At 37.8% G+C, this 143,189-nt stretch overlaps 10 protein-coding genes, 2 long non-coding RNA genes and 3 pseudogenes across 17 annotated transcripts; 5 read left to right on the forward strand and 10 right to left on the reverse strand.

Annotated features, from left to right (window-relative positions):
• Positions 1–11,278: 11,278 nt before the first annotated feature.
• On the reverse strand, positions 11,279–13,661 carry LOC121778541 (VAN3-binding protein). The gene is made up of 7 exons (XM_042175915.1): positions 13,315–13,661; positions 13,136–13,207; positions 12,994–13,062; positions 12,542–12,917; positions 12,187–12,348; positions 11,705–11,812; positions 11,279–11,517 (listed from the first exon to the last, which is right to left on the reverse strand). The coding sequence occupies exons 1-7, from the start codon at positions 13,516–13,518 to the stop codon at positions 11,342–11,344; spliced, it is 1,167 nt and encodes a 388-aa protein (XP_042031849.1). The 5' UTR covers positions 13,519–13,661; the 3' UTR covers positions 11,279–11,341.
• A 2,493-nt stretch (positions 13,662–16,154) lies between these two features.
• LOC121780028 (probable beta-1,4-xylosyltransferase IRX9H) lies at positions 16,155–18,971 on the reverse strand. The gene is made up of 5 exons (XM_042177545.1): positions 18,773–18,971; positions 17,329–18,479; positions 16,901–17,150; positions 16,530–16,703; positions 16,155–16,439 (listed from the first exon to the last, which is right to left on the reverse strand). Exons 2-4 carry the CDS (start codon positions 18,219–18,221, stop codon positions 16,551–16,553), a joined length of 1,296 nt encoding a protein of 431 aa, XP_042033479.1. The 5' UTR covers positions 18,222–18,479; positions 18,773–18,971; the 3' UTR covers positions 16,155–16,439; positions 16,530–16,550.
• Positions 18,972–30,262: 11,291 nt separating this feature from the next.
• On the reverse strand, positions 30,263–35,032 carry LOC121778219 (L-gulonolactone oxidase 3-like). Its single transcript, XM_042175529.1, has 3 exons — positions 34,197–35,032; positions 31,890–32,145; positions 30,263–31,223 (listed from the first exon to the last, which is right to left on the reverse strand). The coding sequence occupies exons 1-3, from the start codon at positions 34,854–34,856 to the stop codon at positions 30,403–30,405; spliced, it is 1,737 nt and encodes a 578-aa protein (XP_042031463.1). The 5' UTR covers positions 34,857–35,032; the 3' UTR covers positions 30,263–30,402.
• A 2,419-nt stretch (positions 35,033–37,451) lies between these two features.
• Positions 37,452–42,458, reverse strand: LOC121778559. Of its 4 annotated transcripts, none has more exons than XM_042175932.1 (6): positions 42,185–42,458; positions 41,151–41,277; positions 40,361–40,623; positions 39,077–39,966; positions 38,020–38,902; positions 37,452–37,928 (listed from the first exon to the last, which is right to left on the reverse strand). In XM_042175932.1, exons 1-6 carry the CDS (start codon positions 42,270–42,272, stop codon positions 37,648–37,650), a joined length of 2,532 nt encoding a protein of 843 aa, XP_042031866.1. In that variant the 5' UTR covers positions 42,273–42,458; the 3' UTR covers positions 37,452–37,647. The 4 variants fall into 4 exon arrangements, with proteins under 4 accessions (XP_042031866.1, XP_042031865.1, XP_042031868.1 ...); XM_042175931.1 differs by having other exon boundaries at positions 39,077–40,002; XM_042175934.1 differs by having other exon boundaries at positions 39,077–40,002; positions 41,151–41,282.
• Positions 42,459–49,284: 6,826 nt separating this feature from the next.
• LOC121778174 lies at positions 49,285–51,579 on the forward strand. Its single transcript, XR_006045633.1, has 3 exons — positions 49,285–49,523; positions 50,294–50,499; positions 50,572–51,579. It is a non-coding gene; the product is annotated as an uncharacterized LOC121778174 (long non-coding RNA).
• Positions 51,580–51,899: 320 nt separating this feature from the next.
• Positions 51,900–54,849, forward strand: LOC121778362 (putative esterase YitV). The gene is made up of 13 exons (XM_042175701.1): positions 51,900–52,197; positions 52,574–52,650; positions 52,730–52,810; positions 53,073–53,201; positions 53,288–53,374; positions 53,466–53,519; positions 53,614–53,704; positions 53,784–53,854; positions 53,925–53,994; positions 54,101–54,153; positions 54,228–54,321; positions 54,402–54,499; positions 54,600–54,849. Exons 1-13 carry the CDS (start codon positions 51,942–51,944, stop codon positions 54,687–54,689), a joined length of 1,251 nt encoding a protein of 416 aa, XP_042031635.1. The 5' UTR covers positions 51,900–51,941; the 3' UTR covers positions 54,690–54,849.
• A 44-nt stretch (positions 54,850–54,893) lies between these two features.
• LOC121778363 (protein PEROXIN-4) lies at positions 54,894–57,607 on the reverse strand. Its single transcript, XM_042175702.1, has 6 exons — positions 57,409–57,607; positions 57,140–57,195; positions 56,381–56,500; positions 56,161–56,289; positions 55,408–55,537; positions 54,894–55,154 (listed from the first exon to the last, which is right to left on the reverse strand). The coding sequence occupies exons 2-6, from the start codon at positions 57,143–57,145 to the stop codon at positions 55,066–55,068; spliced, it is 474 nt and encodes a 157-aa protein (XP_042031636.1). The 5' UTR covers positions 57,146–57,195; positions 57,409–57,607; the 3' UTR covers positions 54,894–55,065.
• A 357-nt stretch (positions 57,608–57,964) lies between these two features.
• On the reverse strand, positions 57,965–64,109 carry LOC121779562 (TOM1-like protein 9). 2 transcript variants are annotated; one of them, XM_042176909.1, is made up of 10 exons: positions 63,698–64,109; positions 63,429–63,507; positions 61,914–62,012; positions 61,715–61,828; positions 61,453–61,613; positions 60,809–60,890; positions 60,465–60,550; positions 59,594–59,785; positions 58,886–59,388; positions 57,965–58,780 (listed from the first exon to the last, which is right to left on the reverse strand). In XM_042176909.1, exons 1-10 carry the CDS (start codon positions 63,796–63,798, stop codon positions 58,194–58,196), a joined length of 2,004 nt encoding a protein of 667 aa, XP_042032843.1. In that variant the 5' UTR covers positions 63,799–64,109; the 3' UTR covers positions 57,965–58,193. The 2 variants fall into 2 exon arrangements, with proteins under 2 accessions (XP_042032843.1, XP_042032844.1); XM_042176910.1 differs by having other exon boundaries at positions 61,914–62,088; positions 63,698–63,755.
• A 6,693-nt stretch (positions 64,110–70,802) lies between these two features.
• LOC121780421 lies at positions 70,803–73,798 on the forward strand. Its single transcript, XM_042178048.1, has 3 exons — positions 70,803–71,276; positions 72,138–72,218; positions 73,080–73,798. Exons 1-3 carry the CDS (start codon positions 70,880–70,882, stop codon positions 73,496–73,498), a joined length of 897 nt encoding a protein of 298 aa, XP_042033982.1. The 5' UTR covers positions 70,803–70,879; the 3' UTR covers positions 73,499–73,798.
• A 250-nt stretch (positions 73,799–74,048) lies between these two features.
• On the reverse strand, positions 74,049–78,030 carry LOC121778354 (annotated as a pseudogene).
• Positions 78,031–83,034: 5,004 nt separating this feature from the next.
• Positions 83,035–89,723, reverse strand: LOC121778229 (annotated as a pseudogene).
• Positions 89,724–90,293: 570 nt separating this feature from the next.
• Positions 90,294–101,362, reverse strand: LOC121779533 (protein ANTI-SILENCING 1-like). Of its 2 annotated transcripts, none has more exons than XM_042176866.1 (13): positions 101,205–101,362; positions 100,665–101,058; positions 98,806–98,974; positions 98,577–98,693; positions 97,111–98,408; positions 94,861–94,884; positions 92,344–92,436; positions 92,053–92,131; positions 91,753–91,843; positions 91,126–91,234; positions 90,930–91,046; positions 90,721–90,820; positions 90,294–90,595 (listed from the first exon to the last, which is right to left on the reverse strand). In XM_042176866.1, the coding sequence occupies exons 2-12, from the start codon at positions 101,016–101,018 to the stop codon at positions 90,770–90,772; spliced, it is 2,502 nt and encodes an 833-aa protein (XP_042032800.1). In that variant the 5' UTR covers positions 101,019–101,058; positions 101,205–101,362; the 3' UTR covers positions 90,294–90,595; positions 90,721–90,769. The 2 variants fall into 2 exon arrangements, with proteins under 2 accessions (XP_042032800.1, XP_042032799.1); XM_042176865.1 differs by having other exon boundaries at positions 92,257–92,436.
• Positions 101,363–115,259: 13,897 nt separating this feature from the next.
• Positions 115,260–123,763, forward strand: LOC121779624 (annotated as a pseudogene).
• Positions 123,764–123,880: 117 nt separating this feature from the next.
• LOC121779625 (BURP domain protein RD22-like) lies at positions 123,881–126,362 on the reverse strand. The gene is made up of 3 exons (XM_042176976.1): positions 126,203–126,362; positions 125,983–126,094; positions 123,881–124,962 (listed from the first exon to the last, which is right to left on the reverse strand). Exons 1-3 carry the CDS (start codon positions 126,245–126,247, stop codon positions 124,088–124,090), a joined length of 1,032 nt encoding a protein of 343 aa, XP_042032910.1. The 5' UTR covers positions 126,248–126,362; the 3' UTR covers positions 123,881–124,087.
• A 5,618-nt stretch (positions 126,363–131,980) lies between these two features.
• LOC121779436 lies at positions 131,981–140,040 on the forward strand. Its single transcript, XR_006045813.1, has 3 exons — positions 131,981–132,646; positions 134,010–134,069; positions 139,276–140,040. It is a non-coding gene; the product is annotated as an uncharacterized LOC121779436 (long non-coding RNA).
• The last annotated feature ends 3,149 nt before the right edge of the window (positions 140,041–143,189 follow it).

A 143,189-nucleotide genomic window follows, 5' to 3' on the forward strand; every position in this document is an offset into this window, starting at 1 on the left:
ATCTCACTCTACAACCCGGAGCTAATCAAGTGACAAAGACGGAACTTTTCTTGAATCTAAGCGTGCATGAAGTGTGTGTGAGCTCTTTGATGTTGAGCTTATATATATGCGCTCATCCTTCAGCTCACGCTCCTCTCTTCATAACTGCTATTCAGTTGGTAACTCCCCAACAACTCCAACAGATTAACCATCTCTCTTCTCATCCTCAGCCATCGATCATTGCATGAGCATCCAACTGCTGCCATAAAGTGATGCATGGTTATATACAACAATCTCCACCTTAATTTTGGTTGCTCCTCTCTTCCGTAGCTGCAGAGGACTCAGCTCCACCTGAATCAAAATGCTCAATGACCACAGATTTCTGACTTTCATGGGGCTGCTCTTCATTTTTCAGATAAGGCATGCAGGCTTCATCAAAGATTACATCTCGACTAATGATGACCTTTTGATTCCCCTTCTCAGTGCACCACAACCGGTACCCTTTTACTCACTGCTGGTACCCTATCATCACACACTTTAAAGCCCTCGGATCCAACTTCCCCTGCTTGCAATGAGCATAAGCTCTACAGCGGAAGACCCTCAACTGATTATAGCCTATCTTCTTCCCATACCACCTAGCATTTGGGGTCTCATATCCTATGGCCGAGGAGGGTGAGTTGTTAATAAGTACAGCTGCAGTAGTCGCAGCTTCTCCCCAGAAAACCTTAGGCAAGCCGGATGAAAAGAGCATGCACCTCACCTTTTCCAGCAGAGATCTATTCATTCTCTCTGCCACACCGTTTTGTTGCGGATTGGCTGGCACTGTCCTATGTCTTTGGATGCCATTATCTTTGCAGAATCCCTCAAATTCTGATGACAAGAACTCCTGCCCGTTATCCGTTCTCAAACATTTGAGCATCTTTCCATGCATCAGTTTCATTTCTTGGCACCATACTTTGAATTTCTCAAAGGTTTGAGATGTTTCTTTGAGAATGAATACCCAGACCTTCCTCGAGAAGTCATCTATTATGGACAAGAAATACTTCCCTCCTCCCATGGTAAGTGGCTGTGCAGGCCCCCAGAGATCCGAGTGAGCATAATCCAAGATAGCCTTTGAAGTGTGTTTGCCAGCCTCATATGGGAGTTTCTTACTTTTTCCCAAGATGCAGTACTCACATTTGTGTGCCATCTCTGATTCTTCCGCAGCTATCACACCGCTTTTAACAAGCTGCAATAATCCAGACACTCCAATGTGTCCTAACCTCTGATGCCACAATTCAAGATCAGCCTTCATTGCAACATTGGATGAACCTACAACTGTCTCAGCAAGCAGATAGTACAAACTTTTCCTTCTCTCAGCAGTCATCATCACTACTCCACTCTTAGATATGGTCATGCATCCATTTTCAGAGCTAAACTTATACCCTTTTGACTCAAGCACACCTAAGGATATCAAATTTCTTTTAATATCAGGGATGTACCCGACTTGTGTGATGATTCTAATGGCTCCATCTTCAGTCCTGAGCCGAATGTCCCCAATTCCCTCTATTGAGCAGATGTTGTCATTGCCCAATATCACTGAGCCACTAGCCTCTTCAAGATTCTCAAACCAAACCTTGTTGGAGCAGATATGGAAACTGCAGCCCGAGTCCATGATCCATGATCTCTCAATCCCAGAGTCCATCACATTCATGACATGAGCAATCTCATTCTCCTCAGCCAAGTCTGCCTGATTTTAGTTCAGCTTCTCTTCATTCTGCTTTCTTTTCCATGAGTAACAATCCTTCTTGATATGGCCCGGTTTCTTACAATAATGACAGCTTCTTTTCTCATTTCCAGAGGTGTTTGCTTGCATCTGGAATTGGGGCTTGTTGTTCTGGAAAATCTTTTTCTTCTTTCCCTTATTGTGCACTTTCACACTGAGAGCCTGGCTAGATGAAGCATCTTGGCTCGAACCTGCCTTCCTCAGCTCCTTTGATTTACGTGCACATTGAACTTCTTCAAGAGTGATGGTTCTTTCCCTGCCATAGAGCATCGCGTCTCTCAAGTGATCAAAGCTCTTTGGCAATGCGCTCAATAGGATGATGGCCTTATCTTCATCCTCTAACTTGACATCAATATTCTCCAGATCATCCACAGCCTTGTTGAACTCCTCCAACTGTTCTGCAATGGACTTTTCATCCACGAACTTGAACGAGTACAGCTTCTGCTTCATGTACAATCTGTTGGCCAAAGACTTGGTCATGTACAAGGACCCAAGTCTTGACCAAACCCCAGCCGCAGTGGTCTCCTTTGATACTTCTCGAAGCACATTGTCAGCGAGGGAAAGAATCAAGACACTATGTGTCTTCTCCATCATCTCCTGCTTCTTCAACACAACCTTCTCGTCTGCGTCGGCATCTTCCTTTCCTTTATCCGCATCATCCTTTATTGCATCACCCAAGCCTTGTTGGATAAGCATTGCACGCATCTTGATGCGCCATAATCCGAAATCATTCTTCCCTGAGAACTTCTCAACATCAAGCCTCACGGTACTCATCTTTTCAGAATCCGCAATTTGTTCCAGAAATTGATCGATGCAGAATCCGATTTCAACCCACCCCGATCTAGAGAGAACTTTCATCAACAAGCGCGATCCACCGTTCCCATAGACGGTGCCAATTGTTAGGATCGGAGCAATACCAAAACGCAATGTAAAGAACACAAAGAAGGTTTTACGTGGTTCGATTTTGGCAAACCTACGTCCACGGGCAAGAATGTATTTCTCTCTTTATTGATGTATGCTAGAAAGAAGATTACAACTCAAGAACAACTATATCACACTCTTCTATCACTTCTAATCTTACTCTACAACCCGAAGCTAATCAAGTGACAAAGACGGAACTTTTCTTGAATCTAAGCGTGCATGAAGTGTGTGTGAGCTCTTTGATGTTGAGCTTATATATATGCGCTCATCCTTCAGCTCACGCTTCTCTCTTCATAACTGCTATTCAGTTGGTAACTCCCCAACAACTCCAACAGATTAACCATCTCCCTTGTCATCCTCAGCCATCGATCATTGCATGAGCATCCAACGGCTGCCATAAAGTGATGCATGGTTATATACAACACACTCTAACAAGAGGTAATGTTTATCCCTTCTCCATCTGCCATCCAACCCCTTTTTCCTACGTGTTTATCCTTGTGAAATTTTCATGGCACAAGGAAGAAAATGGAGTAGACGGGAAGAAATTTTCATCCAACCCCTTTTTCCTATCTGTTCGACCACCAGATCGGAGGTTAGAGGCATCTTGTTCAGAATCCTTTCAGTCAATCCACCCAGTCGCAAATTCACTTCTCCGGAAGGTATACACATTTCTCACCCAATTTCAAATTCTTACTACTGCATTCATACATCCTTCACTACCGTTTAACCAAAAATCTGAAATCAAATCGACTAATCGAGTAATCGAAACAAACCAAGTAAAAGATCAAACTTTTAATCGAAAATTTATAACTTATCTTGGGGGTGGTTCGGGGTGAATCGGGGATGAGTTTAAGGCCGCCGGAGCGGCGACGCAGCAGCTGCTTCGGCGCCAAGCGACGGTGTTGGGAGCTAGCGACGAATCGGAGCCGGCAGCGGCGGCACTGCAGAGAGATGCCAGCGGCAGCAGCAAACTTCCGTGACCTCTGGGCTCTGCTTTGGGACTATGTTCATGTCCTTTTTGTGAGAGAAATCGATAGGGAGGAAGAAGAATTTAGAGATTCTTGTTTTGCAGCTTTGGTGGTGTTGAGTCGAACCTTAATTATTGTTGGATTTATTTTGAACTCCGACGGACGTCGTCGTGTCTTCATACATAGCGCCACTCTTACTCTTGAATGCTTCCGATGAGATAATACTCCCTCCGTTTTTTCATAGTTGAGTCATTTTTCCATTTCGGGAAGTTTCTTCATAGTTGAGTCATTTCCATATATAATAATTATTTTCTCTTTCTTACTTTACTCTCTCTTACTTTTTTCTCTGTACTTTATTCACTTTCTACTTTATTTTCTCCACCTTTTTCTCTCTCTTACTTATTTTATCTATTTATTCAATACACTCAACATATCTTTCTTAAACTTCGTGTCGAAAAGTTTTGCCTCAACTATGGTGAAATGGAGGGACTATTTTTCGAAATTGAATTTGTGAATCCATTTTCACTCTTGGATCATTAATTATGATAATAGTTGACATTGGATTCAAACGTTAAGCGTTTACTCTGATTTTTCCACGTTATTTGGATATTAAGTATTTTGATCAAACTCTTAATGTTTGACCAAACTCTGTTATTTGGATATTAAGAATTTTGGATATTAAGAATGTTTCTGATACGAGTGGTGCCCCAATAACCCCAATAACCCCAATAACGGTGACTGACACTTCCATGAACCAAACTACCAATGAGAACGGCGTGGCAAGGACAGAAGAGAGCGTCGCGGAGGGAGTGCGGAGAAAGAAGGGACGGAGGGGTCAGACGGCGGTAGAGATGAGAGGAGGAGACGGAAGACCGAAGAGGCAATCCAAGAAGCCTGTGATATTCGGAGACTTTGTGTCTCGATAGTTTTAGCATTTTTTATTTTAAAGAATATTTATTTTTTGAACTTATTTAATTATTTTTTTTAGGTCGAGCGTAATTATAAGCTCTGTGCAGAGTTTTCTTATTGGTTCTTTCCCGGTATGTTCGAGTCGAACCAAACCTAGGGTCCATAGATATATAAATAGGGATTCTGTGAGTGTTGATACGCAATCAATATATCAGAAATTTCCTAATTCTCCTGCGCTTTCTTTTTCGCCAAGTTTTATTCTCCACAGCCAAACCCTTGGCGTGGGAATTGCTGTTGCTCGACGGAGATTCATCTCTGCGAACGGACCATTTTCCGGCAAATCTCTCGCCTTTGCTATTGTTACGGATTAATTCGTAACATTTTGGTGCTTTCATTTGGATCTCATGACAATTGAAGGTTCTTCAGTTCGAACCGATGCGGTCACCATAGTCGCGACCGCTCACCGTCGATCTGACGGTGACGATTGATCGATTTGCGTCCCAACTTGAGAGGCTCTTAGCGACGGTGGGTCGATTGGAATCCAAAATGGGCATGAGCGACCAGAGAGGGGGAGATATTCTCGACGATGACCCTGCCGCAGTCGACCGCTATTTGAACTCCTCTGGCATCTTGGTCGACGATTCCTCATGTTGTGGGAGGCGGTCACACGACCCCGGGATCCTTGGTTCAATCGGGTGCCCATTACATATCTCTTCCCCAAACACTAGGCGGGATGCCTTCCCTGTCGGCGCTGTCAGCGGTGACTACTTCATATGGCCTACCACCGTTTACCATGGGTTCTGGATCGGATCCACCGGTCTGTACTGCGCAACTACAGCAGCAGTTCTCTCAACCTTGGCAGCATGCTCACACGGATTTCGGTGTTCCCAGCCAGGCACCCATCCAGCGGCCCCATCTGATCAGTCAATCCTCTTGTTGGGGCTCTCCGCAGTCCAGGCAGCAGTTCGCCTGTGGTGCTCAGACCGGGGATCAGAAGGCCACCAAAGTCAGAATGGAACCACCTCGTTCTGATGGTACGGAGGTGAAATCAGCCTACCTGGGAGCTAGTGTCGGCTGTGCGTCGGCGTTTTCCGCAACTCCTTGAGGACAAGGAGTCTCCTAACCGGGGGGAGTTGATACGAGTGGTGCCCCAATAACCCCAGTAACGGTGACTGACACTTCCGTGACCCAAACTACCAATGAGAACGGCGTGGCAAGGACAGAAGAGAACGTCGCGGGGGGAGTGCGGAGAAAGAAGGGACGGAGGGGTCAGACGGTGGTAGAGATGAGAGGAGGAGACGGAAGACCGAAGAAGCAATCCAAGAAGCCTGTGATGTTCGGAGACTTTGTGTCTCGATAGTTTTAGCATTTTTTATTTTAAAGAATATTTATTTTTTTGAACTTATTTAATTATTTTTTGGGTCGAGCGTAATTATAAGCTCCGTGCCGGGTTTTCTTGTTGGTTCTTTCCCGGTATGTTCGAGTCGAACCAAACCTAGGGTCCATAGATATATAAATAGGGATTCTGTGAGTGTTGATATGCAATCAATATATCAGAAATTTCCTAATTCTCTTGCACTTTCTTTTCCGCCAAGTTTTATTCTCCACGGCCAAACCCTTGGCGTGGGAATTGCGGTTGCTCGACGGAGATTCATCTCTGCGAACGGACCATTATCCGGCGAATCTCTCGCCTTTGCTATCGTTACGGATTAATTCATAACATTTTGGTGTTTTCATTCAGATCTCATGACGATTGAAGGTTCTTCAGTTCGAACCGATGCGGTCACCATAGTCGCGACCGCTTCGGTGATTACCGTCGATCCGACGGCGACGATTGATCGATTTGCATCCCAACTTGAGAGGCTCTCAGCGACGGTGGGTCGATTGGAATCTAGAATGGGCATGAGCGACCGGAGAGGGGAAGATATTCTCGACGATGACCCTGCCGTAGTCGACCGCTATTTGAACTCCTCCGGCGTCTTGGTCGACGATTCCTCATGTTGTGGGAGGCGGTCACACGACCCCGGGATCCTTGGTTCACTCGGGTGCCCATTACCTATCTCTACCCCAAACACTAGGCGGGATGCCTTCCCTGTCGGCGCTGTCAGCGGTGACTACTTCATATGGCCTACCACCGTTTACCCTAGGTTCGGGATCGGGTCTACCGGTCTGTACTGCGCAACTACAGCAGCAGTTCTCTCAACCTTGGCAGCATGCTCACACGGATTTCGGTGTTCCCTGCCAGGCACCCACCCATCCAGCGGCCCCATCTGATCAGTCAATCCTCTTGTTGGGGCCTCCGCAGTCCAGGCAGCAGTTCGCCTGTGGTGCTCAGACCGGGGATCAGAAGGCCACCAAAGTCAGAATGGAACCACCTCGTTTCGATGGTACGGAGGTGAAATCAGCCTACTTGGGAGCCAGTGTCGGCTGTGCGTCGGTGTTTTCCGTAACTCCTTGAGGACAAGGAGTCTCCTAACCGGGGGGGAGTTGATACGAGTGGTGCCCCAATAACCCCAGTAACGGTGACTGACACTTCCGTGACCCAAACTACCAATGAGAACGGCGTGGCAAGGACAGAAACGAGCGTCGCGGAGGGAGTGCAGAGAAAGAAGGGACGGAGGGGTCAGACGGCGGTAGAGATGAGAGGATGAGACGGAAGACCGAAGAGGCAATCCAAGAAGCCTGTGATGTTCGGAGACTTTGTGTCTCGATAGTTTTAGCATTTTTTATTTTAAAGAATATTTATTTTTTTGAACTTATTTAATTATTTTTTTTGGGTCGAGCGTAATTATAAGCTCCGTGCCGGGTTTTCTTGTTGGTTCTTTCCCGGTATGTTCGAGTCGAACCAAACCTAGGGTCCATAGATATATTAATAGGGATTCTGTGAGTGTTGATACGCAATCAATATATCAGAAATTTCCTAATTCTCTTGCGCTTTCTTTTCCGCCAAGTTTTATTCTCCACGGTCAAACCCTTGGCGTGGGAATTGCGGTTGCTCGACGGAGATTCATCTCTGCGAACGGACCATTATCCGGCGAATCTCTCGCCTTTGCTATCGTTACGGATTAATTCGTAACAGTTTCCCTCTCTTAAAGTCCTTTTAGTCGCGATCACCTGCATTTATTAACCCTTGAAAGGGCGGTCGTGACAATATTAAGGGATATTGGTGTTTAAAATCATGAATTTTTTTTCTAATTCTGATATTTTTAAGAAGTTTTCGGCAAAAAATTGTTATACCAGAATTAGAGCAAAAATTCATAATTTTAGGGAATTTTGTCGCTAGTTATATTAATAATGTTAGCTGCAACAATTAATTTGTCTAATATATTCCGACATTATATCGTCTTGTAAATCATCTCTATGTGAATTTTTAAACTTGATTTTCAGTTTATAATCGGTGTACACTCATTCGAATATTTCGCTTAAAATGTTTCGTCTTCATCATCGAATTCCATGTGCGATTAATTTCTCCTTATCCGGACGTAAAAGTTCTATATCCGCCCCCTCTGTTTGCCTCTGACGTTGCCCTGAAGACCGAAAAAATAGTCATATCCGCCATAAACCAAGCTAGTAATGTATATTCTGCCCCTCCATTTCCGAATCCTAGATTCGCCACTGTTTAAATCATCTTCTGACATTATTTTATCTTCATTTTGGATCCAAATATCTCATACAATAAATACATAATTAATAATTAGTCATTGACATTGCTAGATTATTTTTTATTTGAAAGCGGTTCAATATTTTGATAGCTTTTAGTATGCATATAATAGAACGTATATATGTTTGTACAATATTTTAATCAAAACAGCTTTTTCAATGTATGTAGTAAAGCATAGTTGATTTTTTTATTTACATGTGGTTTATAATTTTGATAGCTTTTAGTATGCATAATAGAACATATGTTTGTACAAATTTTAATCAAAACAGCTTTTTCAATGTATGTAGTAAAGCATAGTAATAAGGAGAAAATTAAAAGGAGATTTACAAAATTGATTCTATATCCTTCCATCATTAATAATCTTTTCTAATTCATCCATAAAAGTTAGTTAATTTCTACTTTTGTAATATATGGCACGCCATTTTGTACAAACAAAATTAAGAATTACTACTACATAACATTAAAATAGAGTACTTACAAACAGAATTACTTCCGTTTGATTCAAAATTTAAGAATATTATATATTTACAATTTATATAAATTTATCACTACTCATTAATTAGTTTATTAATTAACATGCATGCCATTGTAAAATAATTAATTGAGATATGAGGAATCAGACAAAAATGTCACCCCTCTCTATTTTAATGTTATGTAATTTGACGAGTCTCATTTATAAATTTACTATTTTAATTAAAAAAAATCTTAAAATAAGCATTGTTAGTAATACATAATGAAGTAATTTGCATGCTCTTTTTGTGATGATGAAGTTTTTGCATAACAATCACACAAAATATCAAAAATTGGATAAAATTATATAGTAAATAAATAAGCTTGGTAAGTACACTATGTTATATGGAACAGCTCGTTTAGTGCAGGTTTTCTATGAGCTCCTTATGGTTCGTTGTTGCTTTTCGGCTCACCATTCTTCAATGGTTTGAGCATTTTTATCTCATAGAAAAAAGGCTGAAGTCTTCTACCGACTTAGTGTATCCGCCAATGAAAACCTAGAGAGACTATATATATGTGCATTACACATATCATATGTTATTATTTCCTAATTTGCCTCGTCTAAGCTTCATAATTCGCAGTCCGGTTCCTTAATTACGTTATTAATGGGTTTCACTAAAGAAATGAGTAATGAGTCTATTATGAAGATATATAGCCACTTCACATGCATGCTTTTAATTTACTTTGACTTTTAAGCTTGGTTTAAATTCGATTACTCTCTTTCCTACTTAATTGAAGCAATAATAAGAATACTAAATAGGTGAAGATCGTAACAGCACTTTATGGCGCATAATTGTAGTGGGCTTATTCTAGCTACCATTGCCTAAAAAATAAAGACGTATATATATACTACATGATTTATTACTAAACAGTTGTATAGTCGTGGTCGATATGATCTGTCTCGCGCTGACATGGATTGAAATGGGCAAACGTGATGTGGACTTGTGTGGTCGGAATTTATCGACACCTATTTATATGTCGATGATGAAGTAGTATAACTCAACTGGTAAGACGTTCTTTCTTCATCCAACAAATTAGGTATTCGAGTCACTATTACTGTAGATGAGGACCATTATTGATTCTTTAGGGGAAAAAAAGGTAAACTTTAATTTTCTGTGTATAATTATGTTAAAATGAACAAATGGTTAAGACGAGATATCATTCATCGCATTATTGTCCATCTGAACGCCATGTTTAGACTCCGATGTCTTTCTCATGGTTGCTTCCTCCACCGTTGTCATCCTCGTCATCGTCGTTATTGTCAACTCTTATTTCTTGCTCGAATACGGTATCAAAGTACATGTCTTGAATTACAACTCAACTCGTATAAAATTGTAGGCTTCACGAATACATATCTTGTGAATGATGAATGATAAGATGAACAAGTTTATAAAATAACGTCTCTCAAAATTGATTATGAAATCAATTTATAAAACAGTTAGACCATATATAACTTTTAATTTTATTAGCTTTTCACTGAGAAAAGACATCTTCATCATAATTAAACATGTTACATGCTATCGTTAAATCCGTCAATCTGTGTTTTTTTGTATTGTATTGTGAAATCTCTATTATATGTATTTTCAGTTTACGTATTTATGTGGATTTATTACTATATCATAGAGACCAACATCAATAATGCGATGTAAGAACTCATCTGCTCATAGGTTTCGTTATCAATATTCGTAACTACCATATATTTTTTGATGTTTTTGTCGTCTCTTCAATTTCCAGATGGAGTCAAGTGTTGAGCATTTTGAGAAATACTTACAAGTTTATTTGAGTCTAATTTAATTAAAAGGCATTGTTTAAATTAGATTTAAAAGCAACGCTAAATATATACTTATCATTTTACGTTACTTCTTTTTTCAGAGATATATACTACTGCAATAAAATATTATAATGGTGACATTATGTGTTGTAATAGTTAGGTAGCTATTACACGTGTAATAAAAATAAATACATGTCATTAAATTAAGTGATATTTGAGGGTGCGGCTAATTTTATAATGCAACATGTCAAAATATAACTATTTTAGAACTTTTAATCTATTTATAATTAATTATTGAATAATATTAGTTTTATTAATTAAGAATATGGTGTGTTTGTGTGTGTGTGAATAGAGATGTTGCAAAGTTTATTTACATGCTTTGGTAATAAAAAATGTACTAGTACTTATCAAATTTTATGACACCTTTCATGGTGCCACTAAAATTATGTCTCTACTAATCCTTTTTTTTTCTGCACATAACCATGTAAGAAATCTAAACATTCTAAAACTGTAAAAAGTTAACATGGCTTATTGTAAAAAAAAAATTCTAAGTAATCGATCAATTTGAGCTATTACCACCAATTAAAAGCAATATATCACTATATAAAAAGAAGAAATTGGTCGATTTCATGGTCAACTAAATGGGTATTGTGCTCAGTCAATATGGGCTAATCGTTACTGGGCCTAAGCCCAAAACACCCGTTAGGTAGTTAAAAAATTGTCAAGATTAATCTTTGTACAACTTAATCGATCACTTAAATTTTGTCACGTCACATAAATATGGACCCATATGATTTAAGCAGAAATAGTGATCACTTAAATACTGCCAGTTTTCACATGGAGTATAAATAAGCATGTTACACAAGATGCAAATGCAACATATTTTGTATGCCTTCAATCCAGATGTGTTTGTCCTTGTTTCCACATTCAAATTCAATCACTCTATCTTCAGTTTGCACCGCAAAGTACCCGGCATCCTCTGCTTCACGCCCCGGCCATGCTGCCACGTCGTTGTAAACCCTCGAAACTATGCCTGCAACCACATTTATTTCATTAGGTTAAACTATCATAATTAACAAGTAACAACGACCATAGTATAGTATACTTGACGACTAAACTTATCTCATTTTTAAAACCTTTCTCTCCAATGTGGATGTGGTGTGAGAGTTCAAGTCATTTAGAGTGTGTATAACAAAAAAAAAATAAGGAAGGTTACATACATTTCTTTTTCTTGGTGAATGTGCCTCCAATGTGCTTGCTCTTCATCTTAACCACCACTTCCCAATTGGAATTTATGTTGAACGACACTTGTTTCCAATGTAAATCCCCTGCAACCATTCAATATTAAAATTTTCAGAGTTTTGCACAAAGGATTTTATACTATAACGCTAAGTTATTGAATAAATCACGAAAGATAATCAGATTCTGATAATTAAATTATGAAAGATGAAATTTTTTCAATGATCGTATCCTCCTTTTCCTGGTGAATCACGCGCTGGTGTGTGACTGCCGGTTTGGATAGAGCGGCATTGGGTAAAACGATAACATATGATTAAGATCGAAACGATTTTTTGTCTACATATTTTAAATCGACTGACACATCAACGCGTATTGAAAAGTGTGGGACAGATCATGATTTGATCATATTTCGTGATTTATTTGATAATTTTCAACATTGCACAAAATATATAGCCGTCTCCACCTTTCCTTGTGCGCTTAAGTAGCTCGCCACCTTTAGCTACAAAATTAAGCAAATTAGAGACGCTTGATTCCTTGCAGCTCCAACCACTCTCCTCCGCCAAAGCCACGGCAGCGCCGCTCTCCCTATGCAGCCGCGCTCGCAGCGTCGCCGCGCCTCTCAATGCTACACCACACAAAATTGAGTGCAGCCAAAAACAAAATTAGCAACATTATAGTTAGTTGTGAGTTGGCCTAATTATACTATTTTGAGGTCAAAGGTCTCGGGTTCAAGTCAACTATGACAGTAGTCTTTCAAAATTTATGTTCATTTATGAAAAAAACAACATTTTAATTAGTTGATTGATATTAATACATACCTGTGGCAGCGCCGGCGGTGAGGGCCATGACGTCGCCGTTGGTTCTCGCGTTGATCGCCGAGTGCACGACGGCGAGGATGTGATCGCGGTCGGCCCCCAATTCCTCGGCCATCTCTATGCAGTGCGACGCCACCAGCGCTGCGGCCGATGCCACCGCAGAGGCTTTTTTGGAAGGCTTTTTCTTGGCTTTTGCCGACGAGTATGATTTTTCCGGCGAGGCCGCCGCGAGCGCCGCCACCGCAGCCGCAACTCCGGCGACGGATACCGCCGCGTGGAGCTGCGCGTTGTGAGCTCGGATCTCGTGCTTCTTCCGCTCCTTGTGGTCTTTGATCCGCCTCCCCATCGTCTTCCTCTTCACCGCGCTTTTGTATATGGGCTACATTTTTCGGATTAATCGTTAATTTCGTATATTTTTTCTGAAATCGGATGTCGTTTTTTTAGAACGTGCTTACTCCGTTAGAGAGAAGGTGTTGGTGGGATTCGAACTCTGGGTTGAGGGCTTGATGCAGTAAGAGTAGCTCCTATTATTTTAAAATTTAAACGAAATTAAACTCGATCATAAATATACATAACTCAACACGTATTAATTAATACCTTAGTCGTCTCGTCGCTCCCCCTTGGTGACTCCGGAGGGCTGCCCGAGGCTAACAAGGGTTGATTGTTTTTCTACAATTAAATAAACATCGTTAATTTCTTCATGCTCGTTTTAATTTCAAAGTATCACATAGTATACGAAATACATGACTTAAAAATTGTGAAATTAAATTACGTACAACGAGCAAGGAGCTTCCGCGGTCGGGCTTCTCCTCATTGTGGGTGTTGCAAAGAGCCTTGGAGAGCTCGACGGCCGACACGCTCCATGACCTGGCTAGGAACTCCATCGACTCGGTCGGGGTCTCCGGCTGAGGGCACGACACCGGCGGCCACTCCTCGGCATTTTCCTCCTCGATGTTCTTGAGCCGATTGGACTTGGACATCACTTACTCTCTACAACTCTCCAACTCTACTAAAAATAAGCTCTCAAGTGCTGATAATAGTAGTGACAAACACCACCTTCTATTTATTAGTAATGTTTCCTACAAATAAACAAATAAAAATTACTACAAACAGATAAAGCTATTGAGCAAACTCTGTGACCTACTTCATAAAATGTCTGCTTTAGTAAAAAAAATCACTTCTTTTTTTAAAAAATTTCAGTTATTTTTTCTTTTTTCCCCTTGAACGGCGGGTCAAATTATTACAAAGGGATCTTTATAATCATCCATTAACACTGTTGGTAAGAAATGAGGGCCCTCAATTCCATTATGTGGTAGCTTTATTTGGATTGAAATAATGAAGAATATTTGTCTGACCCAAAAATTCAGCTGATTTTTGGATATTGAAAGTATAGTGCTCTCTTTAGATTCTACTATTAGTCTTGACCACACTTTGCAGAATTTCTGCATCGAATTTCACAAAAAAAGCTCCCAGTTGGAGTTGGTCGTATTTCTATGTCATCAATGTTATATAATGTGCTTTTTATAATTAATATTGGTTTTTATATAGTTTATGCTTTAGTGATGATGATAGTTTATTCGAATGTTAAGGAACTTGTTTTGTATTAACTAATTTGCAGTACAGAAGAGGAAATCCGTCTTACCAATAAAGTTATAATTCATCATCAATTATATTTCAAATGATCCAATTTAAATTAAGGCTAGTGTTTCGTTTGTATATTGAAGTTAGAAGCCATATATATTACATGATGTTAATTATTTAGTGAATAATTGGAATTATGATGAGCGTAATGATGGTAGTTCACTAAATTCTATGCATAAATAAGTTAAGTGCGGCTTTTAATCTTTGCTTTAAGTTAAGCGTTAAGCCTAATCAAGTACATTAATTTGATTGTGGTGCACTGAGTATATTTTATTAATTAATTCCCCCACGTACGCCATTACTAGCCTTTTAATCCTAGCCCACTTTGTTAGAATTTTATACTGACTTCGTCCCAAGTTACTTGAGTCGTATTCCATTTTGGGTTGTCCCGAGTTACTTGAGTCATTCCTCTTTTTAGCTAAAAACAAAACATCTAATCATACTTACTTTATTCTTTCTCTTACTTTACTCTCTCTCCTCTCTCTCACTTTATTTTGTCTTCTACTTTATTTTAACTCACTAAACACAATTTTTTTAAATCTCGTGCTGAAAAGAAACGCCTGAAGTAACATGAGACGGAGAGAGTATTACTTGCGTTTTGGTTGGTTTCTTAAAATACTTCCTTGATCCCATCAACCTAGTCCATTATTCCTTTACACATACCGCATTATAATCCAATTTGAACTATCATAATAATATAATCTTAACAACAAAATTGGTTTTAGTTCTACTTATTAACTAAATAAAATTGGTTTGTCTGCGTTTTAGACAGATTTAATTTGAATTGTAGTTTAAGTATAAAATATGCAAACTGTATTGTCTAAAAATTATTTTTGTAGTTCAGTCAAAATAATAAAAATGCAATCAGGCATTTAATAGTGGGCGTATGAAAAACAAAATATGGGACATTTAGTAGTATTTCAGAAGAAAATAAAGTCAAATAGGAAAAAAAAATTCTCCTTTATATTTTTGGAAAAATATAATTCTTTTGTTCATTTGTTATATCGGGTCAAAAACCCATGTTAATAGATTCATATTTTACGAAACCAAAAAAGTCCACAGATCATAAATTGAACACAGAATTGAATAAAGCAATCATAGTTACATAGCAGCAAATAGTCCCCCATGAAAAGGATGCTACTACATTTTAACCCTTAGCATTTACTCCCTCCGTCCCACATAATTTGACCCAATTTTCTATTTTGGGTCGTCCCACATAATTTGACCCATTTCACTTTTACCATTTTTGGTAGTAGACCCCACATTCCACTAACTCATTCCTACTCACCTTTAATTATAAAACTAATATATAAAAGTGGGACCCACATTTCACTAACTTTTTCAACTCATTTTTCATTATATTTCTTAAAACCCGTGCCCGGTCAAAGTGTCCCAAATTATGTGGGACGGAGGGAGTACATTTTTATTTTCATTTGCACAATTGATCTCAAAGCTAATGATGTACCGACAATAAATCTTATCAAGACCACCAAAGAGAGCACGAACGCCAACTCCATGTGAGATATAACGACGACAAGATAGCACGACACGAACGAAAAGATATCACGGAGATCTACAAGCACAACGAGAAGCAGGGCAACACAAAACGCGACGAAAAGAAATATAAAGGCAACACACGTAGCAAGAGCTACAACAAACGATATGAAAGAACCGTGAAGTAGGGCGACCAAGATCAGATCGATACCGGGCATCATCGACAAATAAATTCTTGGGCTTCGTGCATAGAATGACAATAAAAATGAAAAAGTAAAAACATAGAGATTTTTCTTGGTGGAGTGGAAAGAATGAAGTGAGTTCCACTTATTCCCTTCGCATCAAGTCTCCTAACTAGAGAGAATGCAATCTTCTCCTAAGAAAAGGCCTAACTAGAGAGAGAGGAAAGCACTTTTTCTTTTCACAAAGACCAACACATAATACAGTTGCAGTTGCACCATGAAAATTTAGAGGAAAGAAGGGCAAAAAAAAGTTTTAATTGGCTAATATTGGAAAAAATATGCAAAACTCCAATTACTCTAGCTTTCATGGCAGCATGTTTCCATCTCTTGGATGGCTAGTAATCATATAAAATCAGAAGCTGTACATGAATAATATCCAACCTCGGACCTGAGACTGGGAAAAGACGCTCAAACGAATCTGCTGGATGTTCAATCTCCATGAATCTGACAAGGATTCGTTGCACAAGCTCGTTTACCTGAGACTGCAGATGGCAACAAGCATCGCCTACACCTCGGTTCCAGTACTTAAGAGAGAAACAAATGAAACTTAATACATGGTTTAGAAGAAGGGAAACGAACAAAGGAAATGGCTAAACATTATCTCGTCTTCTTACTTGAACCAAAATTGCAAAGCATCAGTCAAGTGGAGTGATGGCGCTCGAGATACTAGTATACCATTTATGAGGGTATGAATATGTGTGATGCCAAACCATGATTCCCGAAGTCTCCGTAGAGAAACACTCCATTTGGCTCTCATCCTCCACGAGCTGCTCGATGAACGTAGTTGCCTGCAACGGAGTAGATATGTTAGCACAATGCACTGACAAAATTAGCACCTTTGAACTCTCAAATTGTTCTACTTTTTCCTTCCTTTCAGCGTCTTAAGTTCTACAATGTAAGTTACAACATCCCTTAAGCATTCATATCGTGGCTCGTTGTTTCTGTTTCTAGAAGTAGCATAAGGTACAGGTACATGGAAACTCACTTGCAAGTCTTGCTTCACTGTCTCAATCTGCCTGATAGGTTCATTTGTTGGCCGGTGCCATCTCTTTGTATCCCAAATGACGGTGCTATTAAAGGCAAAACCTGACATCTCAGCGTGGAATCTCTGAGATCGTTTCTTCTTGTCATCAACGTGCCACCCTAACACGTGGGAGCTGTTACAAATCGGACCCTCCAGAAGAATTCCATCTCTGCTTTGCACCAGCTTGGCCGTTGTCCATGTCCCAATCCGACTGCATCAATAAATTGTTCGGTATCATCACAATCGGGATAGGTTACTGATTCACTAGCTCCATGCATCTAAGTTGCTCGAAGAGATGAGTAAGTTCGACATTAAATTGGTTCCCTCTTAGAAAATTCAAGCATGTAATACAGAACACATAATAAAAGTGGTGGAGATGGAGGCAGTACCTAATGTTTCTCATGTGGTCGAAGAGGGCAGTCGAGTATATGTTATCATCGTCTGCAAAGTAAGCAATCCCATCAAGACGGTGTGTCTCTATGTGTGAGAGGGCCACATTCCTAAGGAGTGCACTTCTATCTGTTATCTCGGTTGTGTTCTTGATACTGCATACGAGATGTCTGTACATGACACCGGAGTTCCTGAGCAATTCAGCTGTCTCCATGGATTGAGAATTCATCTCAACAACTATCCAAAGAAGAGGGTGTCGGATCAGTCTCAACGTTTGTGCCAAGCGATCCAGAAAGTAGGCCTGAAGCGGCCTAGCATGTGTAGGAGTGATGATGATCAGAAGCTTATCAAACACCCCATCACGAGACAGATCCAACGACTTATTTAAAAGTGAATACTCAGGAGGAGGATTTTTCGCCTTAACACTCGCCTTCTCTATCTCCAATGTAGAGTTCTCTTGCAAAGAAACTTTGCCTACTACCGAAATCTCATTTTTCAACCCAAGCAACTCATCTGAATCAAAAGCTTCTTGCTTAGGCAAGGAATTCGCAGACATACTCACCGGTACAAATGGTGTGAGCCCAACAAAGATACCAACAACAAAGCACAACAAGAAATGTAAATACGCCCTTCGCCAATTCTGCACCTTCATCCTCGACCTATCAACATCCCTAGAAGCCCGTTGTGAGAAAAGGCCAAGAACGAAGCTCTGTACTTTGTACAACGCATAGTCCAAGGATCCCAACGAGGAAGACAACAAACCCCCTTGTGGAGGGTAGTTCTGACTGTTGGAAGACGACTTGGACAGAGGCGACGCCACTTGACAAGCCTCACCATTGGCTAAACCTCCCGGTCGAGGAACGGGAGACAATGTTCTTCTGATTGAGGCCATCACAAATCCCTACTAGGAGATTTGATTTCCTCAACCCACACACTTTCTATCAATTCCTAAACATGACATTCCGTTTTCTCGAATTTCACCCTAACAAAGATCCCTCCAATCAGATAATATGCTTATCATACCAAATGCAGTTTCCCACCTTTGCAAACATGATTATCTGATATGTAACTGCTGCTATATCAAAGTAGACAATCCTCTCTTCTTCTTTCCCTTTATATCACTTGAAACAAAGATTTGATTTTTATGATTCTGCAACGCAACAGACTCCATTTTGAGACATCATAATCAATCTTCAAAGCTTAAACATACACTAAATTCCACAAACAAATCCCATTAAAAATTTAAAATCACTATTATTTTTATAATTAGTATTTTCCTTCCAATCACAGATGCGAGCTAGAAACAAAATATGAGCTTTCAAAAACCATAAACGAACATCCACAGCTACAAAGCCAACAAAATTTCCCATCTCAGTCCTACAAAAAACTAGTCTTGAAGCTTAGATAATGAAAAAAACCAAGGATTTAGCAAGAATCAGTTACCTTGATTTCATCCCGAAATGATAAGAGACTTCAATTTTTGCATCAATTTCAAGAGATGCAAAGAGAGTGGAAAAAAGAGGGGAATAAGTGTGTACAAACCAAATCCAATAGAAAGTGATAAATTCAAACACAAGAGGGGCCCAGCCCAGAACTCTCCTATATTAAATTATTACAACCTCAGATCTACAACAAAAAGATGAATTCAACTTTATGTTGATTCAAGTCATAGAAAAGTTAGCATATAGAAAAGTCATAGGAATAAAGAAAGACAGATCTTTGCACATATGTTGATTGGTATCATTTTCAAGAACAACATGCAGAGATGGAATTTCAATGTGTATAATTATTATTTAAAAAATGTTGCATTAGTTAAATTAGAGACACCATATTGTTGCATAATTACCTCACATGCTTTGAGAGTCTTAAAGTTTTATTTAACAGCTTTTTAATGATTTTTAACAAATTTTAGGACTTAGTGTTGTGCATTTATCATGCTATGTCGTGAAAAGGAAAATTCATCAAGGTATGGCAGTAGCTATTAATACGAATTTGTGTGTATGCAATGTGTGTTAATTGTTATTAATGTTTAATCCGTCCTGCGACTTCTAAATTCAAATGAACATTAAGTTTAATCAACTATTTTAATTATGACTAATTACTCTCGAAAACGAGATACTTTCCATTTAATGTACGTTGTGTTGATGTGGTTTTCTGTTTAAATCAAATTTATTTATGGTGGAGTACTACATTTTTATAGTGCTAATTCAAATATTTCATTATATACAAAAAAGAATTGTACTCCCATATACATTTAATTGATCGTTGCTAAGAGGCCTTTTATAAAACTAATGTAGAAGGCCCAAAATACAAGCCCATATCTTTCCAATTCTGGAGGGGAGAGAGGAAATAGTGTTGGAATATTTTAGTACAAATTACATGTAAATTGTTGAAAAATAGTGAAACTTACTGTTGTAGTGGTCAAACTTTTGTTCCATTTTATTCATGATTTCAGTTACAATATTTAGTGGTATTTAAGAGAGGTCAAAGTTTCTTCCATTTTATTTAAGTTTTATGTTTCCTAATTTGGTGGTAGTTAGGAGACTTAATTTTCAATAAGTTAAGATAGTAGAGGTTTTCTTTTGCCTTTAAATATCTTGTAATTGTTGTTATTTGATCCATCTTCAAATATACAGAGCAATAAGATTTGTGTTCTCTGTTATCTCTCTTGTTTCTCCATATTTGTTGCTTCCATGTATCTTTACATGGTATCACTGTTAGAGTTTGTATACTAGAAATCATCTTTCGAGTGATTGAATACTGTAAAACTCTATATGTTATTTTCCAAAGGAATGAAACAGATTATTTTTGTCATAATATTGTTATATTTTATATTTAATGGATGTTTATTGCATATTTAAATGTATAAGCAACGTAACAAAGTCTAAGTCTTTGTTTTAGTAGACCGGTTGTGAGCGTCGTCCACTTTAAGGTAACACGGTCAGTTCTAAACAAAGAAAAATAAGAATTTCACAACCTAGATAGGCCTAGACTACCTATCGTGAAAGGTTGCAATGTCAGTCCGCATATTTCTAAGCCTTACTGAAATAAGATGACATTGGTGTGGTATAGCACTGAATTGGATCTAACAGCAAGACGAGTCTTTATGCTATCTACAGAAAGACGAAGTCTTGATAATTAATTTCTTAATCATTGTACATTAGCATTGAGCATACGGTATTGATTATGCACTACTTTGACTTACCAAAAGGTGCGGGTTTTTCACAACCCAAGAATCCTGGTATATTGGGTAGTGATGATTAATATCTAGCGGTGCTAGGATTGCTATTATATTGAATCGTGCGCAAGGTGAGTCTCGTTTGATAACGTCCACAAGAGGAGTTCGAAACAAGGTTTTATTATTCGGAACCTAGCTAATTGGAGTTTGATTACTCTATGAATAATAAATAAGCGTTTCTTGCTAAGTCTACTATTGGAGATAATAATATGTTAATTAATTAAGTCCATAGTAGACATTGATTAATTAATGGACGTTTCTATCTTAAGCATGAGAAATAAATGACAAACAAATGGAAACCCGGAATACTTGTAATTTTGGATTTGGATGGGCAGTGCAATATTACTTCTGTAATGGCTGCTCGTAATATTCCAATATAAGCATATATTAAATTGTGGGTTCAATTTAATTAGTAAGAAGCTAATTGGGGGAGGACATATCCAAATTCTTTCATAGATCTCTGACTTGACCCAATATGTGACTTAATATAAATAAGAGAATAAAGGAGACAGTAAATACACATTATTTTCATCAAAATTTTCGTCCCCCTCTCCTTTAAGCTGAGGGACGATTTTCAGCTCCCTCCGTGAGCAGTTTTCGTCTTCTTTATTCAAGTCCTAGTATTCTGGTGAGATCAGCCCACACCGAGATCAGATTACAGTCCGGGAACCAGTCAGAAGATCTGTGGTTCAGTACTCAAGATCTTCACGTGGAGAAGACGCGAGCCATCTTCGATTCTTCAGTGAATCAACGAGGTAGATTGGCTAACTCCGTAGCAAACGTGTTTTAGGGATTATTTGTGCTAAAGCATGTTTAAATTCAAGTTATGAGCATGATACATGTGAAAATTACGCGAATAGAATTTGTCTAAATAATCTGCTAAATAGATCAGAATTTTATGTGATCCGTTAGAACGCACGCTTCCGCTGCCAACCCCTTCAATCACAGCCTGGTTGCATATCAAGTGTTTGATTTTATTACTCTAAAAAGATGAATGGTGGAAGCAGTATCTCAGTAGACAAGCTTGTTGCCAACAAATACAATTATTGGAAGTTATGTATGGAAGCTTACCTACAAGGACATGATTTGTGGGATCTTATATCTGGTGAAGATAAACTTCCAGAAGATACACCACAAAATGGAGAAGCGAGGAGAAAGTGGAAGATCAAGTGTGGCAAAGCTTTATTTGCTTTGCGAACGTCGATCAGAAAGGATTACATTGAGCATGTTCGTACTGTGCAATCGCCCAAAGAAGTGTGGGACACACTTGAAAGATTGCTCAATCAAAAGAACACGATGAGGCTCCAATTTCTGGAGAACGAACTTGCTGGGACCATTCAGAATAAGCTAACAATTTCATAGTATTTTCTGAAAGTCAAAAGCTTATGTTCTGAAATTTCAGAATTGGATGAAAAGGGAGCTGTCAATGAAGCTCGATTACGTCGCCATCTTATTCGAGGATTACGTGAAGAGTTTATGCCATTTATCTCTTCAATATATGGGTGGGTAAATCAACCTTCTATCATAGAGTTGGAAAATTTGCTATCTAATCAAGAAGCATTGGTAAAGCAAATATTTGGTGGTAACAACCAGTCTTCGTCTCGTGTCGAAGAGGTTCTCTATGCAAAAGACAAAGGAAAGAGCAGGTTTACATCAAAATCTCCATTAACTGGTGGTAATTATTCCAAAGGTGAAGGATATTCAAAGAAATCTTCTCCAAAATGTTATAGATGTGGAAAGTTCGGACATATCAATCGCAATTGTCGAGTGAAGGTGAAGTGTGAACGATGTGGGAAAGCTAACCATATTCAACGCAATTGCCGCACAGATTTTACTAAAGAATGAGCAAATGTGGCTTATGAAAACGATGAGCATGAACAACCAAAATGGGATCAGTGCCTATCCATTGGCGATATCTGCCAAGCTAAGGCTCCAAATCCAGTTGCAGATGCTGATACATGTGTTAATATCTCTATATACTACAACTATGAATGGATCGTTGATTCGAGATGCTCTCACCATGCAACTGGAAATGATTCCTTACTCTCGGGTGTTCGTCCACACAATCAAAAGAAGGTTATCGTGACTGCCGATAATTCACTACACCCTGTAGTAAATGAAGGCCAATTTTTCATTGAGAAGGATGTCTCTCTTGAGGACGTCTATCATGTTCCAGGCTTGAAGAAGAATCTTGCATCGGTTTCTCAAATTGCGGATTCTGGGAGGTATGTTCTTTTTGGTCCACATGATGTAAAAATTATTTCCAATATAAAACACCTTGATGCTGATGTTTTATTTACTGGAAAGAGAAATGATTCGCTATGTATTGTCTGCAAATGAAGCATATACTGAGAAACCAAATCAATATGATAGTGCCACACTTTGGCATGCTCGATTAGACCATGTTGGTTTTCAGTTATTGCAGAAAATTTCTGAGAAGAAGCTTCTTGAAGGTGTTCCCGTGTATTGTCTGCAAATGAAGCATATACTGAGAAACCAGATGTGGTTTGTTCCGGCTGCCAATACGGAAAATCACATCGACTCCCCTTCTCAAATTCAAAGAATAAAGCTTCTGCCGTGCTGCAGCTCATTCATTCGGATTTGATGGGCCCAACAAAAACACCAAGTTATTGTAGCTATTGTTATGTGATGGTTATTGAGGATGATTTTTCTCAATTTTCATGGGTCTTCTTCTTAGAACAGAAAAGTGAGGCATTGTCCAAGTTTATTCAGTTCAAGGAGTACGTGGAGAAAGAATTTGGGTAGAAAATTAAATGCCTATGTACTGATAATGGAGGTGAATTCATGTCTGATCAGTTTATGAATTATTGCAAAGAAAATGGTATTCGACGTCAGATGACTTGCCTCGAAACTCCACAACAAAATGGAGTGGCTGAGCGTAAATTGGCACATCTTACATCCATTTGCTTATCATGGATACATGCAAAGAACCTCCCAAGAGAGTTGGGGGCAGCAGCAATTCAGTCAGCAAGTTTTGTCGTGAACCGATTACCTTCGTGGCCAGGTACGAAACCATGTCCATATGAGGTATTATACCATCATAAGCCGAATGTGAGTATATTTCGAGTTTTTAGTTCGATTTGCTATGTCCATGTCTCAAAGTCTAATAGGACTAAGCTTGATCCGAAGGCAAAGCGTTGCATTTTTGTTAGCTATGACACTCATAGGAAATGATAGAGGTGTATGGATCCAGAAACAAAGAAAGTTGTTATCTCTCGTGATGTGGTGTTTGATGAAATTTCATTTGATCAAATTGATGCAAATGACAGAAGTGTCACAACTGATCTCTTGCCTATTCTTGATGATGTTGCACCAAGTGATAGGGGGAGCATCTCTACTTCTCCTGAAGAGAATTTGCAGCAAGATGAGACGACAGAAGCTGGAACTCAGACTACAACTTAGACTACAGAAGCTGGAACTCTAAGGTCTGAAAGACAAAGAAGACCACCTGCTCATTTAGCTGACTATGAAGTTGAGGTAAATCTTTCATCGGTGATTTATGCATTTCTAATGGGAGAGTCATGCGATGATGAACCAAAGTCTTATGATGATGCTAAAGGCGATCCTAAATGGGTCGCAGCAATGAAAGAGAAAATTTTGGCTCTAATCAAGAACTGTACATGGAAACTTGTTAAGAGGCCAGAAGATATTCAACCTGTTACTTGTAAATGGGATTTCAAATTGAAGAAAAAGATTGATGGCACAATTGATCGCTATAAAGCTCGCCTTGTTGCTCGTGGTTTTTCTTAAGAATATGGTCAGGATTATGATCAGACTTCCAGCCCTGTTGCTAAAATGGCAACAATTCGAACCATTATTTCTTTTGCTGCTTGTAAAAGATGGAGGCTTTGGCAACTAGATGTGAAGAATGCATTTCTCTATGGAGACTTGGATAGAGATATCTTTATGGAACAACCCGATGGATTCGTTTCGAAAGAGTTCCCAGACTACGTGTGTCATCTTAAGAAGTCATTGTACGACCTCAAGCAAGCTTCTCGTGCTTGGTATGGTAAAATTGCTCAATATCTTGAATTTTGTGGTTATAAGTCTTCTGAAACTGATTTCAGTTTATTTATCAAGAAAACATCTTTATCTTGTATAATGGTTCTTCTCTACGTGGATGATATGATTATTACGGGCAATGATGATGCTGAGATTATTCGTCTTCAAGAGGCCTTGTCTGTTCGTTTTGATATGAAAAGTTTGGGAGAAGTTAATTATTTTCTTGGCCTAGAAGTAACAAAGTCAGATGGTGACTCATGCTATTTTTGCAATCAAAATATCACCCACAAGTGTATGGGGTATGAAGCACGTGGCAAGTTAAAATTATCGATCCACGAAGACTAAAAGCCAGTTTGAGTACTACGATGCAACTTTGAACACTATCTAGACTAATGAAATGGGTTTTTGGTTTTCTTAAACTAAGATCAAAGAACAAATAAGAAATAAAGGCAAATTAACCAAACAAAGAAAGTAAATGATGGTTTTCACACAAATTGGGAAAGGTATGGATGTGGATCAGTTGGTATGGATCACGGATGTCACCTAGGGATCATGCTCATCTATTGGGTCTCATGTGTGGCTAGGCAAGTCGGGATGATTGGTTAGACCCCCTCTCGGGTGCATCTAACACGTGGATCAATCTCTAGTGTAGGAGTCTCCTCCATACAATTCGAGATTGACTCCCTAAAACAACAGACCCAAGCCCTCTCTCTAGCTCATGCATCTCTCGATCACATGCAATGCACGGAGTTGTTGATTACCTAACCATTCTAATCATGCATCTCTTAATGTCAACAATTAGAACAAGATATATCAAATTGGTAGCTAAATAATTAGATAATAAAAGCTCAATAACCAACAAAACCAACACAATGAGATAGATAAGCACAAATCAAGGTTTAACCCATGGATTCCATACAAACTTCACCAAATCCCTAGAGAAATATAGCTACTCATGATTAAAGATAAAACAAAGAGAAATACAAATGAAACAAAGGAAAACATAATGGAAATGGAAACTAGAACTCCCTAAGGTGGAATTGATGTTGGGGAGAGTCTTCTTCTTCAATCTCTTGAAGATGGAAGCCTCATTGCCTTCAATCCTCTTGAATCTCTCGATTTCTCTCTTGATTTTGCAGTGTGGGAGGTTAGGGCTCGAATGTGAGTGAGAACCCTTTTATACCCGGAGTGAGAAAGGGGCAAAAGTGGGCATCAGTAGGTATCGCCCGGCCGGGCGATTTGTAAGTGGGAAAATGCCCGGCTGGGCGTTCTGGGACAATCACGATTTAGTCTTCAAACGCCCGACCGGGCGTTTCATTGGATGAAAAACGTCCGGTCGAGCGAATTTTCTGTTTCTCTTCTTCAAACGTCTGACCGGGCATACTCTCTGTAATCAGCCCGTTCCCTCCGTTTTGCCTGTTTTAAACCTGTTTTTGCATCAAAACTGCGACAAACTCGTTAACTCTAAAAATAGAAAAATAAGTGGATGAAACCTAGACTTTATACCTCAAAAGATTCGACAACATGTGTTAATCACCCATCAAAAGATGGATATTTTGTCTCTCAATGAGGATATGCCTCAAACTTATTAGATCGTTTTCGTATGCGGGATTCAAAGCCAATTACTACCCCTATGGAGTCATACTTGAAGTTAGCTAAAGATGAAGGAAAGTTGCTGGCAGATGCAACACTTTTTCGTCAACTTGTTGGTAGTTTATTCTATTTATCTATCACAATGCCTGACATTTCTTTCTCTGTTGGAGTCATATCTCAGTTTATGGGAAATCCATGAGAGTCTCATTTGATTGCAGCAAAGCGAATTCTTCGCTACATCAAGAACACTTTGCATTTCGGATTGCATTATAAGCAAGGAACGTCATTCTTATTGAGTGGTTTTGTAGATGTAGATTGGGCATGTGATATAAATGATAGACGCTCAACAACGGGCTATTGTTTCGATACGAGATTGTGGCAGATTGAGCATGTGGTTTTGTAGACACAGTTGCCCTCTCAAGTTGTGAGGCTGAATATGTGGCAGCTTCAATGGCTGTTCAAGAGTATGTTTGGCTCAAGAGGCTCGTCCAAGAAATTTTTTGTGACTTGAAGTATTCGGTTTTGATTCGTTGTGATAATGAAAGTGCTATTAAGCTTGCTGAAAACCCATTGTTTCATGCTCGAACAAAACACATAGAAGTGCATCACCATTTTGTTCGAGAAAAGGTTTTGAATCATGAGATCGATTTGCAGAAGACAAGAAGTGAAGATCAAGCTGCTGACATATTTACGAAGGCACTTGGCAGAGCTAAACTTGAACAATTCCGAGCTGCTCTTGGTGTTGTTGACAGTAAGTTTTCACTAAGGGGGAGTGTTGAAAAATAGTGAAACTTACCGTTGTAGTGGTCAAACTTTTGTTCCATTTTATTCATGATTTCAGTTACAATATTTAGTGGTATTTAGGAGAGGTCAAAGTTTCTTCCATTTTATTTAAGTTTTCTGTTTCATAATTTGGTGGTATTTAGGAGACTTAATTTTCAATAAGTTAAGATAGTAGAGGTTTTCTTTTGCCTTTAAATATCTTGTAATTGTTATTATTTGATCCATCTTCAAATTTACATAGCAATAAGATTTGTGTTCTCTGTTATCTCTCTTGTTCCTCCATATTTGTTGCTTCCATATATCTTTACATAAATGAAAAAATTAAGACGATGTTAGTTCAATTACCTCACGTGTTCCTCCATATTTGTTGCTTCCATATATCTTTACATAAATGAAAAAATTAAGACGATGTTAGTTCAATTACCTCATGTAATATAGTAGTATTTAAAACTAAATATAACAAAATTAATTGATAAAATAATATTAGTTTGTTATTCATCACAAATTTATTCATGTAAACTAAACGTTTGATTAAATATCATTTTTATTGTTAGTTTGTTATTTTGTTATTCTTGCATACCTCAAGAGATTGGTCTCTCTTACCCCTTCCTAGTCAAGAGATTGGTGCGATTTTGGCATTAAGATTTAAATCTTACTTTGAGCATACACAACGGTGCTCGTTGGAACGAGCACCTGTCGTGCCGTTGGCGCGGCGGAGCCTGCTCGCCGTTGTGCTCTTGCCAGTGGCACGGCCCTACTCGATGCATCGAGCACCGCCGTGCCGTTGAGCAGGCTGACGTGGCCCGAGATGATTGGCCAACGGCATAGCCGTTGGCATTTTCCTTTTTTTAAAAAAATAATACCAAAATTTAAAAAAAAATCAAATTCCCAATAATATGGCCGATTTTTTATCATTTTTTTGAATTTTTTAATCCCATAATCATCTATAAATACACACATTAATTATCCATTTTCACATCAAATTATCTTTCAGTTCATCACCTACATCTTCCTCTCTCACTCAAGCACTCTCTAAATTCAAAAATGGATATGAACGATATCATTGCGGAAGTGGAGCGCGAAGAACACGAATACTTTCAACAATATTGTGTCGCCTATGAAGTCTATCTCAACTGCCCCCGCCCCTCCTCCGCGACCTACGAGATCAAATCGCCGCTACATCCCTTGTGACCGGGAGGAAACCCACGAAAGGCTCGTTGCCGACTATTTTTTCGACGAGTCGCGGTTTCCGGCAGATTAATTCAGGCGCCGTTTCCGCATGTCAAAACGATAGTTTATGCGTATTGTCAACACATTGTCCGCCCGTGTTGAATACTTCCAATCACATAGAGACGCAACCGGTCGGTAAAGTCTCTCGGCGTTGCAGAAGTGTACTTGTACCCTCCGACAACTTGCTACCCGGCAAACGGCTGACCTCTTCGACGAGTATCTGCATGTTGGTGAGTCAACTGGAATCCTATGCCTCAAAAATTTTTACACCGGCGTTCGTTCTGCTTTCGGTGAGTAATTCCTTCGGACACCCACCACCGAAGATTGTCAACGGTTGCTTCATCTTCAAAAAACAGTCCAAGGATTTCCCAGTATGCTTGGTAGCATTGACTGCATGCATTGGAAGTGGAAGAAATGCCTGAATGCTTGGAAGGGCAACACTTAAGCGGTCACAAAGGCAGCGGCCCAACGCTTATCCTTGAAGCGATCGCCGACTACCGCCTATTGATTTGGCATGCATATTTCGATGTTGCCGGATCCAACAACAACTTGAACGTGCTATATTCTTCACCACTATTCAATGATATTTTGAATGGTGTAGCACTGGTGATTGACTTCACCGTCAACGGAATCCATACCGCATGGGGTACTATCTTGCCAATGGTATCTACCCAAGGTAGCCGACTTTTGTGAAGACGCTCAACAATCCGCAAGACCCGAAACGGGTTCTTTATTCGCAGTGTCAAGAGGCTGCTCGGAAAGACGTCGAAAGAGCTTTTGGGGTCCTTCAAACCAGATTCAATATTGTGAAGACCCCGGCTCGGCTGTGGTACACAAAGAATATTGCTGACATCATGTACACGTGTATTATCTTGCACAACATGATTATAGCTGACGAAGCACCGAGGGCGGCTAACTTTTACGACGAGGATGAAGCCGGAAGCTCAACCGCAAGGTCTCCCCCACGCCGAGGTGTGCATACGACGGTGCGCGAAGGATCGAAACAAGGCACATAATGCGTGAGACCAAAATCCACATTGAGCTACAAGAAAACCTAATCCAACACATTTGGGCGAAATTCGGCCACGAGTAGTGAGTTTTTTTAATTTTATGAATTTAATTATGTAATTTTTAATTTTTTAGTAATTTGTAATAGTATTTCGGGTATTTTTAATGCATTATTATATCGGGGAAATATTTTTATTTAAATTGAATAATAGAATGGTGGAACCCTTGAGCATGCTCTTACGGAAGAGCATGTATGTGGGTGTTGTGCTCTTACCAAAAAGCATGGAGTAAAAGTGGGTCCTGGCCCACTTCCATGCTCTTGCCTAAGAATATGGATGTGGATGCTCTTAGTCTCTTCCAAACTATGAATATGTATGTTTAAACTTAAAAATAAGTATCACATTATCTATTATGTTCCTCGAGGGTCTATTGTTTCCCATTAGACTAAAGTTTAATTTTGGTCCTTTATATTTGTCCAAAAATTCTTTTTTGTCTCATACATTAAATTTGTGACCTTTTAGTCCCTAACATATTGGTTTGGTACCTTTTGGTCCCAAACATATCTTTTTGGTCCAAAATAACCATTTTCTATTAAAATTAACAGTCAAAATGTTTGATCAATTTAATAACTTAATTATAATCTAGGACTAAAGTCCAATTTTGATCCCGTACAGTTTCCATAAAATTCTTTTTGGGTCCCATTCATAAAGTTTGGGACCAAAATGTATAAAAACAATATGTTAAGGATCAAAGGTCACAAACTTAATGTATGAGACCAAAAAGAATTTTAGGGCAAATGTAAGGGACAAAAATTGAACTTTAGTCTTTTCAATTAATATGGTCATTAATTAGGATCTATTGTTCCTTTATATTTTTCATCCATTTCTTCATCTGAAGAAACCTTGACAAGTCATCAAGTAAGGAATTCAAAAGAGATCAAGTCAAGTATAAATTTTTCCTTCCTTGATTGAGTTTCAAGAAATGCAAGGGAATGTAGTGAAAAAAGTTGGCAAATGAAACATAAATAAAATGAGTTAATGTAAAATGAAACCTAAATATAGTGGAAACAGTTGGCGAATGAAACGTGAATGGAATGAGTTACTATAAAAACTAGTACTACAAAACAACCACAAAGTAACACTCTTATAGTCTTATGCATCAAAACACACTTCCTTTTCTCCTCAAATTCCTCAACAAATCAACTGGTAGAAGTGTTAGAATACCTACAAACCCTAGCTTCCTTATAAACAAGCCCCCTTTGGCAAAAATAGCCATCTCTAGGGCTACAATGCCTATCTTCCGAACAAACACACAAACCTTCAAGTGCACAACCATCCCCTCTTTCACCCTCTCTCCCAAATAATATCTCATCCGACCACTCACTCGAAAATATCCCCAAAGGGTCCAAACCTTTCCTAGCCTCCAAAAACCTACCAAAATTAGGATATTTCCTCCCAACCCTAACAAACCCCACCTTCCTATTCTTACCCCAATGTGGTCTTGCCAAGTACTTGAAGAACGCCATCTGCTCTACCTCCTCCCACACGTCCCCGTGCAGACGAGGCATCCATGCCTCGTCTGCACGGTAATAATTAAAGTCCACCACCACGGAGTCCTCCGGCTGACCTAGGTATGCGTCGGACTTCTTCACGAAGCGCAGGAGGAAGCCGTTGTAGATGTCGGCCCCGCAGAAGCTTGCGGGGCCCGCGAGGTCGCGGAGCTTCTTGACGTCGCGGACGAAGGAGGCAAATTGGGCGGCCGGGAAGATGGCGGTGGATTCAAAGAAGGAGAGGGCTTTGATCCGTGGGTCCCACGCGCAGGAGGTGGTCTTGTCGGACTCGGGTGAGTAGAGGCACGAGCCGGAGGTCTGCATGCGGCGTTGGTGGCCGACGACGGGGTAGCTGGTGAAGAGTAGGTTGTTGTTTTTTAAACCGTTGGCGGTTAGCTTTTTGTAGGCGACGAAGGAGGACGCCAGGATGCATTTGGCATTTGTGTCTTTTGCTTTCTCTGCAGCTTTTTCTGGATTTGTTGATGAAATGAGAGGTGATTTCATCAGTTATCGATGAAGAAGAAGATGCATCAAGGAGATAGATTAGGTTGTCTGTTTCTTTTTTATTCATTATTCGAAGTTATAAAGAAAACGAACAAATTGAACATTAATTTTTTAGAATTTTGTAAAATTAAAAATATCAATAAAATTTTTTAATATATTATTATCAAACTAAATATATAAAACAAATAAACCGTGCATCAACACAAGGATGATGTTGATCATATAATGTGCTCACATACATACGATAGGTAGCCTATCCTACATACATCATGTATTCATGTGTACATCTAAACATAATTATAATTAACTGAGTTAATAGGCCATTCTAACATTTTTCGTATACCAAAACGAAATTCCATGCCATGTAAAAAAAGTATGGAAATAATTAGCCATCTTTTAGTAATATTATGCCTTTCCCAAATCATATTTTGATGGAGTATAACAATGTTATTAACACGAATATAAAATTGTGTTCAACAATGTTACGCAAAATTCCAATATAGAGGTATTAAAGTCACAAATAGGTATCATCTCTATATTTTTTATTTACGTGACTACAATTTCATATTACTGTCTCTATTTAATTAATTTATGATATGATGCATTGATAAATAAGAGTGATGATAACATACCTGATGCTCGAACTGTTTTTGCAATTAGGGCAAAATTCGACTGGAATCCGATAAAATCATTAACTCCATCACCCGGTGTGCTCATAGGAACCCGGTCGTCGTAGCGATACACAGCCTTGTGTCGCGATGGGTACCACTGGATGTCTCCGAACTCGTACTTATTGGCGTGGTCCATGAATTCGTCTTCGATGCCATCATCGCTAGTGAAATTGAACGTAATGCTTCGTTTGAAAGCCGGTTCCAATGAGAACGTTACCTATCAAATGTATTTTTCTGTGATTACATTGAAATAAACATAAGACTAATATATTTTGAGTTTCTATATAAATTTTCTTTCTTGTTTTGAAGTAATTATATATTCCAATATTTTTAGTAATTAACGTTACAAAACTGTTTTTTCTTTTATTTATAAGCACCTAATTGACTATAATAATGTGGTTTTGAAGTTTTGCTTGAGTGTATTCAACTCTCAGATGCGAATTGCCATTAATTACTAGCATTAGTATTAATTAGGATGATTACCTTGCGAATAAGAGTAATTAAGTAGTGCTATCAATTGTGGTGATTAATTAAATTTTGTTGAGGCCCATAGCAAGAGAGAGGGGCTCTTATCAAATTGAGCTCTCAAATTTGACGAATTAATGGTTTTTTTTATTTTTTAGTCAGATTGAGCTCTTCTAGTTGGTATGTGGTTAAAAAATTCAACTAATTAAGTACAGTACATAATTATCTAAATTAATAGCAATCATGCTGCCTAATGCACGTAATTATTGCGATTTAATGGCATCAACGCGCATATGAGCGCACACGATTTTGCCATATTACAATACGGAAACTCAATAATGAGGAGTATAAAATAATTATTTCATTTGACTATGAAAACTCAATAATTTGTAGTAACATGATTATTTCATTTGACTATGAAGGGTAGCTTAATTGATATAGATAATTTTGCATTCATATAGTAATAAATTGGAGATTTGAGTGACTAGATGGGATATTTTGGAGAAAAACTTGAAATATTATTACTCAGTTAGCTCTTTTTTGGTCATGTTTGGTTGATGCGAAAGTAAAGTTGGAAAGAAAAATTATTACTGAGAAAATGAATCCCGGAAATATGATTTTTAGTAACTTTACTTTCCCGTGTTTGAAAAATATCAAGATTTTAGAATTTATATTTAATTTAAATACCAAACTAAAAATATACTTATTATTTTTTGTATATAAAAATTAATAATATAAAATTTTTAATAAATTATTAATTATAACTAATAGTAATAATTATATTATTACATTTATTATTACTATGGATAGTTTAAATATGGATTATCCATCAAAATATATAATAATATAATTGTAATTATAGCTACATGGAGTATTATAATCCTTTATTATAATAACAAATATTATTATTATTATTATTATTATTATTATATTTACAGATATTATAAGTGAATAAATTTTAGAATTTAAAATTTCACTACGAATTTATTGATTAATTATTAATTTATAAAATATAATAATTACTATTATTTATTATACAGTTTATGTTATATAATTATGTTTTAATAATTTAATAAATTATTAATTACTATTATGAAATAGTATAAAATATAGTTATAATTATGATAATTTTAATCATAGTTATTTATTATAATAAAATTAAGTGTGATTTATAATTTTAAATTATTTTTAAAATATAATATATAATATAATAATAATAATAATAACTATATTATACTATATTATATTGCATTAAATAATTAAAATTCTAAAATTGAGAAAAAGAATACCTAAAAAAAGTTAGGATTCAGAATCCTGAAAAATTGTAATAACTAATTTCCTTGTTCTCGGGATTCTGATTACTTTCCCAATTTGATTAAAAATTGAAACAAAGACAGAAATTTAAAATTTAAGAAATCAGATTACTTTTCTCAGACAGAATCTTGGCCACCAAACATGGCATTTAGAGTTTTTTGACCGACAGCTTAAATATATACTTATCCGTCCTTAAAAATAAAAGTTCTTTTTTTATTTTTTTCAAATAGAAATTTTCTATATTAAGAAATTTTTTTCTTTATAAAAAAGATGGAACTCATTTTTCACTGAAACAATTTTCTTGCTCTTGTTATATCTCTCATTTTATCAATTTTACGTTAGAATTCATACCGTTTCAAAATTCCTATTTTTCAGAGACGAATGAAGTAAAAATAAGTTACAATATCTTTTATAATTTGAATAATTGATAGTATATGTAATCCTATCTACACCAAAAAGAGCAAGTAAATTGAAAATTTTGAAACTCACCTTAGAAATGACTCCAAGCAATCCCAGCGACACTTTCGCCGCACTAAAGAGCGCATCTCCCTCTCTCAAATCCACCACTCTCGCGAAACCCTCCGCCTCCCCCGCCGCCACCACCATCCTAATCCCCACCACGTGGTCGTGCAGCGCGCCGCCGCGCCCCCTCCACGAGCTCCCGTGCGCGCCGGTGCTGACCGCGCCGCCGACGCTCACTCCCTCCCAGTACGGCGCCGCCGCCAGGCTCAGCCCCGCCTCCGCCGCCCGATCGATCACCGCCCTCAGCCCCGCGCCGGCGTCCGCTGTCACGGCGGAATTAGCCGAATCGACGGCGATGCTCGAGTTGTACCTCTCCGTGCTTATCAGGATTGTACCCCCGCACGCGAGCTTCGGAATCGTGTGCGAGAATTTGGAGACGGATTTCACCTTCAGCTTCCTCCTGCTGGCGTCGGCCACGGCGGAGAGGAGCTCCGATTCGGTGGTAGGGTAGACGGCGGTGGTGACGTGGCAGGGATGGCGATCGCCCCAAACGCCGTAGGAATTGGATAAGGTGCAGCCGGTCTGGGTGCATTGGACCGGGTTTTGAGGGGGCATGGCTCCGGTTAGGGCTGAACCGGATGTTAGGAGGAAAATTAGGGTTTGGAAATAGAAATTGGGGATTGGCATTTTTTTGGTGGTTGGAAATTGGGGTGATTTGTTGAAGGTTTGTACAAATGAGGCTTTTTGCCATGGTTTGAAGGGAAGGTTTGGTATCAATATTTATAGTGGTTTTGGTTGAATTGAAAGTTAAGTAAGCTTGTCGTCTATCTTTTTAAATGCAACGTCGAAGTATGTAATGAAAAATAATGTTTTATTCTATTTTACATGTGATATGTAGATTCGCACAAGAATAATCGACATATTTAAGGTTATCATTCGAAGTAACGTTGAGTATTGATTCATGAATAAACAAAAAAATTTACTACTAAAATTTAATCAAAATGGTGAAAGTTAAATAATTGAGAATAATGAAAAAATACATTAAAAATAATATAAATTGTATAGAAACAACGTAATAAGAGAAAAATACAATTGAGATATTTTCAATTTGGACACGAGCTTTCTATCCTTGTCCTCACCTATATAAGTCTTCACAAGGGGATACCATCATCATCGTCATTATATAAAAGTCGAGTTTTAGGTTGAATTTTGGGGAAATTTTCCAACAAACATAGATATTTATAGTAATTGTCTTTAAAATTTACATATAATCCTCCTAATATTTTGTTATTAATGCTATTTTTATTTCTTAAAGAAATGAGATTATATGATTTCAAACCGATGCACCTATTACAATATATCCGTATTTGTGCACAAATATATCCATGCGTGAACATTTTGTGCATATAAGTAACCATTATTTGTAAGTTTGTAACTGCCAATCAATTAATGTTAATTGGCAATGATTTGTAACTTTTTCTGCATTGATGGTGAAAAACTGAAAATCATAATACACATTACCCATATGTATTATACTGTATAATTCAGCCATTGATATGCCTTAAACCTTTTTAACATATGAATCCTGGATTCAATTTAAGGTTATCAATCATGCATGCTATAATTCCATCCATTTATGATAGATTCTTAATACTTTTTATCAATAAATATGTATAATTAGAGTAGCTTATATTCCACTCTCTTATTGTCTTCTTCCATTACATTACGAATTCTATGTAAAAAAATCAGTATAATTATTACTCCTAGTAGTATTTTATTATGAGTCTATTGGAAACCTTCTTTTTTATTATTAGAGTGAACTACATAAATGGTACTCGATCTTTCACTTTCGCACATAAATGATACATGATCTTTAATTTATGTCGTTTTTGGTACCCTGTGACAAAAATAACCGTAGATACTAAACATTTGATTTTTTTTGTTATGGAGAATATTTTGAAAATTTCGATTAAATAGTGTACCAAACATGTGATTTGTTTTCTTCCTTTCTTCTTTAATTTTTTTCTTCTTTCTTTTTTCTTCATTTTCATCTTTCTTTTTAGTATTTTATCTTCTTTTCTTCTTTCTTTTTTCTCCTTAGTTTATATTTCCACTTTTTTATTTTCTCTTCTTTTTCTTCTTTCTTTTTAATATTTTTTATATACACCTAATTGCATTCATAATATAAATCAAGAACAAAACATCTAATTAAATTAATTATTTAAAATAACTAAATCAATTGAATATTTTTATTAAATTTTATACTAATTTTATGGTTGAAACACCTAACTAAAAATATTCAACTCTTTATATCATTATGAATACCATTCACAATTTTAAAATTTTATTAAAACTATATTGATTAGTTATTAATTTAATATAAAATATTAATAATTATTATTATTATAGTATAATATTATATGCTTCATAATTTAAATAATCATACTATAATTATTTATTAATTACTACTAGATTTTAGTATTATAACAATAATATTATTATAATAATTAAATATAATTATAACTATAATTATAATTAAGTATATTTGAATGATATTTAAAAAAATTATTAATTTATAACATCAAAATAATAATATTTATATTGATTAATAATAATAGAACGTGTATTTCATTAATTCGAATATTAATATTATAGTTAACCCTGTATATTTATTTTGAGATCCAATTAGCAGCACTACATAAAGGTGGGTGGGGCCTTCTCTATTTATTTTGCTGGGACAACTGGAGATGGTGCCATCACACAAGAATTCAGTCCCAAAGTGGCAGTGGAGAGTGAACCATGTGCATATGATTAAACTCATACTCCTATATATATCAACTATACTACTACTCCTATTTCTGTTTATGCTACGAAAATAAATAAATAGCAATTCACATAAAATAAACATTGCTAGAAACCTCTTTTTTTTGTCAAGCATTTAAATCTCAAGAATTTAGTAGCCCAATTGTTTATTTCTATTTTCTACATCCCCATATATACATGTAAAATTAATCTTAAACAATTAATACTAGTCATATTTTACTTTAATTATATACCATTCCCATTTTAAGTATGACATTATAAAAATAGTAATATGTCACTAAAAAAATAAAATAACATAATTAGAGTAGATTATAAAAAAATGAAGTCATAGGTAAGCAACACACTCTTGTGTGTCCTCGTTCTTCTCCTCGCTGAGACCGAACATATCTCTAGTCATCGTCATGAAGCCGACGTCAATGGATTGTTTCATGAAAGATTGGAACATGTTGAGTCCACATGCACATATAAATTTGTAGTAACTATTTTATTTCTTCATTTATAGTCCAGTCCACATTTAGAAGTTGAGTTTTGTATATGAAACTAACAAAAAAAAACAGATACTGTGAGTACTAAACACAAACCAAAACGAATTCGAAGCAAGCGGTCTACTTATAACAACATACATATAATTTTATGTGCAGACTACAAGTTATAATCAGCATTCTAACCCGTTCTTCCTGCGAGCCATTCTTTGTCTTTTCCTGCCATCGACATTCCCTAACCGCGACTTTTCTTTCAAACCATTCCTCTTCTTCCTAGGCCTCAAATCTTTTGCGCTTATGGTGAACTCGTTTCCTACTTGCGGAAAGCTGAAGTCTGCAGGATTCCTGTTGAGAGTGCACTCACCAAAGGCTTCATTACTTCTTGCTGTTCGTCTCTTAAGCTCATCCAGTCCGTCCCAGAGAGTGGTTTTTGAGTTTCTGACCTCTTGAGGTACTAAAGAAAATAACACAATCAAGATATATATTGTCAAGATAAAAATGAAGAAGTATTGCAGTAGTGAAGGGTCTTATATTATCTTGCTTACCTCTTAAATCAGGCGAAGATCTGAAAGAGCTTTCGCCAGAGGAATAAACGCCATATCTTAACAAAGAACTGCCGTTTTGAGGAAAGTACGACCCGCGAAGGAAGCTGTGGTTCTCCTTTCCATTTAGACGCGGGAGGTTCTTGCAGGAAGACGATGGCTTATTAACAGGACCTACTTTGTATGAAGGGCCCGATTTACCTCTCTGATCCATCAAGGATAACAACTGCATTGCTGGAATTGTATCATTCTGGTAAGGATCTAATGATCCTATAAATCTTCCCTCTTTGTGCTCAGCCACATCAGGTACAGCTGTCTTTCCCTTGCCATCGACAGTCCTTCCTCTGTGACAATCGTCTAAGAATGAATGTCGACTCGGCTGAATGGGGGGATTGCTGAGACGAAAAGGCACATTATCTGTGGCACGGGAATACAGCTTATCTTCCCATGTAATAGACTTTGGTCCCGCCATTATAGAAGCTGATGTGGGATACTCCGGTTTCCTCAGTTGGCTTGGAGTAGATGAACTCGAGATTCTAAAGTGACTTTTCTCTGGTTTGCTCATATCCATCCAGTATTTATTTGGTTGGACACCCATGTTTTCATTTGCCACTTTTAAACCATTTATTCTGCTTGGAAGAGGAAAACCGGATGTGCCATCCACAGCAACTGCAGAAGAATATCCTTTCGTTGTATCATTGATTCCCAGCAGATGTCTCCTTGAATATTCAAGTTTTCTTTCATGTTGGTTTCTGGCCAACAGTTCAACTATTTCTATTGGTATGTCATCTGATGGTCCAAGTTCTGCGTTGTTATCCTTGTTTCTCGGCTCAGATATTCGCTTGCCTTGTCTAACAGTCTCATAACTGCAGGAGGCAGGGGCATCCTAGCGAAAAAAGTAGCAGAGCAGAAATAAGCCACACTAAGAGAAAACAGATATTAAACAGAAAATCTTCATTTGAACATGAATTAGCACGCTACTTAAAGGAATCAACACCATTGATGACTAATAAAGACAGGAAATCTAAACATAATGAATACGAAACATCTTTTTAGGTACCAAAGTTTTTTGCATGGCCAAACGCCTCTCCTCGTAAAGAATAGTGGATTGTTGCTCTTCTTCCATTGCATCCTTCTCCGGAAATTCCACATTGAGATCAGGAATGAACCTATGTTTCCTGAGAGATGCATGGTCGTCGTGACTACCTACAGCATCCATAGAACTATTGAGTGAAAGGCTGAATGCCATGGTTCCTCCAATATTGCAATTTCCGAAGATGCTTTTTCTGGGAGGCAATAAAGGGTCACCATCTGTTCCAACTTCCGGTGTCTTAGCCATGGAAGGAGCACCTCCCAGATTTGTCTCCACAGGAACCACTTGTTCCTGTAAATTTGCAGAGGAAGCGTTATTTGGCTGGGTATACTCTCCCATTTGGGCCATTTCATCCTCTCTACGGAAGTGTCTTATCTTTTTGTTCGCATCAATAGCTTTAACCTTTTTAGGCTGGAGCTGCTGAGTCCTTGGAAAATCCAATCTCATAGAATCAACCACTTTAGTAACGGTATCAGTAATTTCGACTAGCCTAGAATTTTTCTCGGCGTCAAGCACCGGACCCTTAGTTCTCTTAGCGAAAGCCCTTGGAAAGGTTGCTGCTAGAGGCTCTCTGTCTTCTTCAAGAACAATCTTTCTTTTCCTCCCAGGACATTGAGCAGCTTCTGCAACACCAGCAGGGATGTCTGCCTGAAGCTGAGGAACTAAAACTGCTTTCATCTCAGTAGATGCAATCTGCACTCCACATGATGAGGCAGATCTTGTCCTTGGAATACTGCTAGTTTGATTCCTTTTTTCCACCAATATATCAGCCAAAGATCGAAGCTTTGGCTTTCTCCTATGTGGCAGTACACTGAAAGTACCATCGCTTCCCAATGATGTGTTATCTGGCTCTTCAACTGCGCATGAAGGGTGGTCAGCAAGACATACCATATCTGCACCATACGTTTTAGATACAAAATGATCTTATCATTGCTAGAAAAATAGACAGTGAGCAGTTTCAGATACATTATTATCATTGTATTCCCTTTCTGCAGTTTTAACCAATATTGTAAGGGTATAACAAATACAACAAAAAAAATTCTCAACACAATGTTGTTAACCATATCTATGGATGCAGCGTTCAAAAATTTTGCACAAAAAATCAATTTACCTACTTCTGTCAAAAATACATGGGTTACCAATAGCAATTTATCATATTTATGCATCTCTAGGACTCTACAGTTCCCAAACTACATAAAAAGCACACCCTTTTAACAAATTTTCCTTGAATTTCACTTAGTGTCCCTTTACCTGTGTTGTCTGTCCTGAGTATGGACAAGCCATCCTTTGCTCCAACATTTTCACAAGAACTTGTATTGGGATCAGTTTTGGTCGCCACTTCTTTTGTTGTTCTCTTCATTTCAACATTTGGAATGCAGCTTGAACACTGCCACCATCGAAATTCAGGAACAAATAGAGGAGGCAAATAATTCACCGGATCAATGTCTTTGCCTTGAGAAGCAAACGGAAAACATGTCGTCCAATCTTTTTTTCTCATCCCAGCAACAAAACCACTGCATTAACATTGGAGAAATGAATATATATATATATATATATATATATATATATATATATATATATATATATATGTTGTAAATAATGAATCAGCACGCATAACAAATAATATAACATTTATATCAGACCTCTAGTTTTTTGTATCATCGTCCAATATTCTATCAGATCACTCCTTAGCTATAAACAAAAAGGAATATGGCAATATCTAAAGAAGAAGATGGAAGGTAAGAAAATAACTACTGCTAAAACATTGACATTTAGTTTTTCTAACTACTAAACCCAGCATTGATATATAAAAAGATCGGTTGTTGTGCAAACTGGTTCAAATATATATCACTTCCTGATTGAAACACCCATAAAGGAAAACATGCTTCTATACAACAAATTTTGAGCCATTATACTTCACATAGTTGGAAGCACTCAATATCCCACTCGATTCTACCTAGATGATACATCTCTAGGGTCCGTCGCACCTACAATATGCACTGTGCAGAAAAAGTTATCAAATTAATCAGCTTGTACTCACCGTATAGAAAAATGCTCATGTTCTGGTGGCTCGATCGCTTCCATGGAACTACTAATGTCAATAGCTATTGAGCTAATCCGAACAAATGATCCTAGTTTCGAAGTAGAATCTGCAAAACCACTGTTCCCTGGACTTTCTCCCAATACAACAATATCCATTTCAATAACATAAACCTAAGATGGGGTTAATAAATGAAGTTATTAGTACATAGACGCAAAAATTAGTGCATAAAATCATGGTATGAAATGCCTATAACCTAAGAGTTTAAAGATAAAGATACAAGCAGTTACAGTCATTAACAGAATAAATTAATAGAGAAGTGATTAGCAAAAGTGAAAGAAGTATCCATCAATTGCGAAGTGTGAATTTATGTCTTGCTTGTATTACACAACAGTTGAAACCCTAATTAAGAATCCCAGCAAAGGACAAGCTTTATCCCATCAAAAACCTACAGATGCCATCATGCGATAGAGAGAAACGAATCAAAAAGAAAGCAAACTGAGACAGCCCATAAAAGAACAATTTCAATTTTAGGGTTTTCCTGTTGGAGAAATTAACTTTCAACTTTGATTGAGATCGGAAAATTCAACTAGGACCAACAATTAACTCAAAAACCCTTACAGCTCAGCAATCACAACTGTGGAGAAACGGAAATGTGAATCATGATTTTATGTGTTAATTTGCTTAGTTAAAATTAGGGTTTTATTGAGTCATAAAAGCTGCGATTATTATTGACTTATTTCATTATACCAACTTCACCAATGAAAAAAACAGTAAAGAATAAGCAATAAAAAAAGTAGCTCAAAATAATGAGAACGTGATAAGAAATACACACCAAAAAAAGGACAGCACAAATAAATAGATAACCAAAGGTAAATTTTGAAATCAACTGATAAATAGATATGGATATATCAGGTAAAAATCAGCTAAAACCTAGTAAATTTTCAATAGGTGAATAATAAAAAAGAAAAAAACAATAAATCGGAAAAAATAAAAACGTAAATGATACTGGAAGAAGAAAAGAAAATAGGCACCTTTTTCTCGGATCGCGAAATCAGATGAAAAATCCGAGAAGAGATAAATTTCTCCAGAAATCACTCCGAAACAATCGGCTTCCAGCATAAGCTCCTCTCCAAATTGGAACAATCTCCAACGATTCCTCGAAGCGATTCCACAGCTGCGCCGGAGAAATTGGCGCCGGAAACCGCCGCGTGCCCTAGCGTATTAGGTCTGAAATCCGAAAGCGAAAGAGAGGAGAAATGTTTTAGAGAGAGAAACATGAAAATGAAGAGAGAGGAGCTGAGTTTCTTTTTTTCTTTAGGTACAGATTTTTTGGCGTCTATACATACAAACCCATGTGTTTGTATACAGAGAAATCTCCAACCAATCAAACAGCGCCAGCGCGACATTGAGTTGCGATGTTTATCACTACCCACGATGAAACCCTAGTCAAACGAGAGTCCCGCCGTGACGCACACGCGCAGATCCGCGCGGTAGTTGAAGGGTCGCTGTCTTGTCAAAACATGGTCCACGCACTTAACTCGCATCTCATTCGTGCGTGGCGTTCACGGAAGGAGAGTGAGAGTGGGCTGGGATTTGGGTTGCGAAGAAAAAGTGAACCCTAAATTTTGTGGTAATTAAGAAGGAAGGTATCAAAAAAAAGGAAAAGAAATTAAATGATTTTGAATAATCATATTGTTTATCAATGTAGGTAGGTGGGAATAAAATGTGCTAGGGTTTCATTTTCTGTTTTTAAGCTGTATTTGCCATTTTATTAGATTAGTAAAGTTTGTTGTTGCATGGCATAGAAGTCATGTGAGAATCTCACTTTTGAGTTGATTGCATTTTATGCGTTCAAATATTGTAAAATATAAATTTAGAGTATATACTCCCTTAGTCCTCGTACGTGAAAATAATGTCTTATTATATCATTTCAGGATATTTGGAATTTAAAATCTCTTTTACTTTTTCCTATTTTAGATAAGTAGACCTCACATTCAATCAAATCATCACAGTTATGCCCTATTATAAAATTAATACTATATAAAAGTGTGACACACATTTCGTTAACTATTTCTCCATTTATTTTCACAAAGTAATACTCCCTCCGTCCCGGGCTACTCGCTCATTTCCTTTTCGACGCGGAGATTAAGGAATGAGTGTATAGGAAAGTCAAAAATTACGGCTGTAGGTGAAAATTTTTACTAAAAATGGAAACAGTGCAAGTAACTTGGGACGCCTAAAAAGGAAATAAGTGCAAGTAGCCCGGGACGGAGGGAGTAATATTTAAAAACGGTGTCGAATCAAAATAAGACTATAAATGGCGAATGAAGAGAGTATAATGGTGTTAAATTTTTAAATAATGCAACGTTTTATTGGACATTAATAGTGTTTTGAACCATCAAGACAGTTAGTGATAGTATAATATCTGACCAACATTTATTATATTGATTTCTATATATTGAACTTTAAATTCTCAATATTCACATTTGCCAAGTAATTAATGTTCAAAACCTAAAAAGTAATTACAAGGGTAGTGACTCTAATCAAATATGGTAGGACACCTCATTCTCGGTACTATATATTGAAATAGATACGTAGATTTCTTTCACTATAGTAAATTAATGTCATGACTCATGATTAAGACCATATAATGTATAAATATTTTATAAAAGATGAACTGACACGAAGTCTTGATTATTGTTGACAGTTTGAAATAATTAAGGAGGATATGGGTACTTTAAATATGTCATAGGTTGTCACATACAAGTAATTTAAAGACTAAATTAAATTTTTATTAATAAAAATGAAAGAATCGGTTCTTATGATATGTCTCAATCATGATCAAATGTCAAGAAAAAACCCTACCTCCTGTTTGTACCCAAGCGAGCCACAATTATTTATCTGAGCAAAAAACAGAGAGAAGAAAAACCAAACTCATTTTCAGTATTATTTGGTACTCCCTCCGTCCCAGCTAAGATGACACATTTCTTTGCCGACACGAGATTTTAGGAGTTATTGGTTAATATGTTTAATTGGAGAAAGAAGATGTGGGTGTAAGCGTTAAAATAGAGAGAGAAAGAAAGATGCATGCTTTAATATAAGTGAAAAAAAATGGTTTAGTGTATTAATTGGAGAGAGAGTGTTTCTAAAAAAAGGAAAAGTGTCATCTTAGTTGGGACAAACTAAAAAGGAAAATTTGTCATCTTAAGTGGGACGGAGGGAGTAGTACACTACTGTATTGCATATGCATATATATATTTAAATAATGTATCATCATTGAGCATTTCTCGAAATAAATGTTGGAATAATTATTAATTAGTATAATTAATTTCGATAAACTTAACTTAATATACTGTGTACAACTGAATAAAAAAGGTCGTCATTTTGTCGAAGTGATAATTAATAATCACGATAAACGCATTCATGAGATTATGTTTTATGGTAGTGTGTAATCTTGTTTGGTATATTTATAAATTTGTGTTAGTTAATTTTGTTTAGTGGTAGTACATTATGAACAACTTATTTAGCAATAGTATTTCATTTAAAATTAATCAAAATAAATAAGAAATTACATAGTACTAATATATTAAGCAGTTGTTCCTATTAGTGCTATATTAATTATCTATGAAATTATCCGACGGGGACCAGTAAAAATGTTGTAGGTTAAGTAACGTGGATTATTAGCGAGAATTATGTATTCTACTATTATTGACATACATTATTCGAATTGAACGTAATTCGTAATTGGACATACCGTGTCCTGTCGGAGAAATTTTGAAATGAAAATTAACAAATCATGTTCTTGCAACTGATGCACATATATACTCGGAGAAGTGTGATCCATTGCTAAATTTTTTAAGTTTTTAACTCTGATAACTCGTCAACGTAGTGTATTAAAAATATCAACACTATCACATTGAAATATCAATATAAATGTTGACATTGATATTTAAAATGTGTCTGTTGACATTTTTAATACATTGTATTGATGAATTAGCAAGCTAGCAATTTAAGAAAAGTTAGCGTAGTTAGCGTTATAACGCACCTGTATATACACATTTGATTTAATTAATTTTTTTTATTTGTTAATCAGTTCATATCTGTGTGTTCTTGGTCGCACGTGTTGATCGGATATTAAAAATGTCAGAGTAAAAAGTTATTAATAAAATCTTATATTCCCCGGTGCCGGTATTTAGAGCATCCACAATGGTTTTGGACAAGCAATAGCCCAGCCATAGTCTAGCCACAAACTCCTCCTGCCACATCAGCAGCCCTAAAAACTCCTTCTGCCACATCATCAGGACAAGCAACTGGACAAGCAATAGCCCAACCATAGCCTAGCCACAATAAACAAAATTATAAAAATAAATAATTAACAATCACACAAAATACGGAATTAAATTTTCGACACAGATACGGGAATACTCAATAATAATATTAAAATTTTAAAAAGTACATTAATTATAAAAAGTACATTAATTTTAAAAAAAATTACATAAATAAAAAAATCCTCCTCCACACACGAGCCCCCCCCCCCCCCCGCGCCTCCGCCTCATCCTCGCCGTCGTCGCCGTTATCCGGTGTTGGATATTTTAGTTTAATTGGATTAACTTGATTGATCAATATGATCATAATGAGACATCAAATAAGTTGGAAGTGCGGAGTGCGCACTTGTTTGAATTCGTTATGATTGGATGGGGGTTCGGGGCAGAGCCCGTGGAAATTGTTTATTTCCATTAAAGTTGCTATACATAAATCTTCATCCGGAAATGTAATTTCCGATAATTGAAGGACCAAATTACAATATTTAAAACCCGCCAAAACTAAATAAAGAATATAAAAAAATCGACTGGCCGATCGCTCGCCGATCGGGAGCCTGCAATGGCGGTCAGCCGATCGGTGAGCGCATCGGCTAGCGCCGGCAAATCGTCGTGCGCTCGCCGTTTTTCTCATCGATTTGCCGCTCGCCGACTGCAATGGTTCGGCGAGCGGACAGGTCAGTGCCGGGAATCGGCTAGCCGGTCCGCTCACCGCCATTGTGGATGCTCTTAGAGCATCCGCAACGCGGCACGGAACCGTCCCGCATTTCGTTCCGGAGGAACCGTCGACGCGTTGCGGCACACCGTCCCGCCCCGAACCGTTCCCATCTCATCCCGTAACCCGTCCTTGCGAGACGCGGGACGGGCTGTCACGCCACGCGCCATGGCGATGTGGCGCGCCCCTGCGTCGTGCGTGACGCCCACTCGCCGGCCCGCGAGTGGGCGTTGTCACGTGCTACCGCAATAAATCTTTTATTTTTTAAAAAAATTGAATTTTTAAAAAATAAAAAAAATTGTAAACGGTAATATTACCTTTTATTACAGCTTTTTTTACTCTATAAATACTCCTAATTCATCCTCATTTCACACACAACTACACATCTATTCTTCCTAAATCAACTTCATTTCCTCTCCAATTTTCATCTAACATCTCATCACAAAATGTCCGGCGACGGCAACTCCGGCGGTGGCGGCTCAGGCGGGTGGGATCTCAACACGTTTAACGATTGGGAGACCATGTACAACACACTGGGTGATTCCGGTTCGTCGACGCCGGGTACCCAGGGTTCGGCGACGTCGGGTGGGTACCAACCACCCACTTTTGACGTGGATGCATACGCTCGTCCCTCCGCCCCGCGGTATTCGCAGGGATTATCCCAGATTCAGGAGGATTTCCCCGTTGAACCCACTCTGGGAGTAGGCCGAGGCGGGGGAGGCGGGCGAAGCTCCAGGGCGGAGTCGGAGGCGGGCGAGGAGGAGGAGGAGGAGGAGGAGGAGGAAGAAGAGGAGGATCTAGGCCGGCATCCATACAGTAACAACGAAACGATGGCGGTGTACAACGCCTGGATCACCGTCTCGTACAATCCCGTCGTCGGGAATGAACAACCCAACAAGTGCTTCTGGGAAAAGGTCACCGAGATCTACCACCAGATTAAGCCGAAAGGGTCCCGGAAGCGCACAAATAAGATGCTCCGCTCTCACTTTGGCCGAGTCGACAAACAGGTCAAAAAATTATGCGGCATCTACTCGACCGAAGCGGCGCACTACCAAAGCTGAGCTTCGGGAGCCGACATTCTGAGGGCGGCTTTGCGCGTCTACAACCAGGACATAGGTAAATAATTCAAATATGTTGATATTTGGCAGGTAGTCAAGGACGAGGAAAGGTGGGCCAGCGGTGTCCGCTCCAGCTCGGGCTCAACCTCAAAGCGCACGAAGCACACGGCGAGTGGCCAATACTCGTCTGGTGACACCGGTGAGGGCAGCGGCGGACAAGAGGGTGAACCGCAGGAGTTTGCGGGCACGACCTGCGATGCCGCGATATCCAGCCGTGGGCGCCGTCGGCCGCAAGGGACCAAGGCGGCGAAGGCGGCTAGAGCGAGGAAGGGCCGAGGTGAATCAAGCCAGGCGGGCTCGGGATCGGGCTTGGGGGAGGCTCGAACACCCTTATGGCAGTGTACATGACCGCCACAATGGCGGACACTGCCCGCTTCTCGCCCTCCTAATACCAAGCCTGGTGGAACGGAATTGTGCATATGGCAGCACAACTTGGCCTTCCGCCTCCCCCTGCACCTCGACCGCCTTCGGAGGATGATTCGCCGGCGGAGTAGTTTTTTTATTTTCTTTAAATTTGTATTTTAAATTATGCAACGTTTAATTTTTTTAGGATTTTAATTGTGTGTTTTTTATTTTTTTAAAATTTAAAGTTGTAATTTTTTTTTTATGTTGTATGTTTTTTAATGAAGTGTGTTTGTTTTAATTGAATTGAGTTGGAAATAAAAATAAAAAATGAAATTGAATGAATAGTAATTTAAGGAACGGTTAAGAAACGGATAAGGAACGGAGGGTTGCAGGTTTCGTTCCTTAATTAAGGAGTGGAGTAAAAAAGTACAGTGGGGTCCGCAAATAGTAGTTTAAGGAACGGTATAGCAACAACGTTGTGGATGGCCTTTATGGCTCGTTTCTTTTAGAAGAATTAGATTAAACAGAAAAGTTGATGGCCCACATGGTTAGGGTACTTTTGTAAGGTACAATTAATTCTTTTTATTTAAATAAAATTATAGTAGGAATTTTTTTGAATTTAGGGTGGCTTTAATGTAAATGACATGTTTAAACATGTCAATGCCGTTTGCGTTTTCATATTTTGAATTATTTGTGCTAATATTCTACTACTCTTTTAAAAAGAGAATAATTAGAGAAGATAATTTAAACTAAAAACACTTAGTACAAATATAGAAGACTTGATTATTCATGATGTGTATAGAAGACTTGATTATTCATGAAGCGGTACACACACATGTATATACCAAAGTTGAAAAATTGTATTACTTGGCGTGATTAAATACGCCATGGCCATTGTCATTTTTCTTATTTATAAAATGCCAAAGATGTTCCCGTTTTAGGGAACCATTTTACTAACTCACCCCAAATTCAAAATTTTAGTTGAAGTTTATCAATGGTTCAAATTGTCATAAACCAGACAAATACTATTGGACTTGGATAATGTATCAATGATTTCGTAAAGTAAAACTATTGAAAAAAAATCATATTACTATCATACTAAACTGGTAGTATATTTTTCATATTTCAAACATAAACATAGGACTATATAAACATAATATAGTACTACCAGTATACATATTTTTATCATGAACGACCATCTAGCACAATATGCTTCTCCAAATCAATTAAAACAAAACTAAGCTAATAAAATAATTAATTTACCCTCAGTTCAAATTTTCGAATCGAATTCTGTTCAATCTATTTCGGTTGCATGCGATTCGAAATGCACCACTGATAAATTGTGCAAAACAAGAGGAGTAATTTATTTTTATATTCTACTAATATTGTTCATTAGATATTTATTTGATGTCGAGATGTGGGGAGTTTTAATTATTTGAAAAATTGAGCCAAGACTTCAAAATTAAAATCCTGTCATAAAAAGACAAAGTGGGCCCCGCCCAAATGACCCACCATCTGTTTATGCGATAACACTATGCGTCTCAATCAACTACGCTGGAGAATCTACCCAATGAAAATGTCCCACGTGTCAGAGTGCATTCGTATGCAACCAGCAGCAGATTGTATCTTCTTTATCTCCGTCTCTGAGTAATTTCAGTTCAGTAGCTCCCTAATTAATTCTTTTTATGAAAGAATCCACCAACGCGATTGATGCTGCTGTTCTTCAATTAAATGTGTAGTAATCACGGAATTGGATAGAAAATCACAGGAGAAGAGGATTGTCAATTTCAGCCGTCAATCCAAACCATACCCCTTCATCTTATCCGTAGATTGCAAATCATAATTCCGCCGAAGCATCGCCTCCAACATTGCTGTAAGGCTTCGTGTTTATGTGTTTGTTGATTTTGGATCGGCCTTTGGTTTAGTGCTTCAGCTGAATTACCCATTCCTATTTACAATGCTATCTATATTCGTTGCTTGTTGTGCAGAGAGAAAAAAAAATTGAATGCGATTTAGCAATTCTAGTCATTATTAGATAAACTTTGAATAATTCTTTTATTCTTGATCACGAGAACGTAATCCAGAACAGAATGATGGTTGAAGTTGTAAGCATCATATGTATCTAACCTCTGAACTTAGCTGGCTGAAAATGTATTGTAATGTGTAGTATATAATATACTGTGATGGTTGTAACTGCATCAATTGCTACGATACAAAAGAGAACGAGGCTGATAGGAATGAAGCAATTGATTGATGCATTTTTGTAGAGAAAACCCGATGCCTTTTATGATGCGGTATGCAAATGATTCTATGATGTCGTGTGGACTCTTTTTAAATTCAACTATAGCTCTGCTTACAGTGGTTAGTCGTCTTGATGAATGTATCGGTGTTGTTTTGCCTATTCCTTCTTCTCTTTCCCTCTGTTAGCTAAAATTTGTCCAAGGTAAAATTCAGCAACTTCTCAGGTTTTTGGACAGTTTTCCTGTCTAGTACCTAACAGCTGCCTGTCTTTGTGACATCTTCAATTGACTTCCAAATTTTTATATTTTTCACAGAATGATTCATAAATTTTAGGTAGAGAAAATTAGGGAATGAAATTGTAAAAGAACTGAGTGTCTTAAGAAGTATTGTGATTGCTTCCAGGTAAATATTTCTTGCTCCGACAAACGTAAAGGCATAGACAGCAAAAACTGGGAAGGATGTGAAGAGAAGAAAGCTCATCTTTATCACCATTCAGCAGATTCATCAGCAAGCCAATGCAGCCATCAATGGAGCTATTGGAAGTCCAAGCAAGAAGTGTAGAAATCAGCACATTGGTTTTGATTGGACATCTAGTAGACAATTTTAAGGTCATCTCATCAATTTCCTTTTCCTATATAAGGTGATTGGTTTATATCTGATGAAATTTTCTTTGCAATCAGGAATCATTCGAAACCTCATATGTTCAGCTGTCTAAACCAGACCACCCTGCCAAATTAGGACTTTGTTAATCCTCGGTGAATTTCGATCCTTGTGGTTGTGTATTTCCTTTTAAGTGGCATCCTCCAATTACATCATGTGAAGGAATTGTGCAGATTCTTGGATGAAGTTTCAACAGAAGCAGAGTGTTCCAGGTAGGCTTCACCGCCTCAGAGTTTGTGAACTGTGCAGTTCCAAATTGTTGATAATTTTGGAAACGAAGACGAGAACATCTGCAACTTAATTGTTAGTTCAGAGCGCGCATTTTTGTTGATTGCTTTGATGGACTAGCTGCGGTGACTATTAAGAACCATGTTCTTGTGTATTCTGAAACTTAAAACTTTGACAGTCCGGGTTTTGTATTTACCTCCTCGGAAGAAAAGAGAATGATCGATGGTGGCATTGATGTGAATTGGGCTGCAACTTTGGTTGGGGAAGACTGTAGATATCATCAAAAAGCCAACAGAACGATGTGGAACTGCCTGGAAAAGTAGGATGTAAAGATGGGGCATCACTTTGTGAATCTGATGGCTATGATATTCAACATGGAAGACCATATGTGTCAAACGAGAGCAACGTTTATGGTGGCTGCTAAGGCTCCATCCAGTCACAGACTCGCATTATACCGAAAATTCAATATACTCGGTATTCTTAGGGTACAGTATTTTTCGTCATCCTTGCTTAAAACTGATGAAAATGGGTACAAACTCTCTCTTCACGTTGTTGGGAATCCAGGCTGGCCTCTCATGTGCAGGGAGAAGGATCAAACACTACAATGATTCGGTATTATTGTAAATAAATAGTAGTAGTATTTGATTTGTATTTTAAGTTTTGGTGATGTGGTGTATATTATATGGAGTATGTCTTATTTTGGGACAAAATTCAGATGGCAAATTGGAGACTAGGACATGCATGGGTAAATATTATGTATATTTAAAAATTAAATACTCATTCTTTTCCCATTTTTTCCAGGACCGTGTTTTATGAAATCTATTCACCCTAATGTCAATTACGTCACAGTCAAGTGATACTTCACCTACTACTATAAGTCTATAACGTTAATAATGAAACTCAAGTTTTCTGCGATTGGTTTTTCTTCAATCAAACAACTAATTTTTGTTTGTATTCACAAACATATTTAAACTCTGCATGATTAAATATACGTACATAATGTTCTCTAGTCTCGTTGTTGTTCTACCTACTGCACAGTATCTTACTTAACAAAATATTAAATTTAATTTGCATGTTACAAGTATGATTAAAATTAAAACTCAATAATTTGTACATCATTATTGCTCTATTTTACAAAATTAAAATTGTGAGTAGTACTATCATGGAGCCGATTAACAGAAGTGAGAATTCGTGGTTTTTGCTCTTATCCGTAATAATAATGGCGGTTGCAGTGTGGCACGTGCCGAACTTCATCTCTCACGTGCGAGCCAATTCAGTCTCAACTTCCAACTTACCACACCACGCAATTGCTACTCGATTCAACTCCGCTGACCGGAAAATGGACCATTCCTCCTCCGCCGCCGCCGAGATGCGCTCCGACTTCCTGCAGCTCCTCCGCAGTCGCCGGACTGCCGAAGGTCTTTTCTCACTCACTTCACTCTGTGGGTGTTGATGTGATTTTGTGAGTGTTTCGTTGAATTGCGGTTTTGTTGAGAATGATTCTCGCGTGATTTAGTCTCGGATGAGAACTAGAGTTGAAGTGGATGTTACAGTAATGGTGCTTGTTTAGCATCCCCTCCTCATTTCTATTATACATTCTTCTGCAATTTGCACGATTTTGTGAAGAAATTTCTGAATTTCTGGATTATTTTTTTGCTATAATATGTGGTGGAGATCCTGGTTGTGAATCTGTTATTCGTCTTAAACGCATTCAGTTTATCACGAATTATTGCTTGTTGCAAAATCTGTCGCAGTCGTCGAAGCATTCCACTAAAATTCAGCAAAACTGTGCAGTTCCTCTTTCTGTTGAATCTGCGCAGCCTGTAAAAGATCCACTATTTCAGGAAACTCCGACGCCAACCTACAGTGAGGTCGAAATTACTTTTCATATCGCTTGATGGACTAATAAGCAGAATCTGTCTCACAAAAGTTCTTATGATGAATCATCAGGCTATGGAGTCTTGTCCAAAGAAAGAGATTCCGAATTTCAAGGAATTGCTTCAAGAGGAGAATTTTTACCTAACTACTGAGGTACGTATTATGATTTTTGTGATTTCTGTTTTCTGTGTGGTTTTTGTGAGTGTGTATGTATGTGTCTTGGTGATTAGCTGAACATCTAGGAACGGGAAAATGGTTGTGGTGGTGTGCTACATGTTCGATCTATCTGCCTGCGCGATATAAAGTGCCAGTTACATATTGAGCTTACCTAGGTGTATATCATTTGTGATGCCTTCATTATACTGTGATACATTCGTAGATAAATCTCTCGAATTCTAAATGAATTTGTGACTAGGCAGGGGAGCAAGGACGCCTGCCGGTACTGCTATTGAAGCTGAAAGAGGATACTCCGGAGAGAAGGCCGGCAGTGGTTTTCCTGCATAGCACACATAAAAACAAAGAGTGGTTGAGGCCATTACTTGAGGTATAAGGTGCTTAGAGATGATGAGGGATTAACTGGTGTTCGGTTTAGCAGATTGATCCATAGCATGTTCTCTTTTATATCTTCAGGCATATGCTTCAAGAAATTATATTGCTATAGCCATTGATTCGCGTTATCACGGAGAGCGTGCTAAAAACTTGACAACCTACCAAGATGTATGCCTCCTAAGTTCCAAGTCTTTATTGGTAAAATCAGTATAACTGCACAAAATATTAGTTGGATTATCGTTTGTTGCAATGTATGTAGGCTCTAGTATCATCGTGGAAACATGGAGATACGATGCCTTTCATTTTTGATACGGTACTGTTCCACCCCGTTTCTGTAACCGAATAATTTAAGAAATCGGTTCTTTTTCCCCTTAGTTTGATATTCTTGCTTGTACTCAATATATCAGGTATGGGACTTGATAAAATTGGCAGATCATCTTGTAGAAAGACCGGATATCGATCCTTCTAGGATAGGAATTACTGGTGAATCACTGGGAGGTAAGTTGCTACAAAGATGGTAATATGTATGAAAATCTTATTCCGTTTATACCTTTCAGTAAGATACTCCATCGTTCAGGAATGCACACATGGCTTGGTGCGGCTGCTGAAACTCGTTATTCAGTAGTTGCCCCCGTAATTGGAGTTCAGGTAGCTGTTCCTGACACATACGTGACTACGTAAACAAGTATACACAGTCTCAGTACTTACAATATTTCAGGGGTTCCGTTGGGCGATTGAGCATGACATGTGGCAAGCTCGAGTTGACAGCCTTAAGCGCTTATTTGAAGGTTCATGACTCAATATAAGAACCGTGTCTGCATTTCATTGATTCCTGCAGTATATATCTTGACTCCTAAACCTGAGGATGATTCTTTTTGTGTTGTTGGTTTTCAGAGGCGAGAGTTGACTTGGGAAAAAGTGCAATTGACAAAGAAGTGGTGGAGAAGGTGAGGTTTGGTCCTGGCTCTATGGTTCCAACCGAAGCTGCTTTATTTGAGGTTAATAAGAAATCTGTTGACAGGTTTGGGACAGGATAGCTCCTGGATTGGCATCCCGTTTTGACGCCCCTTACACCGTTCCTGCAATTGCTCTTCGTCCTCTGTTGATATTGAACGGTACAATAGTTGTGTGTGTTAAGAATTTTTCATGAAACCAGCCCATTTTGGTCTGAAAGTGGCAACCATGATTTATTTAGGTGAGAAGGATCCACGCTGCCCCCTATCTGGACTGGAGCTTCCAGAATCAAGAGCTAGAAAGGAATATGAAGAGGCCAATTCTGCTGAAAATTTCAAGGTGTTTGTTTAATCTCTCTCTCTCTCTCTCTCTCACACACACACACACACACAGAGAGTTCAGCTCTCATATGTATCTCTATCTATGCTGCGTTTTGCAGTTGGTAGCTGAACCAGGGATTGGGCATCAGATGACACCTTTGATGGTGAAACAAGCCAGTGAATGGTTTGATCAACACTTGAAACCATGAGGGCAGCCTAATATCATCCATTTGAAATCTAAGTGCTACTTTGCCTGCAAACTGTGTTGTTTGCATGGAATAAACACATCCAATCTGTACTATTTTCAATTTTTATGGTTTTCCCATTGCTTAATTTCTGAATGAGAAAGCTTTCTAAGGTTTTACGACATTGATTCATTCATCAGACATCAGCTATGAAAGGGAAATGAACAATTTGGGAAAGGATGCTAATGCTAAAAACATGTTAACAAATGCACAGTTGAATGAAAAGCACACGGTTGTAAAGTTGAAACATACACTTAGACACATGCAATTATGTTACGCTTCGAGAAAATTACTCCATACTTGGGAAAGTCAGAATCCAGCGGTATAAAATCCTTCTCTCTTACCCCTTCTTGGTCATGGCTGCAAGTCTTGTGTACATCTTGGCCATAGACTGGAATCCTCTGACGTCACCAGACCGGAGAAGGTTGCCTATGCAATGACAGCCAACCAGAAACACATCACTCTAACTACTCCAAAACAAATCACAAGAGAAGCTGGACTTCACCAAATCACATGTTCAGAAAATTATATTGTTGCATGTTCTTTACAGTGGGGATATGAACTCAAATAATTTTAAATGTCATTTCAAACTTATCTCAATGTTTCTTGGAAGCTGTAAAACTACTCAGAAAGTACCACAATACCACACGGGTAGTTTATGAAGGAAACTGGGGGGAAATACCTGAATCACAGTTAAGCGGGCTATCAGCCTCTGGATGAGCCATCAGAGCGATTATAGCTCGACAAACTGATTGCAGCGTCCATGCTGGACTCCAAGCATTCTTCAATATATCAAGGCAAATCTCACCTGTCTGCAGGAAAACAAAAATCACAGCTTCAAATTTTATTCCATATGGCGTCTGCTATCCCAAATAAAAACATAAACAGAAAATGCCAATAGGCTATGCTTCAACTTTATAGGCAAGTTAACAATGATTGCAGAAGTGTAAGTGACATGGTCAAGTTCAAGGTTTTTTTCTATGATATTGCAGCTAGTAGTATGCCACGACCATAAGCATGTGCCGATGCTTACTATTAGAAATGGGTCACTCACCCCTTAAAAGGCCTTATAAGGGGGAGGGTTATCCACACTTATATAGAGGAGCTAGGATCATCACCAAGTCGATGTGGGACAAGATTTGAGAGCTTTAACACTTACGAAGTTCAACTCATTACATTCATTTAGTCATATATACCCAAAGCATTATTATAATCTCAATCATTTCATGTCACAAACTATGGCATCATTTGGATCCTTAGTTTCATCACTCAAACCATACGTGCTTTTTCTCATGCAGAATTCTTAATTTCCACAAACAACAATACAGACAGAATTCCAGCAAATTTCAGCATCTGCCTTGTAGAGTGAGACTAGAAAGCTATCGCTTTGTCTGAAGACAATATACCTTAAAAGTTTAGGAAAGAAAATAAATACCTTGAAATGCACATTTGGATGGAATATTTTGGTTAAGAACCGAACTTGAGGTGGCTGCAAAGGATACTGCTCAGGTACAGAGAAAGCAAGCTGGAAAACTCCACCCTCATAAGGAGTTTCCGATGGCCCCTACGTATCACAGAAGTAATATTTTATCAAATGCTCTACTCGGAAAATGTCTCATGGCAGACAATGAAGCACAAGAAACAGTAAAATGTACCTTTATGAGGGCAGTCCATTTAAATATGTTTGAATCATCACAAACGAGTTGGATATCAGGATCTGCCGTTTTCTCTCGCTGCACTTCTTTGTATTCCTTAAAGAGCCTTGCCCTTGATGCCTATTTTAAGAGCATTGACTCAATTCTAAAGTTCTCAACAAAGACTTAGCATTGGATATTTTGATAGTTGAGGCCTTTTCGCAAATAAAAGGCATGAAATCCAGGTCTCATCGTCAAAGAATACGCTTTAAGAATCTATTCCTCCAGTTCAGTAAACCCCCTTTTTGAAACATCAATCATGATACTGACCTAAATTAACCCACTGTCCTACTGCCTCTCAATTTATAATTCTTTAACCTATAGGTATCTGTTCAGATCAATTCTCAAGCAAGACCCATTATTTTCGTATTAAGTTTGCAGAAAAACTCGCATCACGGCATCAGGAACTTATTTCAGCTGGATATCCAGTTAAAATGTCAACATAGTTTAGTAATCATACAAAGGTAGAGCTACAAAACTAAATAAAAAACAATGTTCATCAAAATGAAGTGGAAGCCTGATAGAAATTTCAACAATCTAGGGTTACAGCTTGGCATCACACGGAATCGAGCATAACATGTAGGCTGTCTCACCACCAACATGGAAACAACGAATTTGTATATATTTGTGAGATGGAAACTATTCCCAATCATACGAAAAGATAGGTTAAGATTGAAAAACGAAATCATCACAACAATGAAAGCGGTTGACAACACTAACCTGCATTTTCAACAATGGCTTTTGCTATCAAATTCAAACCAAATCTAGTGTAAGGTCTGCATCAATTGAAGCAAAATTCGAAGTTTTAATCAACAATTAGCAATATTATGCCACCGATCACAAAGCCGAAAGGCCGAGAATCAGTTAAAAAGATACACAGAAGCAATTTTCTCTCGCGGAAAAAAAACAATAATCAAACAGGAAACAAAAATCCTGTATCGAACTCAACACAATAGCAAATTCACATGAAAAAAAGAAAAGATACTTACCGTAGTGAATTGATGAGGTTCAGCTGAATTGAGTTGGAAACTTGAGAATGAAAAACGTCAGAGAGAGGAAAGGAAAAGGAGCTCTACGTGGAGAACCTGTAATCATCTGTATTACGGTGCATCAGACTCCCAGGAACCGGTAAGCGGTAATCCTCTGTGTGACGGCGCATTACACGCATTCTAATCTTTTCGTAATCTTTACATGAGCATATAATTTTTTAATGAAAAAACTCACTCTATTTGTACTCTTTATGTGAACATATTTTTAAGTTGCAATATCAACTGAACCATGCTTTAAAAATATCTACAGTATGGAATGCATGTATTACCATGATCATATATTTATGCAATTTATTAACCATATTGTTCTTCATCATATATTTAGAGTTTTTGGTGTTATTTCTCATTGATTTGAGACCTTCCCTTCTGTACTTCATCCATCCCAAAGAAAATGGACTCATATTTATCATTTTATGTTAATTGGTAATAAATAAAATGGAGATAAGTTTGTTTCTGTTTCAAAAAATTGATCATCTTGGACTTAGACAAACCAAAGTGGATCAAGCAAAAAAAAAGAGATGTTTTTTTTCTTTTATACGAGTTTTCGTTTCTACAATGAAATGTGTCTGATTCTAATGACAAGAAATCCATAACAAAAAATAAGAGGAAGAGATGATAAATTGAAGGCAACACGGCGCAAGGAGGTGAAGAATATATATGCAGCAGGCCACGCGAGTTAGCAAACAAACTAGCAAAAGTCAAGGCAAAGAAACCCATCTATCTCTTCACATGCTCCCAGCTCTACCTGGTGTTGTCTTCCCCGGCTTGAATTTTGAGATGTCGACAAGGTCTCCAAATAGCTTGTCCTCCGGCCTAGACTGCCTTCCAGATGGAAGATTGCTCGACACTGGATTCCTCAGCCCGCTGTCGTCCCTCACTGACAGCGCGGATATGGTTTGCTGAGCAAAGTAAGCATTTTGCATTTGATTTTGGCCTTGTGGGTAGCCAGAGCCGTAGCCATACCCAGCAGGCATTTGGTTGCTGTACATCTGCTGAGGATTATACATGTATCCCATCTGGGCAGGTTGCATTTGCTGAGGATACATAACCACGGGTTGGGGTTGCTGCGGGTTCTGCATCGGATAAGGATGCATTGCTGTGAACTGGCTGCTGTTATTGTACACGCCAAGTGCCGCCTGATCATGAGCCACAGGCGGCTGACCTGTAAGATAAGCTCCACTAGGCGATGGTTGGGTATGATTTACTATTCCTTGAGTTGCTTGCATTTGTTGAGGCTGGTTTACTGCAGGTAGACTGCTGTCAAGTTCTGCTTCCCATGGCGGAGGGGGGAGAGAGTAACTTGCCTGAGCGCCTACAACACCAAAAGATAAAATATAGGTACGATTCAGGTTCAGCTTACAACCTTTTTTTTGGTGGGGGGGTGTATAGTTGACATAAAATCCAGAAAACATGATACCATAAACTGGTGGTGGTTGCTGCTGTTGGGTCATTTGACCGTAAACTGGTGATGGTGGCTGCTGCTGTTGGGTAATTTGACCGTAAACTGGTGAGGGTGGCTGCTGCTGTTGGGTCATTTGACCGTAAACTGGTGAGGGTGGTTGCTGCTGTTGGGTTATTTGACCATTCCAAGTGCCATTAGGATATGCAGAAGGCTGCGGAGTATGGAAATCCTGTGGCTGCTGAAACTGAGAAGGAGGAGGATAGCCGTGCCCAACAGGAGTTGACGGCTGGTTGTTATTACTATCTGAAAACATGTCAATGAGAGCAAGAGCATTGTGCTGAGAAGCAACGGGGCTAGTTGGTTGAGGCTGTCCCACAGGAACAAGTGCCAGTGTGTTGAGGTCATCTCCACTCAAAAGATCTATCTTTGGATCAGTCTTTATTGGAGTTGACAACTGGCCGTTAGTCGCAGGAGGAGGGATAGACAACTGTGTCCCTAAGCTAGTACTCGATGTAGAGCTGCAAAAAAAGTGATCTCATCAATTGGTATTTAATTCATAATCACCTTGAGGTATCATAGTTTCAAATGCAAAACATCTTTTACAAGAGCTCAGAATTTCAAGTTTAAGTGACACAAAATTATTTGTCTCGATGAGACCAAAACAAAAAAAAATTCAAACAGCCATATGGAACAAAGATGCTAAAGAGCGGAATTGAAATTTACCCTCGGTCAGATTGTTTGGCATCACCAGTGTCGATAAGAGGAGCACCAACAGGTACCAAGGCTTTAGTTGGTTCAGGATTTATCTTCTCTGACTGAACAGGGGCAACACCAGAGGCAAGTGCTTCGTGCTTTGCCAGTACACGTTGCAAGTCATCATTCAGTGCCAACCCTTGGCACAATAGTGATTCATCCCTAAATCAGAAAAAATAAAAGAGAGCCCAATAGTTAGCATGACACTCTTTCCTTAATCAAAACCAACCAAAATAATATTGTGGCACAAGTAAAGTTATAGTGAGAACAAACTTTTGGTGAATACTACAGATATGCTAGAGAGGTAGAGCATTTCTATCCATCGACAAGAATCCATATAACTAACAGATATCACATCAATACCGGGTGCAACAGAAGCTACTTGATATCCACAAAGCAATACAGAAGGCACTCAATTTGTTCTAACTAGCATAAAAACATGCAGCTACTATGGACAAAAACTTTGACTAATTTTCAAGTTTTCCCCCTAACTGGAAGAATTCGGTTAAATCTGTATCAAACAAATACTCTAACAAATATAAGACATTTCACCCCAACCGGCATTGTGAGTAGGAAGTTGCTAAGCCCCAAATAAAACACCAGCTTCTATATTGCAATTAAAGTGAGAACAAACTTTTTTTCTCAGACATCTGATTAGAAAAATAAAAAACTAAATGCACCAGATGGAAGTATCATCATCCTTCAACATTTATTACAGGATATTCACCAAATAGATGCTATCTTATCAAAAGACTATATTCATATATTGTTACATTAAAGAAATGTGGAGAAAAATTAAACCAGAATAGGTAATAAAGACTGTAAATAAACAACAGCTTACGAAGTTGAGTTCACAAGGTGTACTACTCTTTGCTTGTATGTGCGGCATTGTTCGACCAGATCAACAATGACCTCCTGCTTAATTCCCTGCCAACAGGTACTCTAGTTTAATATCTTAAATACAAAGTGAATTAAGAAACATTAAATAATTGATTATAGCATAAACATAGTATGAGTGAGTTATGTTTCCATTAACAACTCAAGTACAAGCGAATCTTGGAAAACAGAATAGGCTCATCCTGCAAACTATTCATATTTTTACATTCTTTTAAATATCAATCCCCATAGAACTACTTTATTTCCAATTATCATATGAAAAGCGTTTCATCCATAGCGTGACGATACCTCTTTGTTTCCAGGATCTAAAGCACTCATCATTTCTGATAGGACATCCATGATACCATGTGCATTTTGAAGTTCCGTCAAGCTGGCATAAAACCAGTGGTACAGAAATAATCAGATAAATAGAATCCCAAATACAAAACTTCAGAGTATAAAGTAGCCACAATTTTAGTGCAATTCCTGATAGCATAATTACCAAATGCAGCCAAGGAGATCAACTAGGTTTAAATGGCATTTATACAAGAGCATTTGAAACCTTCATATGTATTAATGAGCTTTTACCCATAACAAGCTCATAACTTTAAATACTCAATAAGAACTCCAATTATTTGTAACAATAATAAGGTAGAAAAATGAAGAAATGTTTTTCTCTTTACATCCAACATTTCAACTTTTCAAAATGATATTTATCTCCGTGAATCCATTTGGCATAGGCTTCACTTAAGTAGCTATAAGTGAATTGTCAAGCCAGTCAGAAGGAAGATAAGCTGCAGAAGATAATGTAAAGAAGGCATGACAGCGTCGTATTAGATGAAAGATAATGCGTTGCAGATTTCCAATTAAAAGAAAATTACCGACACATGACATAAATCTATGAAAATGAAGAACATTAACCATTTAAATATTTCTTTTCGAGAATAATTCACCTCAGTGTTGGGAACTCAGCTCCTGCAGAAGACTCAGCTCCATCAGCTCTAGGTTCTAGGTTCCGAATATTTGGTGGATAAGATGACAATGGTTGCGTTTGCGGTGGTGTGAAGACAGGAGCTGAGCTCTCAGATCTCTGAGGGAAAACTGCCCCAAGACGCTGAAAGAAAAGACACAGATAGTATAAGCTTAAAGAAAGAAAGTGGTGTATGCATCAGAAATTAAGTACTAAGACAAGAAGGTATATCCTAGCATAAGTACCAATAAATCCTGGTATGCCACATAATACTGAGGATATCTTCCCCTTGGTCCACCAAAAGCTTCTTGCCAAGTATCTATTAGAATCAATATCTTCTCTTTGACATGGAAGTCTGGCTGCAGTGATAAATTTTGCATCACTAAAGGCATGGACGTAATCAAGACAATGACAGATAGTGGGGGACATCTATGAACTTGATACCTTCTTTTTCACTATTTTCACCATCTCATGAGGCAAATCTTTCTCTGCAACATGCATATGGACCATATCACCGCAGTTCTTCACAACAGTCTCCAATAGCTAGAAAATGCAATGAAAACATTTGCAATTGACTGAGCTGTTTAGAAAACTTCTTCCATTACAAGGATATGTGTCTCTACAAGAAAGGGATAACAAAAGCATTTCAAGATAGTTCACACCGAGATCTATGCATTCTTACCTTCCCTCTGAGCAATAACAATTAACCAATGCCTTTCACATACCATCCCATCTTAGCAAGTATGCATAATGCATCCCATCTAAGTGGATGCTATACAATACAAGGATCCTCATCCAATAAATTGCAGGATGTTATAATCAAAAGTAAAATTTTCAATGTTCTGGAAAAAAGTTTAATAATAAAAACTTATTGCAATATGGAACATGCTTATTGTTTAAGTGTACAGTCTATCATTTTAGCCTCTTTTGTTACTTTTTTGTAATTATGTCTTTCCTGTTAACCTTCTTCAGTTGTTAAATAGCATTAAATTCCACAAGTAGAAGATCACTGGTCTCAACAAACATAGTTTTCAATAGTTCCAATCTCTCCCAGAGTGCGGGTAGGTTTTAATTTCTTGTTTTTACTCTATTTAGATCGCACTAACAATGTCTGCCATTTTATATTCTAATACTACTTACAAGGAAACTTATAGTTTCTCGTTTTTCAAAATAATGCACCTCATACATCCTTATCCACGACCAAGAGACAGGGATTTCTTCTACAACATCAGAAAACTAAGTTTGTTTCAACTTATATAATGTGTACTCTTCTGGAATATTAGTCCCTTTACAAAAAATCATAGTATAAGCTTAAATCAGGTGTTACGGTTTGACAAAGGACATATTTTACTCTTCAGTATGTTATACTTCATTTTATCCGTCCAAATCCACAGGACACAAACAACTTAGTCTGTGTCTTCTTTCCATCTGTCAACCTATTCAATTACAAGTGCTTGATAATACCCAAGCCCTCTCCAATGATCTGAAAGAAGAGAGTAACTGCACCCAGTTTGCAATTGTTCATGCTCTACACTAATAAAGTGTAAATGTGTCTGAAATGGATTGCAAGTTTGCAACAACAATCTCTTCAAGAAACCAGAAGCATAATTTTGAGAAGCTAGGAACTGGCAACTTGTGTCATATGCACGAAAAAGCTTGTTTCAGTATATTCAATTCAGAGTACCCTTCATCACCCAGAAGAGTGCATCCCCAGTAATTGTAGATAATGACTGAAGAAAATGAAATATTTTCCCTGATGGAATCCTACCTAGATTGTCTATTCATATTCATTCATAATAGCAGATTCTGCATACCCAATCCAATTGAGCATTAAGAACCACAGCTGATAACCAATTAGGATTAATTCATTTGATTATTATGAAATATGAATAGACAACCGCATGTGCATATGATATCACACAAGAGTGTAAGTGTCAGGCGAGGATTTTAAGCTCTTACTGTTAAGGCAAGCAGCTGAACTTTCGGGTTCCTGCTACCAAGGCGCTTTTTTATACCTCGAACAATATCTTTTGCTTGTCTGATAAAAATTAAATTGAGCGTAAGTTCACAAAGCAGCACCATCATCAACAAGGACACAACGTTTCCTGACTACATGAGCTCCAGCTATTCCTAATAATTATCAAGTTTCCTAAACTAAAAACTAAAGAAAAAAAAATAATTATAAAGGTCACAGCAAACATGCAGCAGAAGAAGAAGAAGAAGATTACGCAGGATCGTGATTGCAAATATCACAGATCTCAATATTCATAGCCCAATCCGGCCCGATCAGCATATCGCTGGTGGCTCTTTCCACCATAACATTCACCATCTTCTCTCCTCCTGCTCAATCCACAAACCCTAATTCCACAGCGATTGAAATGAAGTCAACGCGTCAACGCCGGCGAGAAACTATCCACCGAATTCCCCCGAGAATCGAAAAAAACATGAAGATAAATAACAAATTCGTGAGCGACAAAAATGTGATCTCGGGGGATCCAATCTCTAGCTTTTTGAACTATTTCTTGTAATATTGGATGTAGTAGAAAAAAAAATCAATGTTAGGATGGGGTAATTGGGACGCGTGGAGATGTTAATGATGATTGACGCCGCCGACTATGAGCATCGGACGGTGGTGGTAGCGTTCGAGAAAAATAGTGGGTTTTGGTCATTGGTGGGCCACGTCGGTTTTTATATGGGGGGTTACGTGTTTTCAATTATTGTTGCTCATAATTGAATTCATTGGTTGACTTCAATTATCAATATTGTAAATTCAAATGCCTATTATTTCATAACAAAGTGGTCGTATTTTCAGGAAGTCATCATAAGGTATCCACAGTGGTGATAGCCCTGCCCAGCAATAGCCCAGCTATAGCTCAGCCACAAACTCCTCCTGCCACATCATCAATACTAAAAATCCTCCTACCACATCAGAAATAGCTCAGCCATAGCCTAGTCATATCATAAATAGCCCAACCACATCAATAGCCACATCACTAATAACACAATATACGAAATTTAATTTACGAGACATATACGGGAAACATTAATAATACTATTAAAATTTTAAAAAGTACTATAATTTTAAAAAAGTACAATAATTTAAAATAATTACAATAATAAAAAAAAGTACATTTTTAGTGTAAGTGGGTTAACTTGATTGATCAACGTGATCATAATGAGACATCAAATAAGTTGGAAGTGCGGAGTGTACACTTATTTAAATAAAAAAATATTTTCAAAAATTAAATAAAAAATATTTTCGAAAATTAAAAAAAATCAGCTAGGCGATGCGCTAGGCGATCTGGACGCTGCAATGGCGCCGAGCGGATCGCCTAGCGCATCGCCCAGCGCCCGTATACCGCCTAGCGCTAGGCGATTTTTAATTCCGAAAAACCGCTCGGCGGTTTTTGGAAGCTGCAATGGTTCGCCTAGCGCCGGCGCTCGGCTAGGCGGTGCGCTAGGCGCCATTGTGGATAGCCTAATGGATGAAATTCTCACATTATCATTATCGAAATTTGAACCTAACATTTTAAACTCTCTTCAAAACTAATTCAGCTACCATTTAATCCAACTTAATTTCATATTGTGGTGAATCGGTGATTAGGACTTAATAATATTCTAAAAAATCTTTCGATTTATTGCAATAGTTATGAGTTGGGATCTACATTTTTAGCTCGGTCAACGTTTTAAATTGTAAGAATTCTCTTTTATGTATTTTCAATATTGTCGTTTTATACCTTAGTTCAACGCTTGAAATTTATTAAGAGCTACTATCCTTTTAATAGTACGAATTCATGTTTTGATTGCTAATAGTAAAAATATTACTCCACAAGATTACATATAAGTTCAAATGTCAAATAATAACATGAAGTAAGTTTTTATCATAAATAAAGAACAAAAAAATTTAAATAATAAATTCAAAGCAAAATATTTAGTAATTATCTCTACTACTCTCGTATTTATATTGAAGATTATAAAATTCCAGTCATTATATTCATTGTTGATACTATTAAAATTTTAAGATCTCAATAATACTGTCAATTGGAGCTAACTCAACTCATCAAATTTATTGTTGATATTACTAGAAATTTCAGTGCTTGACTAATGCTGTCAGCTAGAGATGAATATAATTCAAATCATTAAACTCATTATTGATACTAAAAGAATTTTTAGAGCTCGAGTCAGACCGTCAATCAAAGATTAATGGAGTACAACTCAAATCATTAAACTCATTGTTGATATTACGAGCTCGGATCAGACCGTAAGACCATCCACTACGGGTCTCGCCGGCGTCTCGCGTCTTGTCCCGGCGCGACGCGTTGCAGCCTCCATCTCGTCCCGCGTCTCGTCCCGGCGAGCCACGAGACGGGCTGTCTCGCCACGCGCCGAGGCGACGTGGAGCAACCCGGCGTCGTGCGTGACGTCCACTCGCCGGCCAGCGAGTGGGCGTCGTCACGTGCTGACGCAATAAATATTTTTAAAAAAAAATCGAATTTAAATAAATAAATAAAAATTGTAACGGTAATAATACCGTTTTTTTATTTTTTTTTATAATTTTTTTGATTTTTTATTAATTTTTTTACTCTATAAATACTCCTAAACTCATCCTCATTTCACACACAACTACACATCTATTCTTCCTATCATCTAAATTTTCTCTCAAATTTTCTCTCAAATTTTCATAAACCAACTCAAGATGTCCGGCGACGGCGACGGCAACTACGGCGGTTCCGGCTCCGGCGGGTGTGATCTCAACGCGTTCGGCGATTGGGAGACCATGATCAACACATTGGGCGGTGGAGGTTCGTCAACCCCTGGGACTCAGGGTTCGGCGACACCGGGGGGGGTACCAACCACCCAATTTTGACCTTGATGCATATGTCCGTCCCTCCGCCACGCGGTATTCGCAGGGATTATCCCAGATCCGGGAGGATTTTCCCGGTGGCACTGGCGGTGGAGGTGGCACTGGCGGTGGAGGTGGCCGAGGCGGTGGAGGTGGCACTGGCGGTGTACAACCCCAGGCGGGCGAGGACGAGGAGGAAGAAGAAGAAGAGGATCTTGGCCGGCATCCGTACAGCAACTTCGAAACGATGGCGGTGTACAACGCCTGGATCACGGTCTCGTATGATCCCATCGTCGGGAATCAACAAACCCGGAAGTGTTTTTGGGAAAAGGTCTGCGAGGTCTACCACTAGATAAAGCCGAAAGGCTCCCGCAAGCGCAAAGTTAAAATGCTCCGCTCTCACTTTGACCGAGTCGACCGACAGATCAAAAAATTCTGCGGCATCTACTCGACTGAAGAGGCGCGCTACCAAAGCGGCGCCACGACCACCGACATTTTGACGTCCGCTTTGCGCGCCTACTACCAGGACGAGGGTCATCAATTCAGATTTGTTGATGTTTGGCAGACCGTCAAGGACGAGGAACGGTGGGCCGGAGGTTTCCGCTCCAGCTCGGGCTCAACCTCGAAGCGCACGAAGCATAAGGCGAGTGGCCAATACTCGTCTGGTGGTGCGTATGGTGGTGACACCGATGGCATCAGCCAACCTGAGGCTGAATCCCGGGAGTTTGCGGGTACGGTCGGCGATGCTGGAGGATCCGCGCGTGAGCGCTGTCGGCCGCAATGGACGAAAGCGGCGAAAGCGGCTAGAGCAAGGAAGGGCCGAGGCAAATCAAGCCAGCCGGCCTCGGGCTCGCGGGGAGGCTCGGACACACTTATGGTGGCGTACATGACCGCAACAATGGCGGACACTTCCCACTTCTCGTACGCCCAATTCACGGCCTGGTGGAACGGAATTGTTGCTATGGCAGCACAACTTGACCTTCCGACACCCCCTAAACCTCGACCGCCTCCAGAGGATGATTCGCCGGCGGAGTAGTTTTTTTTATTTTGTGTGTTTTTTTATTTTGTGTCTTTTTTATTTTGTGTGTTTATTTAGTTTGTGTGTTTTTTAATAAAGTGTGGTTTTTAATAAAGTGTGTTTGTTTAAATTGAATTGGGTAGAAAAAAAATTCTAAATGAAATTGAATGAATAGTAATTAAGGGATGGTATAGAGACGGTTAAGAGACGGAGCGTTGCAGGTTCCGTCCCTTAGTTAAGGGATGGAGGAAAAAAGGACAGTGGGGCCCTCAAATAGTGCTCAAATAGTAGTTAAGAGACGGTTTAAGGGACGGTATAGAGACAGCGTAGTGGATGGCCTAAACTAGAGATTAATACAACTCAAATCATTAAACTCATTTTTTATGCTACTAGAAATGTTGGAGCTTGAATCGTACTGTCAATCAGAGATTAATAGTACAACTCAAATCATTAAGCCATTCTTGGTATTGTAGAATGGAATAAGGGAATGGAATGACTACCTTCATTCCATTTCTTTGCTTGGTAAATTTTTTTCTTAGGAATCAACATTCCATTTGGAATAGTCATTCAATTCCACATGAGAATAGTCATTTCATCCATTTAGCTAAGGAATGACTAGGGGTGGGTCGATACGAGATATCGTATCGAAAACGTTGTATCGTATATCGTATCGAAAATATCGATATGAAAGAATTTCATATCGTTATCGTATCGAAAGTTTCGATATATCGAACTTTCGATATGGATAATATCAATATCGTTATCGTATCGATATTTCGATATATCGTACCGAAATTCGATATATCGATATATCGAATTTCAGTACGATATATCGAAATATCGATATCGTATCGAATAACTGTATATCGAAAATTATAATTTCAAATATGTTTCGATATATACGATATATTCGAATATTCGATATAAAACGATATATCAAAAATATCGATATATATCGTATATTCGATATAAAACGATATATCGCGATATAAGATAATTCATATCGTTATCGTATCGAAAACTTACGATACGGTATCGTTTCGTATCGAAAATTACGATATATCGAAAATCCGATAATTTTTCGATATTTTTCAATACGATACGAGCGATATATCATTTTTTCGATATTTTCCCCCAGCCCTAGGAATGACTATTCCATTTCATATTCCTTTCTTCTTATTTTAAATTTTAACAAAATTATATAAATATTATTTTATATTATATTTATATTTAATATCATCACAATTTTATAATAAAATTAAAATTTTAAAATTTTTAATAATTGAAAAATCCACCCACACTTCACACACTACACACATTTCACACACTAGACGCACTACACACACTTCACACATTTCACATAATACACACACTTCACACACTACACACATTTCACACACTACACACATTTCACACATTTCACAAACTACACACACTTCACATACTACACACATTCTTGTGCTTGATAAGCACAAGGAGTGCAAAGGGAATGGAATTGTTATTCCTTGATTGATTTCATTCTTATGTTTGATAACTACAAATTAATATAGAAATGGAATGGAATGAAATATGAATAACTAATATGTTGATTTTACCAAAAAAATATATTTAAGGATGCGTTCGATACCATGGAATTGAGGGCTTGGAATTGGAATTGGAGCCTCCAATTCAAATCCGTTGTTCGGTATCACAAAAATATTTGGATTTTGAATTGAACTGCAATTCCAAATCGTTCAATTCCACATTTTGAATTCCATATCGAAAGTAGAAAATTGTAATTCCAAAATCCAAAGTCATAAAATTTCACTATATATCCACAACACAAACTTTACACACTACACACATTACAAACACTACACACACTACACACACTTCACACACTACACACATTACAAACACTACACACATTGCAAACACTACAAACACTTTTCACGCACTACATACACTTCACACACTACACACATTTCACACACTTCACACACTACACACATTTCACACACTACACACATTTCACACACTACACACACTACACACATTTCATACACTAACATTTCACACACTACACACATTTCATACACTAACATTTCACACACTACACACATTTCATACACTAACATTTCATACACTACACACAATTCTCAAACTACAAACACTACTCACATTTCACACATTTCAAGCATCTTATTTTTGAAATTTTTTTCAGCTTTTTGATTTTTTTTCGATCCAAACCGAACCGAATCGAAAAACTGAAATTTTTCGAAAATTTAAATAGAATCAAACTGAAAAACTGAACTAAAATTTGAAGTGTGTAGTGTGTATATTTCGTGTAAAATTTGTAAGTGTGTGTAATTTGTGTACAATGTGTATTTTTTTTGTATAGTGTATGCAGTGTGTTTATTTTGTGTGCAATGTGTGTATTTTGTGTGTATAATGTGTGTATAGTGTGTGTAGAGTGTTGAAGTGTGTGAAATGTGTGTAGTGTGTGAAGTGCGTGTAGGGTGTGAAATGTGTGTAGTGTGTGTAGTGTGTGAAATATGTGAAATGTGTGTAGTGTGTGAAGAGTGTGTGTGTGTGTGGCGGGGGTGGTGTGTGTGTGGATTTTTTTAATTATTAAAAATTTTAAAATTTTAATTTTATTATAAAAATTGTGATGATATTAAATTTAAATATAATATAAAATATTATTTATATAATTTTGTTAAAATTTTAAAATAAGAAGAAAGGAAAATGAAATGGAATGGAATTGAATGACCATTCCTTAGCTAAATGGATGGAATGACTATTACCATGTGGAATGGAATGTCCATCATACCAAGTAGGGTCGAAGATCATTGTTGATACTACTAGAATTTTTAGAGTTCTAATCAAAATGTCAACCGGAGATTAATAATCCCTCTGTCCCACAAAAATATATGCAATTGGAATGACACGAGAATTAATGCATAATTAGTAAAATAAGAGAGAGTTGGAGAATGCTAGTTAAAGTAATGAAAGTGGATAATGAGACCCATGTTATTACTGTAATGAGTTGTAATGGTGGACCATAATACTATAAGTTGTAAATAAATTGATATATTTAGATAATGTGTTGAGGATAACTTTCTATAAATGGAATGCCCATATTTTTATAGAATGAACGATAAATAGAAACTGCACATACTCCCCATTTTCCGTTTAAACTTCCCCACTTCACCCACCAATCCACCAACCCTAGATCTGCGACAAAAAAAATATTCCATCCGTTCTAAGATAAGCGACTCACATTTCTTTTTGGACGTCCAAGATAAGTGAGTCATTCCCTTTTTTGGCATTCTCTATTTTACTTTTTTCTCTCTACTTTATTAATTCTCATACTTTATTCACTTTTCACTTTACTAACAAAACCCTCATTTTCTTAAATTCCATACTGAAAAATATCTTATTTTGGGACGGAGGGAGTAAGAAAAAGGTAAAAAAGAAAAAGAAAAAGAAAAACACACACAATTACAAAAAAGACTTCGAAACATGTGAGATACACCGTCACCGTCACCGTCACCGCCTCAATCGCAAATGGCGATCATCGGCGACGCTCTGCGCCAGGCGTTCATGCCCAAGCACGAGTACGAGAGCCTCCGCGAAGAGGACAAGGCATGGCACAAGATGCAGAAGCCGCTCATCCTGCTCGCTCTATCCCTAATTTCCCTCGCCATATCTCTATCCACTGCCATCAGTTTCAGAATAGTGTTTCCAGCAGACAACCTGCGCCGCCCCTTCTGCCGCGACCTCCGGATTCAGCCGCTTCCCGTCAATTTCACGGCCTCCGCGGCCGGCGACGGAGACAGGGAATCGGATCTCTTCCCTAGCGCATTTGTTCTCACGGATCAGGAGACGGTTGATTACTACTGGATGGTTGTGTTTCTTCCGTCCGCGATGCTTTTTGCGGTTTCGGTGGTTTACTTGATTGCTGGTGAGTTATTGTGGTTTTGAGCTCGTCTTAGATTGTACTCCTTTGATTATCTGTTTTACTGAAATGTGTAGGAATTTAACTTATCTCTTATCTATAGCTGCTCACATTTGAGATTTTTGACTGATTACTGTAGCTAGTTATTGATCTGCGACTCATGAGTATATATGGCTTCCTAATGTGTAACTGACTCCCAAAGCAATGAGGATTTGAAATCCAAAATTTCACATTAGCTCTTTAGATATGGTTGAGATAGGGTAATTTAAATTCACAACAACATAATTAGCTATTCCTACCTAAACGAATATGCTAACCTACATTGCGTTGCTTCAGTGTCACGTCCCCTGGTTGTGATATGGCTGTTGCATATCTACAATCAAATGCTGTCCGGTATTGAAATGTTATACACAGAACCACAGATGTGATTACAAGTATATGGTAAATGTACTCTGATAAGTAAGTACAGTCCATACATGAACATGAGTCTCTTTTCTGTTTTGGAAGAACTCCTCATTCGTGCTCATGATAGGGGAAATATGGTTAGTAAGTACTAAAGGATTTTAATGTGTTACTTATCTCCAGTAAGGTTCTTGGTAGGGAGGTTTTGAGAAGGAGAGTAGAGGAGGAATGGTTATAATTGCTTGTTATAGTGTAGTATAGTAATTTTTATCCTTCACTTTTGGATAATGAGCCATATCTTTCATTCCCCTGACAACCATGGTTCCTTTGATATTGACCACATCCCATATTCCCATATAAAAAAACCTTTCTCGAAGATCAGTCATTACATCCAACAATGCCATGCACATCACGTTTTTTATTCAAAATTCAAGTTAGCTTTAATAATTGTTGCTTGTCCTACAGGAATCATTGTTACCTATACTGCCCCTACACGAAATGGATGCTTGAAGGTTGTTGAGAACAATTACTGTGCCTCTAGAAGAGGTACACTATTTTATTTATCTTTTTGTTTTACCATGTTTTTCTGGGACTTCCAGGATCCTGGACAAGGATGTCAAAGCTAATATACCAGTTTAAGCATGTGTTTCAGGCTTTCAGCACATCAATTTACTGACATAATTGTGTGCGTGGTACTTCTTTATAAAGTAATAGCTGATGGATGGATTTGTATCTGTTCTGAAAATGATGACATGGACATCCTTTTTGTTAGAATCAGAGTGCTGGTCCCAAGACAAATAATTAACTGAAGTATCTCTGCCTGTATATAGTCCTATGAAATCATACTTGGCCTGCACTAAAGCTCTTGTTGTACAATGCTGATGCTGTAGGAATTCTAATTGTTTGTGCTGTTATGGGGTTGTTGGGACCCAGGATCTTAAGATTGAACAGATGTTTGATGCATTGCAATTGCATATAGAAAGAAATAAAAGCATGTTAATGCTTTATTTGCTAGAACAAAAACAATTTGAGGGTAATTCATGGCTACCAAGTTATTGAGGATGATTATAATCTAATTTCTAGTTGTCTAGGGATCCTTCATTATGCTATTTGTTTTTTACCATAGGATGGCCTCTTGTAGTTTTTGTGTTACTATTTGTTTAGAATATTATAATGTGAATATTTGCTTATTTTATCCTGTTTTGGAGTTTGGACTATAAGTGGCCTTTCTTTAATGTGTTCCAGGCTCGATTAATTAATTATGGCTGAAATTTTGTGGCTAGAACTGAATTAAGGAGATTAGGTTCTTGTGGGTGCATGGCTCTTTGGTATACATGATAAGTGCACTGCAATTTTTCTTTCTTGTGCTTGACATCTTATAAAGTTCCTCTTTGTTATCATTTATAGGCGGTGTTCGATGTCTATCCACACTGAATCTGGTGTTTTCCATCATATTTGGTCTTCTCGCACTATTCCTTGGCTCCACTCTCCTAACACTTGGTAGCAGCTGCTCCTTGCCTTTGTTCTGGTGCTACGAAATTGCATCATGGGGTTTTGTCATTTTACACGGAGGAGCTGCCTTCTTTCTGAGACGAAAGGCAGCTGTGATACTTGATGAGAGTGACTCAGGTGGTAGAAACACTGGGTTGGAGATGCTTGAAGCAAGCCCAATAGAAGTCACACCAGAAGTAGAGAGACGTGTCACTGAGGGTTTCAGATCATGGATGGGTCCGTCTATCCTATCCTCAGACGATGAGGATGAACCTGATGATTATCTAGAAGTGCCAAACGTAGCACGTTCATTCTCCGCTCGTCAAAGAGTGTGATTCCATCTCCCATGTGGCATAGAGCTCTCTATCTATCCCCATGACCTCTAAGATGTGCACTGAGCAACGGCTGTAGGAAGATACTTTTAAGGGCATATGGCGTAATGCACACATCGAAACCGTTGTATAGCACAGTAGAACAAAGATGTACAAAATTCTACTGAGGAATCTTCAGTTGCGGCTTGGCAACTGGTAAATTCCTCCACACCGTGAAGAATTTTTTGTAGTTTGTTAAGAACTTGTGCCAAATATTGTTACAAGTTTGCAGTTTTTTCACGGCTATGAAGTAGTATTTTGATATATATAGTCGCACACTGGTCTTGAATTTCTTCTATTTTCTCTCGGCATGATCTTTGTAATTTTACTTGTATTTTACTAGTGTTTTTGAATTTGGATTCTGAAAAACTCCCTCAAAAAAAATTATGGAGATTTACTTGTGCTCAATTTGGAGATTTTGTATCACCACTAATCACAATCACAAAACAAACTATAAAATGCCAGCAGTAACATTTTTTTACACCTCACAAGCATTATAAATTGGGAGTTTTCCTTACTCAAAATTAAGGGTAGGTTTCATAAACAGAAGGAAAACAAAAACAAACTCTTTGCAACCTAAAGTGCAATTTTACTGAGCATTTACATTTAGTTATGATCCTTGTATAATGAATCATCAAGTTAATCACTCTAGGTAAAAATGATAATAAGTAACATAACCGTTATAGTATATAACATTTGATAAATTCCATAAAGCTCAGTAACCCCATAATTCTGGAACAAGCAGTAAATAGCCAGACTAAAAAAGCAACAACAAATAGATAAAGAACAAAATTGGTGAGGGGGGGCAGTGATGCTTTGCCTATACTTTCTGAGCTTTGTTAGCGCGATGATCGTTGTCTCTACCGCGGGAATGCTTCCAACCGGAATGCCTACCACCACCTCGGTTGTTGTGCCTACCTCCCCTATAACAGAACAAAGAGCAATTCATTAGGGGCAGAATTTATCAGTTGAGTTTTGTGCCAGAAGGCACGTAACAGGCTAACTTCACATTATATACAGTACTTTGGTAAATTGCAACAGGAGCAGCAATATCTTAAAACTAGAGCAGTGGTAAACAAAAAGTGCGGTTGATATCATACCTTCCACGGCCATTTTTGAAGTCACAGTGTTTCGCCTGACCACTACGGAGTGCGTTCCAATATTCCTTCTCCGCATCACCTGAATCAACAAGAGCACAATATTGGAAACAAATGCTGATGCAGACATGCATAGAAAGAATAAGGTTCACTTACGGTAGGATATAAACAATAAAACAATTTGTAAATTAAAGAAGAATAATTCAAACCAAGGAAGAGAATGTTACATACCAGTCAAAGGGTCCAGATTGGTAATGAATTTTTTCCCGACTAAACCCCCCTCCTCGGCAAGCACAGTGGCAGCCCGAGCTTTCTGAGCAGATTCAGCATTTTCAAACCTTATGTATCCAGAGTTTTCACCAATCCGGAAATCAATGAACTGCACAGACGACCATGAGATATTAAACAAAATATATAAAGAGAAGAGTTCTAAAAATTCCCCATGAGTGAATTAGAAGCAAACAGATATATAACATCCTTCAACAACCCTGCCAACCAATATGTTCACTGGAATATTGCATAACTATAACTGTTAAGTATTCAAATCATTTGTGTCGACAGCATGTTTAATACTACCTCCGTCCCTTAAAAATAGAAACTATTATCATTTTGGTCCGTCCCTAAAACTAGAAACTTTCTAAATTTTCTATTTTAGGAAGTGGACCGCACAATCCACTAACACTACTTTCACTGCTTTTCTCGTCCTCTCTCTTACTTTACCCATTTTTATCTCCATCTCTCTTACTTTACCAATCCTTCTCTCTTACTTTACTAATTATGCATTAAAACTCATGCCGTTTCAAAAGTTTCTATTTTTCAAGGACGGAGGTAGTAAATTAACATTAATGAATAGTATAGTTCAAATTTTGAGACTACACTGCTTCATAACAAATTAATGTGTTAACTAGTGGATTTTTCTATTATGTCAACCACACCACAGGATCAATCTATGGCATCATTATCAATTGGAATTACAATGAATGGAGATAAATGAATACCTTGATGGTGCCAAACTTTTGGAAAATGCTTTTTAGATCCTCTCATAAAACAAGATCTTTATTGTCCTTGCAAGCTGCAAGGGTTATTCTTTCTTCTTTTGGGATATCTTCAGATTTTTCATTATCCTCAGGTTGTCGGACTTCAGTGTCTGCACCATTGGCAACTGCATCCTTTTCTTCATCCTTCTCCGCATTCTCTACAATATTTGTCGCATCTATAACATCTTCCGGAATATCTTTTTTAGTCTCTTCAGAATCAACCTGAGTTTTTTCCTGATCTCCATCTTTCATATAGACAGCATCGCTCAGCTGTTTGTGATTACCAGTTTGTTTGGTAGAATCTTCAGCAGACATGCTCTTCAATGTGAATGCAACAATTAATCCTTTTGGATAGCTGCAAACAACCACTAACAAATTTAAAAAATAATGGCAGTAATAAATAGGACAATTACAAATAATGATCCTACAAAAACTCACTCAGGTTCGGCATTGTTCGTCTCCTTGCGGTTTGAACCCACTTGGTTTCGAGTTTTTGCAACCTCCTCTTGCTTAGCTCTTGCATCATCATATTCCTTCCTGCACGAAAGTGGTAAAAATCAGCTTTGATGGATTGAAGTGTTCCAGAACTACTATTAGATACTATCGATGCTTAAACATAAAAATAAAAATAAAAAACTAACAAGACTTGATGCTTAGATAAAGCAGATCCACATTAGAAAATACTGGATAGTTCACACTTCCCACTGAAAAAGATGAAAGAAAAATTGCTAAGCCAATAAATCAGTTGATCTGTGACAATCTACTTGAAAGGTTCAAAAACAGGGCACCAAGTTATTACATTTCAAACATGTAAACCAATCTCTGGAAATTTAGAAACTGCAAAGGAATAAAACAAAAAATTGAAATACTTTATATTTTTATGATGCATTCCATCAATATACTCACCTTGGCTTCAGTTCTAACTCGACCCCTGAATAACTCAGGGTTTGCTTCAAAACATTCGCAGCATCCTCCACACTAGAAAACTCAACCAAGGCTGTTCCACATAACAGTCTGTTGTCGGCAACATGTCGAGGCAGCCTCACACTATTTACCTAGAATAAGAAAAGGAAACCCAGTGACACCAGTTACCCACTTTCTGAGCCAATGCTTTCAATAAGTTAATAGTAGTGATTTGAACTCTCAGTTTATAGATATCGTACATGTATGCAAAGAACAAGACAATTAACCGGATACATCTTGGCTGAGCTACAATAAAGAACCTGTATCGTCAATGACTCAGTAGCAGGTCTACCTTAGCATATTGGCTGAAAAACGATTCGACATGTTCAAGCTGGACATCATACTCCAGTGGAGATGCAGCAATCGTTCTGTCATCTAACTGCTTAATTACTTCCTCGGGCTTTGCAATATCAGTAACTCTACCAACCTTCTTCCCTTGATAAATTACAAGAAGAAATTATCAGTAAACAAAAAACAGCAAATGCCACCATTCAATGATCTTCGAAAACTCACCATCTTCAGAAATCTTCAGAAAAGTCGAGGTCTTCAGAGTTTCAGCCACAGCCTGAACAATATCTTCTGATACATCTTCTGGTTTCACATCTCCTAAATTCAAGTGACCTCTCATTCTAGAGAATGAAGAAAGTAATGCCAAACTTACCACTGTAATCTAGTTAAGGAGGCAATTAGTTCAGGCATGATTTGCAGATTCCCAAACTATAATAGCAATCAAATTCAAAATCACTTATCGTAGGAGCCTCTGAAATTTTAGACTTCTACGTCAAAACCAAAAATTATGAGACCAGACAATCATAACTACAGATTTTACAACATTTAACTTTTACATCAATTGTAAATCACAATAACATAACTTGATGCAAAAGTCTAACAAACTCTTCTTATCTCGTTTTAACATTTTACTGTTTTTCAGTCTCAATAAGAACTTGATAATATTAGTCGCAGCGCGAGAATGCAATGAAGATTCTACAAAAAAAGACAGCTTTTGTGAGCAATTAACTCAATACAGTATGTTGTAAAACTACCATGTAAATAACAACCAATGCTACAAAATACTGATGCGGAAAAGGATACTTCCATCATCACTTTCACAGACGATTTTCATCAAAAACTTGTCCCTCGGAAGATTACTGTCGCTAAAATAGAATTCCACCTGAAATCGAGCAAAAATACTCATATAACTTTTTTCACCTTCCATTACATAGTAAAATTGTTAAGTAATTCAAAATGATACGTCGCTGTCACCTGACGAATGACTTTCTTCGCTGTTTCATCGCCCAAAGGCGCCATCCTTGCTGGACTGAGCTAGAGAGAGAAAGTTGGAGCTTGTTTGTGAATGAAGAGTGTGTATGTGTGTTTGTGAGAGAAAGAGAGAAAGAGAGAGAAGCGGTTTACTTAGGGTTTAAGTAGAGATGCCCACCGATTCCGGTTCCAGCGGTGAGTTTCTATAAGTTATACAGTTATACACTTATACTTGTTCCGCGCCCGAACCGGAACCGTGGCAATTTTCTCGAACCGGAACCGTCGCAATTCGGGTTGCGGTCCGGTTCAGGTTCATGATTTTTCGAACCGGAACCGTCACCGACCGGCGGTTCGGGACGGTTCGGAACCGCCGGTTAACCGGTGAAACCGCCGGTTCGGGCGCGTAAAACAAGGCATCAGGGATGGGGCCGAGGGGCAGCTTTTCAGGCGGCAAAACCGGCCGGTTCCGGCAGTTTTTAGACCGGAAACCGGCGGTTAACCACCGGTTAACCTTGAAAACCGGCAGTTAACCGCCGGTTCAGTGGCTTTCGGTGGAGGCGCGGGACACGAGGTGACATGGCGCAGCTTTTGGCGGACGGTTGTTCCGGCGGTTTTCCGCCAAAACCGCCGGTTTTCCGAAAATTCAATTTTTTTTTCAGATTTCAAATTCGAATTCTTCCATTTTCCCCCCATTTTTATCTATAAATACCCCCCTCTATCCTCATTTACATTCACCCCACTCTTGTGTTAATAAGAGTTTCTCTCTTCAATATCCCAATTCTCTCTCTTTGTCTCCAATTTCTCAATTATGCTATTGTGCTTCCATTTAATTACTTGTTCTACTCTTATTACGCATTATTATACACTTATACTTGTTCCCGTAGTTCTATAAGTTGTCTTTCTTTCTCAATTGCTAAAACAAAAAATATATATATTATTCCATATTTCTACATTTCTACATATCAAGATGTCTTCATCCCGAGAAGGTCGTGTTGATAAGGGAAATGGAAAGTCCAAGAGGCCATCTCGGAGATCCGTTATTGATGAGATTTCTCAAATGAACATGGATGCGTGGCAGGTTAATATTTAATATCTACTAATTTAATTAATTTTGAATTACATTACATTATTGTTCATAGTTTTATTTGATATTTACAATACAAATATTATTTTGTAGACTCGAGAAGAGCAAGATGTGGCACATGCTATTGCTCTCTCTCGCTCTCAATCCCAAGGCGATGCTTATGTTGGTACCGGTAGTGGTGCTCCCGGTCGTGATGCCTATTCTCAACAAATTCCAACCTCTGTGAATCTTGATGAAGACGACGATGATGATGATGATGATGATGACGCCGACGAGGAGGGGGAGGAGGTAGAAGAGGTTCAAGAAATGCCACCCCCACCACCACCAAGGAGTCGTCGTGGCCGTAGTCATGGCCTTGGACACCCTCCTCAACCTCCTAGACCAGTTCAAAGGTCTTTAACCTCAAACATCATGGTGAAACATTTCAAGAAGGTAGAAGATAGTAACGATCCTGACACTTATAATGTGTATTGCAACTATTACGAAAACGTATACACATTCCGAAGGGGTGGAGGATACGGTACATTTACCCGTCACATGGAGAAAGCGCATCCGGTCGAGTTTGGTATCGCTCCAACCCAACCCAAACTCAACTCAAATTTCAATATGGAGTCGGGACCGGGAGTGGGACGGGTTCATCCCAAACATCAGGTATGTGTAGCAATACTCTTTTGAAATATGATCACAAAAATGCTCTTAATGTGATGTCTAGATTCGCCGTTATGAAACATTTTCCATTCAGTGCTTTTGATAACGATGCTTTTGAGTTGAGTATGCGACAAGTTTATAATGCCGCTGCAAGAAAATTGAGTCGAACTTCAATGACTCGAGCCGTTGTTAAACAATGCTGGAAAAGAAGGCGCAATTAGGTACGTTTATTATTAACTTAGGGCATAAAGTTTCTATTTGCTCTGATGTGTGGGCTGATTGTTTTTGCAAAAATTCATATATGGGCATCACTGTGCATTTCGTTGATCACAGTTGGACTTTAAACAAACGTTTGATTGCATTTCGAGAATTTCCCGCACCACACACTGCACAAGCAATTGCTCAATTGATCAATAAAATTTTTTCCATTGGTTTTTACAATGCTAGCGCTAACACTGCTAGCATAGATGAACTAATCAGTGCATGTTCTCCTGTTATTGATGGCAAATATTTTCATGTGCGATGTATTGCCCATATTTTGAATTTGTGTGTTCAAGATGCGATCGAGTTGTGGCAAAAGTATGTTGATCATATTAGAACTGCTGTGAAGTTGATTCATAACAAAGCTCCTATTGGTAGAGCTTGGAAGAAATATTGTCATAGCAAGGCAATGCAGGTACACCAACTTTCGTTTGGATGTTTCAACTCGTTGGAACTCGACGTATGATATGTTGGAGTCGACTTTGAACCACATTGAATATTTATGTGATTTTTTTAGAACTTGTCCTCATGTTCCTTCAGATTTGTTTTTGATAACCGCTTGTTGGGACCACAACATGGATTTGTTTCGATTATTCCGCACTTTCAAAAATGCCACTGTTGAGTTATCCGGTGTTTATTATCCTACTTATGTGCGCGTTTTGGAGCATTGCATGTATGTGGCAATTGGTTTTAAGACATGTGTGAAAAATACTCAATTCATTGAGTTGAGGGCAATTTTGTTTTATATGGTTGAAAAGTGGTTAAAATATTTTGCCCGTATTCCAAATGTGTTTTTGATTGCAAAATGCTTGGATCCAAAGTGGAAGTTGCATGGTGTTTATAAAATTTTAGACATGTACTATGGTTGTTTGCACGATTTGAATTTTTCTCAACTCCGTGAAATGGGCTTGACAAGAGGAGAATGCTTCGAACTGAGTATTCCAGATGTTGATAAAATCAAACTAAGGTTAGATAGTGCACTTCGTGCTCTCTATGCGGAATATGAAATGCGCTATAACACCACTCACCAGGTACGTGCTCCTCCTAGTCCTTCCACATTTGATTTTGGTGGCGGGGATTTTAGCAATGTCATGATTGATCCAGATTTAGAGTATCACAATTGCAAGATCTATACGGTACTACAACCAATAGGACTAGAGCGACTAGTGAGTTAGATATATATTTGGAATCGTGCTCTATTTTTCAAGATGCAGGTCCTCCTACTCAACAAATTGACGTCCTTAATTGGTGGGAAACACATGACAAAGATTTTCCGATACTATCCATCATGGCTAAGGAGATTTTCGCCGTTCCCGCTTCCACCGTCGCCGTTGAGCAAGCTTTTAGTGTCGGCGGTTGTGTCCTAGACGACAAAAGGAGAAATCTCTCCGCCAAGAACATGGAAGCCACTATGTTACTTGATGATTGGGCAAAGGCTGACATGAGAGCACAAGAGCTGGATTTCGACTTCCGTGTAGAGAGTGATGGTGAAGAATTTTCCTCTGATAGCGATGACGAGGTCAGAAGCGCGAGCACTCAACAATAGCAATGACTTGGCGGGGGGGTGGCGATGAATGGCGAGCACGGCCGACCAAAAAGGTAAGCAAGGTAAGAGAACTACGTGGGATTTGATTCCTCAATAAAATTGTGGATACGTAGGCATCTCAACTTAAATTTGAAAAGTTTAACTTTGAAAGTTTAAGTTGAGCTCAAGCCCTTTTCAATTCCCCCCCCCCCCATTTCATGTTTTTTTTAATTTTGTAAATTATATTACATTGTTGTATGTTGTATACTTGTATATGTATTGTAAATTGTAATGTATCGTTGTCCGTTACAACTCAAATTCAATAAAATTGATATCATTTTCACCTTATTCGTCTTATTTCAATTTAAATTATCCATTGTCTTGTTCCAATTTATTGTATAAGTCCAAATTTCAAATTTATATTACATTATTGTATGTTGTATACTTGTATATGTATTGTAAATTGTAATGTATCGTTGTCCGTTACAACTCAAATTCAATAAAATTGATACCATTTTCACTGTATTCGTCTTATTTCAATTTAAATTATCCATTGTCTTGTTCCAATTTATTGTATAAGTACAAATTTTAAATTAAAAAAAATCTCGAACCGCGAAACCGCCGATTTTTTAACCGGAACCGTGTAAACTGCCGGAAAACCGGTGGTTCCGAACTGGAACCGGAACTGCCGGTTTTCGAACCGGAATCGGAACCGTGAAATAGCCTCACGGTCCGGTTCCGATTCCGACTTCTACCAAACCGGAACCGCCGGTTTTGGAACCGTGGGCATGACTAGGTTTAAGCATTTCGGGTGGAGCGGATCACTACTCCAAGACCTACTCCAAACCCTACTCCACAATCACAACAAAATAAAATGGATGGATGGAGTGTGATTTTAAAGTTTTTAAATATTAGTGGGAAAAAGGCCAAATAATCAGCACTATTAATTGTGACAAAAAAGAACATCTCCAATGAGAAAAGTAAAAGGAGAGATAAAGTCTTACGACTACTATATATATTATATATTTTTCCATTTTGAGAAGTATTATAGTTTTTTGTTTTGAAATGAATCTTGTACTATTTTTTTATTTTAGAAAATAATTTACCTTTCTATATATTTTTTTCAAGAGTTTGTTACATTTTGAAATAGATGATATATTTTTTCTATATATCTTCCATTGGAGATGTTCTTAGTTTCAATTTCTTGTATGCTTTCTAGATTGTTTGAGAGTTCTTTTTTTGCATATAGATTGTTTGAGAATTCTTGAGTGTTGTAATTTTGTAAAGAACTTTGGTAATAATATCATTAAACTTTTACGTTCATGGATGTATATCTATCAAGATAGAACTACGTAAATCTTATTCGAGTTGGTCTGTTTTCTATCAATTGATATATTACATGTAGTAAAATATACAGTCCATAATGTTTGGCGTGAAAAGGCTAATCTTGTAAATAAGTCCAGCTATAGTATAGCTGAGATAATTTTCCTCTTTTAAAATTATATTTATATTTAAATAATTCAAATATTATTCCCTCAATCCCAATAATTTGTTTTAGCACTATCAAAAATAGTACTCCTTTTAAATATAAATGGAAAAAAACAGCATTTTACAAATCTTTTGCCTTAGTATGGTTATGAATGCAGACAGATTTTTCACTACTAGGAAATAGACCAAAAATATTTCATTGAACCAAGTTCCCCCAACCCTTGATCCTAGATGAATATTTATTTTCTGGGATGGTAGGATGATAAAAGTTTTGAATTAAATGACACAAAAATTACAGGTCCAGCAATAGTAGGATACTTGATGCAGTGAAAATGTGAAATCATGAATGTCATCTACTTGCAACTCTTCAACAGATAGGATGATGGAGTTGCAACACCACCGCTGCCTGAAAATTTCCTAGTTTCCTTACCTGGTGTTCCACATTCGCTGAAATCAATGGAGCGCCTCTCCGTCTGCAATGCATTAGCATAAGTGAATATCTTAAGCGAAACATGTTAATGAAGTTCATTAGATTTTAAAGGAGAAATAGTTCACAGAGGATAAAGAGGCTAAGATAGCTCCTAATGAATTTCAACACAACCATCAAATGTGAAGCTGAAAGGGAATGATGTTCTGCCGGAGTGTGCTTGTTCTCCTTTTGTCGTTGCTCTTTTGTGAAGCATTTCCCCCTGAGTAATGACTCTGGAGTTTCATCTCCCAACACCTTCTGGGCATCAGCCAATGCACCAGCAGTCTGCTCGCCCAGTTGCTTCATTAATCCAATGGCATCATAACTTCGATCCCCTGGGTTCAAGTAACCAATTTCCTACAAAAGATGCATATTCTGGGACAAGATCTAATGGAGAAGAGCTTTATAATTCTTGATTACTTGCATATCCAGACCTCAATGGTTATATCAGGCTCGACTCTGGGTCCTGGTATGCAAGTGTTAATCAACCCAAGTGAAGGAGATTCCATGCTCCTCTTAAATGGTGTCCCCGTGTACCAAGTAACAAAATAAAAAAATCAAATCAAAACTGAGAACGCGGCTGCTAGTAGATAAGATACAGTTGCAGGTACATTACATGCCAGAACTTTCGGTTTTCTTCTCTGTAGGACTCGAGGATTGTGCAGATGTAGATATAAGCAAACTAGTGTTGTGTTTCTCAGCTGAAGACAATATAGGTCCAGGCTTAGACATTGATTCTATTCTCCTATTATATTGATTTCCAAGAGCTTTGGCACTCTCACCAATTGTTCTATCAGTCTTAATCCCAAAGTGGTCAGGAGAAAAGAATAAAATGTCATTCATGTCATGCTCAACAAGGATTCCAGACGACTCTTTAGCCTGTCATAAGAGTAGGACAAAGTAAGATTATTGTATAATGACAAAAGCCAAGAAATACTCATCTGATTCATTATTGGGATTTAGTATATATTAGCTTTTACATAATTTCAAACAACATGATCAGAACTAGAAATAGAAAAGGAAAAAAAAACTCAATTAACCATGATTATAGATAAGGGTGATTAGGCATTACAATATGTAGACCTGTTTTTTTTTTTGCTCTAAGGAAATTGAAGTGCACAAACATATGGCACAAATTTTCTACAAGAAGCTATTTTGTGATTTTTTTTCTTGGTTAAAGCAAAATTCAATTGCAGTCCAGATTAGCACCATTGCCCTTCAATCAATTCACATGGAGAAGGAAACCAGAAAGCACTCACCTTATCCATCAAATCTTTGTCCATGGTGTTGGTTTGCTTTCCTGAGCATTCACTGACGATATTATCTTTCTGTGAGTTTCTGCTTCCTGCAATGAGATGGCTTTGATTGTCCTCATTCTTTGCCTCTTCGCAAGAATGGTTGACGTTTTCTTTTTCTGTAAAGTCGCCTTGCCGGTTCAAACCTTTTTGCTCTTCCAAGCATTCGTTGAAAATAACCTCTAAACAAGCGATTTCATTAGCTATCTTCGAAACTGATTCAGGCCTAAAACATTCAAGCTTCTTCTCATCTCTTTTTTCTGACGAAGGGGACAACAAGTTATGGCGCCTTTTCCTCAGTATTGATGGTGTACTCGTAAAACTTTTGGCAGCACTTTTTAGAGCAGCTACAGGACTACCCTCTCTGGTCAGTGAATCCCAGAGTTTGAACGGCGCCATGGAAGATAACATCAGCTGGCGGATTCCCAGTGGACTGTACTCCTGATGCATATCACTACAAGACTGTATTAGATCACAGCTGAAAAAAGGAATATCCAATTTTGGAAAACGAGGAGGTTCGTAGAATAGAGCTCCTGAATCCTGCTGTTCAACTGAATCTTTTTCCTTGGAAGAACAACACGATGAATCAATATTCAGTGGTTGCAATACAAAATCATTAGCAGGAACTAGTTTTGATGATCTCTTGGCCTCATCAAAATTGTGCTCACAAGGAGAGCAATTGAATTCATTACCATAGAAAAACTCGTTTAGTGTTTTCGGGGAAATGAACTCAGGCTCACCATTCACATGTGTGGAATAGTCAAACTGATCTTGATATGTTCTCAATAAGACAGGCACATCATCTGGTGGAAGTTGAGTAGGAACATGGTTAGGTTCAGTAGACGAAGCTCCAGGCATACTTGATGATACATAAGGTATCTCATAGTTTGAATAATCATGAACTAACAGGTTTTCTGATTCATTAAAATCACAAATATCATTTACAGAGGGATGTCCACCATGGCCCACATCAGAATATACCATATTTTCATTTGCATTTGTTACTAGATTAGGGGTACCAGAACCCACATCCATGTTTACCATGGGGATGGAATCATCCAAATGCATGTAAATCTCCTTTGGAAAGGTTATTGTATCGTGATTATCACTTCCGCTAAAATTTTGCATGAATGTTCCAGAGGTCTCTTGCCCAAGATCCAGCATAGACATGCCAAGGTCATCGGTATTTGCTTGCCAATCTTTCCCGGTAAAGGTCCTCCAATCTATAGATGAATCCTGCTGAATAAGATTAGCACCTGGGTCACATGGTGCTTCTGTTGTGGCATATGTGACTTCTCGAAATGCAAGAGGATGATCTTCAGGACTGGGTAAGGAAGACGATCCTGCAGTTGCTCTGCAATCCTCATCGTGATCAGTGGTTCTGTTTATTGTGCTGTTTACAGGTTGAGAAGTGCTGGGAAAGACTGAATCTTGACGGCATCCAGAAGCTTCCTCCACGTCTGCTCCATCTTTATCCTCTTAAATGCTTTTTGGTGCCTTTGAAGAAGAAGAAGCTGCTGACTGATTTGGCAGGCTAACAAGTAGTGGTGTACCTTGGTATTGAGATAGTAGCCCTGATGCCATATACATGTCCAGTTTCTTCTTGACAGAAGAATTCCAATGATTTTTAATTGCATTATCGCTTCTGATGTCAGACAAATGCATATAGAAGCATAATGAGTATAAACAAGACGATAACATCATATGTGGATATAGCTAATATTTTTCAGTGGAATGATTACTTCCTCTATGTTATATGATTCGATACCTTCCTGGCAAGAACCTTGACAACTCTGCCCACTTGTTTCCATAAATTTGATGGGCACGGATCAAAGCTAGTTCTTCCTCTTGTGTCCATGCTTCTTTGTTTATATTAGGATTAAGATGATTGTGCCACCTTCAATAAAACATCATCAACAGATGAAGTATCTTATGGAATAAATTCAAGAAATGAAAATTTTCTAATCAAGAATTTATGGACTATGATCTTTACATTTGCAGACTTAGGGAAAAAGTGAAGATATTTAGTTTTTGTTTATTTTTTTCAGTTTGGAAAGGACTACTATGTTGTGATCGTTTTTTCTTTTTCCCCACAAACCTTGCTGTGGACAACAAACTATTTTGATCAGAAACTTTAGTCTTTTGAGGACATTGATAACCAATCTCAATTCACAACAAAGAAAGTTATTATGTGTAATTAGCAAATAGTCAATTCAAGCAATAATCTTGTATATATTGTGAGCTCTTTCAACGGTGAGCAGGAACCTTGCCATAGAAGATGAATGTAAATATAGTCATGCAAGCTTACCTTTCCCGACATTGCTTTCCAATACGCCCAGGAAGATGCTGTGCAATGGTAGACCACTTTTTTGGCCCATATTTATTCACCAACCCAACTATGATTTAATCCTCCTAAGTGATAAAAAAATGGATAGTTATATTCCATTATATCAACCGCAAAGATCAGACCCAAAAAGGAAGAAAAAGAAAAGGTGCCAACCTCTTTTGACCATGGACCTTCGATAAGTTCTGGATTCAAAACCTTTTGCCATCTATGTAAGCACTGTACATCTGCTCGATCGTTGAAACACTCGGTTACATATAAACATTACATAACACATAAACCGAAATCCGTTTGAAGAGTTAGATGGTGAGCTACAGATTGATAAATGCTCAAACTGCTGCATCATCTGATTTACAAATATTGACAAAAGGAAAGAGGAGAAGGCTGCTAAACGCTTCAGGTGCTGACCACTGTAGTTGGAAAAGCTACAGGATGTTCAATGCTAGATTTAGTTTACAGGTGGTAAATGAAAAGCATATCTAATTATAACTCTACCTATCTTTCTCCAGTTTTTTCCTTGGAAGCGTTGGACAGCCATCCGTAAAATTTCATCCTGTTAGGAGAATATTTGAGTCAGAAATAAACATCGGAGCCAACATATTTGTTGTGCTTCAGACTCAACAGAGGGTGCCACTTAACGCAGACACTTCCAAAACTGTATGTACCATATTGCAGTTTAAAATGAAATGAATGCAATTCTTTTACCAAAAGATTAGAACTTATTTTATAAGAATACGAGCAAACTACTTCTGATACTTGTTAGGTTGGGGAAAGTTAAATGGTTTCAATAAATGCATCATCGTAGTATAATGGTAAAAGAGTGCATGTTTAAGCATCATATGTGCTTTTTCAATTTCAAATATTTTGAACATGCCTATGCATCTGAAAATATAATGCTCTAACATAATGGGCATCTAATATTTCCACCGGATTAAAGAAAAACTAATTAGAAGGAAAATGCTGATAGATACAGATAAGTATGCAATTTTATAGAAGATCTAGCTAACCTCTTCTGGTGTTCATTGCCCTTTTGTTGAACACCTTGTCTGACCACTTTTTCTCCTGCACATAGAGAGCAGATGTCAGGTATTACCGACTCCAATCTAACAAAACTATACTTAAATAAATACTCCCTCCGTTCCGCGGTAGTGAGTCATTTCATTTTCTGCACTCGTTTTAAAAAATGATAGTAATAAATAGTTAAAGTGGAAAAAGAGTAAAGTAAGAGAGAGAATAATATAGATAAGACTCTTATCTATCTTATTCTGTCACTTACTTTATTCTCTCTCCATTTTAACTATTTATGATTATTTTTCTAAAACGAGTGCAGAAAATGAAATGACTCATCTACCGCGGAACGGAGGGAGTATATATTTAAGAAGAATCTTATAAGTACTTCACAAAGATGTAAAGATTTGGATCGACTAATGTTGATGCAAACCAGAAAGACAACTAACATGTACTGTATATATTTTCAGGAACCCCTCTTTTTCTTACTTCTCTAAAGGTGTCTCTACCTCCTAAATGCAATATGGTATATCACATACTTAGCAAAAAACAGATAAAACAAATGTAAAATGGTAAAGTAATTGCTTAACATATAGAATAAGCATTCTATGTGCTTAAAAGATTACCCATGTAAAGGTTGACCTCTTTGTAGACCATCTCTAGAACCTTCTGCAGGAGTGTTCGTAATCCAATCACTTTCCATAGTCACTTGAAAAACAAGATAATCTTCATAAGCCGGTTCCCAGTTGACCAGTTCCCACACGTTGGCAATATTCTCCAGATTGATGTCTCCCTATCATAATATGCTACCCTATAGGACGGTATGCACTGCCACATCCAGGATGAATGCAAATGCTGAGAAGGTGGGATCAGAGAAACAAGAGGTCAGGTTACTTGACAGTGTAGTGTAGATATGCTCAAATTCTAGAAGTAAAGATTCATCTCTTTGGTACATAATTTTCCATCATATCAAGAAAGCCAATGTTGTAATACTGTTAGCTTTCTCCAAACTGAACAGGAATTTGAGGCTTTCGGCGTTATTTTATGACAGCTGAAATATTTTGTTGCCTTTTGGAATTTGAATTTTCTAACAACTTGACGACAAGCTGAGGTTTTGTAAATTATCTCACAAAACCAAAAGTTAAAACAACCTAATGAGTAATGACAGCTCAGATTGGGTAAATATATAAACAGGGAAATGAAGAATTGATACATCGGAATACTACTAGCAAGCTTCTGTATTGAGTCTTCGAAAAATTGAAGTCACAAAACTAAGTACTAAATGTTGCCTACTTGAATAGATGGAAAGTGCAAGGCATTGCACCAGCACAAACCCCCAGGTTTACTTACTTGACATAGGATTTACACTATTTGCCCCAACTTACTCTCGAATTGTAAAATTAAAGGAACATTAACACTGAAATCAGATAAATAGGAACATCCTCACAGCTTCTTAAGCCAACAGAGTGAGAAATCTCACAACATTAAGCTGAAAAAAAGGTATGCACAGTATTATACTACATATCTAATCTATCCAGCTAAACTCAGAATAGGTAAACAAAGTTGAGTATTCGTGAATCCAAATGCAGAAGAAAATTTCAGCTGACAAAACCTCATTTGAAGCAAAATATAGTGCAATAGCAATGCTAACATGATACATCCCAGCTAAAGATCAAACAAACGGTCCCAGAATCCAAATATAGGCGTGCCACGTAGGATGACTGGGTTCGTTGTTTTAATCCTATACTTGTAAAGGGTGTATATATTAATCCAATGTTCCAACATTATTACTACATTGGATGTAGATTAATCTAATGGTTCAAGAGTTTCATTTGGAATTTTATTTTGAGTCTTTTTTTCCTATAAATGAATATTTTTTTTCCAATTATATGATTTTATGATAATACTTGTCGTCCTTCCGAGCGATGCACGTGACATATATTTGAAGTGACACATTTCTATAAATGAAAATATCATTATCTTTACTTTATTCTTTTTTCACTTAACGCAATAAATAACACTACATAAAATTTTAGGATTTTATGCCGAAAAATAAATTTGTCACTTTGAACTTGGAAGAAAGGGATGAAAGGAAGTAGCATTAGCTTTATAATGAAATGTGATTAATGAGTTAGTAGAATGTGAGATTTATTTACTAAAATAGTAAAAATGAGTGAGAAATTTTATTGATGACATCCATTTTTGGCAAACGAGTCATTTTATAGTATGATACTTTATCGACATATTTTAGTATGGTAATGATTTGAATTTACATACACATACTGAAATTTTGGTATATGCCATAAATTACATTATGCCATAAAACACTTGTATTGCGGTATTGCAATATACAATGCTGAAATTCCGAGAAGGCAGTATGATAACCAGATGAAAGAATGATTCGAACAAGTTAAATGCAAATTCAGTAAAACTCCACAGCAAACTATACAGAAAAAGGTGGGTTATAGCAGCAGTTGTAATTGCAAGATAACTACATATACACATGCGGCATTATATTCTCTCACTGCAGATTGCAGAGTGACAAACATGTCTCTCTTTACCAGCAGCAGGAATCAAACTCCCTGCATCAATAGAAAGCCAAAACAACATAATCAACGAGCTTGCTCAAAGGTATTCGACATAATTGAAAATTCGAGGGATTATCAATTATCATCACCTCAGAAGCATAGAGAGGATTCTAGATTACCTGCAACTTAGTCACTCTGCGGGGGCAAATATGTGGACACTCGTATTTTTCACTTTGACTTGAAATCATCCATGTTTTTCTTCAACTCCTTCCATTGTTGCTAAGAGATAGTAATGAATAAGAAGTGAGCTCGGTAAACGTTGAAGCACAGCCACACAGGCATGAAAGGAACCACTTTTTAGATTCTGAAAACCATCTGATATTCTTACCTCGTAAAGTCTTTTCCACCATGCATCAGATTGTGATTGCAGCAAGCACCAGTCCATAGCCATCTCATATTCAACCGTGTTATGCTGGGAGTAATGAGATGTAGACACAGCTTCTTTCTGGAAAACGCAAAAGCATGACAACACATTAATATCTATGTGCTAAACTCCTCCCCCCCACAACACACACACAGCTCACCATTTCCCTTAGCATTTGACGCCGATCTTTATCAATATCCAAATGGCCAACATATGTTGCCAGCTTTTCAAATAGTTTGGGTAAATTTACATGGCAAGCTACCAGAGGCCTGAAAGCAGAGAAGTTTTCAGCTTTAGAACCTCTCAAAAAACCAAGAAAGATATAGGAGACCTCACATCATAAAGGAAATAAAAACAATATGATAATGAGTAATACGCTATACAATGAGAATTTTTCTTATTAGCTTAGAGAAAAAAATGGGAATACTATCTCGAAATGATTCTTGCATAGCAGATATCACTAGTGGCATTTAGCATATACTCCCTCCGTCCCCTAACAAGAGTCCAATTTGGTTTCGGCACGGGTTTTAAGGCATGTAAAGAAAAATGGGTTGAATAAGTTAGTGGAATATGGGTTCCATAATATATATTAGTTTTATAATAAAATGTGAGTGGAATAAGTTGGTGGAATGTGGGGCCTACTTACCATTTGCGGTAAAAGTGAAATATGACTATTAATGGGGGACGGAGGGAGTAATTAGCATCTCAATTTCAAAAGAAGCTGTATGTTGAAGTGCTGAAAAGTTATTATTTTCACCTATTGTAGGTAGATAAACTTGACACACACCTTTGATTTGGTAACATTAAGCATTCCTCATCCAGTTGATGTACAACTTTGTTTGCAGCATCACTTGATTTAAATACAACAAAAGCTTGACCTGAAATAAAGCAATTTCGAACAGTAGGGGAAACAAAGTCATCGACTATGCTTTATTCGCAAATTGAATTAAATATGGGAAGCTGGTGAAAATATAGAAGATAGAGTTGCAAGAGAGACTAACGGGCACCAGAGAGCCATAACCTCCCCTCTTAAAATTATTAGTACAAGATATGAACCACTCAGAATGGATAAGGAAACAGTACATACCAGAGGATGGATTAGAAATTGCAGTATGAGGCACCACCCGAGCAGTACACCTTTCCCTAAATGTGTGCCAAATAATATCCTGAAAGTAAGATAATGTCAACACATTAAGGCACTAGGCACTAGGCACTACACAATACAGTCACTGAGAAAAAAGGAAAAGGAAAAAACACAGGTGAAAAGCATGAACGAAATTTTCACTCTTACATGGCAGACATATAAGTGCATGGCAATATGAAACCAATCAGAGCTCAAAAGGAGCAACCGGTTTAATAAGAAATGGGGCAACCATACCTCCACCTCTCCTGATGTATATTGTGGATCCAAATTCAGGAGTAAAACCAATCTCCCTTTATCATGTGCAATCTCCATTTGTTTCTCCCAAGACTGAAAACAGAAGTAAAGAACATATACATTTCAATATATCAGCACAAGGGAAAAATATAGCAGTCTCCTCGCATTCACTAACAAGTAACAACAATGATGGATTGCTCTAAGGATATACCTAGCAAGAGTAGTAAGATGATATGTACATTTATAAAACTAGTTAACATACTGCTAATACATACGAGAAAAAAGTGTTGCCGAAAACTAGAAAGGTTAGGCTTTTTTGTTCAGTAGGTCAGCAGCAGTGTTGTTAGGGTCGCGGGGCGTACCGGGTCGATGAGGTGAAAATTCGGGTCGCGGGTCAACGGGGTCGAGAGACCCACAAATCTAGGCTAATTTTTTGCCTTTTGATATTAAATAAAATAAATATATTGCTCTAATGTTTATAATATATCAAATAATATAAATGTAGACGCAATTCATGTGAATAGAGATAAAGTGGAAAATAGAAATGATCAAAATATCAAAACAATTCATAAGTCATAACACAATAATAATTGGAACCATTGTTTGAAAATATCAAAACAAAGGAATATATAAATTATGAAGGGTGGCAGCAAAAGATCTTTGAATTGTTTATTTGTTTAGGAGTGAAGAGGCGAATTCTAAAGTGTAGAAAGTAGGTTTGAAAAGTTTGATGTGGCGCATGCATATATATAGAGAATTGTGATTGAGAGAGTCAGAAAACATGTGACAGATTTGAGAAAATCAGAGATAGCATGTGTTTAGGGCGACCCAGGCGACCCACTCAACCCGGGCGACCCAGCCGACCCAGCGGCGACCCTGTATCTCGATCAACCCACCCATGTTGAGGCGGTGACGGTCTTGACCCGAGCAATCCGAACGACATTTTGACAACACTGGTCAGCAGGCATACAAATAGATACATAGCTGGAAAAGGTTGAACACTACATATATAACCTCTATAAGGAGATGGATCATGACAGAAAATTTCTTAAAATTAGAACACAGAACTAAACCCAAATTATTTCAGTTCGCAGATACATTGATATCAGTTGGTATCATAAAACATATCAGCTACTGATAGTGATATTGAGTGTGGAACTAATAATATAAAATCCGAAGCTGCAGTTCATTGAATATCAGTTTCTGACCCTAAACTCAATACCACCCTAAACTCTATACCAGTAGTTTCCCACTCAAAAATCAATATTTGATTTTCCCTTCATCCCACAAGAGTATGCATTCTTTCCTTTTTAGCCCATCCCACAAGAGTGCATTTTCTAAATTTGGAAACTCTTTTCTCTCTAATGAGGTGGGACCCATTCTCGACTGACAATACTTTAATTACTTTTTCTTCTAATTCTCTCTTACTTTATCAATTGTGTATTAAAACACGTGCCCAACCAAAAGTGCATATCCTTGTGGGATGGAAGTGTGTTTTGTGGTGTCAACTAGCATTAAAGAACTGATATGATTATGATTTTAGTTCTCAAAGTTCTCATTTTACAAACGTTCTTAGTGGAACAACTCCCACCTCTATAAAATTTAAATAGTTGTTCCCTAAGCATTAAGCATACACATATATACATATATATATGTGAACTTCTCTAAATTATATTTTCTCTTACTTTAATTTTTCTCTACTTCAACTATTTATTACTCCCTCCATCCAAAAAAATAGTCCCATTAGTGGACGACACAGGTTTTAATGAAAAATTGCTTAATTAAGAGAGAAGGAGAAAAAATAGATAAAGTAAGAGAGATACGAAGAAAAAGTAGGTAAAGTATGAGAGTAATGAGAAAAAATGGGTAAAATATGAGAGAAACTTTCTATTTTTAGAAATAAGACTATTTTTTATGGACATTCCAAAATAGCAAAATTGGACTATTTTTCGTGGAGGAAGTATTATTTTACCAAAACGAGTGCAGAAAATGAAACGTCACTATTAACAAGGAACGGAGGGAGTATTATACCAGAACAATTAGAATAATGGCAACAACTGTTGTGACAGAATAGAACAATTGCGTAATCGAGACAAACAGAATAGTTAAGAGACACATATTTACGTGGTTCACCAATGTTGTGTTGGCTACGTTCCGGACAGGAAACAAAGACCAGATTGTATTCAGATTGTTTTCGGATTACAGAATTATGTGCCCTACTTCTATATAAATAGACACAGGCCCAATAAGACAATTAGGGTGTCGGCAAACAATACAGATTCGAGGCATACTAACAACAACTAATTCTAGTTAGCCTATAAATTTCATATATACTGAAATCAAAGAAGCATTATCACCAATTAAGATGATGGCCCACACAAAAGAAAATACATCATCATTTATACCACCAACATTTAAAACTTGTAGGTAATATATTTCCTACATATTCTTTGAATATATTGTTGCATAGAGGAATAGAAAAAATCGAGTACATGGTAAATAAATGATGAAACTTACCAATTTCATCCATGTGGCCTTCTCCTGCAAGCAAATCACAAGTAATCATTAGAATAGAGATTCACAACACCACTACATAACTAAGACGAGGCTTTGATTTCGTAAGCAAAACAAGATATAAGGTAGCAAAACCTATAACCCACTTATCGCACATAGCAAACGAAACCCTAAGAGATGTAGCACAAAATAGGACCTACATATAGGAGATAATATTGGAAAATGCTCGTCGCAACACATTGATATTTAATATATTGGCATACCATTCCAGTATCAAGGTACTCAAATGCATAGGTTTTGCAAAACCAAATCGAAACCAATCAATTCGTTTGGTTATTTTCAAGTCTTGCTTGGTTCATCTTCACAGTTTATGTGTTTCAATTTTATACTACTTATGTTAGGTTGAATTGTAGCTTTGAACCTAACGCACCACATATATATGTGCATTGTGCAATAATGGTACCACTTTGACACAATCATATCATGTTACCACATGAAACACTCTTCCAAATCACTCTATTAGGAACTAGATTTAGTACTCAACAAAACTTAAAACTTTATATTCCAAATTTCTTGGGCAAAATTGCTCAATCATTCAACGAGCACCATTCTTCTTCATTTAATAATCCAAATATCCCAACTTTACATAACAATATTGGGCGACACAAACCTTCCAATACATTATTCGACATATTCACATGTTGTAGAAACTTATTCACATTTAGCATGTGTATTTCGCCTTTCAATCACTATATAGCCACCTTCAAAGAGAGTGCAAATTCAAATCTTGCATTAGAGGTCAAGACAAATGTTAGTCCCTCCATCCCACAATAAGAGTCCTTTTCTGCCATTTTGGTCTCTCTCTCAGTAAGAGTCCCCTCTCACTTTTAATATAAATAAATGGACGTACGCTCCTCATTGCACGGACTCATTCCACTCCCATTTTATTATAAAACTAATATAAAGTGGGAGTCATAATCCACTAACTCTTTCCACCATTTATCTTTACATTTCGTAAAACTCGTGCCAAGCAAACTATGGATGAACTCCTATTCCGGGATGGAGGGAGTGTTTCTTTCTCCCCCACGTAAAAGCTCGTTTACACATCCCCAAGCATGCTTCCTTAATTTTCATGTCCATGTTTTATAAATTGTATTTGTATTCCATCCAGCTACCAATGAAAATTATGCAAGTATAACAAAAGAATTTGGATAATGAGGAAATCTTGCAACTGCTACCCCAGATTCCTTTCTGCAGTGCATTCAACAAATGATAAATGACTAAGAAGGGACAAAAGGCTTGATCTAATCTTTGGTTGAATATGGACATGAAACCTTCATTCCATTCAACTAGTAGCTTGTTATGTCATGAACGGGGATATTCACCAACATTCTAGTACTCTATCTGTCCCATTAAAAATGAAACATTTTCCTTCTAGGTTGTCCCATATAAAATAAGACTATTCCAAAAATGGAAACAATATCATATCTATTTTTTCTTGCTTTTACTTTACTCTTTCTTAATTAACTCATAAAACAACACAACATAAAATCTCATGCCGTAAACCAAAGGTTTAATATTTATTGGGACGGAGGGAGTACATGATAATACACAAGTTCATCAAGGAAGGTCATCATACACCTTGTCTCTAGCTCTTTAATCATATCATCTTCCCCTAATTCTCATTATTTTCACACTTAATAGGCCATCTCGTTTTACTATACAAGCAAGTCATGTCATATGCAAGCAATACAAATACCACAAGGCTAATAATATGTTGTGTAAGACACGTAAATCCAAAGCTAATAACTTTAGTATGTAATCCGCAAAAAGCGCCTAAGGTTTAAACCCTAACGATCCCTAAGTAAAAGAAAAAAAGAGTTGTGTGCGAGTATTGACCTAGTGGTAGAGTGGTTAATGAGGTGAAAGGTCTAGGGTTCAAGTCCACCGCAATGCGGCCTTTAAAATTTATGTTTCCTAATCCATAAACAAAAGAACTAAAAGTAATATAGATGTTGTACTTCAACCTAAATCCAAGAAAGGTCACAAGAAACCTAACTAATGCATAAAGATCATTACGATATTGCTCTTTGAGTAATTCAAAATGCTTGGTTTCAGCATCCACGTAATCTCCGCAAGATGTGAACAACATAGAAACCTATCTATTTGTGATTGCGATAATCTCTCCAATTTGTGGCAAACTAGTATTATAAATAATCAAAAAAATATGAAAATGCTTTCGGGTAAACTTACAGGCGGCCTTCGAGTGACTTCAATAATTTTGGCTCCAACTCTCCCACCATCTTCAGATATTGTACCAATCCGATTACGCAAGTTATCATTAGATAACTTCCCATCCTTCTCATTACCATAGTCCTTGGAGGTACCATCACGAAGTTTTAACTTTGCCTTATCATTGCAAGTCAAAGATTTTGGCAAGTTTTTCTTGCCATTTTTATCATTATCATACTCCTTGGAGGCCCCCTCAAAAATCTTTGACTTAGTGTTTTCGTTGTAGGTCAAAGATTTTGGCAAGTTATTCTTGTCATTCTTCTCATCATCATACTCCTTGGATGAGCCCTCACGAAATTTTGACTGTGTCTTATAAACATTACAAGTCAAAGATTTTGACGAGTTTTTCATTTCGTTCACAAGATTTTTCTTCTCATTATGATCCTTTGAAGGCCCCTCGTTTGCTCCCAATTTCCCAATATTGTCGCAAGTTACAACTTGTGAATTTTTGGGACCCATATGCATTTTCTCTTTCACCTTCTTACTATTACTATTCTCGTTCTCTTCCGGTTGCTTGATAGACTTATCTAACTTTGCTTTCTTTAGATAACCTTCATCATTGGAACATGAATTACTACTTAATTTTTCCTCCTTGTTCTCATGGGCCTTGTCAAGTACAAGATTTGACTTTTCCGCGGACTCGACCATCTCCAATGGCCTTTTCTTTGAAGTAGATAAACTTTGAGGTGGGTTTGCAACAGGTTCGGATCCATCCATGTCGCTAGTAGGCATTATTTTTGGGGTTTCCTTAGGTGAAACATTGGTCATTGATGGCCTTTGTGTCACGTCGCATGATCCCACAATGGTTCGTGATGTCTTTTCCCCACAAGAAATCAAATTTCCTCTATCATGTGGGCTTGATAGCTTTCCTTGCAACACATTCGAATTATTGTTTAATTTGAGATTTTTTTTATGCCAAACAACATCCTCAACCTGCCCAGGTATTGATGCTTCTTCAGGCAAGGAAACACTCTTCCCATCTAAAGGACTTGAGATTTCCGACTTATTCTTATTCGCATCTTTTTTGCACCCAACATAGTTCTTAACACCTTCTACACCATTTAACTCTGACAAACCTGAATTGCCAACTTTCACTCTCTTTGATGGTGCATCGTCCAAATCACAAGACTTTTGTGCATGCTTCACTCCCTTTTCAACATGAACCTGATTGACAGGAAACTCTATGTCCTTAACCTTATCTTTCTTTTCACAGATATTGCTCCCAAGATTTTTGTCACATGTCTCCTTTAAGGCGGGGCCTGCAATTTCACTATTCTTAATACAAATCACATCAACACCAGTAAAGTGTTTACCATCTAAAATTCCCTGTTTCACCAGCACTTGCATAGCATATGTATCATCTTCTTCTAGTACATTATTAAAAATATTACCCAGCTTTGTATTGTTCAACTTGAACTGAGTTATACCTGCAATCTGTGGTGTTTCTTTGAATGCAACCATGTTGCCCTCATATTTTTCACCGATAACAAGTTTGGGACCATCTAGAGTCTCAGCAGCCTCTTTTCTGTTGAATACAAAATTAACTGTAACAAAAAAGACAAATGAAAAAGTAAGGTGTGAGCTTTCAAACCATGTCGGTCCCTACATTAGCCTCGTTGTGTATCAATTCTCCACATAAAAGAAAATCTAACTTACCTTCAAGACCACCAACTTTATCATCAAATTTATCTGATATAGTACAGCTCTTAACATCAAAGATGCGGTAAAAGACATAATCAGCCATTTGAAGTTCTTTGACTGAAGGCTGTGGATTTCTACTATCAGCTGAAGTGCAGATAACACTGCATTTTCCAGCAATGGCTTCCTGATTCATCCATGTAACCATTGTTATAGACTAAAAAGTAATTGTGCACTAAAAACACATAACAAAGTAGTGTTAATGGAAAGCAAATGCTTCATGAACTGGGCAGAATTCAGTGTGTTAGCATTCATGTTCGTAACCAAGGAAATTTGATCCAACAGTCCTAATTGTGCATTTTTCAGTTATTTGCCCATAAAAAGAAAAATGTATCTTCGTCCAATATAAGTACTTTATTTACATTTAAGCCGCCTTTGCTGGATCTAGAAATCTTTCTTCTAGTCTCTAGCATGAATAATCATTCACTGGTGGAAGACGAGAATTAGTTATTCTATGTCTTTCATCTTCCACATCCTCTTTAAAATTACTTAAGCAATAATCAACAATGCATGATTTGACTAATCAAAGAAAATTCTTCAACCTCATGTGATAATGGTCAAGTTCAGAATGGATACTAATTTTATGAAAGATTTTACAACCTAATGATACATCTCATAAATATCAAACTTTAAGCCTTATAGTGACTATCAGTGGGTCCATAGGATCCTATGGCTGTAGCCTAAGAATGGAGATGAATACTATGTGATATGCAATTTTCAAATAAATTAGATAATATGCCAAAAATATGATTTTATTTTTTATTTAACAGTATATATTAAAAATACATGATTCACCAAGAAAATATGTAATATTATGTAACTCGTGATGAAACTAAGCAAATAAATGTGGTCTTAACAGTTTATACTACATTGGTAAACACGCTAAAAGAGATGAATTCCAATAATATACACTCCCCCTTCCTCCTCTTCATCTGATGTATCTCATATGCATCTTCACCATCATTGAAGACAACACTTTCTAACTCTAGCTCATCGAGTGACAATTGTGAATGGCTTTAGACGCAGAGCTCGAGTGTAAAAATCAAGGCTTCAAGTTTAGCATGAATGGCTTTAGACACAAAATAAGGTTTCCAACGTATCATTAATGGGTCAAAGTCAAACATATTTGATCATATTTTTAAATACATCCCTTCTATTAAAAATGGCGGAAAAACATCCTTGAGGTGTATTTGTATTTTTCATTTAATCGTGGGGCGTCCCCAGAATCAGCCCTAAGCCTAGGGAGCGTCCCCATGTTTCATAGGTTGTAGCTAGGTGGAAATATCTATTTTTAGATCAAAATATTGGAACATGTATGGTCTACTACTTTCACTCCTATGTACTTTCCACGCATATGAAAGACAACTGACAAGGAGAAATTTAATAAAGAGGAGAAGACAGTTTTCTAAAGATTCTGTCTACACAAAGATCCTTCATCCTACATACTTTCTTGCCCTTGTAGAGTAGATAAGAGAGACTTATATGTAACCTATGAACAAAACTAAAAAGACTTAGAATGAAAAGGCACAGACCATCAATTAAAAAATTAATGTTTGCACAACAACAAAAGGGTGTCCGTTAGACAACTTTGGGAAAATGGAAGTTTTTTAAATGGGATAATTTTAAATGTACATGTCCAGAAATGTTTGAAGAAGTAAATTTATGTAGGAAAGAGGTAATATATGTTTTGAAAAATTGAAAATGAGATGTCAAATTGAGAGAATGGGTTACTCAAATTCCCAAACAAATAAATAGTGAAACTGGAGTTCCATATCAACTGTTCTTAACTAAAGTAGATTGTATAGTTAAGAAATTACCAGTGGGTTGACATTAGTCAGACCTTTGCCGTCACCAGAAGCGAAAAATAGTTCGTTCTCTGTCACCTTCACATCCTTCAAATAATAAGAAATTTCCGATGGCCGGAAAAACCAGTGAATCTTTACCTTTTTAGTACCTCCGGCAAGTTCCCATATCTTAACCAGTTTTCCGATATAAGGTGTGGGTTCCCCTTGCATGTGCATGTATACACAGTCATACAGCGCATAATCCACCCCATCATAACTAAATGACTCATAAAACTGGATATTTCTATTCTTCATTCCCACTCCTCTTTTCTTATCCCATTTGAATGCAGGATCCTCTAATTCCTCTGGTCCGGCGAGGGCTAACATGATTTTACAACAGCATATAATTTCAGCTATAATAGAGCACCTGGAAATTGCGAAAACAGGCAGACAATGACATGAGCAATTGCAGCTAATTGATGCCTTTTATGCAATCCAACTATAAGGAATCAAACTTTCAATCATCCAACTAAAACAAATCAAACTTTCAGAAATTGAGGGGGAAGACCTGACCTGAGGCTTATGAATCAGGCGGACGGTAAGGAAATCCGGCGAGGAAACGTGGTGGAGCGGTGAGGAAGGAGCGAATCCGCCGATTGAGAGAGAGAGGCCCTTTTTGTATGATGTAGGGTTTGTAGGAAGGGAGTATTAGTTTGTGCAGGAGTATATTATTTGGGCCTTTAATTTGTTGGATTGAAGAGTTCTAAGTTGGGTGTTAGGATTAAAAAATTACTGGATGTCTTAAAAATTAGGTTTTAATTTAACTATTATTTATTGGATTTTATATACCGTTAATTTACCTTTTATTTATGTTAAAAATGAAATTTTGCCAGAAAATTTAATTTGCCTTCTATTTTAATTAAAATAAAATTTTTTATTTATTATCGCACTGTTTCTTCTCCGAATTAATTCATAAGCTAAACGATAATATAAATATTTAATCTTTTCAACTTTAATTAAATAATACTGTTAAGTTTATAGAATAAATTATGAAATTTGATGAAATTATAAATATTTAAAATGAAACTAAACTTATTAAGTTCGTATGGATTCTTAAGAACAAGCACTCAACTAAGATGTGATTAATGGGTGATCCAAATTTCTGCCCTGGGCTTCTCAAATAAGTTTTAAACTTATATGGTCTAATTTATTCAAATGTAAATTACATTCACTTATTTGTTTATTTTGATAAAATGTCTTTAAAAATTGTTGATTAGTATCAGCAATGGGGTAGACTATAGTCGGACTATTGATACGCTCGGATTTTGCATTATTTTAAGGCCATTTTGAGTATCAAAGTTGCATTACATGTCCATTATTTGCATATTTTGTCTATTTTGGTATTTGACGTGTTTTGTGAGAAATGTGCAAAATAGAGCTAAAAATGACATAAAAATGTCAAAGTTCGGAAGCTGGAGCAAAATGCAACCCAGCGGACCGCGGTCGCTGAAAATCACTCCAGGGTGTTCCGACTCTCTCCAGCGCCCGCTGGGCATGTTTGCGCACGACAGCCTCTGTTCAACTCAATTTTTCGGCGATTCTGAGGTCCAATTAGGGCGTGCTACATACCATTCTCTTCGTCTTTGAAAGAGCTTCACGTTGGTACCTTGATCATCTCAATCGGAGTTCTGTGGAGAAAGTTATTGACATTCTACCAAAGTCACGCGAAGCTATCAAGTGCAGAATTTTAGGCGGAAATTCAAGGAAGGAAAGTAGACATTATCTTGTGAAGCCAAATCTTTTCCTTAAACTATGGAGCACGAAAATTCCTTAATTACTATTACTTGGAGGAAACTTTTTACCAAGTTTAAATCCTTTTCAAGCCTATAAATACCCCATAACCTAATTCATAAAATTCACCCATCCATAGCCTCCAAAAGGGGAGCCTCCAAGGCACCTCCCTCTCCACTCCTTAACCTAATTCTTCCGTCATTCTTGGAGATTGGAGCAAGGCAAGATGAGTATGAAGACTTCAAGATTCAACCTTGAGTTTTGTTTGTTTATTTCATGTCTCGTACTTTAATTATTGTTTTAGTTCATCTGTCTATGGATTGCTAAACAATAGAATTTTGAGGATTGATAGTAATTAATTTTTATGTAGTTCTTTTTATGTTTAATGTTCAAAACTCGTTCCACTTGATTTTCCTTGAACTTTTGTTCGACTAATTGGCCGTTACCTTGATTATTGTCAATCTTTGATCAGTGATAGCTTTGATTGGTTTATCTTATATGTTCATACAATAATTGTGACATGAGTATTGATGCATGATAGGAAGAAATCGTGGTAAAACTTGAGTCGGATGAATGTAGAACTAATTAGAATAACTAAAGAGTTAGTGAAATCATTATCCTTGAAATTCCTCTATTTGCCTGATTCTATCTTATTTGTTTTATGCTTTTACTTTGTTTATTTTTGTTTAGTTTCAAACCCAAAACTCTGTTTCTCTAGATAGTATTTGACGCTTAGTACATGATAGACAGTTGCAATTATATTCTCTGGGTTCGATATCCTGGTACTGACATTTACCTATACTAGATCTACCCTATATACATGCAGGTATTTTTAGTGCTAATAAAAAGTGCATCAAGTTTTTGGCGCTGTTGCCGGGAAATATTTTTGCTTTAAGCTGATATTGTAGAAGGGTTGATAATGCTAATTTAGAGTGTAATATTGTTTAATTTTAGTTTTCTTTCTTTAGATTTTTTTGAGGTACTTGAGGAGAGCAATGAGCGCAACAACGGAGTTGTTCCAATATTACTTTAATTTTCTTTTTTTAGGTTTTAATTTTTGTTTTTGGTTTTCTAAAAAAATAAAAAAAATAAAAAATTATAAATTTTTGTGTTTAGTTTATTTTCGTTTTTCTTTTAAAAAAATTAAATTATAATTTTTTCTGTTTAGTTTATTTTAGTTTTTCTTTAAAAAAAATTTGGAGTAGCGAAAGAAGAACAATGAGGACAAACCATCCTCAGCGGTCCGTTGGACTACAGTCAGCGACCGCTATGGCGAGTCAGATGCGACATTCTATATAAGGTATGTTTCCTCCTTCCTTCTTTCATTCTTTCTAAACCTAGCATCCACTTCTCCCCTCTCTTTAAATTCTATTTCTCTACTATTCACACACGCACACTCCAAATTCACATCACTCAATTAAATTCTTTGGATTCTACCAAATTGTTTTTGTGCTCAATTTCCAAACAATGCAAGGTACGTTCTTCTTGTAATTTCTGAGCTTTGATCTTGAATTCTTTCATTGGATGACTTTGTTGTTCGTAGAGATTTTGGTAGTTTAGATTGGAGTATGATGAGAGATGATATATTTTAGATAATTTGTTGGTGAATTTGTGAGTTGGATTTATTGAAATTAATTATTGTTGGGTGTGCTTGAATTAGCTTCTTTTCGTGGATGAAATTTGAATACCCCGTTGATTTGATTGTTGATACGCATAGTTCATGTTCATAGCATTGTGAGACTATTTTATCTTGCATGACTTGTGTATATTTTTGAGCTCAAATTGTTTTGCTTGATCTTGGTCTATTGTTGAAAATTCTTGCAAATTGTTGGGGGATAAAGATCATGATGGGGGGATGATTTTTGAATAAAGGTGGATTAATTGGTTTTGCATATGATTATTTTTACGCCTTGATTTGGTTCGAGTTTGGGAGATTGTCAAATATTATGTTTTGTATCCTACTACAATTTTCTTCCTTCTATGCTCACATTGTGAATTTGTAGGTACAATATTATGCTCCAATTTAATTTTCCGGCGATATGTAATCAAAGCCAAATAGTCAAATATCGATCATAAGAACAAAAAGTCGACGAATATAAAAAAACATAAGATAGAAGAACAGAAACAAAACAGATACGCGATCAGAAATCAAACAAATAAAAAAACAAACACATGATCAAAATCAAATCATTGCCTCCGCACACATTCCATCAGAGCCAATACCTAATAAGTCGAGTTGATGAGGGCACGACGGCGGCGTGAGGGGAAGAGTAATGGGTTGGCGAAGACGTGGTGCAGAGAAAGTGTGGGAGAGTGCGCGTGGTAAAGTAGAAACAAATACTTTTTTTGGTTGGTTATAAGATTGGTAGCCCTAGAATTAATTTTGGTATTGTCAATATCTGAGTGGATTATGAAATGGGCCTTAGTGTATAAGTGTTCGGTTAGGTTTACCCTAATAAATTAAAAGACAATATACAAGTCCTACAAAATTTTTAAAAGTAGTACTCCAGTGTCGGAATACGTCCGTGAGTGATAAAAATTCTTCGATAAAGTTCTTCACGCATAAAAGCACGCCGAGTTGCAAACTCTAAAAAATTTGGAGCGCACCTAAAGCTAGGGGATCGTTTACGATGATCGATATGAGTAGAAGCTCCTTGGTCATCCTGTCCCTCTAAGAAACAATGTATCTTTCATCTTCAACTATCGTGTTATGAATTATAATGCATGCATACATGATGCTGGTGATTATCGATCAAAAACATGAACGAGTTGGGCTTTTCCCTATCGCTCAACGTGATTGAACAACTCTAAACGCATGCTCAACGTCTTTTTGCGCTGCCTCCTACTTTTGAGCGAACAATGTCATCTTCGGATTTGTTATACACATGATTGTTTTCACGAATACTTGCGAATGTGTATAGATCTAATCTGCCAATAAAGAGACAACATTGAACTCTATGATCGATACTCTGCCAGCAAATATGATGCATACATGATTGAAATTAATTGGCCTTGATTTTATTTCCTTCTACGAATTAGGGTTTCCTAAATTTCTTAATTTATTTGATAATTTTTTGCATTACTAGTTAATTGGAATAACTAGATGAAAAGTTACTTGCCAATATTAATTGACTTTGATATTATTTCCTTAATCATACCAATGAATGTTTCTTTTTAGTTTATTTTATATCTAGTTTATTTTATATCTAGTTTATTTTGTTTAATTGACTTTCACGCTCTTGTGTGGCGTTATACATTAAATCTCATTACTTAACAGAAATTCCTTCATCCCGTTCGTGGCGCCATTCATCCTCATACCAAATCTTCTACCCCCGTTCTTTGTAGATTCTTGTTGTTCATCAATCAAGCGACAAAATCATATTATTTAGTATTATTAGTAAATTTCGATCATGGTGTTTTTGATCAATTATAAGTGTCATGTGGTACACTGACAAACTCATAGTTTAGGATTGTTTTGTGGGTGATTAGATAGTGATTTTGATGATTTAAGGTGTGTAACATAGGTTTTTCACCACATATACACTAATTAAGTGAGTTAATGAGTTTGTAGTAGTTTTGTGATGAAAACAGGTTGAAACGGACTTAAAAACAGATTAAACGAGTCGAGGCAGATTTTGAGGAGAATTCAGTAGGTTCACCCGACCGGGTGTTTTTCATTTGCCAAAACACCCGGTCGGGTGTTTCGTACAACTTGCGGGATCCAGAGAGAAAACCCGGTCGGGTGTTTTTAACTGTTACTCATTTGACCCTGATTTTCACTCCGGATATAAAAGGGGACTTCACACATTCGAGCCCTAACCTCTTACATTGCAAAATCTAGAGAGAAATCGAGAGATTGAAGAGGATTGAAGGCAAGGAGGCTTCCATCTTCAAGAGATTGAAGAAGAAGACTCACCCCAACATCAATTCCACCTATAGGGAGTTCTAGTTTCCATTTTCCATATGTTTTCCTTGGGTTCATTTGTATGTCCTTTTGTTTTGTCTTTGACCATGAGTAGCTAGATTTCCTTTAGGGATTTGATAAAGTTTGTATGGAATCCATGGGTTGAACCTTGATTTATGTTTATCTATCTCATTGTGTTGGTTTTGTTGGTTATTGGGCTTTTATTATCTAATTGTTTAGCTATCAATTTGATATATCTTGTTCTAATTGTTGACATTGAGAGATGCATGATTAGAATGGTCAGATAATCAACAACTCCGTATATTACATGTGATCGAGAGATGCATGAGCTAGAGAGAGGACTTGGGTCCGTTGTTCTTAGGAGTCAATCTCGAATTGTATGGAGAAGACTCCTACACTAGAGATTGATCCACGTGTTAGATGCATCTGAGAGGGGGTCTAACCAATCTTCCCGACTTTCCTAGCTTCACATGAGACCCAATAGATGAGCATGATCCCTAGGTGACACCCGTGATCCATACCAACGGATCCATATCCCTACCTTTCCCAATTTGTGTGAAAACCATCTTTTATTTGCTTTACTTTGTTAATTTGCCTTTATTGTTTGCTTGATCTTTGTTCTTAATTTAAGAAAACCAAAAACCCTTTTTATTAGTATAGATAGTGTTCAAAGTTGCATCATAGTACTAAAATCGGCTTTAGTCTTCGTGGATCGATAATTTTAACTTGCCATGTGCTAATTATCCCGTACACTTGTGGGTGACGCTTTTGATTGCAAAATTAGCACGAGTCAAGTTTTTGGCGCCGTTGTCGGGGACTAAATTTGCTTTTGTGTTTGATATTATGATAAGATAGAGAATACTAGTTTAGACATTTTACTTGCTTTATTTAGTTTAGCTTTCTAGTTTCGCTCTAATTTGCCTTTGTTTTCTCTCTTGTGTTGTGTAAGTGTTTATGCTCACACGCTCAAGGCATCTACCCCTTGAGCCGATTGATTTTGAGATAGAAGCCGCCAATAGAAGAAGAAGAGGAAGACGAAGGATGAGAGCAAGAGCTCAACATCTAGTTGAGCCAGTGGGGAAACCACATGGAGACAATGGGGGAGTCCCACCTCCACCTCCACCTCCTTTGAATCAAGACCAAATCATTCTCCAACAACAACAAGAAATGGCGAAGATGAGAATGGAGAGAGAGGGGGAAAGAAGGCGAGATGCGCCGGTTAGAGATGCATTTGGGAACTCTAATATCCCAATGCCACCCATTGATACAAGGGTGAATGCAACAATTTTGAGTTGAAGACGATATTGATTCAATTTGTGGAGCAACATGTTTTCTCAGGAAGGCCCACGAAGGATCCCAATAGACACCTAGCCAAATTTTTGGAGATTGCCAACACGACTAAGCTTAATGGGGTTCCCGACGATACAATTAAAATTAGGATATTCTCATTCTCATTATCGGGATATGCTAGAGATTGGTTTGATAACCTTGAGCCGGACTCGGTTACAAGTTGGGACGACTTAGCCCAAAAGTTCTTCGTGAGGTTCTTCCCTCTTAGCTCTACTCTCAACTTACAAGCGGAGATCTCCCAATTTAAAAATGAATAGTCAAGAGTCTATGTTTGAAGCATGGGGGAGATTCAACGCTTTGTTGAAGAAGTGTCTCAACCATGGGCTATCTCCGGGCCATCAAGTGAGCCTCTTCTATAATGGATGCTCGGAATTCATCAAAAGTCAACTAGACTTTGGCTCCGGGGGATCATTCTTGGACGAGGGGGTGGATGAGTGCAAGAAGATGCTTCAAAGGCTTGTATACACTAGCAAGGGTTGGAGCTCGGGTCGAGATGGTTCAATGCAGGTAGCTTCGGTCATTAATTCAGATGCATTCAATCTCCTCAACCAACAAATGATGATTCTCAATCAAAAGGTGGATAGCATTAGTTTGGGGGTGGCACCCATTGGAGAGCCTCAACCGCCCGTTGAAGGTGTGAATTACATACATCAAGGAGGAAACAAATGGAGTAATCCAAGGAATTTCAACAATTATCGCCCTAACAATGGGGGTGGTAATTATCAAGGCTACCGCCCACCTTTCAATGCGCATCCAAACCTCTCATATGGAAATCCAAGTAATGCTACTCAACCACCTCCACCTCCCGGATTTGGAGCATCAAGTGGGGCCACCAATGTACCTAGCACTTCAAAATCCTCGAGTGATGTCACAAATGAGCTTCTAAAAGCTCTCATGGAGAAGACCGATGGGATCATGACACACTCCACTATGAGGATTGATAAAGTTGAGATGGTGGTAGTGAAGGTCACCACAAGATTGAGGGCCTTAGAGCACCAAGTGAGTCAAATTGCTCAAGCCGTTGGGAAAATACATCAACCAGGGCAATTCCCAAGTACCACAATTCCAAATCGAAATATTGCAAGGCAATCTCCTTGAGGAGTGGGACAAGCTATGAGAGCCCTCATATGCCCGAGGTGGAAGCTAAGGAAGTGTTGGAAGAAGAAAAAGAAGAAGAGGAGATTGAGGTGGAATCACCTAATATGCCACCCGAGATTCATCCCGAAGCAATTGCTCCTCCCAAGCCAAAAGAGGTTAAAATTTCTTTCCCTCAAGTGGTGCAAAAGAAGAAGTTAGATGAGAAGTTTGCAAAATTCCTTGAGATCTTCAAAAGGTGCACCTCAACATACCTCTCATTGAGGCACTCCAACAAATGCCTGGCTATCTCAAGTTTTTGAAGGAGATTATGTCCAAAAAGAAGAAGTTGGTTGATTACGAAACCGTGAGCTTGACCGAGAATTGTAGTGTAATCATATCCAACAAAAGATGCCGACAAAGATAAAGGATCTGAGAAGTTTCAACATCTCTTGTGTGATAGGGAATGATAGGCAAACTAAAGTCTTGTGTGATTTGAGGGCAAGCATAAATCTCATGCCCCTAAGCTTCTTCCGGAAGTTGACGTTTTGTGTCTTGAAGCCGACCACCATCACCCTTCAAATGGCGGACAAATCCGTCAAGTTCCCCAATGGACTCCTTGAGAATGTATTGGTGAGGGTGAATGATTTTATCTTCCCCGTGGACTTTGTAGTCTTGGATATGAAGGAGGATCCTAGTGTCCCACTCATTCTTGGAAGGCCATTCCTTGCAACGGGGAGAGCTCTAATTGATGTTACCAAGGGTGAACTCACTCTTAGGCATGGAAACAAGACGACCATCCTTTCCATGCTGGACAAGATGATACGCCATGAAATGGAAGAAACCAAGAGAGTGGAAGAGGTGCCTTTAGAGGTAGAAGAGTGCTAGGTGTTGAATGTTGCATATGAGCAAACTAAGGATGATGAGGTTGAGAAGCCTTTGGAGGAAATTTTGCTCCCCAATTGGTTCTTTGAGCTTGAGGATAAACAAAGTTTGGACGAGAAAAAGAAGGTGGCCAAGTTGGCAAATGGTGAATCTAATGGAGCTGACCTTGGGGAAAATGACAAGCCTATTTGGTGGAAAAAGCGGCTAAACAAGCTCTATTTGGCCGCAAAAGCTAGGGCGGGCCCCGATGAGGTGATCCGAGTGAGGTTGGGCCATTAAGTGAAAGCTTGAAGACCGTCGGGTAAATGCCGTTAAACAATTGCGCTATGGGGGAGGCAACCCCTAGTAGGTACAAGTTCTAAAGTTAATTTCGTTTTAGTCAATGTGTTTTTCTCTCATTTTTAGGAGTTTCTTAGTGTTTAGTGTGTTTTATCGTTTTGAGTGTGTTTGATGATCCCAAATGCTTTGGAATTGGGTTTGTGTTTACTCTATCTTTTACATAATTTAAACCAATTAATCGGTGAATTTTGGTAAGAACAAGGCAAGAAGCTAATTTTCGATTTCCACTTCAATTAAACCCCAAAGGTATGAATTTTCCCTCTTATCTTCTTTACCCATGGATTATTGTTGACTATTGAGTGATTTATGGAAGAAAATGATGAATTTGTGCATAGTTGTGGGTTTTTGAGGATTTTTGAGGATGTGTTGTTTGTTTGGTTTGGTTTGTTGTTAATTCTTGAATTCATTGTGGAATGTGGACTTGAATTAGTTGATTTGAGGCCTTTGTTGGATAATGTGCTTTGAATTTGGTTGTTGTTGAAACTTGTGATTGAGATGAGTTGAATTTTTGGAAAAAGTTGTGAGATTGTGTTTGAGCGAGGTGTGAACTATTATATGTTTGATTAATTGGATCTTGGGAGTGATTTGTTGGTGTGGAGTGTTGAATTGTGATATGTTGGAGTGAAATGTTTGATCTTTAAATGCTAGAACAAGTGTAGGATAGGTTTGTGCATTACTTGAGCTTTACATTTGGATTTTGTGCTTGGTGTTGGGTATGTGGTTTGATTGTTGATGCCTACACTTGTGTTTCAAGTTATTAGTTTGATGATAGAGATTAGGGAAAAGTACTCTATGTTGTTAACTTGTTGTATGCTAGACTTTGAGCTAAGTTTGGGGGAGTACTTTTACTTTGTTTGGTTGATAGATTTTCTAGATCTTGGTTACATTGCCATCTAATGCTCTCTATATGTAGGTACAAAAATGGTCTTGTTGCACGAAAATGCGGGGTCAACCTTCGAAATGATGAAGAGATTGACAAATGGAAGGCCTTGGCCAGCTCGGATGGAGGTACGTGAAGAGGAGTACTGGGCTCGGAATGATGCGCGGTGGAACCAGTTTGAAGCCCAGAATGTCGCGCGGTGGAACCGGTATGAGGAGAACTGGAATCAATTTACCGAGTTCAACACTTCACAATGGGCCAACCTCAATGCCCGGTTCGATGAGTTTCGTGGCTCCTGGCAGCATCTGCCTTCTCATCCGCGGTGAAGGTCCATGGGAGACTCACTCTCTCTCAAACTTATCCTAGCTTTGCTTGGAATAAGTTTGGGGGATGTCTAGTGGATTCCCTCTTTCTTACCTCTCTCTCCCTCTCATGGTTTATGTATGCTCTCGTTGTTTGATTTGATGATACCCCGGCATGTACCCCTATTCTTTTGGCTATACTTGATTATGATATTTGGGCATGTAACCTAACTTATGATTTTCTTTGTTTTTGGATTTTGGGGAATGTTTTCCTTGTTCCACTTGTGTTGATTGAGTTTTGTGTTTATGTTTCTTTTTAGGAATGTTTTTCTTATCTTTTTTTGTATGTTTAATAATCTCTCTTGGGTAGGATGATAATAGGGTGAGAAAATTGAAGTTTAAATGAGTGTGAGACATGTTGGAGGAGTTGCCAATGATGATTTTGTGCAAAATTTTTTGAAAATCTTTTTGATATGGCTAAGTAAAGTGTAATTTTCATTTAAAATTGTCTAAAGTGAATTGCATTGTGCCTTATCTTTTGCCAAAAACACCTTGTGAGAATTGAGCCTATTTTTTTTAAAATGTGTGTTTTATCTCAAGTATGTCATATGTTTCTAGAACTTGTTCGCGATCTCCTTGAGTCTACATAGTGGTTATAGATATAAGGGAGGATGTTAGGCCATCCTTGTTAGCCAAATATTTACTCCTAACTATTATCATATTAATAATCGTTGTTAGCCTACTTGAGCCAATAAACCTTTCTTTGACAAACCAAGGGGTTGAGTTTCTTATGTGTTACTTTTGAAAAATCAAAGGAAAATGAAAGTTTGGAAGTGGTGTTAGCAAATGAAAAACAAGCTTGTTGACGTAGAAAAGAAAAAGAAATAGTGATAATACCATGCAAAGCATGGAGGAAAAAGAAAAAAAGAGAAGAAAAGGAAAATGAAAATGAAAAGAGTGAATAATTGGTATTTGGTGAAAATGGTGTCTTCAAGGTTGAAAAAGAAGTGAAAGACAAATGTGGAATGATGATAGATGGGAAGAGTCTAGGCAAAGCCTAGAACTAGCTAAGATTGGGGAAGAAAGTTGGTGAAGTTGAATAAGTTATATCTTGGGGATTAAAGTCACTTTAGCAAAAAATTACCTCACCTATCCAAAGAGCCTACGTTACAACCTATAGAAAAGACCTTTCGGACCTTAGATCTTTAGTCACACCGTAGTAGAGGAGAGTGTAGATTTCGAGCAAACTTATGGTAAACTATGCATGCCTTGATGATGTGAGAGTTATGTCATGAACCTATACACTTTGAGAGTGAGTGAAATTTTCAAATGCACATTGCATTTTTTCCCTGTGAGGGCAAATTGGCAAGGTTAACTACATGATAGTAACTTGAAGCAAAACTTTATATAATGTTTTACTTGTCTACGAGGCCATTGATACTTGTTGTTTATTTTATTTCTACTGAGGCAATGATGACACTCCAACATCTTTACATGAGTTTGTTTTCTTGTTTCTTTCTTCCTGTTTGGGGACAAACAAGTGTTTAAGTTTGGGGGGGGGGGGTTGACAAACTCATAGTTTAAGATTGTTTTGTGGGTGATTAGATAGTGATTTTGATGATTTAAGGTGTTTAATATAGGTTTTTCACCACATAAACACTAATTAAGTGAGTTAATGAGTTTGTCGTAGTTTTTGTGACGAAAATAGGTTGAAACGGACTGAAAAACAGATTGAACGAGCCGAGGCAGATTTTGAGGAGAATTCCAGTAGATTCACCCGGTCGGGCGTTTTTCATTTGCCAAAACACCCGGCCGGGCGTTTCGTACAACTTACGGGATCCAGAGAGAAAACCCGGTCGGGTGTTTTCAGCTGTTACTCATTTGACCCTGATTTTCACTCTGGATATAAAAGGGGACTTCACACATTCGAGCCATAACCTCCCACACTGCAAAATCAAGAGAGAAATCGAGAGATTGAAGAGGATTGAAGGAAAAGAGGCTTCCATCTTTCAAGTGATTGAAGAAGAAGACTCTCCCCAACATCAATTCCACCTATAGGGAGTTCTAGTTTCCATTTTCCATATGTTTTCCTTGGTTTCATTTGTATTTCCTTTTGTTTTGTCTTTGACCATGAATAGCTAGATTTTCTTTGGTGAAGTTTGTACGTAATCCATGGGTTGAACCTTGATTTATGTTTATCTATCTCATTGTGTTGGTTTTGTTGGTTATTGGGGGGGGGGGTTTATTATCCAATTACTTAGCTACCAATTTGATATATCTTGTTCTAATTGTTGACATTGAGAGATGCATGATTAGATTGGTTAGGTAATCAACAACTTCGTGCATTACATGTGATCGAGAGATGCATGAGCTAGAGAGAGGACTTGAGTCTGTTGTTCTTAGGAGTCAATCTCGAATTGTGTGGAGGAGACTCCTACACTAGAGATTGATCCACGTGTTAGATGCACCCGAGACGGGGTCTAACCAATCTTCCCAACTTTCCTAGCCTCACATGAGACCCAATAGATGAGCATGATCCCTAGGTGGCACCCGTTATCCATACCAACGGATCCATATCCCTACCTTTCCCAATTTTGTGTGAAAACCACCTTTTATTAGCTTTACTTAGTTAATTTGCCTTTATTGTATCTTTGTTCTTAGTTTAAGAAAACCAAAAACCCTTTTTATTAGTCTAGATAGTGTTCAAAGTTGCATCATAGTACTCAAACCGACTTTAGTCTTCGTGGATCGATAATTTTAACTTGCCACGTGCTACTTATTCCGTACACTTGTGGATTGATTGCAAAATTAGCATGAGTCATACACCATGCCGGGGAATATTGAAGATTCATGCTACCGAGGATCTCATTGCATTATTGTTTAAAATAATTGTGTTAACTCATTTGAATTAATAAATAATATAGAAAACAAATTAATGGACAATTGATTAGCAAAAGGATCATATCCATGTTCATATCGGTTACAAAATACCTTTAACAACTACTCTTTTTTTTATGGACGAGAGTCTGCCTAATCCCGTCACTCCAATAGTTGGATTCAAAGTTGAATCTTCTAACTAATTAATTTTATAGTATTATTTTGTGTGTTAAGTAAAAAGAGAATAGTGTAGAGAATACAGTGAAATGAGTTTTAATTTTTATAATGTGTTATATTGGTTGGAACAAATAAAAAAAGTGGCTCATATTTGTTGGGACTCTAGAGAACTTCTTGATATATACCTTAACAATCTCTCACTTTTTTTCACCCAAAACATACCTCGAATATACAAAAAGTGTCCAAATATCTCTAACCTATATAGCTGTACTATAACAGCTTATTGATAACATCTAACACCCATCACTTTCACATGACGATTAAACATTGCGGCAAGAAGGCTCTTTGTGAAAGGATCTGCTGGGTTGTCGTATGATGCAATATTAATAACCTCAATATCTACATGTCTCGATGTTTATCTAATTATATGGTACTTCCACTCTATGTGTAATCACACGTTATTGTGACCAAAGTTTGGCGAAATTGAAGAATAGATAAAGGTGTGAAAAATGAAGCTAGGTGAAATAGTATTTATAGATGAAAATAGATGGCATTGTAGGATTAAAAAAATATAAAAAGAACAAAAATGGACAAGAATCCGCTAAGTAACGGATTTATAACAAATATAGTATAGTAGTATATGTATCTTAATGTTGAAAATCAAAGTTAAATAATTGTAAAAAATTAAAAATTTGAACCGAACACGCCCATTTACACACTTGTGAGTGGGCAACACACACGGATCACATTGGGGGGTGCCCTTGGTGTAAAAGCCAGCTCCCACTTGACGCCCGTCCAACCCCACCACCCGCAAGAGCTGAGTTCGGCGAGTAATGCGCCGGGCGCTAACCTATGGACTCTAGAAGTGACATGGATAACGAGATTTGTTGATGTGGAGAACTTATTGGGGTGAAACTGAGATAAGAGAAACTAGGAAGGGCTTCTTTGGAAATACAAAGTTTTTTGAATTCAACATCGATCCGACCTCCCTCCATCCTTCCTTCCCATCTCTCCCTCCATATATACACCTTCGTTACTGTTACACAGTACCCATTTCAAAATTTAAATTCATTAATACAGACCCAAATTCTCCTCAAAGGCACGAAAGAGTGCCATGGCATCCGATTCTACTCGTGCCCGGATCGACCAGGTTTCAGCTCTATCCCCTTTCACGCATTCTCATTTCAATGTTTTCAATTCAAACGAATTGAATCAAAATTTTTTATTTTCTGTATGGGTTTTGCGGCTAATTTTTCTTTTCAGTTTTATTTCTTCCCTTTTCTAATAATGGAATTAGCGAAATGTAGTGTGAATTGGGTTTCCAGTCACCCTGTCTTCTCATTTTGTTGGTGGGATTCTGGTGAAATCTGCAGTTCTTTTCATCGAAAAAGAAGAGAAAATTTGTGCCACCATTGTCGAAATCCGAGAGACCAGAAAAAGAAGCGAAAACCCAAAGTGAATGTTCACCTAGTGCCAAAGGGTCTTTGGCAACCTATTTGGAGACCTCGCCTGCTAAATGTGCGGACTATGTTCCGGTTGAGAAGGCGATGCGGATTCCAGCTAAGCGGAATTTGACATTGGAGACGGCCCTCTTGTTATCTAGCGATGAAATTGGGGGTGCCCTCCAAACGCAGCCACAAAGTTCCGAGGCATTCGGAGTTGCTCAGAGAATAAGAAATGCATCTTTATCTGGTACAGATTATGATGCTGTAGAAGGTGTTGGAAAGAAGTCTCCTGCAACCGAATTCTTGTCTTTGTATTTCAGGTAGCAGCTATCCTCTTTTTACTAATTTGGGGGTATCGTTGGATTTACTTCATACCTTTGGGATCACCAATTATGTGTTTATGTGTATTTCTAGCTTATTGTCGTTGCCCTAATGCTTGAGCTGCACTTACTCTGTGCTCTATTTCTGAGAATTGAGAACTTATAATGTGCAGTGATGTACGGAGTAGTGTAAATATTCCTTCAGATACAAAAGAGACTGCGGATAAAAGACACTGTAGTGCAGCTAGAGGAGGAAACCTCTGGTACAAGAATGATGATAATCCATCCAAAACTCAAAATGAATCGTTTTTCTCTCCCAAGGGCGGACAGTTAAAAAGGGTCGAGGAACCTGTGTATATTGGTTTTAATCATTCAGAGAAGGTACTTGTCCTGTTATAAATTGCAGATATATTTCTAACTGAGATTTTCAATAACTTCTTAAATGTCGACAGGATATTGTACAAACCAGTTTGAGGAAATGCAATAATACAACTGCTCTTTATACAGCTGAATGTGAAACACCTGCTTCTTTCCCATCTAAACTTGGAGCTGGAGAAACTCCTCGGTCAACACGAGGAAGCTCATCTTTCTCTCCTGGAGATGCATTTTGGAATGAAGCAATTCTAGTTGCTGATGGGATTGCCTATCCTAATGCTGGTCTTTCTTCACATGTTACTGAAAACAATGAGGCTTTAAAAGTGGATTCCGGTGCTCGTAACTCAAACAATGTGAAAGATAGAGGCTTTGTTCATCAATTAAACAGTACTAGAGATGGAGTTGCACATTCCGTTTCTGATTTTCGTGCTTGTACTGCTGTGGGGATGCATTTGGATAAGGATGCTTCGCCAGTTCCTGTGAAGCACTTTGATTTCAGTTCGGAGGCTAAAAATCTTGAGAAGGAGATACCAGCTGATACTAATAAAACCAAATCCGACATTTTAATAACCAAAGAGACACATGTCTCTGTCAATCAACACAATCCCCAGTCTATAACCTCATGTGCAGTAGCTCCAAAGATCATATAGGTGAAATTCTCCCTGGTGCACAAAGAAAATCCTTCAAATGCATCGATTCCAAAAGGAGTGTTGAAGATCTAAAGGAGATTAGCCATGCTGTTGCATACAATACACCGAATAGTGATTTAAAAAGGTTGTTGCTAATGAACTCAAAAGCAGTTGCACTCACGCAAGCTCTTCAATAAATCGGTCTTTGGATATCAGTAGTTGGCTTGGCTTCCTCTTGAAATATGCCAAATATGCAACAAAAGGGGCATATCAAAGTTATACCCATGGCAGGTAACTCTATTATCCTTGAGCTATTTAGGTCGTCAACCTTTTGAATTGGTCCTTAGGTCCTACCAATGAAACTAGGGAATGTTCTAATAGAACCAAATAGCATCACAGGCTCCACTTTCAGGACCAAATAAGATATTTTAGCAGCTATGATCAACTTCTAACCTGGTCATGCATTATTGCCGTGTTTCATCAAAACATTGTAGCCAATTTTATATTTCAGAAGGCTCACTAGTTTAGCTCGTTGTAATGATATTTTTGCAATATGCTGGGTAAAGAGGGTTAGACTGTAGGCTCTTCATATTAGACAATCAAACAAGCTCACTACTTTGCTATAATATATCCCGAGGATCAACATTAGCAACTTAATCTTTCATACAAGTATTCTTCAAAGTTTTTCTTATTTTAATGATTGAACTAAGTTATATTTCAGGTTGATTGCCTTCAAGTGGAAGGTGTATTGCATAATCGGAATCTTGTTTACTGTGCATCCACAAGGTAATCTTGTTTCTTGAATTGGCCCTTTTCATCAGGATCCTACTGTATCTCATATCTATGTGTGCTCTAATCGCCATTATAATATTCTCTTTGGTTGTTATAGTGCTGGTAAAAGTTTTGTTGCGGAGATACTAATGCTACGAAGGGTTCTGGAAACTGGAAAAATTGCACTTCTTGTGCTTCCATATGTGTGTATCTGTGCAGAAAAAGGTGCTGGGGTTTTGTGCTTTTAGGGAACTGTTTTGGTACTCATCCCCTGGTGTTTGATAATCCAATCTGTTTTTGGAAATATGTAGGCTGAACATCTTGAAGTTCTTCTAGAACCAGTCGGTAAGCATGTTCTTAGTTTTTATGGAAATCAGGGTGGTGGTTCTCTTCCAAAGGACACATCTGTCGCTGTCTGCACTATCGAGAAAGCAAACTCTTTGATTAATAGGTTACTTGAACAGGGTCGCTTGTCAGAGCTTGGCACCATTGTCATTGATGAACTGCACATGGTATTCATATTGCATTTGGTTTTATTGGAGTGTCATCTGCAGCTTAGCATATATATTAACCAAATATTCATTCTTATATCTGGGTGGTTATAATGGATAATGGCAGGTTGGTGATCAAAGCAGGGGTTATCTATTAGAGCTATTGTTGACTAAGCTTCGCTATGCAGCTGGCGAAGGCAATGTAGAGTCTTCTAGTGGTGAAAATTCTGGGTCGAGCAGTGGGAAGTCCGATGCTACTCGTGGCCTCCAAATAATTGGAATGAGTGCAGCACTGCCAAATGTGGCTGCAGTTGCTGAGTGGCTTCAAGTAAGTATTTTATGACCATGTTCATTCATACATAATTTGTCCATTTAATTGTCAATCTTTCTACTGATTAACTCTGCAGCCTAAAGCAAATGTATGATAATGTTGTCAGGATCTGCAATTCTATTTTAATCCTTTGCTTTACTGCATTGCTGGAGACATATATTATTATTATATAAAATTAGATTGTGTTAATCACGAATATTCAATATTCATAGTCGATTCCTTTCCTACGATGGATAGACACTGGGTTATAGTAACTTAGGGAGATTTCATTTATAGTTCCATGGGATAGAAGGGCCAGCGGTGCAACACCGTTTGATTTTTAAATTACCAGATTTTGAACCTAGTCCTATTTCAAAAAGTTGAACACTTTATGAACGTTTTGAACAGTGAAAAATTTGTGGCTGTCAAAGGCTAGGTAGGTTTAGGACTTCCTTTCCATCCAGTGGGACCAAAACTGTGATTTTACCCCAAAACTATGGCCAGACAATGAGAATATGATCATTTTAGTTTCCTTGTTTTTGTTATTTTGTTTCAAGCATGCACATACGTGACATCTCTTTGGTAATGTGGACCTTGACATGACTTACTGACATAACATTAAAGTGTTTACATTTTGGGAATCATAATTCTAGTCTTTCTTGCACTTTTTCAGCAAAATCCATCATAAATGTTTTACAGCTACTCAGTTTTTGAGGTCCTAAATGTCGAATGGATGAAATTCATATGTATTTTTATTTATTTTAGGCAGCTCTTTATGAGACAGAATTTCGGCGAGTTCCATTGGAGGAATACATCAAAATTGGTAGAACAATATACAACAAAAAAATGGAAATTGTTAGGACCATTCCGAAGGTGGCTGAACTGGGTGGTAAATATCCGGATCAAATAGTTGAACTTTGCAATGAGGTTTGATTTTATCTATGTTTCTCTGTAAGTCTTTTCTTTCTTCAAGGTGACTAATTTCGAGATGGTGATGATAGGTTGTCCAAGAGGGTCACTCAGTGCTAATATTTTGTTCCAGTCGGAAAGGTTGTGAATCAACTGCAAAGCATATTGCAAAGTATCTCAAGGGATTTTGTGTAAACCCTCGTGGTGAGCAAGGCGAGCCTTTTGACGTTGCTTTTGCTATTGATTCATTGCGAAGATCTCCCGCTGGGTTGGATCCTGTACTTAACGAAACTCTTCCTTTTGGAGTTGCCTACCATCATGCTGGGCTTACGGTCTGTGAGCCACAAATCTTATTGTATTGTTTGTTGTTAAAATATTGCTTACTTTAGATTATGAATATTCATTATATCCAAAGTTTATGAGGTTCATCATTTCTGTAAAAGGTTGAGGAAAGAGAGACTGTTGAAATGTGTTACCGCAAAGGACTTGTACGTGTCTTGACTGCTACTTCAACTCTAGCAGCAGGAGTTAATCTGCCTGCTCGGAGAGTCATCTTCAGACAACCACGCATTGGTCGTGATTTTATTGATGGGACAAGGTACAAGCAGATGTCTGGACGAGCAGGTCGTACTGGATGGTGCTACTTTATGTTTTCTCCTATTCATTTGAGGAATGCAATTGACCTGAGTGTTGTCGCATGGATTCTATCGCCTGATGAGGAGAAAAGTTCTTGTCCTAATTTGGAAAAGGTAATTTTTCTCTCTTTCGCTTCAGTTTGTGAATTGGATGTGTTGTTTCTCAGGAATATAGTATCGTTTTTGTTCTCAAATACTGTGTAGTAGATGTGTTGTGAATGTGATGCAACATCTGTTTGATTCTGATATTGGTTAGGTTTTAATAACACAAATATGGATGAATAGCTATGCAAATGTCGATGTATAAAGCATAAACAAATATTTCATTTCTTTATAATTGTTCAAGTGATTTTTATATTGTTTAGCCAAGGGTTACATATTCATTTATTCATCTTTAAAAAAGTCTTAGTTGTCAGAAACAGTCTCTAAAGTTACAGTCATGACAGGAAGCCAAAAGGAGGTTATCTAGTGATGCTCTTGCCTCCACTAACCGTAGTGGTAGATGGAAGGATCAGACACGGAGAGCTGCACATAATGGATGCTGCCGCAGAGTTGCACAAACTCGAGCATTATCTTCCGTTCTATGGAAATTACTACACTCTGAAGAACTAATTGAACCACTTATTACTGTGGAAATTCGATTGGTAAGGATTCCTATATTGCCATCAAAGGAAAAAGTTAACCATCTTCCGAACAGAGCTTCTATTGACTGTTAAAAAAAAGCAAATGAATTTCACTTGCAATTTCTTCTTTTGTTTTTCAACTTTAGGTTTCTATTAATGCTTGTTAAGTGATTCACTTGTAGGTAAATATTCTTGCTGATATGGAGATATCTGGAATTGGTGTCGACATGGAAGGATGCCTTAGAGCGAGTCATGTCCTTGGGAAAAAACTCAAGATGCTAGAGAAGGAAGCTTACAGATTAGCTGGCAAGACATTCTCATTGTCAATGCCTGCAGATATAGCAAATATTCTCTATGACCATTTGAAGCTGCCCATGCCTGAAGGTTACGAAGGGAAGAACCACCACAGAACTGACAAACATTGTCTGGAAATGCTCAGGTACTAAACGGTTAGCTGAACCCTACTGATGCAATGTTGGCCACAATTGCGTACATCACAGTTTTCTGTCACTGGTCCAGCTTCTCCATAATTTGTGGGACTAACAAAATCTAGCTTAATTTCAGGGATGAGCATCTTATAGTCCCAGTTATTAAGGAGCATCGAACATTAACTAAGCTCTTTAATTCTACTTTGGGATCAATTTGTTCACTTGCTAGGCTCTCTATGAGGGCCCAGAAGTACACTCTGCATGGTCATTGGCTCCAGACATCAACAGCAACTGGCTGACTGTCAATAGAGGAGCCTAACCTCCAGGTTTGTTTGCTGTGACATTTCCTTTTCATTCTTAAAAAATTTAATTCTTATTACACAAGTCATAATATCCTGTTCTGCGATTTTGATGTGAACTGAGCACAGTCTGTTGAGCATATGGTTGAGTTCGAAATGAATGAAGATGATGGGAAATCATGTGTCAGCCACTATAAAATCAATGCACGTGATTTCTTTGTGCCTACCCAGGTGAAGTTAGATACATTCTCAACTCTTTTTTGCTTATCCTTTCACGAGTCAGGAGCTGTCCCGCTGTAGATTCATTTGCATCTTCTGACTTCATTGCAGGACGACTGGGTGCTTTTAACTGCTGATTATTGTCAGATAGAGCTGAGACTTATGGCCCATTTCTCAAAAGACCGTTCATTGATTGAGCTGCTAACTAGTCCCCAGGCTGATGTCTTCCATGATTGATGCAAAATGGAGTGAGAAACACGAGTCTAGTGTGAGCTCACAAGATCGAGAGCGAACAAAGAGACTGGTTTACGGAATTCTTTATGGCATGGGACCAAACATACTGGCAGAACAGTTGGACTGTAGTCCAGATGAAGCTGCAGAAACAATTCAAAACTTCAAGAAATCTTTCCCTGGAGTTGCGTCCTGGCTCCAGGAAGCAGTTACGGCTTGCCATAAGAAAGGGTGAGGCAAATATAATATCGATGAAAAGGTGTCTCTTAGTTTTGATACTGTTAAATGAAATGTGATGCAAGTTTGGTAATCAAAACATCTTTAAAATCAATCAAGTTGGCCGCAGCTGCTTCACGCCTTTCAGTTTCTCTTGCCACTTTGTGGCAGAAAGATCCTATATCTTCTCTCGTTATATGTTTACCCCTACCAATGACATGATCTTTTCTGCTGCAGTTATGTGAAGACCCTTAAGGGACGAAAACGTTTCTTATCAAATATCAAATTTGGTAACAGCAAAGAGAAATCTAAAGCTCAGAGACAAGCTGTGAATTCCATATGTCAGGTGATTTTTCTTTTGCTGGTGTCACAGCATAGTAATTATCATATAATATCTTCAATTTGTATTTTTCTTTGGCTTATTTTCCTTTTTGAGAGGTGGCCTTGGGTGTTGGGGGCGAGTATTTGTTAATTTCACATGTTAACTTTTTACATGCTATGTTTGAAGGGATCTGCTGCCGACATAATAAAAATTGCAATGATATGCTTGCATGATGTGATTGGCGAGGATTCTGAAGCATTATGCCCAAGTTTTATAGATGCTGAAAAATGTCAATTGCTTAAAGGTCGCTGTCGGATCCTTCTACAGGTAATTGGTCGAAACATACCACGTGGCCTCTAAGCATTTATGTTTGCTTTTCTATTTCAATATTAACATTATCGCTCTTACTGCCAGTGGTAAATTGTAAGTACCTTTTACGTTTTCAATATTTGTCTCTGAAGCTAGTGAGTTTGATGGACATGTCTGTCGTCGACCTGTCAGGTACACGATGAACTTGTGCTTGAAGCTGACCATTCAGTTGTAAAGGAGGCCGGGTTGTTGCTCCAATCCTGCATGGAAAGGGCCATGTCACTTCATGGTACCATGTTTAAAAAGTTCATCATGATTGTTATATTTGTCCAACTCTTGAAATGCCAAAAATGCCTTGGCTTTGCAATATTATTGTTATGTCCAAGCAGATGGCATACAGGTTTACTGGGGCAATATTACCGTCAATAATGATTTATCTCTTACATCTCTTGCAGTTCCTTTGCCTGTCAAGATCAAAGTTGGGAAAACATGAGGATCTTTGGAACCTTTTGATCCTAATTGTTAGCTTTTGATGAGCTATACTTAAATGACACTTGTATGAGGAAACAATCTGTTTCCCTTCTTTAAGTCTAAGGTGATATATCTACAAGTTCTTTTTTTCTCATCATAAATTTTGCTTAAGTAATAAAATGATGCATTTTAAGGTAATACAGAGAAGTGTATACTCCTTTAGTCACTACGAATTCATAAAGTTTTAGTTTAAAAACCTTCACTTGAACGCCATTTGAGGCGCCTTAGGGGTCAAGAAGTCGAACTAGGGAGTTATTCAAGGCACACCTTATACATTGATCAGACATATGTATTAGTACACCTTGATTAGTACTGGATATAAGCAGCGTCTCACGGCTTTAGGCTACCTCATGTGGAGGTTTAGGATGCACGAAGGCTAGTGAATTTCACACTATGCATCTAGGGAGATAGTGATTTTGTAGAGAATGTCTCCACCATATATGAATCCATTCACCCCCCTAACTTGCCATTTCTTGGATTGGTTTCTTACAGTTGTCTTTTTTGTCATTTCATATTGCTTGTACATACCATTCACCCGACGCATACGTTTGGCACGAGGGGACGGAAACCAGAAGACGAATCAAGGTTAGAAGTTATTTCTCGTAGATTTCGCCATACATTCTTTTGCAGAAATCATTATTCTGGTTTTCAATAATTCACTAACATAAAAGAAAGACTCACAGTCTGATAACTCACACATATATCCACATATCATACACATACGTAGATATTCGAATTCTAAAATACATCCACACAAACAAAATAACGTACATATAGGCTTATACTTATTTCTCTAATTCTTTGAAACCCACACAATGTGATTCTCAGGGAGGTAATGGCAGACCGGGACAGACCCGGGCTTCACCTTGAGCACCTGGAAGGCCAAGTGCTTCGGGTTCCACTGCGACGTGTCCCTGTGGCACACAGCCACCGCATCTGCCTTGGACCCGCCTGCCCCCACCAATGAAACGCGGTAAGCCACTGTGGTGTCTGTCTTGTGGCAGTAGAACACGGGGTATGCATACTCCTGCTTGTGGCACGCCACGGCCGGCTTGTCGCTTGGCAGCTTCGTCACGGCATTGATACGGTACACTTTCCGCCCCGTGCTGTCGGCCTCGGTGGACACTGCGGTCGCGTCTTTCCCCAGCACGGACGTGCTGAAATCAACCATGGACTCCAAGGAAGTTGCACAGAACGTCTCCTCTCCTTGCAGCTTCGTGCCCTCGCATTCCTGAATGGTTTTCTTGATGGCCTCGGCCTCGCTTGACCCGGGTTTCACGGAGAACTCACTGTAGATCTCCGGCAGCTTGTTCGAGGAGAAGGGCATGGAGTCGGCAAGGTGGCGCGGCAAGAATGCTTCCTCCTCTCCTGTGGGTTTGGAGAAGTGGAGGGTCATCTTGTTGCCTGCATACAAGTCTTTCTCTAGGAAGAAGAGGGCCACGTTCGGGTCGTCGTGCAGCTGCGTTTCGGTGGCAGCGTAGATGTAATTGAACGGGTTTTCAGTCGGGGCTACCCGAACGTAGACGGGTTTGCCATTTCTGTTGTGTGTTCCGACAGTGACGCTGTTAGATGGGCCGCCGACATTGACGTGGGTGCCGCTGTTTCCGTTGTTGACGTTCACTCCGCCGCTGCCTACTCCGACGGATGTGCTCTTGTCGTCCTGCCATTCTGTTACACACAGGAATGCAATTTTGTATAATGAGCTATAGAAAATTCTGCTACATAGAATTCAATTTTCATGAAATGGAAATCCAGATCAAAACTAATTGAGATTAATAAAAAATGGATCAAGAATACTAAGATCAATTTCTAGTTCATTATTTAAATTTTTTTGTTACTAACGATTCACATATACAAAACAACCCTAAGATCCATAACTAAACTTGAAAACAAAAAGGTTAATTAATCAAAAAAGGGATATTGGTTCGTAAGATCATGAATTTTAGCCAAATTTTGGTATTTCCCATTAACTTTAAAATTGGTCTATAATATCACAAACTCAGCATTTTGTTTGTTACTGGCAGTTAAATTACCATATCCGACTAACTTACGTGCGTTTTTTATCCTACTTGGCACTACTAGATTAACATGATTTTTTACGTGGCTTTTATCCTACTTACCAAGAACTTAAAAAGTGATCTAAAATATCGTGAATATTTCATGGTTGCCCACGTAGATTTAGTTTTTCTTCGAAGATATTTTATTTGAGTTGAGATTGGAAATAACAAACAAAATACAAAGTTTGTTATATTGTAGACCAATTTTAAAGTTCGTGGGATTTACCAAAATTTGGCCATAGTTCATGGTTTTAGGGACCAATATCCCATCAAAAAATTACTGTATTTATGCTATCATCTTCTGCAATTTCAATTTTAATACTATATAAGTGTTATGCTACTTATCTTCGGTAAGTATCATCTGCGACCATCATTCTTATTTAGGCCACGGTAGCATATATTTTCTCAAAATGTTATCGACAATAATTCTACAACTGACTTAAAAATCAAAGCATATTAATTATTCAATCTCCGTATGACTTAGATTTATATGTAAAATTTAAAACGTTAGTAACAAATTTGATGGTATTAGGATCTACCTAAATTATAAAACAAATAAATAACGATAAACATAAACTAAACTAGAACGGCAATCACGAATGATTCTCACATCAGATATGTAGCATATTACCTGATGTTGGTTGCACGAGTTCTTTTATCGCTTTGGGCATGGGAGTGTTTGGCAACACCGAATTCCAGTACTCCTCCTGAGGCAAAGCTGCATGACTTGCAACTATTGCCACCTGCAAACACAAAACAACATAATTAGAAAATATAAAATGAAACAAACAAATCCTTAAATTTCAACAAGATAAATATTTTTTAAAAAATCCATAGTTATTAATACTCACAGAAAGAAATGCAATAAAGGGCAGAATCTTGAACTCCATAAGCATAAATTTGGAAGTTTGCTACTTAAAATAATGAAAGAGGCTTTCTCCTTCTACAACGTGGAAGAATATGAGTTGAGACACAGTTATTTATAACATAGAAACACACACACACACACTACGTAGTTATGTACGTATATTAGTATGAATGAAGAGAAAATAAAAATCACCACGTCACATCACCACCTAAAAACATGACTAGATATTTACTCCAACTGCATTCGCCTTACTAAATCGAAAAAATTAATGCCAATTTAAATGTATTTTAATATCGACAATAAATGTTGTGTATATTTATGCACATACAGTCCCTTCGATTGATTATTCTGTAGTGTAAAATTAATGGTAAAATACGTACAAAAGTTGTGTAGGGGGTATGGGTGGTGGGGGGGAAATTTAAATGTCCAAGGAAAATGGAGCACTTGGCTTTTAATATGAGGGGCAGACTATTGCCATCTAATAATGTTTTTTTGATGTGAACTACTACTATTTTGCAATGAATTTACAAGTCGTTATTGTGGATTAAATTTGTGGGCTAGGGTGCAACCCTAAACTATCAACTACCAATATTTATTAGGGTTTTTGGAGGGGAGTTGGGGGTTAATCAATAATAATACTAGCTTAATATATCCCATCATTTCACTACAACAAAGAAGAGATTAGTGAGGATAAAAGTGCTCCCGAAATGTCATTAGTGAGCACATTTTGCGAGCAATGATGTCCTTCACACTTTGCGCTCTCTGAATTTTGCGAGCACCATTTATTATTTGGCGAGTAGAAAATACGAAACTAGTGCTCGCAAAATGCGCGATTGTGTTAACGAGAACTCTGGTGCTTGCCATGGTTTGAAAATGACGAGCACTCTTTGTGCTTGACATGTTGACTTCTTGTTGGTTTTTTGGCCAGCATTTACGCTTGCGGGACGAATTTTGTATTCTTAGTCGTTTTAAAAACATGTTGACTTCTTGTTGGTAATTGGTCTTTCAGTGGTCTTTGAGCCTGGTCGTTCGACTTAGGGCTTGGGCTTTGTATAAGCCCAGAATAAAATTGTGTATGGCCCAACAACATCAAATTAAAATAGTCCAATATCTGCATTGAGCATGTAGCCCAACAACACCCAATGAGACATGACTTAATTTGTACATTGGGCTCATGTACGAACATAGGTCATCCGAGTGCAGTCTCTCGAACGGAAACTGACGTGAACATCTGTCCAAGTACGTCTCCCATACGACCAACAACATGAACATCTTTCCATATGCGTCTCCGGTCAATACACATTTGTAACTCTTAAGGTGACATGAGGCGACATGAATAAGGTGACCTTTCAAACTTGTACCTCCTGCAATATTTGAATTTGCATGAATGACAACATGCTCCTCCTGTAGTGGACTGTGCCTATAAAAAGAGTAGTCATTCTACGCATTCCACACACCTTTTGCATCCTAGCATGCAAAAAGCTCTGCATTCGTGTCACTGTTGAAATCATGTCCATGCCTCTTTTTGTTCGTCGGAGCTAGTTATGATAGCGGTGCTTCTATAGACGGGACGAAGCCATTTTATTTTGGGTGATGACTCGCTTGCACTGAGAGCATCACCAAGGTGTGTCTCACTGTGGAAAGAGGCCTTCTTTGACTCGGCTACATTTACGGTTTTGTTGATTCTTTATTTTACAATTTCTAGTTCTTTTCATTATTACTTTCTTATTGTTGAATTGTATTACGCCCTACAAACGTTTCTAAATCTAGTTGAACAACAACAATATATATTATAATTTCACCTTTGCTTCTTAAATGATGATTTCACATTAGCTGGGTAAGCCCCAACCACATTGTCACAATCACTATATGATTGCAATGTTGACACAAGGTCCCTCTTAATTAACAAGTTTATAGATATGCTAAAAAAACTCTTTACAAAGCAAAATTAAAGGCCGAAACACCAAAGTAGAGTAGAAAATGTGAAGTGTACTTAAACTTTCCGAAAATCTTATTGTGCATACAAAAATCTGAAAAAATTCATACAAGGCTTCTATCATTATTTACAAGTCGTTATTGTGGATTAAATAGGTGGGAGACGTGTAACCCCTAAACTATCAACCACCAATATTAATTATGGTTTTTGGAGGGGATCAGGGGAGTTGAGGTTAGAAGTATTTTTAACTTAATACTATATCCATTTTTTTGAAGGCTAGCATCAATCCTTAAATGAATCTTACTTCTAGACTTGCCTAAAATTAAAGAAAAATATTATGATCCCTCCGTCCCTAATACTTTGTCATCATTTGGCTCGATACGAATTTTAGAAAATATAATATAAAGTGATTTGAAAAAGTTAGTGTCATGTGGGTCTAGAGGTGCCCACGGATCTGGAACCGGCGGTTACGGTTCGGAACCGCCGGTTCCGGTTTTGGAAATTGCCGAACCGGAACCAAACCGCGAGGGTGTTTCGCGGTTACGATTCCGGTTCCAAAACGCCGGTTTTGGTTTCGGCTCCGAACCTGCGGATTTCCGACGTTATTTTTACGATTTTTCACGGTTTTGAACCGTCGGTTTTTAGTGGTTTTTCGCGGTTTCGGTTTGGAACCGCCCGGAACGGGCAGTTCCAACACGGTTTCGATTCGAAAATTTTCGAACCTGAACCGAACGACGGTTCTAAAATCAACGTTTTGGTTCGAGTAAATTCTCACTGTTCCAATTACGGTTTCACGGTTAACCGCCGGAACCGTAAACCTTAGGCACCTCTATGTGGGTCCTACTTTTATATATTAGTTTTATAATAAAATGTGAGTGAGAATGAGTTAGTCGAATGTGGAGTCTACTACCAAAAATGATAAAAATGAAAGGTGATAAATTTTTAGGGACGGACAAAAATGGAAATAAGTGACAAATCTTCAGGAACAAGTGGAGTAATGTTTTTGTCTCTTCTTTTGTAACGAAATTTTAAGAAGGCAGGGGTAAATGCTTTAAATTACACAAAAAATACTATACGCGACTTTCATTTTGCACATAATTTTTTTTTTCTAAAAATACATGGTAGTAGTAGTAGTACTATTTTCAATTTTACCCAACTTTCTGATAATAAGCATTTGAAATTTTTGTGAGAAGATTAGGAAAAAAATTCTCTCAAGCGTGGATGGTTTTAATTTGAAGAGAAAGGTTTTGAGAATAATAATTTAAGTTATTTAATAAAAAAATATTAATTTAAATCATTTTTTAAAATAAAGTCGTGGAAATTAGCCGTCACTAGGATGCGACGTCAGTTATTGGTTGGAATAGTGGAAATAAATGAAAATTAGTAAGTTTCATTTATTTTCCCAGGAAAGTAGTTTGTTTTTTTGTGTAAAATAAAAAACATCCCAGATCGAGTCTGTTTTTAATGGATTTAACCTTTGAATAATGAAGAAATTGAACAAACTGTAGAAGGTCCGTAGCCCCAAGTTACTTTCTCTACAGAAAATATTAACACAATTTAAAGAAAACATAATCTTAGAATATGAATATTTTAATAGGAAAGGTAAGAGGTTAATATCACAATACGAAAAACGATGACAAAATAGTGATTGAGTGCCGAAAATGTGTATTTGCACCAATAAATGGGGCTTTAATTGTTTGACTCAAATTGGACACGTTTCAATTACAAAGTTTGTTGCAATTATTTAATGATTCATTAAAACTATAGAATTGGGTATCATAAAAAAAATAGCGACACATAAACTATAAGTCATCCAACATTTTTTTGAGTCTGTATGAATTGTTCTAGAAGATATTTTCATTGTTTCCTTGAATTACAATGTTAATGCTTAATTGAATACGTTTTTAGATAAATTATAAGTATGTAAATTCTTGAACTTATAAAATTTGGTCAAATTACACAAGTTTATTTTCTATTTTTTCAATTTGACCTGAATTTTAGTTCTAACCAAAATTAATCATACATGGAGGCTTAAATGATGTGGCATTTCGTATGTGAGCTCACAAAAATTGTGCAGCTCGTACAATATCAAGGTTTTAAATAAGGTTCAAATTAAAAGCTTGAAAGTTTATGTATAAAAAAATAGTTATGATTACAAATTAAAACGTATATTTTGTGTATTAGAGACAACTAAATCTTTTTTAGGTGCTTTTAAATACATTCATGTGAAAAAGTCTATTGGTTCTTTGTTTTGTAGCATAACTTTTTAGAATGTTGTAGTACTATGACCTTATTCTTATTAGTATTCTTATTGTTAACATGTTATACTAGGTAATCCTAAACCATAAATTATAGTATTTCAACCAGTCACAATAAACAGCCAATAAATAGAGAAAATAATAATATTAGTAAATTGAAGATAATACGATCCAAATCAACACTTAAATGGGTTTTTATTAAAGCCGACATTTTTTAGTTTATGAAATAGGCCCAAAACCGTTTCGTTGTGAAAATGATTTAATGATGGGGTCAAAGTCAAAACTCCTACATACACTTAACTGATTAACAGTAGTGTACTACTATGTTTTATGGGCACTTCATCCACTTTTTCATATGTATTTTTAAGGGCACCCGCAATGGGGCGCCCGATGGCACGCCCTATGGCGTCCATCGTCCTCGGGCGCGGACGATGCCCCCATTGTGGGTGCCCGCCATCGTCCGTCCCCTTCGTCTGCGGCCGATCCATAGGGCGCGCCCTATGACGCGGACGATGGCCTATCGTCCGCGCCATTGTGGGATCGGCGGACGATGGCGCGGACGATAGGCCATCGTTCGCGCCATCGGGCGACCCACTGCGGGATCGGCGGACGATTGTCGCGGACGATGGCACGCGTTTTTTATGGCTATTTAAACCTCGTTTCTCATTCACTTGTTCGTACGAACATCTCACCTCTCTCATTTCGCTCATCTCTCACATTTCTACCTCTCTCAAATACCAAAATGAACAACGATGATGACGCCACTAGTTCTAGCTCCTCGGAGTCACCCGAGTGGATACAAGGGCAGCCACCCGACGATGATCCTCGAAGCCGTCGCTGACCATCGGCTCTGGATCTGGCATGCTTACTTCGGCGTAGCCGGGTCGAACAACGACATTAACGCCCTCAACTCATCCACCCTCTTCACTGAGCAATGCAATGGCAACGGCCCGACCATCGAGTTCACTGCCAACATGCGCCAACACCACATGTGGTTAGGGCTGGCAAATCGTGCGGATTGGGTCGTTATCGGGTCAACCTGATAATGATCCAACCCAATAAGGCCTAACCTGAACCCGACCTGTTAAGGAAACTGTAAATCCGAACACGAACCCGACCTGCTACCTTCAAATCCGAACACGACCCGCACCCGACACGAACCCGTTATCGACACGATATAATATGGGTTGACACGACACGATAACAACCCGAACCTGATATTACACGATTAAAACCTGATATTACACGATTAAACCTTAATTTTTAACCTAATTTACACAATTAAAATTCATTTTATACTATTTAAACCTAATTTATAAAAAATTAAAACATTAAAGTAATATATATTTTTTTAAATAATAATAAAAATAATAATATTATTTCTTAATGGGTTACCCGTATCCGACCCGCATCCGACCCGAACCCAACCCGAAATTATCGGGTTCTTAATGGGTCAACCCGATAAGGACACAGATCCAATAAGACTTGACCCCAACCTAATAATTTCGTGCGGATTCGTGTCAGATTATCGTGTCGTGTCGAAAATTGCCAGCCCTTGTAACGACCCGCTAAGCCGATATTATTAGAAACTATATTATTACCTTGATTACCTATATAAGTGACTTTTATGCGATTAAATCCGAGCTACGTTAAATTGTCGTTGTCGATAGGGAAGTGAATAAATAAATAAGACCCCAAAATTTAAAATTTTAATGTCCGATACATCCAACAAAAGTCCAACAAAAATTTAATTTAATACATCCTACGTTCTAAGCAAATCGGATACTTCAGCGCGGGCAGCCACGAGCTTGAACCGGGTTCTTTCCTACACCAAATTAAACAATAAATATACAAATAATATAATAAAGCAAATTAAACATAAAGAAATGGAGTAGATAAGATTCGATCCTGAAAGATCAGATTTTCGACAGCGGCAATTAATGCTGCATTAAATGAGATGTCACAGTAATCATTTTTTTTTTCTCCGCCAATTAATTCTGCATTAAAACCATTCCTTCCCCCCCCCACTCCATGAATCTCTCCATATCTATCAACCACCTCTCTATAATACTCTATTCACAAATCAGATCTCACTTCTCTGCAAATCTCCAAGAACTCACAAGAACAAGACCAATTGTTCTCAACCTCTACTCAATCGAACTCAAGAAATCCAGAACTAAAATCAGGGAAAGATTCATCATCTATTCTTTCACAATCTGTCTGCAAATTGAAGGTATACATATCTCCCACCCAATTTCAATTTCAATTTCATACTACTGCATTTATACATTACACTCTTCTGTTACCACAATCTGCAATATACCTCCTAATCGAATTAATCGAGGCAAACTGAATTAAGGAATCAAACTTTAATTCACAAAATTAAAAATTAAGAACTCATCTGGCGGGGTTGTTTCTGGGTGGAATCGGGGCTGCCGGAGCGGCGACGCCAAACGAAGACGGCGGTGTACGCGGGGCGGCGAATTGGAGCGGTAGCGGCTGATCTGGGAGCAGCGGAGAAAAGAAGCACCGAAGTGCTGTAGGACAGAGAGAGAGAATTGAATTTGGGGATCTTGTTCTTCCTTTTTGTGAGAGAAATCGAGGGGGAAAGAGTGAAGAAATGTGTGTGGTGTGTTCTTTGTTGAGTGTGCAAAGTTGGAGAATTTGTGGATGTGCTCTCTGGTTGGAGTTTTACAGTAGAGAGGGAGAGAGAGTCACGATGGAATTGGGGAAGGAAGTGCTTGATTCTTTATTATTTAATTTCTTAATATTTTGAAAATAAAGAATGGGAGTGTGAGTGTACGTGTACTTCAATTCCTTTATAAAAAAAATCCTCAATATTTTAAAATGGAAGTGAGGTTGTATGTGTACTCCTTTTTATTATTTCAAATATTGTTGTGTATCCTTATTAAGGAATACGTGCACTCCTTTTGTTCCTTTCAAATTTATTAAAATATATGTGTACTCCTTTTGGGGATTTTTTTCTCTTTTTGTGAAATGAGGAAGAGGAACGAGATGTGGACGATGGGAGTATAATTGGTGGGCTACTTTCTTGGGCTCCTGATTAAATTGAGAAGTACTCTTTTGGGCTCACTAAATCAGTTGGAGGAATAAGGTTGGGTCATAAAATAATTAGTTCTGGTCAACTTAATTAAAATAGCTTGGGCTGTTTTTTTTAAATTAATCTTTGAGCTGGAAATTAGATAATTGTTGGGCCGACGAATACTAAATCGTGGGGACTTATTTAATTAATCCCGAATAATTTCGAAGGTCGAATAATTTATCCCAAGTCCAAAATAAATATAATTTTGAGGGAAATTAATTTGTGAAAGCTTAAGTACGCGCTTATATATTTTTTGAGAATTTAATTCGACATCGTGGAGGGAAATACGAGGAGCAAACGGAGGAATTATGGGCGTAAGCGGCCGACCGGCGTCTCAAGCGACGCCTTGGACGGCCGCCGAATAATCAAAAATATGCGAAAACCGAGAAACGAGATAAAAGACTTTAATGAGGGTGCATGCATTCTAAATTAAGTAGTTTTGTCCTAGAGTCTAATTAGTGTATTTTTTTTATATTGTGTTTTTTTTAAAAAGGGTGCTTTCGCAAGTAAAGTCGGAACGAAAGATTCAAGTTAAGGAATCTAAACGATCAAGGTGAGCTTTCTTATACTAAAATACAAATCGTATTTTATGAAAACACGAACACATGTTCATGATTTTTTTTTAAGATGTTGTCCTGCCATAAATGTTTTGTGTATGATGCCTATCTGTTTGGCTAAGGCCAAGTGAATTATGAATGATGATATAAGTCGAATTCGGGTCCCAGTGAGGGTGGTGTCCCCGCTCGGACTAGTGTACACAAGCTACCTCTGACATGTTGGGCAGAGCAGGTGACCGAGGAAGGTGGCCACCTTCCCGGCACAAGGATACCTCTGACATATTGGGCAGAGAAGGTGACCGTGGAAGGTGGCCACCTTCCCGGCACATGTATGTAAGGTGACCGTGTGAGAACACCATCTCAACGGCACAATGTGATCAGATATGGCTAAGTACAGGAAAAAGGGACTGCAGTCCAATGTGATATTTTAGTAAGCTCGGGTCTTTTCAATAAACCCCCGAGTGTTACTGTGATGATGGCTTGACAATATTTTCAAATGTATATGTGTAATTTTCGGCAATGTGTTCACTGAGTACTTTTTGTACTCAGCCCTGCATATATTTCTAAATGTGCAGGTTGAGCAGCGAAGTGGTGGGGGAAGTGCTATTGAGACAAGACATTTAATTCCGTCAGATTTTGACTCTCGGAGGTTCATGTCTTCATACATGGAACCGTGTTCATTTGCTTCCGTTATGCATCTTAAAAGACTCAAGTCTATTTTGTTCAAAACTCTGATTGTAATTCGAGCTATTCCCGTTTGTTTCGAGCTATGGTCGAATTGTGTTGTTTTCCCCTTTATTCCCCGCTTCTTTAATCCTCCCCTAGTCGCGATCAACTGTGTTTTCTATCCTTAGAAAATGCGGTCGTGACAGAGTGGTATCAGAGCATTCTTTCTCGCTCTGAACCCGAGAGTCTTCTTTGAAAATCTTTGGTCTAGCCTTGTTCCACTAGACTGTCTAATCGATGAAAATGCTCTTAGCACTCCCACCAATCGCACTCAACGAGGAAATAAAAGGTAACTTGTTCTTTTTTCAAAATAAAGTCAAGATGTTTAAGAGTTTGAAATGGAGAAATAACTCATGCAGTTAATTTGAGTGAACAGATGAAAATACCAAGTTTAAAGAAAGAGTTGATGTTTCTTGATTTGGTAGCATGCTTAGAGAAAGAGTTAGTATGCCTTTTCTTTGCTAAAGACTGTGAATGCATGAACAAAGAAGTAACTTTCGTAAATGGAAAAAGGTACTGAAATATGAAAGTTTAAAGTATACGAGTCTGGTACCAATTGTTGAAATGATGTCTCTTTTTGAGTTTGTGAAATGATACTTGTTTTTGAGTAGTCATTGAATCAGGTTGTTAGATTGGGGAAATCAAAATTTCCAAAGAACATAGAATACTTAGATATGCATTCATTCTAGAACACAATATGAACTCGAACTTAGAAGTACAGTATGAACATTTCTCTCTTTCTCGAGTGACGAAAAGAAAAGGACGCGATAAGAAAGAAACTTCGTCACGAGAAAAGCAATCCAACATAGAACAAAACGATGTTTCTAGAAAGATGGTAGGGGTTAGATGTCATTCTCTACGTCCCAATGACATGAATAATATGGGTTAGCCATTATCTTTCTGGACAATCCAATCACTCCAAAGTATCATACCTTTGATCCAACTAAGCGATGTACACATATATAGCAAGAGAATATGATTACAATGTAAACACAGAATATAGCTTTACAATAATAAGTAAGCAGAAACGACGTGTTACGAGGATGAGCGTTAATGACGAACCGAGAGTACCAAAGAGTAGTAATCCCCACATATGGTCATCTGACGTGATCGTACAGTGAAAGTAGCTTGTGACCAAAGTTTCCCTAACTCATTTACCATCCTCTATAAAGAATTAAACAAGGGAGTATCACCATTGTAGTTAACCAAGAAGATTCATCAGCAACGCTTACTTGGATTCCCATGAATTCCATTTTTTCTCGCACCCTCTTGATCAAAATACCTTTTGTTGAATTAAGAACTTAAATGACTCCTTTTGCAAGGTAATGTGTCATTACTTTCCCTCTTCTATGTCAAGGTTGTGAATCACTTTCAGTTTTGAGCTTGCTCCCTCATGTTTTCTGATAACCTCCGGTGACTACAATCCTTCTTTACTCATTCTTTATAAAAGCAATACTTTGACTCTCTGAATTCTTGCCAGCAAACTCTTATACTCGGAGCTGCTTTATTTATAGCCTTCAGAATGAACATGTTTACAATTGTCTTTTCAATGATATATTCCTCAAAGATCATTAGTGGACTTTTTTTTGTTTTCAAAAGTGCTTCTTGACAAGCTCTTTATTTTATATGAGTAGTTCCCTCTTATTAATTCCACTACAATTATTTCATCATGCTTTGAGCTCTTCAGCAACTCCAAGTCTAAAGTAATTTGCTCTCTTCCCGAACTAGTTTGCTCTGGTTGTCTTCTCTACTAGTTAATTTCCGTGATTTGGTTATAAACTTTGTGAATTCATTAACGTGATATAGTATCACGATGTTGTTGACCCAAAAGGGTAAATATATTGTTATTCCTCTTCTCAAACCCACTTGAGACCAATCATTTTCAGTCTCATTATATTTGAGCAGCCATCTAGTGAGACCTTACTTTTTTTTACCTTTTGTGTTTTCAGACATACTTATTGACAAACACTTTCTTTTATATGAGGACTCTCATCTTCTAAATTCAAATATGACTATTGTCTCTTGATTTGAGTTTTTCTGCAGCTCCATATTTAAAGCTGACATATTGCTTCTCCCTTGGCTAGTTTCTTCTTGTTGCCCTCTTTATTAGTTAGTTTCCCTAGACTGCTTATAAACTCTATAAATTCCGTTGATATGATCTTCTATCACAGTGTTGTTGAGCAAATTGCAATTGTTTGTTTTTCCTATCCTTTTCAAATCCATTTGTAACCAACCATCTCAGGTCTTCATGTTATCATCTGAGGATACTTGAACTTTTCTACTTCATTGTTCATTTTGATTATATTATTGGCAACCTATTGTTGACATCTGCATTCTATTCATCTTACCCTCACTTTCGCAATTTATTCCATCTAGCAAGCTCTTCCCACAATGAAATTCTCAAGTTCTATGGGTATAGCTCAAACCCTTTGAAGTTGTATCTTTTCTTTTCTGGGAATGAGCATAATGAGCCCAATTGAGCCTAGTCTTTGCACTTCATAAAAAAAACCTTTGTTGCAAGCTAATGGTGAGAGTTTGTGGTGAACCAAACACTCACGTAATTGAAATAATTATAAATCATTTTATTTTTATGGTTACCTTGGAGCCTACACAAAGCAAGAACGATTCGAATATTTCTCTTGGAATCCCAAATTTAGTTCCTATCAAAGTTAAAACGGTTAGATCATCTATATTTCCTCGCGTGAGACCCTCGTGGGATGGCATGAAAAGATGCATCGCATCGGTTGTCGAGAGATGTCTAACTTGCCAACGAGTCAAAGCATTGCTCCAACGACCTTACAGGAAATTACAACCCTTGGAAATTCCCGAATGGAAATGGGAACACATCGCCATGGATTTCGTGACAGACCTGCCCAGATCCAAGCGTGAAAATACTGCCATTTTGGTAATCATTGATCGACTCACGAACATTGCTCATTTTATCCCTATTCCCATCACGTATGGATCCGAGAAACTAGCACAGTTATATGTACGGGAAATCCTGCGTCTGCATAGAGTGCCTGTATCCATCACGTCAGACCGGGACTCGAAGTTTACATCCAGGTTCTGGCAAATCATGCAAAGGGAATTGGGTACGAGATTAAATTTCAGCACCGCATTCCACCCCCAGACTGGCGGACAATCCGAGAGGACAATTTAAACCGTAGAAAATATGTTGAGGGTCGTCGTACTCGATAGAGGAGAAAACTGGGAATCCATCTTGCACTTGATAGAGTTTGCCTATAATAATAATTATCAAGCCACCATCGACATGGCGCCTTACGAGGCACTATATGGAAGAAAATGTCGGTCTCCACTCTGTTGGGACGAAGTCGGGGAGAGAAGAGTATTAGGCCCAGAATCCGTGGCGGAGATGATTGAGATCGTGAGACAAATCCGGAGTCGGATCAAGGAAGCGCAAGACCGGCAAAAATCCTACGCCGATGAGCGTCGAACCGAACTGAAATTTAACGTCTGGGAGAAGGTCTTCCTGAAAGTATCCTCTTCCAAAGGAATAATCAGATTTTGACTCAAAGGTAAGCTAAAACCACGATTTATTGGACCCTATGAAATTCTGAAGGAAGTGGGCCCAGTAGCATATCGCTTGGCATTACCACCCAACTTTGGGAACGTACACAACGTATTCCACGTCTCCCAACTTCAAATGTACGTGTTCGACCCAAAACATGTGATTCGCCAAGAATAAATCGCCCTAGAGCCTAACCTAAGTTACGAAGAAAAGCCGGTAGAAATACTAGACCGAAAGTTGCAACAGCTTCGGAACAAGTCGATTACTACAATGAAGGTTTTGTGCAAAAAACCACGGACCAAAAGAAGTAACATGGGAACTAGAAGAGAAAATGAAGGAGAAATATCCCGAGCTTTTTGTCTAAGTACTTCCTAAATTTCGGGACGAAATTTCTTTTAAGAGGGATAGTATGTAACGACCCGCTAAGCCGATATTATTAGAAACTATATTATTACCTTGATTACCTATATAAGTGACTTTTATGCGATTAAATCCGAGCTACGTTAAATTGTCGTTGTCGATAGGGAAGTGAATAAATAAATAAGACCCCAAAATTTAAAATTTTAATGTCCGATACATCCAACAAAAGTCCAACAAAAATTTAATTTAATACATCCTACGTTCTAAGCAAATCGGATACTTCAGCGCGGGCAGCCACGAGCTTGAACCGGGTTCTTTCCTACACCAAATTAAACAATAAATATACAAATAATATAATAAAGCAAATTAAACATAAAGAAATGGAGTAGATAAGATTCGATCCTGAAAGATCAGATTTTCGACAGCGGCAATTAATGCTGCATTAAATGAGATGTCACAGTAATCATTTTTTTTTTCTCCGCCAATTAATTCTGCATTAAAACCATTCCTTCCCCCCCCCCCCCCCACTCCATGAATCTCTCCATATCTATCAACCACCTCTCTATAATACTCTATTCACAAATCAGATCTCACTTCTCTGCAAATCTCCAAGAACTCACAAGAACAAGACCAATTGTTCTCAACCTCTACTCAATCGAACTCAAGAAATCCAGAACTAAAATCAGGGAAAGATTCATCATCTATTCTTTCACAATCTGTCTGCAAATTGAAGGTATACATATCTCCCACCCAATTTCAATTTCAATTTCATACTACTGCATTTATACATTACACTCTTCTGTTACCACAATCTGCAATATACCTCCTAATCGAATTAATCGAGGCAAACTGAATTAAGGAATCAAACTTTAATTCACAAAATTAAAAATTAAGAACTCATCTGGCGGGGTTGTTTCTGGGTGGAATCGGGGCTGCCGGAGCGGCGACGCCAAACGAAGACGGCGGTGTACGCGGGGCGGCGAATTGGAGCGGTAGCGGCTGATCTGGGAGCAGCGGAGAAAAGAAGCACCGAAGTGCTGTAGGACAGAGAGAGAGAATTGAATTTGGGGATCTTGTTCTTCCTTTTTGTGAGAGAAATCGAGGGGGAAAGAGTGAAGAAATGTGTGTGGTGTGTTCTTTGTTGAGTGTGCAAAGTTGGAGAATTTGTGGATGTGCTCTCTGGTTGGAGTTTTACAGTAGAGAGGGAGAGAGAGTCACGATGGAATTGGGGAAGGAAGTGCTTGATTCTTTATTATTTAATTTCTTAATATTTTGAAAATAAAGAATGGGAGTGTGAGTGTACGTGTACTTCAATTCCTTTATAAAAAAATCCTCAATATTTTAAAATGGAAGTGAGGTTGTACGTGTACTCCTTTTTATTATTTCAAATATTGTTGTGTATCCTTATTAAGGAATACGTGCACTCCTTTTGTTCCTTTCAAATTTATTAAAATATATGTGTACTCCTTTTGGGGATTTTTTTCTCTTTTTGTGAAATGAGGAAGAGGAACGAGATGTGGACGATGGGAGTATAATTGGTGGGCTACTTTCTTGGGCTCCTGATTAAATTGAGAAGTACTCTTTTGGGCTCACTAAATCAGTTGGAGGAATAAGGTTGGGTCATAAAATAATTAGTTCTGGTCAACTTAATTAAAATAGCTTGGGCTGTTTTTTTTAAATTAATCTTTGAGCTGGAAATTAGATAATTGTTGGGCCGACGAATACTAAATCGTGGGGACTTATTTAATTAATCCCGAATAATTTCGAAGGTCGAATAATTTATCCCAAGTCCAAAATAAATATAATTTTGAGGGAAATTAATTTGTGAAAGCTTAAGTACGCGCTTATATATTTTTTGAGAATTTAATTCGACATCGTGGAGGGAAATACGAGGAGCAAACGGAGGAATTATGGGCGTAAGCGGCCGACCGGCGTCTCAAGCGACGCCTTGGACGGCCGCCGAATAATCAAAAATATGCGAAAACCGAGAAACGAGATAAAAGACTTTAATGAGGGTGCATGCATTCTAAATTAAGTAGTTTTGTCCTAGAGTCTAATTAGTGTATTTTTTTTATATTGTGTTTTTTTTAAAAAGGGTGCTTTCGCAAGTAAAGTCGGAACGAAAGATTCAAGTTAAGGAATCTAAACGATCAAGGTGAGCTTTCTTATACTAAAATACAAATCGTATTTTATGAAAACACGAACACATGTTCATGATTTTTTTTTAAGATGTTGTCCTGCCATAAATGTTTTGTGTATGATGCCTATCTGTTTGGCTAAGGCCAAGTGAATTATGAATGATGATATAAGTCGAATTCGGGTCCCAGTGAGGGTGGTGTCCCCGCTCGGACTAGTGTACACAAGCTACCTCTGACATGTTGGGCAGAGCAGGTGACCGAGGAAGGTGGCCACCTTCCCGGCACAAGGATACCTCTGACATATTGGGCAGAGAAGGTGACCGTGGAAGGTGGCCACCTTCCCGGCACATGTATGTAAGGTGACCGTGTGAGAACACCATCTCAACGGCACAATGTGATCAGATATGGCTAAGTACAGGAAAAAGGGACTGCAGTCCAATGTGATATTTTAGTAAGCTCGGGTCTTTTCAATAAACCCCCGAGTGTTACTGTGATGATGGCTTGACAATATTTTCAAATGTATATGTGTAATTTTCGGCAATGTGTTCACTGAGTACTTTTTGTACTCAGCCCTGCATATATTTCTAAATGTGCAGGTTGAGCAGCGAAGTGGTGGGGGAAGTGCTATTGAGACAAGACATTTAATTCCGTCAGATTTTGACTCTCGGAGGTTCATGTCTTCATACATGGAACCGTGTTCATTTGCTTCCGTTATGCATCTTAAAAGACTCAAGTCTATTTTGTTCAAAACTCTGATTGTAATTCGAGCTATTCCCGTTTGTTTCGAGCTATGGTCGAATTGTGTTGTTTTCCCCTTTCTTCCCCGCTTCTTTAATCCTCCCCTAGTCGCGATCAACTGTGTTTTCTATCCTTAGAAAATGCGGTCGTGACAGCCCTACATGTGGTACTACTTGGCCGATGGCATATACCCACGGTGGCCTGTTTTTCTGAAGACGATCAACTGTCCAATTGGTGAGAATTGGGCTTTATTTGCCCAAAAGCAGGAGTCGGCGCGGAAGGATGTCGAGCGGGCATTTGGTGTGCTCCAAGCACGGTGGGCAATTGTGAAAGGGCCGGCTCGTCTCTGGTTCAAGAAAGTCATCGCCGATGTCATGTACGTGTGCATAATCATGCACAACATGATAGTCGAGCATGAGGGTGGGAGCATCACCGACTGGAACGATGATGACGGTGCATCTAGCTCGTCCAGCACGGCGACCGAGCCCCCTGCTAGAGGATTACAGCCGGGCTTCAATGAGGTTCTAGCTAGCCAGGTCTCAATGCGCAACCAACAAGACCATGTTCAGCTCATGAACGACATGATTGAAGAAGTGTGGGCCCGTAACCGCCGTCGCTGAGTTTGCGTATTTTTTTAATTCGTATTGTAATGTATTAATTTCTATAAATGAAATGAAGTTTTTTCCCAATTTTGTGTGTTATTTAAATTTTCTATAAATGAAATGAAATGAAAATTCATAGGGCGCACCTTAGGGCGCCCCATTGCATGTGGGGGGTAGGAGAATAAAACTGATGACGTGGCGCGCTATAGGGCGTGCCTTAGGGCGCCCCATTGCTAATGGCCTAATAGAACTACTTTTTTCAGCTGCACTTTATGAGTTACTATTAATTAGTTAAGATACCATTTTTTCCATCTCAAAGCAAATATGACACAAAAATAAATTTAAAAAATAGACTTTGAATGCCGTCTATACTTGTTTTTTCCTTCGTTTCAACTGCGTCACTTGTAAATTAAATAGGTATACAATTAATGTACGAGAAATCCAACAACTGACAAGAATAAATCATTAGCTCATGAGTTTCTAAAATTTTAATGTTCTTAAATATGTATTTTACATGAACTTATTAATCCTATGAATTTACTTAAGACAGTACTCATTTACAATCACGATTTTTTCTAATAAAAATACCCTCTAATTTTTACAACTATTATTATTTGGTTGGCTGAAATTACACATGGCAATTAATAGGTAAATTCCAGATAAATTCATTTGGCAGACTCGATTTATAAGACACAACGAGGTAATAAATTCATTTGGCAGAGTCGATCACTCGATTTGTAAGACACATATTAATGAGATTCCAGCTTAATTATGTTTTTATTTTGCCACAATCACCTTCATTATATTACTAAACCATTTTTAAAGGGATATTATATTATTATATATGTATTGTTATTGTTGAAATTGACTTATCTTTCAATCAAATAATTTATATATTTTATTCTACTAATCATACAGCACTGCTGAGATGATTAGTTTTTATTATCATTTCCATTGGATGATAATTAATTATAGGTTAGTATTTAAAAAAAGGAAAATATGGATGATTAAATATGTTTATCT

This window comes from Salvia splendens, chromosome 19 (genome assembly GCF_004379255.2).
Source record: "Salvia splendens isolate huo1 chromosome 19, SspV2, whole genome shotgun sequence".
Lineage (NCBI taxonomy): Eukaryota > Viridiplantae > Streptophyta > Magnoliopsida > Lamiales > Lamiaceae > Salvia > Salvia splendens.

What these genes read in the sequence shown, in the direction of transcription:
- LOC121778362 (XM_042175701.1), top strand. Translation starts at nt 51,942, where the DNA reads ATGGAGCCGATTAACAGAAGTGAGAATTCGTGGTTTTTGCTCTTATCC. An exon ending in ATTTTTACCTAACTACTGAG is followed by an intron (nt 52,811 to 53,072) that starts GTACGTATTATG and finishes ATTTGTGACTAG; the next exon opens with GCAGGGGAGCAAGGACGCCT. An exon ending in CCTTAAGCGCTTATTTGAAG is followed by an intron (nt 53,995 to 54,100) that starts GTTCATGACTCA and finishes GTTGGTTTTCAG; the next exon opens with AGGCGAGAGTTGACTTGGGA.
- LOC121780421 (XM_042178048.1), top strand. Translation starts at nt 70,880, where the DNA reads ATGGCGATCATCGGCGACGCTCTGCGCCAGGCGTTCATGCCCAAGCAC. An exon ending in GGTGGTTTACTTGATTGCTG is followed by an intron (nt 71,277 to 72,137) that starts GTGAGTTATTGT and finishes CTTGTCCTACAG; the next exon opens with GAATCATTGTTACCTATACT. An exon ending in TTACTGTGCCTCTAGAAGAG is followed by an intron (nt 72,219 to 73,079) that starts GTACACTATTTT and finishes TATCATTTATAG; the next exon opens with GCGGTGTTCGATGTCTATCC.
- LOC121778541 (XM_042175915.1), bottom strand. Translation starts at nt 13,518, where the DNA reads ATGTCCAAGTCCAATCGGCTCAAGAACATCGAGGAGGAAAATGCCGAG. An exon ending in GGAGCGACGAGACGACTAAG is followed by an intron (nt 13,063 to 13,135) that starts GTATTAATTAAT and finishes TTAAAATAATAG; the next exon opens with GAGCTACTCTTACTGCATCA. An exon ending in AACACCTTCTCTCTAACGGA is followed by an intron (nt 12,918 to 12,993) that starts GTAAGCACGTTC and finishes CGAAAAATGTAG; the next exon opens with CCCATATACAAAAGCGCGGT.
- LOC121778363 (XM_042175702.1), bottom strand. An exon ending in AATGGACTGCCCTCATAAAG is followed by an intron (nt 56,290 to 56,380) that starts GTACATTTTACT and finishes TGTGATACGTAG; the next exon opens with GGGCCATCGGAAACTCCTTA. An exon ending in CCCGCTTAACTGTGATTCAG is followed by an intron (nt 55,155 to 55,407) that starts GTATTTCCCCCC and finishes GTCATTGCATAG; the next exon opens with GCAACCTTCTCCGGTCTGGT.
- LOC121779625 (XM_042176976.1), bottom strand. Translation starts at nt 126,247, where the DNA reads ATGCTTATGGAGTTCAAGATTCTGCCCTTTATTGCATTTCTTTCT. An exon ending in CCTTTATTGCATTTCTTTCT is followed by an intron (nt 126,095 to 126,202) that starts GTGAGTATTAAT and finishes TTGTGTTTGCAG; the next exon opens with GTGGCAATAGTTGCAAGTCA. An exon ending in ACTCGTGCAACCAACATCAG is followed by an intron (nt 124,963 to 125,982) that starts GTAATATGCTAC and finishes TGTGTGTAACAG; the next exon opens with AATGGCAGGACGACAAGAGC.
- LOC121778219 (XM_042175529.1), bottom strand. Translation starts at nt 34,856, where the DNA reads ATGCCAATCCCCAATTTCTATTTCCAAACCCTAATTTTCCTCCTAACA. An exon ending in TGCTTGGAGTCATTTCTAAG is followed by an intron (nt 32,146 to 34,196) that starts GTGAGTTTCAAA and finishes TACATTTGATAG; the next exon opens with GTAACGTTCTCATTGGAACC. An exon ending in AAAAACAGTTCGAGCATCAG is followed by an intron (nt 31,224 to 31,889) that starts GTATGTTATCAT and finishes CAACAAATCCAG; the next exon opens with AAAAAGCTGCAGAGAAAGCA.
- LOC121779562 (XM_042176909.1), bottom strand. Translation starts at nt 63,798, where the DNA reads ATGGTGAATGTTATGGTGGAAAGAGCCACCAGCGATATGCTGATCGGG. An exon ending in TTCAGCTGCTTGCCTTAACA is followed by an intron (nt 62,013 to 63,428) that starts GTAAGAGCTTAA and finishes TGCATTTTCTAG; the next exon opens with CTATTGGAGACTGTTGTGAA. An exon ending in GCAACCACCACCAGTTTATG is followed by an intron (nt 58,781 to 58,885) that starts GTATCATGTTTT and finishes TTGGTGTTGTAG; the next exon opens with GCGCTCAGGCAAGTTACTCT.
- LOC121779533 (XM_042176865.1), bottom strand. Translation starts at nt 101,018, where the DNA reads ATGTTAGCCCTCGCCGGACCAGAGGAATTAGAGGATCCTGCATTCAAA. An exon ending in TGACTAATGTCAACCCACTG is followed by an intron (nt 98,975 to 100,664) that starts GTAATTTCTTAA and finishes TGGATGAATCAG; the next exon opens with GAAGCCATTGCTGGAAAATG. An exon ending in AAGTCACTCGAAGGCCGCCT is followed by an intron (nt 94,885 to 97,110) that starts GTAAGTTTACCC and finishes ATTTGCTTGCAG; the next exon opens with GAGAAGGCCACATGGATGAA.
- LOC121780028 (XM_042177545.1), bottom strand. Translation starts at nt 18,221, where the DNA reads ATGGCCTCAATCAGAAGAACATTGTCTCCCGTTCCTCGACCGGGAGGT. An exon ending in GACCACATGAGAAACATTAG is followed by an intron (nt 17,151 to 17,328) that starts GTACTGCCTCCA and finishes TTATTGATGCAG; the next exon opens with TCGGATTGGGACATGGACAA. An exon ending in CAGTGAAGCAAGACTTGCAA is followed by an intron (nt 16,704 to 16,900) that starts GTGAGTTTCCAT and finishes ACTCCGTTGCAG; the next exon opens with GCAACTACGTTCATCGAGCA.
- LOC121778559 (XM_042175931.1), bottom strand. Translation starts at nt 42,272, where the DNA reads ATGCTGGAAGCCGATTGTTTCGGAGTGATTTCTGGAGAAATTTATCTC. An exon ending in TTTCGCGATCCGAGAAAAAG is followed by an intron (nt 41,278 to 42,184) that starts GTGCCTATTTTC and finishes GAGAAAGTCCAG; the next exon opens with GGAACAGTGGTTTTGCAGAT. An exon ending in ATCTTCGCCTGATTTAAGAG is followed by an intron (nt 37,929 to 38,019) that starts GTAAGCAAGATA and finishes TATTTTCTTTAG; the next exon opens with TACCTCAAGAGGTCAGAAAC.